The 144179-nt window shown below is 31.6% G+C and overlaps 9 protein-coding genes across 14 annotated transcripts; 4 read left to right on the top strand and 5 right to left on the bottom strand.

Annotated features, from left to right (window-relative positions):
• Window positions 1-17352: 17352 nt before the first annotated feature.
• Window positions 17353-18051, top strand: LOC125064540 (eukaryotic translation initiation factor 1A, X-chromosomal). The gene has a single exon (XM_047671638.1). The coding sequence runs from the start codon at window positions 17447-17449 to the stop codon at window positions 17891-17893; it is 447 nt and encodes a 148-aa protein (XP_047527594.1). The 5' UTR covers window positions 17353-17446; the 3' UTR covers window positions 17894-18051.
• Window positions 18052-21552: 3501 nt separating this feature from the next.
• Window positions 21553-28976, top strand: LOC125064584 (A-kinase anchor protein 1, mitochondrial). Of its 2 annotated transcripts, none has more exons than XM_047671703.1 (8): window positions 21553-21726; window positions 22582-23441; window positions 23541-23781; window positions 23866-24005; window positions 25248-25425; window positions 26191-26409; window positions 26830-26963; window positions 27334-28976. In XM_047671703.1, the coding sequence occupies exons 2-8, from the start codon at window positions 22608-22610 to the stop codon at window positions 27403-27405; spliced, it is 1818 nt and encodes a 605-aa protein (XP_047527659.1). In that variant the 5' UTR covers window positions 21553-21726; window positions 22582-22607; the 3' UTR covers window positions 27406-28976. The 2 variants fall into 2 exon arrangements, with proteins under 2 accessions (XP_047527659.1, XP_047527660.1); XM_047671704.1 differs by having other exon boundaries at window positions 25254-25425.
• A 2598-nt stretch (window positions 28977-31574) lies between these two features.
• LOC125064965 (NADPH--cytochrome P450 reductase) lies at window positions 31575-50088 on the bottom strand. 3 transcript variants are annotated; one of them, XR_007119599.1, is made up of 13 exons: window positions 49723-50088; window positions 40079-40265; window positions 39854-40000; window positions 36425-36549; window positions 36128-36322; window positions 35356-35483; window positions 35040-35281; window positions 34758-34955; window positions 34511-34674; window positions 32956-33130; window positions 32715-32872; window positions 32267-32503; window positions 31575-32230 (listed from the first exon to the last, which is right to left on the bottom strand). XR_007119599.1 is itself a non-coding variant. In XM_047672324.1 (12 exons), exons 1-12 carry the CDS (start codon window positions 49905-49907, stop codon window positions 32359-32361), a joined length of 2049 nt encoding a protein of 682 aa, XP_047528280.1. In that variant the 5' UTR covers window positions 49908-50088; the 3' UTR covers window positions 31575-32358. The 3 variants fall into 3 exon arrangements, 2 of the variants coding, with proteins under 2 accessions (XP_047528280.1, XP_047528281.1); XM_047672324.1 differs by having other exon boundaries at window positions 31575-32503; XM_047672325.1 differs by lacking the exons at window positions 39854-40000; window positions 40079-40265; window positions 49723-50088 and adding an exon at window positions 36758-36911 and having other exon boundaries at window positions 31575-32503.
• Window positions 50089-54214: 4126 nt separating this feature from the next.
• On the bottom strand, window positions 54215-57019 carry LOC125064892 (60S ribosomal protein L23a). The gene is made up of 5 exons (XM_047672198.1): window positions 56897-57019; window positions 56003-56427; window positions 55166-55293; window positions 54655-54831; window positions 54215-54340 (listed from the first exon to the last, which is right to left on the bottom strand). Exons 1-5 carry the CDS (start codon window positions 56925-56927, stop codon window positions 54256-54258), a joined length of 846 nt encoding a protein of 281 aa, XP_047528154.1. The 5' UTR covers window positions 56928-57019; the 3' UTR covers window positions 54215-54255.
• A 5464-nt stretch (window positions 57020-62483) lies between these two features.
• Window positions 62484-65179, bottom strand: LOC125064824 (serine/threonine-protein kinase PLK4). Its single transcript, XM_047672068.1, has 3 exons — window positions 64906-65179; window positions 64693-64785; window positions 62484-64610 (listed from the first exon to the last, which is right to left on the bottom strand). The coding sequence occupies exon 3, from the start codon at window positions 64511-64513 to the stop codon at window positions 62504-62506; it is 2010 nt and encodes a 669-aa protein (XP_047528024.1). The 5' UTR covers window positions 64514-64610; window positions 64693-64785; window positions 64906-65179; the 3' UTR covers window positions 62484-62503.
• A 1057-nt stretch (window positions 65180-66236) lies between these two features.
• On the top strand, window positions 66237-82613 carry LOC125064489 (protein phosphatase Slingshot). The gene is given in 9 exon segments (XM_047671560.1): window positions 66237-66553; window positions 68172-68233; window positions 75235-75406; window positions 75608-75771; window positions 76377-76442; window positions 76661-76855; window positions 78646-78915; window positions 78995-80915; window positions 80917-82613. Coding segments are annotated over 9 exon segments (2940 nt in total). The 5' UTR covers window positions 66237-66499; the 3' UTR covers window positions 80953-82613.
• On the bottom strand, window positions 81204-85312 carry LOC125064490 (uncharacterized WD repeat-containing protein alr3466-like). 2 transcript variants are annotated; one of them, XM_047671561.1, is made up of 6 exons: window positions 85068-85312; window positions 84755-84978; window positions 84489-84678; window positions 84221-84422; window positions 83311-83508; window positions 81204-81454 (listed from the first exon to the last, which is right to left on the bottom strand). In XM_047671561.1, the coding sequence occupies exons 1-6, from the start codon at window positions 85283-85285 to the stop codon at window positions 81281-81283; spliced, it is 1206 nt and encodes a 401-aa protein (XP_047527517.1). In that variant the 5' UTR covers window positions 85286-85312; the 3' UTR covers window positions 81204-81280. The 2 variants fall into 2 exon arrangements, with proteins under 2 accessions (XP_047527517.1, XP_047527518.1); XM_047671562.1 differs by lacking the exon at window positions 81204-81454 and adding an exon at window positions 81683-81743.
• A 7139-nt stretch (window positions 85313-92451) lies between these two features.
• Window positions 92452-95127, bottom strand: LOC125064868 (TAR DNA-binding protein 43-like). Its single transcript, XM_047672162.1, has one exon. It carries the CDS (start codon window positions 94967-94969, stop codon window positions 93734-93736), a length of 1236 nt encoding a protein of 411 aa, XP_047528118.1. The 5' UTR covers window positions 94970-95127; the 3' UTR covers window positions 92452-93733.
• A 991-nt stretch (window positions 95128-96118) lies between these two features.
• On the top strand, window positions 96119-117081 carry LOC125064523. Of its 2 annotated transcripts, none has more exons than XM_047671619.1 (24): window positions 96119-97445; window positions 98468-98610; window positions 98805-98965; window positions 100018-100287; window positions 100370-100496; window positions 100595-100878; window positions 101065-101199; window positions 101309-101415; window positions 101581-101776; window positions 103671-104160; window positions 104240-104350; window positions 105223-105384; window positions 105621-105682; window positions 106300-106451; window positions 109579-109739; window positions 110021-110094; window positions 110171-110268; window positions 110966-111128; window positions 112776-112893; window positions 113507-113677; window positions 114065-114218; window positions 114893-115282; window positions 115450-115592; window positions 115891-117081. In XM_047671619.1, the coding sequence occupies exons 1-24, from the start codon at window positions 96398-96400 to the stop codon at window positions 115930-115932; spliced, it is 4962 nt and encodes a 1653-aa protein (XP_047527575.1). In that variant the 5' UTR covers window positions 96119-96397; the 3' UTR covers window positions 115933-117081. The 2 variants fall into 2 exon arrangements, with proteins under 2 accessions (XP_047527575.1, XP_047527576.1); XM_047671620.1 differs by having other exon boundaries at window positions 101608-101776.
• The last annotated feature ends 27098 nt before the right edge of the window (window positions 117082-144179 follow it).

Raw genomic sequence — 144179 nt, forward strand, 5'->3', positions numbered from 1 at the left:
TTATACCGCTGTAACACCGAACATACCGAAAAATTATTTATTTCTTAGATTCATTGTTATTTCAATTGCTCTGCTAACTACTAAAATTTACTTTCATTTTTGTTTATGCTATTATGAAAAATGAAATATTTTCAGTTATTACTTATTGCATACATATTTATCAAGATGTAAATCTGTAAACAACATATGCACATTACATTTTGTTTATTTAGTTTCTGCTCGAATCTGCCTGTAAGAATAATTTCTATAATATTATTGGATGGTGGAATGCGTTTATATCTTTTTTTTAACTGTGGACAGAAAATGCCATGTATAAAACTTGTGCATATTTGATTTCCAATACTCTAAAATATTTCTAGTTATTACAAAACAAAATATTTGTGATAAAACACGTCATAACTATCTTTTTTTTTTTTTGAATAATAGATCACACGTTGTTCCTTTTATAGTGCTAATTTATAGAAGGCATAGTCGAAATTTTTTATTGACAGTGTGTATTGATTTAAATGCAGTGTATTAAAAAGCAGGGTCGGACCGTAAGTTTAGGGGGCCCTGAGCTAACACTACTTAGGGGCCCACCTAAGACATATCTGAACGTAGACTTAAATTTAATTATTTGAATTGGTTTGGCTGACTGCATACCATACTATCTGTTTAATTTAAAAAAGTTATGGATTCTTACGCATTATCGTCTATTTTTGATTTTGACTTGACTTAGCTGGGGACCCCTTGACTCCACGGGACCCTGGGCTAAAGCCCAAAAAGCCATGTGGTAGATCCGGTCCTGTTAAAAATAAATGTTTTCCAAATTGCATAAAGTCACCTTTCCTTAAAAATAATATCTTTCACCTAAGCATCTCTTATATAGAGAGATTGAATATTAATTCCTTAAATTTATCAGTTTTACTGTCAGTAAAGTCAGTAGTCAGGAAGAGATAAGAATAATTAATTAATTTGCCATATAATTAATCTACATAAAAGTTAAATTTATTTTTTATTATATTTTTAAAACTTATGAAATAAATAAGGTATATCTATTATCCTGCAATATCGGTGTAAGTGCATCCAACTTCGCCTGGCGTAGCCGCCGTCGCGACCTCAGCCGATCAATATGCACCGGCTAGACGTGTACTTCTTCCCCTGGATACAAGGAATACCGATAAAACCCTATAGCTCAATTATTTCGTTGCGGATACTGAAACAGAGACGGTGTGAAATGGCAATTTTTTTTTTTTTTTGTTATTATATCAAAATAATTGGGAAGGTTTTCTAGTTCCAGAATTTTAATTAATTAATAAATCATATGATGATGATCAAACTACATAAAAACTTACACAAGTCTGTCTGTAATTAACATATAACATACACCATAAATGTTAAAAATTGTAATTTAAATAGTTGTAAAGTACTTATTCATCGTTTGTTACATAACTAATAATCGATCAAATTAAAAATAATAAATATTTACGTAGAAACTTTTCCAATAGATAAATACATTTCATTTTAAAATATATAAAAAAGTATCCAGAAAGTAATAATAATATATGTATTACAGTACAATGAATCGATGTAACCTGCGATTCAGTTCAGAATATAGTTCGCAAGTGTTTCGACCCTATAAGCCTTGAAGACTGTAGTGGAATGCCCTTGCAAGGGTATTTCAATGTCGGACTTTAGGTGCCAGTCGTCGCCCTCGCACTACCCTGCCTCCTTCGCTCCTCCGCAACCCATTCCAACTCGGTTCTTTTAACCGAATGCAACTGAGTAAATATGTAATCACTAATCACGTGGAGGCGCAGTCTACTGCCAAATTTTAACAGCACATAACATTTAATTGTAACATAATCTCAAGCTCACAATAAAAAAGTTACTTTTATAACGTCATACAACATTATTTTTCTCTACTGTACTTGTCCTCTCTCGGTGTAATATAGTGTCTTATTATTATTGTTTTGTAATCGAATAATAATTACATGTGTTTCATTTCATTTGTGCAAATGTTTTAAAATGTTATACTTGTTGAATGTATGTAAATAATGTCAGTTAGTAAGCAAGCATCGGAGTCAATGATTTTAACGTATGTATGTTATGAACCCAAAAATAATAATAACCCAGATAGTTTAAAAATTGAATTACGTTCGTAGGACGCGTGTGTTTTGCTTGATGACTATAATCATATATAGTTTAGTCTAGTCCAATCGAAGAAGGACTGAAGATAAATAAACCTAAGATTTATGTTTTTCATGTGGTTTGCTAACACTACAGTATGCCACTTAACTTCTGGATAGTGGATATACCACTTTAATTTTTCAAAAATTTCAATAACAGCTTCTTCGACGTTAAAACGATTAGATTATGGATATCATAGACTATTCAATCTCCCAAAGAATGATATAGCGTCAATTCGATGTCAAATGTTGTTTATTTGTCTTTGGCCTCCAGTCAGTTTGGCAGTCTAGTCCAATCGAAGAAGGACTGAAAAGTGATTACAGCCATATAGTAACAAGGTCCTAAACACTCACACACTTATCTAAGTTCAAAATATCTTTAAAATAATCGTATAAGTAAATAGGTCTAGCGATTGCTGGATCTCATGTAAAAAATAACTAACCGTAATGTATAGGAATACATATTCATCACATAGTTAATAATATATCTTTATAGATTGACTATTGCGTTTCTTGCCGATCTTTTTTGGTACAACTGCATACTATAATAATAATAGATGAGTAATAACTTTATACGAAAGTTTTTTCCACAAGAGTTTTGGGACCAGTGACTCCTTTCCACTTGATAGTATTTGATCTTACAAACTTGGAACTTCACACGGATATTGATAATGTGTAATAATTTTATATTTTTAGTTCATATTAAAAAAATTATAAACATTTTGCAGGTTATTCCGGCTTTAGTTTATTTATTACAAAATTTTATTATTTTTTCAATATACATATTTTTATATATCATAATATGATATATTGAAAAGTAGTAATATATCTTACTTCGATACTTATTTTGAAAAATAAACTAAATTTAAACACTGATAGATTTAAAGTTTAAAAACATGTCTACAAACCTTTAAATTATACATATGTAGTCTTAGACTTCGAATTAAGTAATTTTAACAAGTTACATTTGCCATTGTACGTCTTCCTCTGCAAATGTACATAATGCATGTATTTGTAATATAATATGTGGTGTGCAATAAAAAATATTTTCTAATGTCGTTGTTATTTTAATTAAGCCATTTTATTTTTACTTTGCAGTTGGTACAGTTGAACCTTAGAGTAAAAGTATTTTTGCCTCGACTGGCGACGGGCGGATTGATTCATTTTTGGCCTAAAGTATCGAAATTGCGATTCAACAGGAAAATACTGCTACCATTCTTACAGCCATTCTAAGCGGTCGTGATTTGTACAGTAGACATTTTTAAATTTTCTTGAATGTACTAAATAACTTTTCACGCGTATTCTTTATGAATAAATGTAACTAAAAGTATACTTAATTAAAATATAACAGTAAATAATAGAAGTTCATCCTCGTTTATTTTATACGAGCTTACAAAGCTATAAAGTTTAAGAAGTATTTAGCTTATTATATTTTACGATTTCTTGCCATTATAATTTAGTCTAGTTTAGTACTTATTAAATCTTCCTTTTTCATGAATAAAATAATAAAGTAGTTTTAATGTATGTTATTTTATTGTGATTCGGTATCAAATTAATGAGTAACTCTTTTTGTTTACCTTCAAAAGCTCGAAAACAAAGTCGTTGTCTGTTATTTAAATAAGTTGCTCTGTAAGCGTTTAATATTCTACATTTATTACTTATATATTATATTGACGTTCATGAGGCAATTATAGTAAGTTTTAGTTGCATTGGCTCAAATCGCTTGGTCCTGGGGTATGAGGCGGGGGCATGGCGGCCACGCGTCGAGGCCGCTGTCGTTGACACGGCCCGAGGACGCGATCTCAAGGTCGATCTGCCGAAAACTGCACATAGCTTTATCAAAAAGTTTTAAAACGAAACGGTTAAAGACACGTTATCAACTGCATTTTAATTCGTTTCGTTTAGACAGCTTGAAAAACTTAGGAAGTATACTCATATAATACCAAAAGTAGTAAAGTAAGAAGTAAAAAAGAAGTAACAGCCTGTTAAAGTTCCCACTGCTGGGCAAAGGCCTTTTGAGAAGAAGTTGTTACTTCACTTTGCTGCTCCAACTCTGTTAGTGGATACACATGGCATACTCTCGTCCACCACGTGCAGTTTTCCGCACAATGTGGGCCGTTGTTCGTTAAGATTGAAGCCTTGTAACCTCTTGTTATCACGGTAATAAAAATAATAAGTAATATATTTATGTCAATCTTAGTGGTAGCGACCGCCGCACCATTCTTTCGGTGTTTTTGTTATTCATTATAATTCACATTTTAATAATATTACAAGTTCAAAGATTTTTATATTTTAAATTCGACAAACATATCTGTGTTATATAACCAATATATTTTAAAATATAAATTTGAAATATACTGCCCTCAAACTTACCTAAAGGTTGAAAGTTATATCAAGATAAAATATTAAAATTTATTATCGCAAAGCACACCCTAGGCCTTTTCTATGTGACATTTTAATCATAATTTCAAGTGTCAGGATTATAAAGTTCAAAAGACTAAATTCGTACTAAGAAAAAATCAATTTTAGTACTGTATGTTTTTATTTAGCAGCTAAAAAGAGTTCAGTAAACTATTATTATTTTCAGTAAGAATTAAATAAGTACACCGTAGTAAACGTTTATAACTGATGTTTATTGTAATATAAGATATTTTATTAAAATATTAATAAATTACATACTATCTTAAATAATAGTTACCTACTTTAAATATTCTTTAATACATTTAATATTTTATTTAATATTAATTATATGTTAAAATTATTTAAACAAATTGAAATATACGTCTTGTATGAACACATTTAGAAAGTAAATAGTTGTGATCGAAATATCGCAGAATAAAAACTTACTCATAAACTTACATCATGCACTTACTCATACCGTAGAGGGGTCGAAGAAATTAACGTCCTTTTTGACTTTTGTCAAAACCGACGCACAATAACCTTGACAATGTTAAAACCGGGTAACCTAACCTAACTAACCTTGTACGTCTGAAAACACATTTAATTATTAGGAAATGTCCTTTGTAATTACAAACTTTAACAGTAATAAAATCATTACATACTTATTGTCATACGTTATTTTTCAATAAAATATTTATTTTAGTGCTCAGCTTATTTGACAGAGTTATAATTTAAATTGCAAAAGGTTTATTTGTAAAGCTTGTAATAAGGAGTTTAATTAAAACAATAGTGGAGGCACGCGAAGGTCCTTACACTTAAGAGTTCAAGGCTTAACTGCCTATAAGTTATTTGTTATCGTTATCTCACAAGTCCACGACTAGAACATAATGCCCCACACATTGTTCATTGTATTCACGTTCTTATAATATAATTTAAGTAAATCTAAGAAATGGAAATTAATAATATTCAAATAAACTAGTGATTAATAACAGTAGTTGAACCAGTGGCTTAACATGCGCGAAATTTAACTACAGCACACAAACTTTCCCTATAGAACACAAACCGTCACCTCCATTTTTTCCCACTTTAAGGGTTAATTAAAAAAGTTGGCTGTGTCCTCCCCCGAATCAAACTATCTCATTACAAAATTTCGTCTTAAACGGTTCACTGTTTTAAGCGTGAAGAGGTATAGACAGAGTTGCTTTCGCATTAATAATATTAATAAAGATGTTCTTAAATAAACCGAATCAGAAGAAACTGTTCATTTTTATATAAAGACTTTTTAATATTGAAAAAGGAAGAATGTCTAGATTGAAATTTTGTGTTTTTAAGGTTAACACAATTACATGTATAGGGATCATAATTAATACAAATGTATGTATAATATCATTAGCATCGCATACATTTAAATGTACAAAGTAAGCTGTTAGATAAACTGAGCGATTTTACAAAAATGCTTTTAATTCGACGTCACTGACGACAATATTTATTTACTATTTTATGTTCATTGCATATTTACGTTTATAGGAAAACAAGAGCAACAGCAAAAAGTTTTTATAACACAATTAAAAATTTATTTTTAGAAAAATTCGTACCTATTATGGAATAATAAACCTTTATATTTATATGTGCATTTGTGAAATATTAATTATGGAAATAATTCTTATAGAAAATTTATTTCTTATAGATCCAACAGTTCAGACGTCACATTTTTTAAATGTTATTAAGTAAATTGCACCCGTGCGAAGCCGGCGCTTTTATATATAATAATTCTATATAGGTAAGTAAGATTTCACTAAAACGGCTGGACCGATCTTGATGCATTTTTGTGCGTTGAGTGGCTTGGATGGTTCAGATCGATCCCGATAGATGGCACTACCAGTTCCAGGTTTTTTTAACATAAAAATAAATAAATAATTCTTTCTTATTTCACCTAATGAAGCCGGGACCTAGTTGTTTTATATAAACGAATACCAAAGAAAAGATGTATTAGCTTTGCAGACTCGAAAATTTGGTGTTTGTAAGTTTGTCTTTTCTGGTCATGCTTATCCAATGCTTGGCACCAAATGTACTTCGATGGCAGTAGAAGTGTTTCCAACTTTGTATAAAACATCCCGAAAGAGTCGCAATCGAAGTCGCGGTAGCAGATAGATAACAGTCGGACTAACATATCTAACAAGCAGAACCCGTTTTATATTTAAATTTTTCATGACAGCTCCTATATGTGTAAAATAAATAATAGCAGTAATTAAGTTGAATATAGAAATGAACAAATGCTTTCTATAAAATTTCTTATGCTTCTGAATTAAATCATTTTACATCTTTAGTTAATATTTTAGTAAAATTAGATACTTTTATTGGGAAACATTTTTGTTCCTAATGTTCTACTAAATGCAGCACCAAAGCTTTGGTACCTCACACCTTGTGCTTGAATACCTGTGCTACTATAAATATATAAATATAACAAATTTATTGGTATAACTGTTGGATTAAGCAAAAATAAAATTTACAAAGTCATCGACTTGCCAAATTTTACATTTTATTAACGGTGCTATTTCAGGTCAATAGCAAATTGTAGAATGTCGAGTTTGCAGTAGTCTGATGTCCCCGGCTGGTGGGGGTGGAAGGAGGGTTACGGTGCATCGTACGAAAGGGCAACTGCAGATAACGCAGTCAGGAGCCAGACAGTCAACGTCCCGATGCACTCCCAGTCCCCCTCGCCCGCGCCTCTCGCCTCCGCCCGCTACGCCAGTCCATCGGGAACCCGTATCCGACCGCCACCGTCGTGAATGACGGTTTTTACATCACTCCCGGTCTTTATATTTTTTGATTTGTTGCACTAATGAAAACGATTACCGAGTCGCATTCTCGACAGTCGAGACAATGACACTCGAGATCTTATTTGATTGTTTGTTACTATTTTTCTCAATTATGACGTTCAATGAATCGTAATGATAGTATTAAATTACATTCTACTAACCCAGGTCTTCAGTATGTCATCTTCAACTTTAATATTAAATCTTCAAAGCGACAGTCACTTTCGTCTAGAAATACTCCCTATTCAGGTCATAATATGTACAACTTTTATCTAGAAATGCAACATTAATCCTAATGACCATTACTTCAGAGTAAAGTTTATCTTCTTTATCGTATTTAGTGGAAATACTAACTCACTTGGTAAACGCAAATTGTAAATCCACAGTAATGAACAGAAGATTAATAATATCGAGAGGTTCGTCTCAGAAAGATTTTACTTAGTTACACATAATTGATTGAGTAGTTGGTGCACTGATCACTGCGACCTATTTCTGTTCTAACTTTATCGGTTTCGATTCCGCTTATGCCTAAATTTGTTAAGCTTAAACGGGTGTTTGTTGTGTGCACTGAATCATTCATTTACTTTGACAGATTTTCTTCTTTTCTAAACGAAAAAATTGAACGTTTCATTAATTATGTGCCAACAGAAAGACAATATTTTAAAAATAGTGTTTTAGCCTCTGTTTAACAGAAATATTAATTGCAACGAATTCCTCGAAATAAACCTTATGTTTAGAAGTTTCTTCCGGCTTTGCCCTGTGTGTTAAAAAATACTTAATTTAACCTTAATGTTAAGTATGTTAATTATACGAACATATTTAAAACTTTAAGACAAGATATATTTTTTAAATCAAATTTACTTGATCATCTAACTTCAATTTAAATTTTAGTCTAATGATTGAAATTTGAACACAAGTCTTAGAACGCATAAAATAATCTAAAATTATATGTATGCTTAGCTCGCAGCACATAATACAAGAGACGATATGACGATTTTTTTATATCAAATCAAGAAGTTGAAACGTTCATTACATGGCTTGGCTACGTAGTCTTTGCAACTCTACCCTACCTCTACCAATAAACATTTGAGTTTGAATTTGACGAACCGACTGATTGTGTTACAGTTAGGAGAACTGAAACAAACTAATATACATAAAGCTGAATTCGGAGAATGTTTAAATATGTAAAACAAGCAAAATCATCACCAAACGTTGCATGGCACAATTATATAATGAAAACTTTGTTTGCTAGATTTTGCGAAAATTTACTGAGCAGAATTATAGGCATCTTTCACCATTATATGATAGCCTATATTGTCAGGACGTAGGGTAAACAATATAGTAAGACAAATATATAACTACACAGGTATTATATTTTAAAGGTGACTGGCATGATAAATGTAATAAAGATATAGTTTCGTGTGCAACAATTTTTTTTTTCCAATTTTAATTTCTAATTAATATTTTAACACGTTTAATAGCTTCACCTGCAAGAAAATGTTATAACTCATTGAATATTCACAAAGCTTAGTATAGTTTCGTATATCAATTATTGTACCTACCTACTGTAATGGAAATGGGTGGGATGCCCTAGTAAAAAGTCCTAAGTCGTAATTTGTCGATGGAATATAAAAGTTAATTACACATTAATAGTGCGTTGGTTGCGTGTTATCTTAACATATTTTTTTAATTAATAAATATTTCTTATGACGCTATATTTGCGTCGCCGCAGTTAACGTGACAAATTCCACAATTATTGCTGATTTTAAAACTTTAAAACTAAAAATTCTTTCTACAAACATAAAAAAAAAATTACAATAAATGTAATCCTTATAAACTTTTTTAATTGTTATAATACTGAATATTTAGAACCAACAAAAATTTAACTACAGCCGAGATTTAATCTCTTTATGAAGATTACCAAAAATTTCTGAAGGGATTTTTTACAGTTTGAAATGTATAACTCTACTGAAATAGTCTTATCACATTCGCTTTACTATAGAACCAATTTAGAACCTTAAATGAAATCCGAAGGGTCAGTAAGATATTACGGTATTACATACCTGCACTCTATTAAAGTTAATAAGCAATTTATAAATGATTCACCCAACCAATCTATTAGAATTTGTGATCTCTTCGTGCTTAATTTGTAATACGTGACATTAGAGGAGTATTTCACACACTATAGTGCCGTATCGCTGTGTATCTGATCTAATTCGGCGTTAAAAGATATCATTATTACATAGTATAAAACAAAGTCGCCTACCGCTGTCTGTCCCTATGTATGCTTAGATCTTTAAAATTACACAACGAGTTTTGATGCGGATTTTTTAATAGATAGATTGATTCAAGAGGAAGATTTATAAGTATAATAAATGCACAATATAGTAGAGAAACACTGATTATTTTAGAGGTTTCACTTACATGTTCATTTAAAAATTCATATCGTAATACATTATTAACTTTAACTTCAATAAAGTTCTTGTAACTGTGTCCAAATGTCTATTCTTAAACTACGCCCCAATAGCGGTCGGTAGACAGCAGACGTTTTTGCGGATTTTATTCGACATACAGTGCAACCTCGATATAACAAATCGGAAGGGAACAAGTCAATATTCGTTATATCAAGTAATTCGTTAAACAGAGGTTTGTTTTGGTGAGGTTAGTTTGGTCTAAAATTCGTTATAAAGAGGTAAAAATGCAGTTTTATTCATTTCACATTACGTACTTATCTTGTTACAATTTCTACTAATAAATGATAACACATTTTTGTCAAATTACTATATATATTTTCTATTTGAAAACAATTAGGTAGGTAACAAAAATTTTTTTGGTGACTAAGGTTTTGGGTTGACAAATTTGAGGTAAGTATTTATACGTTTTCTTAATAGTTGAAATTTTTTTATAAAGAGGTTGCTCGCAAAAAATGTTCGTAATGTAAAGGGATATTTTACATTGACTCTTATAGAGTGTTCAAGGAGATTACGAAGAATTTGTTAAATCGAGGAATTCGGTATATTGAGGTACTTAATATATTAAGGTTGCACTGTACTTATTAAGATTCAAATAAATAAATAAATTAGAAAAACAAATAAAACAAATTAAAATGTATAATTTCTTAATGTTAATTACTTAAAAGTAAGTTCCTTAATTTCCATAAAAATGGCGAATGGTCAATTAAACTTTACGGCAAAAATGTGTTTGAAATCAATGACGTAGTATGTAGGTATATAAATAAAAAATAAAACAAATTTTTAATTGTAATACTATATACTCTAGGTATGGTAACGTGTAAACTAAATAATTATTATGTACAGCGTGTATAGAGGAGCCCGGGAGAGGCTGCGCGTGTCAAGGCCGCGTCCCCGACCGTGACCGCCGTTAGCCCCCTCCCCGCGCCCCTGTCCCTCTGCCCCGCTAATCGCTGTTATCGCTAGGTTGTTTATGTATTCTAAAATTTAAATGACACTTATTTAAAGAAAATGTATGTATGTAATAAATAACTTGTAATATTTGAACTCTACAGAGATTTTACTCGTGAAAACAATTACAAAACTTAATTTTATGATTAATTAAATGATTTATACGCAGCTACTTTTTGTTTTAAGCTTGATCTACCTATAAAGATATAAATAAATAAATCTTCTGTATGTAACTAGATCCCTGAAGGGTGCTATTGATTTCGATGATATTTTGTGTATATTTGAGTGAATCCTGGCTGGTTCAGATTGACCCGGTAGGTAGCACGAGCATCTAGTCTATCTAAAATTGATATAAAACAAAGTCGTGTTATACTTCTGTCAACATCTCCGCTAACTTCTTCTAAACCACTCAACAGATTTTGCTGCGGAAAATGAGTGATAAACGAGGAAAGTTTGTATGTATAATATATTACTATTTTATACAACACGGTGAACTATAACGACGTTTTATACAAAAAGTTACTGTTACATTTTTCACACACTCACATGGGTTACGCTAGCTAAACCTTAGAAAATTGTACGTCATAAATAGGCCTTCTAAGTCCACAATTGCATGTATCTATCATATCAGGGATATTCATAATAACTATTTTTATCTATTACAGAGAAACTAAAGATTTTTTGCGAAGTCATTTGCTCCAAATCAATATTAATCCTTATGTAGTTAAATATTACAGTTACCTTGGAATTTTAATGAAAATTAATGTTCTCCTTTACAATATATCAATTGAATTAATAATTTTGATATTTCATTTTCACTTGCAACAAACAACACTCGTATTATTTATTAATAAATTACAACGGCTTTGCACTGCCGACGAGGGTCACTAGTATTTTATAAAAAAGGAACAAAACTAGAACTAGTAACTAGCTTCCATAAATACCGACACATCTCAAAACTTAATTAACTTTGACGAAATCAAAGTACGGTTTCGTTATTATTTATGAAATATGGACGCGACAAAACAACACAAATTAACAAAGGGACAACATGTTTCTATGAAATAGAATAACTTAGCGAAAACAAGGTTCAATTCTTGACAAACAATAGGATTATATACGTTTTGGTTTCAATGTACTAGGACTGTTAGGAGATATATTATTACGGGACCCAGTTCAATAACGTAAACGCCTACGTTACCGATACACGTGCCATGTTGTTCAGTCAACAGGGTGAAGGTCACACGTCTCATTTTCTACCAAAGTAATCACCCTGAAATACGAACCTAGGTCATCGAACTCAATGAAAATCTTCCAGGGTATCCGACCTTGACCTTTCTTCGCGCAAGCGCCGTTTCTCTTGGTACCCTGACCTTGTTACGAAATAATAGGCCTATATATTACCTATCTACTCCATTTATTGAATAAATAGTACCAAATTAACTTACGACAAATTCAAAGAGACATAATTATGTAATTTTCTTGTCGTCATTACAGAGCTGATTGTATTTAATTTAATTTACAAAGTCAGTAGAGGATGATTCAACCTGTCTCTATAAGATATAATGATATAGAGCGACCAAAATCGAAATCAATTGTTTGAACTACTCATATTCATCTTTGTCAAATTCGAAGACGAATTTCGATGTTTCTATACTTCTTTGGAAATCAGGGTAAAATATGCATATATTTTCTTCTACGCTTCGTATTAAAAGCTCGCTGATGATGAGATCCAGCATAAGTATCTAGGATTGGGCCAATACAAATCATTTCGTTTATTTTTTCAAAAGTAAAGTAGCGGCTGGGAGAAAGTTTGCATCCACCTTACCTCCGTGCCTGAGAAAGGAAGTAAATTCGTTGATCCTGCTTCTTCTGAGAGTAGGTAAAGGGTCGGATTGCAGTTTCTTGCAGTGGACGATGAGAGTGGAGAAATAGAGGTTGCACTTTTACTTGTTTACGCACTTGTGAACTTATATTAATATAAGTTCACAAGTGCGGAATCAAAGACATATCATAGCGGAAGGACAATATAGTAGCTTTTTCATACACGCGGTTATGGATTCAGAGAAGGACATAGGGTACCTAACACCTGATACACACGGGCAAAGCCGCGGACTAGTATAATATAAGCTCAAGTTCACCTGAGTGATGAGTAAACGCGGAATAGGCATCGAATTATAATGTTCCTGAACAGCTCCATCAATCAGAATCAAACAGAATTGAACGAGAATATTTCACAACACGAATAAAGCAAGTCCAAACAAAAGTAGTACAAATAGGATACCTTGCCCCAGTAAACATTTCATCATAATATAATGCATCATTTTTGTATATTGGATGGTTAGAAAAATGTATTAAAACCAGATTGCTGGAAGTGATTCTCGATGAGACTTATTCAGTCTCAAAAAACAACATGAAATCTGGCAAAATCCATTAAGAAAATGTTTGTACAGAGCTAAGACAGTCAGTAAAGACAGTGAATAGGAAATGTTGATATTAATTAAAGCCTAATTCGTATTCGGACGAGCACCTTTCAATTTTCAGAAGTTTGAATTTGTTTTCATTTAGATCGGACAAATACGCCGTGCTAATGGTTTGGTTTGGTGCGTTACATACACTAATTCTTATTTTAATGGGTCAGCTAAATAACTCTGTGAATAATTACTACGCGTGTCCTAATAATACCTGGTTAGTTAATATTTGTTGCCCCCCCAATTTATATTTAATGGGTAATGAAATTTCTTTGACGTGATATTTTACGTCTCGTATATGAATCCAGATGTTTATTAAAAAAGTAAAAGTGCACGTTGACTGGCTGGCTGACTAAACTACTTGTTATGCAATCAACAAACGCATATAGCTCAAATGATGCGAGAAATTCGGACAATTTTAAGCATTCTATAAACAATCGGGAAATACAATCACAAAGCGGATCAAAGACGAATAAGGAAAACATCTTTACATCGTATATACATAATAATTAACTTAACTAGGTAGGTAGGTAAGTGTTATGTTATGTTATTACAAACACTTACACACTTTTGTATATTGGTATTTGCATGATCGATTTTTAACTTTTAATTACTTTTTTAGATAGATGTTTAAAGAAATAAGTGCTACAATACACATAGTTTCTACAATTAGCGCTAAAATGTATAAAGTACAAAGCGTGCTACGCTTTTTTTCTATTCGATTATTTAACTATTTATTAATATCTCTTTCAACTTACAATTCCTTGAACCAGTGTCGCCAAAAAATTGCAAATTGCATTAGGAAAAATATGAACTTAAGTTTTCATTTATTTTTTCCTATTTAAATAGACATAAAATGGTTACAATATGTATAATAGATATATTGTGATTTATTAAAAATTTACATATACCTAATCATGTGGACTTTTTTGTTAACACTTAGAGGAACAACAATCTCCCAAACAATGTTATCGCTTGAAAGCTCCCGGATTTAGAATCTTTCTAATTGGTTTATCTTAGCAAGTGACATCTCAAAAAAATTGTATGTATACCCTGAAACAATAACCTACTATAATGATGTCCCTAATAGAATTAGGAGTTCTTTGCATGATTCTGAGAAAAATAATTAACAAAACTATTAGTATGATTTTCACGCCTAGATACCAATCTTCGAAATTATAAACAATAGTGATAGCAAATCATTTAATCTTCATAGATTCTATTTACATTTAGATTTATTTCGGTCAAGTGTTCTCAGATAGAGATCCGAGAACGTTAAACGTTATAATTAAAGTAGAGTCATAAAAGTAAAGTACAAGTCTCTTATGAGTCTGATGTTTATATATTATTACTCGTCAAAGACGTAAAACCTTCAAACGGAATACCTTATTGTCCTCATTAAATTGAGCATTTCTACAAAGGATATAATAACTTGTCTGCTCATTTGACGTCTCGCTAATTTGAGTAGGTAAAATAAGTATTCAGTAGCATAGAACGTAGGTGGACGAGCGCAGGCCGCTGCAGGGGAAGCGAGCATTAACCCTTCCTGCAGTTCATTCGCCGTCTGGCCTCACCCCTGTAGTCCACCCACGCTCGCCCCTTGCCGACCCAACTGCACGCTTATACTGCAACCTATCACAAAAGCTACATACAAATATTACCATTAGCCGAAAGTAAGCAAAATGTTTTCTCGAAAAGTTAAGATAATGTTCGAAACAACGCAAACTTGAAATGATTTTTATCAAAATTTAATCATCTTACCTTAAAAACATTGAAATAATTCTATTATTTTCATATTTATTTATTGTACAAAAATATTTTGGATGTGATCGTTTTATTTGTTCTTCTGTCCAGCGGTGTTGCTATGCCTTAATTAATCCTTATAGTAACGGAAAACCACCACTAGTAGAAGTCGGGCAAAAACATGTGGCGACAAATTTACATGAAATTCCAAAATATAAAATATACTATTGTCTTAGTAAAATACTTTTTTTATTAATTTGTTTTATCAATGTTTTCGTTTAGTTATATCAAAATTTCGGACAGTTATCAGTTATCACCATTTATCATCACACAATTCGCAGGGGCGGTTGCAGCCCCGATTTTTGTAAGGACTAGAGTCATATTTATTAAATTAGATTTCATTCCACACAAAATTTATAAGAAAATATAAGTAGATTTATACCTGCCTTATATCTACTGTGCTATACATATCTTGCTGAAAGATTTTCGGGTTATCATCTTATACTTTTATTAAAATATCTTGTGAACTAAAAGTACTAACATATATACAATTATATTATATATATGTTAGTAGTAGTGGGATATTTATTATATATAATCGTAGGTACATATCTTGCGTAACATCTGGCGTAGTTCTGAAACCTCTTTTGAAACTCTGTGTATCTTTGATTTTTTTTTTTTTTGCTAACTATAACAATTATAGTTGGCAAACTAGCTGTAAGCTCATCTGTTGGAAAGTGACTACCACCGCCCATGGACATATGCAACATGGACTTGCGGGTGCGTTGCCGGCCTTTAAGAAATGAGTACGCTCTTTTCTTGAAGGTTCCCAAGTCGTATCGGTCGGTAGTCGGTCTGCACTTAAATGATGGTCAAAGTCAAAATTGAATAAAGTATATTTTTGTATATATAATTAAGTAAAGAAAAATAAATTTCGATTATTTAAATTGTGTCGTTTAAGCCATTAATAAGGAAAAGCAAATTAATTTAAGATTTTTGACTATGTATATTTACCTAACCAAAAGTAGCAAAGTTAATATGGTCGGCAAATAAACATTATTATAAATATACCTTCTTATATTTGCCAAAACTACAAAGTATATCTTATTATGGGCACTTTACAAGTTAAGGATTGAAATCAATGATTTTTTGCCTCCCTGCTGCCTCAAGTACTGATCCCTTTTAAAATATTAGAGTTTTAATATAATAATAAATTTATAGTCTATATTTCTATACCAATATTATAAATGTTTGCCTTTTGCTCTTTCACGACCAAACTAATGAACCGAATTTCATGAAATTTTGTATAAAGCAAGCTTGAACTCCAAGGAAGTACTTCCTTAAAGTTTAAGCTTGCTTCATACTTTAAACTACTCCAGGCATCAAGCTACTATTTATGCCTGACAGTTCACGACCAACACCTAAAACGAGGGCTAAGCTGCAGGTGATAACTAGTGTTAAAAAATTATGATAGCATAATACTCCGATCCCTAACGCTTAAACTATGTAGAATATAGAGTGTAGAAATGTACGGAGAAGTATCTTTATATATCAAAAATTACCCTTTAAATGTATTAATTTATATGGCGTTAAAAGGGACGTGCTGATATTCGGTAGAATAAAATAAATTTAAAGAGAGAAAGTTAAATATCCACCTTCAAAAGAACGTCCTCAAAATCTGTTAAATAAATTTCAAAATGATAGTTAATAAACAAAATAAAATAAAATTGTAGTTACTTAAGATTACCTACATAAGTTTAATTAAAGTACTAAAAATAACAATAACAATTCGTCCATGGGACGACACGAGACGCTATACACACTCTCGCGTACGTGTTGCCATAACATTAGGTATAGGCAGGCGGTAACAGATGCGGCATGTATCATTCAAAGAAAAGTGACTCTTAAAGCTTAGTCACTACAAAAATATATTAAAGCTGGTCTATGTAAATATTTACAAGTGATTGAAATTATCTATTCAGTAGACATAATTGATATAAATAAATAGACATTCAAATTTAAATTAAAATACTACCCTATCTTATATGTATATACAATTCTACAATATGCCCAAATAATATATTGTAATAATACTGACACGACTGTACTGTTAAGAGAAGAACTTTTTTTTGTGTACAATAGAGTAAGTTTAAAAGATAACACATTCATTATGAAGTTGGCCTAAAAGTGTAAATTTATAAATACACTCTTTATTTAACTTAAAAAATTTAAAACATGTTAAGTATTTTTTTATCTGTTTCATGACGACCATGTTTTACAACAGAAGGCAATAATGAATCAACAAATGATTTCTGTATAATCTGTATTTAAGACTGACAGGCCTGACAGCTAGGTCAGTCAACATAGAACTTATGAGATTTTCGTAGTCTTAATTGTATATGTTTGTACTCAAGATTATATAAATTATGCCGAAAAATAAAGGAAAAGGTGGTAAAAACAGAAGGAGGGGAAAGAACGAAAATGAAACAGAAAAACGTGAGTTAGTCTTTAAAGAAGACGGACAGGAATACGCCCAAGTCACAAAGATGCTCGGTAATGGCCGCTTAGAGGCCATGTGCTTTGATGGCATAAAACGTCTATGCCACATCAGAGGAAAGTTAAGAAAAAAAGTCTGGATAAACCAGGGAGATATTATATTAATTGGTTTACGAGATTATCAAGACGCAAAAGCGGATGTCATCCTCAAATATACCCCTGACGAGGCAAGGAATCTGAAAACGTATGGAGAATTCCCTGAAACTGTACGCATCAATGAGACTGTAGTGTATTCTGTTGATGGTCTGGATGAAGATATTGAATTTGGTGATGAAGTAAGCTCAGAAGACGAAGCTGATACTGTTGATAATATATAAGTAATTTTTATATGTCTAACATACAGTAAGTCAATGTAAATTTATTTTCCGTTATGAATAAACTGAATTTGTGATTTTGATATTTGTTCTCAAAATTACATGTAGTCTTACACCTTAAGAAATGTCTAGATTATTTAGACACCCAGTATTGTCATAAATTTAACAGTAAAAAAACAACAATTAAAATAATACAATTATTTATTTAAATAAAATGTAAAAAAATATCTCTACATCATAGCAAAATAATAGATATCTTGCACAACATTCCTTGATCCATTAAGTCACCTTTGTCACATAAAATTGTAAGGAATGTATATAATAAATTAATAAATGTAGAAATTTGTTTTTATTTGATTACATTTATTGTTAACCATAACACAACACTTATTCGCTGAGGTTGTTGAACTTGTTAACTATAAGACATGGATATTTTCTATTTAACAGTACTGTAATGTACTAAAATTGACAGCGTAAAATAATTGGCTAAGTTTACCAAATTCCACTAGTTTAGCTTATTGGTAGAAGTGATTTTGTTTTTATTATAGTAATTAACAAACAGCCTTTACTATAACATATACCGAGCTAACTATCATTGCCCCCTGTATCTTTTTAACTTCCCAAATGTGCTGTGTTATTGATAATAAAATTATTTAGACTTTTGAGAGTTTAATAAGGGACCATGTATGGTACTCATAATTAAATTCAAAAATGATTCATGTATTATACACTTTGCTTTTTCTCAAATGTGTATTTATTTTGTCACAAAAACCTTTCAAAAACCATTTATGGATGCAATGGTGTAGCTGTTTAAAAAAAAACAAAGTAGTGCATGAGACAGTGTACTATCCTTTAATAATCACAAAGTTATTTTCTTAAGGACCTTATTCCTTCAGACAAATAATTTGATTTTTATATTTCTGACTGCTAAATTCATATATGTAATAATATTTTAAAAGTCTAAAACATTCAGTTTTGTTAATTCATTTGCTTTAGTTTGTTAAATTTTTAAATGTTAATTTTATTGTTATTTATTACTGTCTTATTCAATAAGTGTGTAATTGATTTGATTCATATTACATACATACATTAACAGCCTGTTAATTTCCCACTGCTGGGCTAAGGCCTCCTCTCCCTTGGAGGAGGTTTGGAGCATATTCCACCTAGCTGCTCTAATGCGGGTAGGTGGAATACACATGTGGTAGAATTTATTCAATTAGACATTAATATATGATTGGTAAACCTCAGATGTAACAAAAAAGAATTGATCTATTTATATTAAGATTATATTAGTCTTCTATTAAGTACTATAAAATATTGGTTTTAGTTTATTATTCATATATCATTTGTTTGTTTTAATTTATTGTGTCGGAATATGTGATAAAATATAAACTGTACCAAATGTTTAAAAAACATTGGCAGTCACATTTTTCATACAAATATGATTCAATTATTAGCCTTAATTAGTTTAATACATTTATGTACTTATAAAACAGTTACACATAATTGAGCCTCTTTAATCTTTGGCATCACAGGTGTTTGACACATTCTGGTATCTTAATGCCACATTGATCTTATTGATTTTATAGGGCCGCTCGAGGTCCTGGATGAAAGCCCGTAAAGGTCGGGTCATGAAATTTTTGTCCCATTATTTTAGTAGTAAGCCGAAGTTAGTATAGTTTACATTCCTGTACCTCCCACACAATAGAATATACTGCCGTTGGTCCTGCCAGGGTCGGATTAAGCAAGAAGGCCCTAACGGTTTCCTATCCTTTCCCCTATCTATTTTCTAGGGGAAATGTAAGTCTCGAGACCCTATTTCTATATTCTCGGGGACAGGTTATCCAATAGGTCGACAAACAACGTAATTTAAGGTTAGAATTACAATATTTATTTTTGCTAATATCTCAGGAACGGAGCATTTTAAGTTAGAGGTCAGACCGAGAAGACCAATTAGAGTTACGGGTCGGGCTTTCTTAAACAATTTTAAAAAAAGGGGAGTAAAACAATTTACCTTTTCTATGAACGGAAGATGAATTTACCGCTGATGGAACAGAACCGTTTAGTAAAGTGGCTAGGCGTTTAATTAGATGGCTGATTATATTTGCCTGCGACATATATATAATGATTTTTAATGGTCTCAATACATTTCAAAATAAAATAAAAATTACAATATTTATTCCTTCCTATACTTTTAATTATATTTACTCGCTAAGAAAAAAGTTTTATTGTTATGTACCTTCTCTGAAACTCTGAATTTTTCCGCTGCAAAAATAAAAAACATTGTAGAGCTACAACTTTGAGTTAATACTTTAATATTTTTGTTGATGAATTCAGAATATTACATACTTAGTTACTACTATGCTTTTACATTATTATTTAAATAAGTTTTTTTTCACAATACATTACAAACACCAGGTTTATTTTAAAGCTCCTAGACGTAAAGCATTATAAACTAGCAAGCAATCACCACCGACGACACAGCTTTGAGCTTACTAGGATTTGGTACAAGAACTCAGGATTCATGAATTTCAAATTGTGATCAAGAAGGAATAAACGTTGAAAATTTGAAACATCGGGGAGGAATAAAACCGACAAACATTAATAACCTTAACTTTTTAATGTAATATCTTAAACTTATATGATAATGGAAACTTTAATTAAAATACAATCCAAATATTTGTCCGTTTTACCTACACTAGCAAAAAGTGTAGTTTCGAGTTACCGAATACCAAATCGTTTTACCATTGAAAATAGTGAAATCAAAAGTGAGGTTTACAAAATAATATAGCTAATTGTAAATTGGTTTAAATAAAATAAAAGGTTTAAGTAAAAACAACCTCTCATTAGCATTCTAAAACTCTTATACGATTAATGTTAATTTTTATTTTGTGGAGATAAAAATTTTGGATGCCTAAATAAAGCCAGTAATTAAAACACAGATTATATTTACATTTTGATTCAATTTTTTCTTTAATTTTAATTTTGAAGTTAAAAGTAACAAATATATAAAAACATGGTTTTGCTCGTGTTATTTAAATAACAAATAAAATATATTAAATATGTTGCAACAAACTAGTTATATTGGTAATGTTGTAGCATAATTATTTGGTTGTATAAAATTTTATAAATTAATGTTTCAGATATTTTTAATATGTCTATGTTATTATTTAGGATAGTTTGAAGATAATTACCCTTTTCTTTGAAGAGAAGATATTTTGACTGTATCATCCAGTTCGCTGATTGATCGGCGCAGTTTACTAAAAATGCTCGTTTTTTAATTGAATTGTTTATCAATTTTTCAGTAATAAAATTATGTGGAGCATCCTATTTGTAAATTTGTTTTCACTTATGCCTTATTTATCAATTTCGCATAATAAAAAGCATCTTTATTATTTTACTTATTAATTAACTGTTTTATTCACAAATCCTACATTATATATTTATAAAGATTCAGGCAATAGAGTTAATCAAAATATAATTATATTATTCAAATTTCCTACAATTGTACTACCCATTCCATACAACTTCCATAATATTTTATGCTTTTTATCGAATGTGGATGGGTGGCCTTATTATTTGTCGGCTTAGTGTTACATGTTATGAAAAAACAATATGTATTAAACGAAATAGTTAATAATTTTGGAAGGTTGCCAGCTTGCCACCGCCATATTGAATTTTGTTGTGCTTCGGTAGAAAACATTGTGAGCACGTGGATTGTTGGTATTTTAGTTATTGAGCGAAATTTGTTAGTAGTATATATCAGTTAACTTGTATTTTGCTCATTTTGGTTTTCTTATTTAAGAAGTGTTTATATTCGCACTTGGATTAATAAAGTAAGTACTTAAACTTCCTTTTTGCCGGTAACAATTCCAGATTTGGATCACAGGGTCGGCTCCGGACTAGGTCATACAAATAAATTCTATTAAATTTCAATATCAAAATGAATAATTGGCGATATCTATATTTTTTTAATTTCATCTCTCGTAGACAGATTTTTGGCATACAAAAAATTGCGTAACCTTTCATTTTATAATTCGGTACTAAATGCTTACGTGTTGTCCGTGAAGGTTTCCACACTGCTCGTGACCCTCACGGGGCAACGTAACATGTTTTAAAAAAGGAACTACTGGCACATGGTTCTTAGCTACAAAGCATGGTTGAGAAAGTAATGTATACGTGTCTCGTTACTGTCACGCAGAGATTGATAGGACAACTTTTACATTTATAGACCATGCGTGCTTTTATTTCCGTATGGCATTGGCCGGCTTAAGAACTTGGTGCAGCGTGTTGTATATCTCTTAATAATCCTAAATGAAGTGTGTTAATCAATTTGCATTTATATTACATTTGTTTTGTGTACACAACAGTGACTACAAAACAATAACTCAAGGCTTACAAAACATAATGGATATAACTTCTTTAAGTTCTTTTATATGAATTTATATTTAAGTAAGTCATGTTGTCTTATCTATTATCACCTTTTGGTCACAATCTCGGGTTAGGAAGTTGTTATCAGTGTATAAAAAAAATGAGGACAACAACACAAACATTTAACAGATTTTTATGACATAGTTAAAGGCTTCGTTTTATTCTATTTCTAATTGTTAATATTTTTTAATTTAGGTCCAATAGAATCAATAATAATGAAATTAATTAAAAAAAAAATAAGCAATAAAATTTTGTTATAGTTTGCTGGTAAAAGTGGCTTATTACAATGGCACCTTGTCGTCAGCTACTTATGTGGTCAGTCCCATCAATAGCTGTTTTATTGGGAATTTTTTGGTTCAAGAAAAAGAGGGAGTACGCAAAATCTGACCCCGGTGGAAGAGAAAGGATAAAAAGCTTAAGAGATGAATTAGCAGAGGCTTTAAATGCTGAAGCTGAAATAATTAAATCTTCCCCAATATGCAAAATTGAACGTTCCCTCATAAAGTCTTCACCTATAGATATTATTCCAAATGGCAGTGGATCCCAAAGATCCTCTCCACTTGAACTGACTGATGAGGAAGTGGACCTAGAGATAGAAAAAATAATTAAAAAGAAATCTCTAGAAAAAGAGAAGAAGATGTCTTTAACTTCAGATAAAAAAATAGATGACCTTAGTCTCAGAAATGATTGCATTATTGTCAAAGATTCTCAATCTAATCTCTATGCCTCTTTTAAAACTGAAGTAAGAAACAACACTATTGATAATGTTAGTACTCAAAGCTCCAATGATGGGGATGCTAATTATTTAACAGAAGATGTGTCTATTTATTCTGAGAATAACACTTCACAGCCAGGTAGTGTTATATCAGTAGCTGTAGTATCTGATAATAATGGAACCGAGGAGAAAACTATAGCTGACAATGAAGACTTACATGTTAATGAAAGTAATGATAATGTAGTTGAAGAATCTAGTAATTGTAATGAACCTAGTGAAAGTGCTAATAGGTTCTCAGTACCACAAAACAGAAGAATTTCAGAAAGAGATTCGGCCAATCACAGTCCTGTCGATCCAATGCTGGCTAGTCCATCTATGTGTCACTTCTCAGACAGTCATAGCGAGGTAAGTGAGATTATATTTTAGAGTAATATAATTATCGTAGGTGAATAATATTGAAATATATCTAACAAGTATTATATTAAATATCTTTTTACTTTTTAGGGTTCAAGTGACAGTGGAAAAGGATGTTCTGAAGCAGCCAGTCCACCTCCTGCAAATATTAACATAGTCACTTCTGAGACTGGGTTGCGAATACACCAATTTATAATCCCACAAACTTTGGTTGGTCTGTTAATAGGAAAATATGGTTCATTTGTAACCAAAATTAAAGCAAAAACTGGTGCAACAGTTTATGTAAGAAGACATCCAGATTTAGTCAAACAAAAAATTTGCGCAGTTGAAGGTATTTTTTGAGTCTATTTAAAACAAAATATTTTTTATTAAGTGGTATCACTACTTAATTAATAATTTTTGGTTTGTCCTGTAGGTACTGAACCTGAAATTGAAGCAGCTTTAGAAATGATAAAAGAAAAATTCCCTGAAAAAAGATTCCCGAACTTTACTACCCAAGAAATTAGTGCTGAATTATATCAAAGACTGACTCCTTTAGTACCAGAATTTCTTCAAGTAAGTTGACCAAAGATTTTAATTGATGTTTACCACATTTATGGGAGATTTTTATATTCTTTTTTTTCAGTTTCAGTGTTTAAATTATCTGATTTTCATGTTAAGTGCTAAAATGCTCTCATGCTAATTTAAAAGTAGCATTTTTATTATTAGTGTTATTTAAATTAATAAACTACTTAATTCATAAATATCCAAATTCAGTATTCTATTTTACTAAGAAAATGTTTATGTTATTTGTATAATTATGATTAAATTAATGAATGTAAGTTTATCAGTCCATCAGTAAATATGAAACTGAATTATACATTAGAAATATTTCCTTTTTTAAATTGCACACAAATTAGTAAATGTTCTTTGTTTAGAAACTTATGTGCATGATTATGAACAGTATGATTCAAAAAAATGTGCACAAATCTGTAAAAATGATGTCATTGAAAAATATTTATCTATTATTAAATATTTGTATTTAAAGGACAAAAAAATACGAAATAAGTTAGTTTTTGAAATATTTATTTAACAATTTGTCATTCAAAAATTATTCTTAATTCGAAATAGCACAGTATCTGCTTGTTTTTGCTTTAGTAATAATAATAATATTTATTTATTTTTATACTCAAGAAAATCATTTCGAGAAACATATGACACACATTAAATTTCTCTTATGTAATCATAATGATTCAATGTTTTCAAACCTCTTATGACATTAAATTTGCTGGTTCTATCCTTGACGGGCGAACCTTGACACAATTTTTAGTGATAAAAGTCACATAACTCAAAAAAGTTGCAGTAAATGTCGCCCTATTTGCCTTGATTTCGGATGGGCTAAAATAAAATCTTGATCGTGATTTTCTTAGCACTTAATATATAACATGACGTTGGTACCTATCCAATTACTTAGTTTTAATACATATTTAACATTTTAAACAATATTCTCTGTCTGGAACTACTGCTTATTAACTATAATGCGTCAATTACTAAAATGTTGTATATTTTACATTAAAAAATAGCTTCTATAAAAATCTTTCACAAATTGTTGCCTGCTAAAACTATAACTTAAAGTTTGTTTCTCAAGTTCATATTTATCTAATAAAAATATCTAAGTATGACTTGTAATACAAGTATAATCGTACAATATCGTATGTCTCTAAATTATATACTATCTAGGAAAATAAAAAGATTTTACAAATGTAATTTTTTATTGATATATTAAAGTTAGCGAACATTGTATGCTAAAAATATTAGTTGCAGCTCGTGGAGTCTGTGAACAATGACACAATAATGACGTGCCTGGTGAGTGCGGGGCACTTCTTCCTACAACAGCCGCTGCACCCCACCTTCCCCTCCCTGCACGCGCTGCACCGCCTCATGGCCGCCACTTACCAGAATCCGGACGTGCCGGCGTTGCCGCGGCCAGTGAAAGGTGAACTACTTACACTAACCTTTACATAAACATATCTGCTAATTATTATTAATTTTAATTTTTGTTAATAATTTCATACATTTATGAAATTTGTTTTAAAAAAGAGTTTTGTTATGTTTCTTTAATGGTAGCTCATTTTACTGTGAAATATTTATTTTATATTGCGAAATTATGCTCGTATTGAATTGAATTTTATATTGAAGTTTTCAATAAAAAATAACACACACACACACACACACACATTTACAAAGAAACTATCGTTAACCCCAAATATCTATCGTTCCTAAAGAGATTCTCGCTTATATTTTTTTCATAAAAATGGTGTCACAGAAGCCTGTATAGGATTCATTTTTAACTAAATTTCAAATGTGTTTTTTATAAGATTTTAATATGGTTCAAAAGCAAAACACCGTTACTTTTATCGAGTTCGGCTTTTGCTCATTTATAGAGCAAATTAAATTTAAGCTAAGCTACGTTTTAAAATCTTCAATAAATCTGTTTTTTGTTAAAATCACTAAATCAATTGTCATGAAACAGTGATGATTCCATGATATATTCAATTCAGTCAATAATATTCAAGAATTCCAATAAGATCGACGTAATTATTATATATATATATATATATATATATACTTTTTTTTAATTCATTGCATTCGTGCAAAACCAGAGCCGTTCGCTGGTATTAAATATAATATAATATTAAGAATATACAGCATTGTAATAACTGGTAATAATAAGTAATAATAAATGTTTTATTTTTAATAGAGGGTTCTATCTGCGCTGCACCAACTGAAAACAACTGGTACCGCGCGCAAATCATATCTACATCGGAGGAGAATGACACATCTGTAGTGAAGTTGGTTGACTTTGGCGGCTACCTCACCGTTGACAACGACCAGCTCAAGCAGATTCGTTCAGACTTTATGACACTGCCCTTCCAGGCAACGGAGGCTCTACTAGCTTTTGTCAAACCTGCCAATGATGGTTAATTTCTCAATATTTTTGCTTTTCTCAATACTTTTTCTTAATGACATAATTGAACATTACTTTTTCATAATTGGACATTACTTATCGCTATTGCCTATTTTATCTATCTTTTTATTTTTGTAAATATTAAATGTCTAATAACCAAAAATCAGTCTGCATTCTGTTCTAAAAAAAATAATATAATTAAATTTAAATGAATTCTAAATATATATCGTTTTACTTTTCCATTGCTGCATTAACACATAATAAAAAATATGCCCCCAGAAAGAATTTTAAGATAACTTAACATAATTATTTCATAACTAAGATTAGATCGCTAAATTAAATTTCATTATATACTAAATTTCGAAAATATTTAATGCTTGTTTGTTGCGTCCTATTGTAAACATTTTCAAAAACTAATTATCCGATGTTTAGAGGCTGAATGGAGCGGCGAGGCGCTGCGCATTATGGCGGGGCTGACGGCGGGGCAGTTGCTGCACGCACAGGTCGCCGGCTACGACGAGGCGGGCCTGCCGCTTGTGCACCTCTACCTCACCATCAACCCGCAGGTATGCTTTACACATCTCTATTTGCAATAATTTTAAACGCTAACATACTAGATTCTGTGCATAAACTATTAGTAAAATTTAAAACAATTTGTGGTCAATATGTTTTGTCTTCTTTCATCTTTATAAAGTTTGAAAAATGTTCACTAGAAAATACTACTGAACAGATTACAATAATCTATTAAGATTAGATAAAAATAATAATTATGTAATATTATAAAAATATTTTCAATCTAGGATACCCAATTTATTCAAGAAAATAATATAATTTATCATCATACTATAAGAAAAAACTTGGTTATAAAATTACGTTTAAAAAAACAAAATTGTGATGACATTCAGATTATCTAACAGGTGTTATTTTTGTTTGCAGCAAGTAATATTTTTAAATAGAGAGTTGGTGGACCGCGGCCTGGCGGAGTGGGATATCCCACCGGACTCGTGAGCGCCGTTCTCAGCCATCATGCCGACGAATAATATGAGATTGCATTTCTTTTCTCAAAGCCACTATATGGAGCCAACTCATTGGTAGGCGAGGAAAAGTGATCTTGCATTATGAGTCGCGTACATCTTACGTTCCTCAGTTGGATTGGCACTCGTCGAGTAAATTAAACTATTCTCCGTGATCTATCGCATCTTGTTGTGAACATTATGAAATAGCAACTTATTTCATACGTTATATTTATATTTTAGTGTTGACTCGTTTCGATACAAGAATGATAACTATCGACTGCTGTATATCGTTACTAGTTCATATATCTGTGGACAGATTTATTTATGTCTAAACTCCCACAAATTACACTTAAAAGTATAATACGCTTATGAATGAACATTTTATAGTAACGACAAATACTGTCTCATAGGTAAATTAGTAGTTATTATTTGGCGCTTACGTAAGTTTATAATATTTTTGCGTTTTATAGAACATTTTGTTGTAATCTTATTAAGAGTTGGTCAGGATGCTCATTATAATACATAATAGCACTGCCATTTGCATTTTATTACAATTTGTATCATTGATTGATTCAATATTTATATAGTAATTTTTCATGTGCGCAGTGCCAATGAAAATCATAAAAAATTGACCTGATTTTATGTCATATTGTCTCGTCGATTTCGCCTTGGATGGTGGCCTTTTAAGATAAAGGATTCCTAAAAATTTTCAGTACTGAATTGTATATTTTAGAATATTAGTTGTCAATTAAAATATAAATGACTTTGTAAATTTTGAATATTCGATTGCGTGTGCGTAATAGTACGAAACAGTTGTTATTTGCATAAATTAGTTGACTGCGATTATTGTACACTTATTTGTGCAAAGTTAGTATTAAATATAAATTATTGTTAAATATAATTGTAAACTAAAAAGTACAATGTAGCATTGAATGTTTGTTTTGCGCCGCGTATATTTGGGGTAATTCAATGAGATTCATAAACTTCAATTTGTACAGATTAAGTGACCTTTGTTACATAAATGTATTCACAAACAACTTGACGTACAAGTTTACGTTACTTAATTTTATGATATTGCTGTTTGGGAGTAAATGGGTAAATTTTTATGTTGTAATGAGCATGTATTATATGAGCAATATTCCTGACTTAAATATAGTGGTAATGTACATAATAGAATGTTTAAGTAGTTACTAAAAGAAATTTGATATTTGTTTGAAAAATTAATTCAGTATTTTTTAAATGTCGGATAAATTAGGCGTTATAGTGATTTTATTTTGTATGCAATGGCATAGTGAACTTGGCAGGCAGTTAATTAGGTTAGATGATTTTTTTAAATAGTTTAGCATCAAGCTTCATGCGATGTTGCTATTACCAAGACTTTAATTTCAAGTTAAAATTGTTCACTACCATAGTTCACAAATTGAATTGCTGATATCAGAGTGTGAATTGATAATAATGTAGCTGGCTCTCCGTTTGCATTTTGTTGTCGTCCTTACTGTACTGTATATAAACTAATATATTTGCGGTTAAATCAATAAAATGTCGTTTTAAAAATAATATAATTTTATTTATCAATAAAACCTCCATTCATAGTTATCCTACTATTTATACAATAACTAGTTGTCCTTGCCGTCTTCATTTAGATTAAATATTTTTTTTTACAGATAGTTTGTAACCAATGATAACATTCGCAAGCCAATCTATTCCCCAGTACTGTGATGATACATTGAGAGTTTATTCAAATATGTATATCGTAATATTTTCCGAAACTACCATCACATAGTCATCACTGCTAGTGATTACACACAATTTATTAATACTGAATGACAATTAAATTAAACTTTTGATCGTTTAAATATATATTTTTTTACTTCAATGGCTACAAATTATCTAAAAGATACGTCGGTTATTTTAATATAATTTATTTCAATAGGATTAGGAATATAGTAACAATTTTCTGTATTTATTTTCTAAAAGTAATTTATTTTACATTCACCAAAAAGGCGACCTTACCGGGCAAGGCTAAGCTATATTACCGGACAAAGTTATTAATTTTTTGGAGATGCTGAAAACTGATAAATTAGATATGCACATATGTGATTTATTTCTAACTCTGTTCTGCGTGGTTTCATTCGTCTTAAACCTTACTGATTGGTCCCCGTGGGTTGTAGCGTGACTTTACGTTGTTAGGGTCAGATTTAGAGTCTCTATGGCAAAAAAGAAGTGAAGGCTTCTAATTGTTTTTTAAATAAATACAGAACAATTTTGAGTCGTGTCTTTAATTAATTTATTGCAAAACCAATCTAACTCATTTTTTCAAAGAATAGAAGGAGGATAACCTGAAGACGCCTGGAACGATATAGAAAATTATTATTTTTTCTAAGAGATGATACTTCCTAGGTGATCACATGATCATCAGATAAGAATCGGAGAAATCGAAGAATCTCTTCAAATTGAGTCAGAGTGTTTTCATTATGATTTGTAAAATAAATTAAATTTATAGGTTTGGGTAGGAAATAATATAATGTAAATGTAACCAATTAGTTATTGCTATTTAGTATCTTGGTGTTTCTTTTTTAATTTATTTAAACTTAATTGGATATTTTTCTTTTATGTCATCTTGTGCTGGGCATTGCTAGAAATTATTGAAAAGAAAGCTGCATGAGTGCGCGATAGCCTGCCGATATGTGTATATATTCTACAAAGCCTTATACTTTCTCAAAAATTAAAGACAGCCTTAGCCCATTAGTAGGACGTTTACAGGCGGTCCTAGCCTTTTATACAAATATGTTGACCAGGTCATAAGTAATATACAAAATTATTCTGTTAAATAATACAATATTCAAATATTATCAAATATATTCAAATGAGAACTTCCCATCTTGTATTTAAAAAAAAAATAAAATTATTAAACAATTGTTTTCTATTTTTAAATTTCTCATACGTATACCCTTGAGAAAAAATAATAAAAAAAAAACTGAAGGCAGATAGTGAAGTGACAAAAGCGAATGCAAATTCCTGGTAATACGAAATGACGTTCGTCTTTTTGTTAATATGTCAGATTACATGAGTACGTAATTGCATAATATTAACATCGTTCTTCTTTTTTTACTCGTTAAATTTTTTTATTTTTTAAAATTATTTAACTTTAAACTTGAGATAGCCTTAAAATAAATTAGTCTTAAAAAATATTAAATTTTAGATTCTCGGTAGCTTCGCTAATACATACAGTGCTAAAAGTAGTTGATCGCTTCTGACGGAAACCATAATGATGTTTACTAAAGAATAATTTTCTTTTGCGTCAGCAACTTTTATTCAGTATATATCAGAGTACGCAGGTGATAGCGATTGATTTCAGGGTATGCGCTTAGTATATTCCAAGTTAAATAGAGATGGTACAAGCATGTGAATACGTGCATATGAACTCAGCCTAATGGGTGGTTACGCTTACGCCTCGAATTAGCATTTATTGCCGATATATTACACGTCACTTTTTAATAATCTACACTTATATAAGAAAACTGAAGAGCTTGTTAGTTTTTGTTGATTGAACGCGGTGATCTCTGAAACTATCAAGCGGTTGTGAAAATTTCTTATTGCATTCTTTAATTGTTATTGAAGCAGTAACGTTATATTTTAAATACAAAACTTTAAATCTGCTTTATCTTAAGGGTGACAATTTTTATATAATACTATATGTCGATGACGTGATAGGCATTAAAAAGCATTAATTTCGGTGCTGTGGTTTGGCCGTGAAAGAGGCAGAGTTATTTTCGCATTTATATTAGTATAGATATGGCAGTTTGACAAATAAAACCCAAACACACCAAATGAAAACCTTTGACCGAACGGTATTTATAATTGCTTTTTTTTATATTCACAACTAGGTTTTCGCCTTGAGCGATTTACAAATTAATTAGGAACCTTGAAGTATTAATCTATTAACTTTACGTATTTCAAGTAAAATAGTTTAAACTAACTTTCATGTAGTTTTATAATTACGTTTGTTTCAAACCAATTCAATTTTTAATTACTCATTTAAATTTATAATTTATTCTTTTAGTTAATATGACCTGGTGACTTTTAATTTTATAGAATGGTATAGGGGTTAAAAAATTGAAGTGTTATGAAATATTTAATAAATCAAATAATGCACTTTATATTTATATAAAATTAAAATATGTTTATTTCTCTTATATATCCCAGTCCACTTATATAATAAAACATATAGTTACTAATTCAAAACTACACACAACGATAACAAACAAAGCTAAACGCAAAATAAGAAACAAGTTGCTCATAAATTTTACTAAGAGTCGAACAAAACGTAATGATAAGTTTATTCCTGTACAATCAATCTATATTTATAGTTTCTTTATCTCCCTTTTTGTACATACATATTATTCATGTTAAAACTTTAGTGCAAAACATATTACATAAAATATCATCAAAGGGTTGTCATATTTATATTTATAATTATAAAAATCCTTGATACTATTATTATGAATAAATTATCCAACAATCAAGACTACTTCAATTTATTAATATAGCAAAGCTACTTTATAGTCGAAATAACAATATTCAACCCCAACAATCGTCTAATATAAATAGCTATTACATTGTTTGACGTATGATTTCAATATAAAATAAATATGTATAAACATAGTTGACAACTCGACATTTTCTTTATGATACTCGATGTTAACCACTTTCTCGTGACTTTGTAGGACACGCTGACGTATAATACAATAAATTATTATTAGGTTATTATAAATGAACCCTATTTGCAGACGGTATAATACACAAGCTGCGATTTCGATAGTTCGAAATGCATAAATATTTCTCCGTCGACCCTCCCATAGCCTGGCTTCTAGAAAATACTTATTTCATTGTTCCTTCTCTCATATTATTTAACTATTATTTTGTCGATTTTATCAATTGATATTTAACTCCAAACATCCGACGAATATTTTTTCATAGATTCCAATTTCTTGATAAATTGTAGAGCTTCTGCTTCGGTCCGTCCTCCTTTTTCTATTATAGCCTTAATCACGATATTACGGACATCGACTGCCATATTTTTAGCATCACTAAAAAGAACCAACAAATAAAAAAATAAGATAGTGGACAGATAATTGATAATAAAATGATTGAATATAATATATAGTAAAACAGATAAATTCTTACAACAAGAAAACGCAGCGTACAGTGGCGCTGTATCAAATTGTGGAGATTCATGACCCTAACTAGATATGGAGCTGCTCACCACAGCCAATAATACAAAGATATTATCGTGCTCACCCGCATATATAGAAATGTCCATTTCTCTTTCCAAGAACGTCCCAAATCTGGTCTAAATTGTTTTCTAATAAGTGCGTCACATATACTTTCTGAGCTTGATCACGAGAGAAAGCAGTATGTAAGATGACGTCTCCGTTTTTCTCATACTCTTCTAATTCCTGTATTAAAATGTCATTGTATTAGAATATATTGATTAGTATGAAAAAATATATTAATCGATGACGTGTTAATGATTTCCAACCTCCTGATAGATATAATCTTGATCGCGGTGTCTACAGCCGAAGTACAGAATGGTGTCGCCGACGGGCTTGCCGCTGGCGCGAGCGTGCGCTCGCTCCTGCAAGAATCCGCGGAAAGGCGCCAGACCCGTGCCCGGACCCACCATCAAGATAGGCGTCTGGCACTGCAGCGGTAACCTGCCGAGTACATATGAAATTATTATCAAGATACATCGACCCCTACCCCGGTGTTTTACTGCCCATTATCCGTATTTCTTTATAGCAAAATAGTGTGTAGATGAAGCTGGTGGAAAACGAAGAGTACCTTCAAGTAGTAACATACCGAGTCATAATAAATAAGTTTGATTAATTAATTCGTAACATATAAAAATTCGAGTAACTTCGATACGATACTTGTTTTAACGGTTACGGAACTGTTAAAAAAAGGTATGAAAAAAAAATTACGCAAACAAACTATCAAGCAAAGGTCGTTTGAGTATATTATCACGATTGATTTCTTAATACACATCCTTGCATTAGTGTTATTACGTACAAGTCGCAAGGTTGTTTCTTTAGCCGACGCTACGGTCGTTACGAGAATCATCGAACAAGGTCGTCAAGTTAAACGATATATTAATTAATCTGAATAAGATTAACTATATAATTTTGAACAAACCCGCGAAAATAGCGTTTAATGTAATGTCCATCTTTGACAACAGTATATTTTTTCCAATACATTAAATGCTACCAAAGCATACATTGGATAACCTCATAATATCTAGACTTAATTCAACCAAATGCGGTCGTTATGCATGCGGTGACCTCTATGATTATATTTCAATAACGACAACGCAAATGGTTTTTACAATTTTACGCTCTTGACGGGTATTAACTATGAAAGATTGACCATAAAAATATTTATGGTGGTATAAATCTTTGAAATAAGAAGTCTCTAGTAAGTATTATAAAATTAAAAACATATTATGTTATGTGCGTACATAACGTTAGGTACGAACGTTATATGAATAAATTTATTTGAATTTTTAATTTACGTAACTTATGATTTTTTTATTACGTATAGAACTTAGAAATAATATTTTTTTTTTACAAAACCAGACGCTGACCTTGATTTACGGGCTTAGATTACTTATGACAATTATAAATATTGTTATTTTATATTCATATATACTAGTTCTCGCTCACGGCTTCGCTCGCGTTTTAGGGGTTGGTTGTCATTTGTTAGGCAAAAAAGTAACCTATGTCCTTTTTTGGAGTTCAAGTTTGCTTCATACCAAATTTCCTCAAATTCGATTCATTGGTTTGATAGTGAAAGAGCACCAGACTGACCGAAGGACACAGTTACTTTCACATTTATAATGTTAATAATATAGTATAGATATGTATGTATACAACTGTTTGAAGAAAAACATCAAAATCAAAATATTTATGTTAATTTTAAACAATGTTTGTGACCTTCAGTTGCTTAGTTTTTTATTTAAAATGATTAAAGTCGAATTAGAACACAATAACTTAATACAAGCATTATGTAATAAGTTCTATAAATTTAATTTTCTTTACCTGAATTGGGACTTTCTTATGTAAACTGGTACTCTTGGAAAGGGTTTTCCAGGCTCAGGTTTATTTTCTGCAAGCCAGGTAGTTGTAACTCCTTTGTTGACTCTACCAGTGGGAGTTTTGTACTTGACTACTACAGCTGTAACATGGACTGTCTCAGGATACATCTGCATAAGAAATTTAAGATTAAAATGTAACATTACTCAAAGAATAATTGCATTCTATAATTTACAATAGTGAAATAAAATACCTTTGGACTTGAAGAAATGGAATAATATCTTGGCTGCAGTCTAGGCAACAGTTCACAAAGATGATCGAGTGGTGGTTTGCACGATTTGACATCTTCCAATATGTGCACAATATTCCTGCATGCATCGACAACAAATGACTGGTACAAAGCTTTACCTTCTTGAGAATTTGTAGCCATTAGCAACAAACGTTTTTTATCCTTTAACATGAAAATAATAAATTTATTTATCTCGTGAAATATGAAATCAAGCAATTTATGTATAATTTGAAAAAATTCAATTACCTCTTCATCTGTACAATATTCAACAAGTTCTCTGAGGATATGGGTACGAGGCAAAGCGGTTATTTCAATATAGTGCGACAGTGCAGTGCGATAGGAGGTAGGGCAGGGGAATGGATTTTTCTTCGTGCTCTCGTGGTCTGTATTGATAAGTGAGAACACTTCATCCAGATTGGCACCAGTCAAGAGACCAAGTCGATCGACTAAATTGCTATCATTAATAGGATAAACAGCCACATGATCACCTGTAGACGAATCATAATGTGAGAGAAGAACAACAATAAAACATACAATATATGAAATGATCCAAATTATTTACCGGCTTCATATCGCATATTGGAATTGGATATATCTAATTCTATATGCAAACATGATCGATCACCACCTTTATGTAATTCTCTGTTAACCTTAACTTGCGCTAAGAAAGGGTTTTTAGCATCATAAGGTCTGAAAAAAAAGAAAAACTGAATTTTTAAGGTATGAAGAGATTTATTGATATATATGTGTATATTTTTTTATGTTATAAGTGGGACTGATAAAATTAGTGGTAATCACTGCCCATAGACATTGGCACTTTAAGAAATATTAATCTTTTCTTACATCACACCAATGCACCACCAAACTTGGGATCTAAGACGTTATGTCCCCTAATCCTGCAGTTACACTAGCTCACTCACCTTTTAATCGAAACACAACAAACTATTAAGTAACTAACTAACTAAGTATTGCCATTTATCAGTACAATATCTCATGATAGAGTTCTAACTCACCTTTGTGGGTGGTCCAAGACAAGCTTGCACAAAGCCCAACCACCAAGTGAATAAAAGATAAATTTTTATTTGCAAAAAATTATGTCATGGACTTGTAAATGCATATTTTTGTCGAAGGTATTAAAATGAATACATTATTGTAAAATGTAAATAATTGCCATAGTGGTTTCAAAAAAGATATAATTGTAGTTATACGCAGCCAGCTAAATGTCATTTACAAATTCACTGAAAAAGCCTACCTAATTGATGGAAATTCTCATCTGAAGAAAACTAAAATTTCAAAATTTTTAATATGTAAATATTTGTAATATAAAAACTTACGGGCGTTGATTCTGTAGGGAGAGTAACCTTGCTATCTCTCCAGTGAATATTTCATTTGGCTTTAATTCTTCTGTTACATGTGTAATCAAGCGGAATTGACGTGTTAACTCTTCTTCTCCAGTGCTTTCAATATTGAATTTCTCACATACCGAAGGCCAGAATTTCTCCTTCCAGGTAATAAAGTCATCTTCAATGCTAAAAAGTATACATTACATATAAACCAATAAAAACCCAATGACGTACAATTAGAATATCTTGATTTCTTAATTTAGTAAAATTATGTTTTATAATACACACTTTGCATCATCATCTCCAAGCCCAACCTCATAAACTCTCGATGCTCCGAGTTCTTCAAGGCGTTTGTCTACATATATAGCCACAGCATTGTAATGTTCATATGTCTTATTTCCAAGTCCAAATACCTAAAATGATAACAAAAATGAAGCACGCATTGCTACCAAAAAATATTATAAGTATTTAAATTAATAATGAATTATAATATATTTAAAAGTGTATAAGTAATATTATATTTACTTGTTCCGTTATATATTATATTACATATATAAAAGCAAGACCTGCAACAGAGTTTAGACGAATAACAGTTCAAAAACTAAGTGTAGACTTTCATACCATGTATCTTAACTTTAGCAGTGGTGTCAATATTTGTTTTCTATACATAAACTTAGTGACATAGCGAGGTAAAATCTTTAAAGGTGCAAGAGTAAACATCATCAACAGAATACTATATTAAAATTATTATCTTTTATGACATTCGTTAATATGAATTTTATAAAGTATTAAACGTATTATGTAATTATACATGATATCCAAATATCATTGCCAAGCGAAATGGTGTTAACTATATTATAACCTAGAATAAACAATAGTATCACCAGTTGATTCTTATTCAACAATTAACGATTTAAAGAGTACACAATCAAACAAAAACTTACGTAAGACACTGTTCACTACATGACGTATTGTAGGTGTCAACTGTCAATTTGACTACTTTGACATAACGAAGTTCAAGCGCCCGATAACACAAATTGGACTTGTACAAGTTGTACAGCCATGTTTGCTTTACTCAAATAGATGCCACAGACAATATACATATACAGTATTCGATGTGGTTTGTTTACAATTCCTTATCGAACTATAGGAATAGTTTCAGTTTTTGTGAAAGTATCTTTATCTTTATTATATCAAACCTTACTTGGTTTATTTGTGTTTATTATTCAATAAAGATGACTATTTAAATTTTAAACAGACTAATACCGACACATGCGAATGTCCACTGACGCGACACAATGCGGTTTCGGTTTGCCTTACTGGCTATGTACTATAAATTTACTTGAATTTACAATCGGATCATCGATAATCAATTAGAGACAACTATGTAGTCTAAAAATTACGAGTTAAATAACACTAATAAAATATGGTAGAATGCAAACTCTTTTTTAAATTTAGCTTTAACATTTTTCCATCTAGTTAAATTATTTTCACAAGAAAAACCACCTGCATAAACATCATATTATTATAGGTATTTTAATTATTGTATCTTGATAAGTATACACTCAATTATTATTATTATTATATAATATTATAAATTTATAATTTATAAAAATATAAATGTATTTGTACATGGTTTCCTGTATTTATATAGTCGTCTTTTATCGACATTTTTCTCGTTTAATAGGAATAAATAAATTGAAATAACTACTACCAGTAACTTTAGTATGAGAGCAGGAGCGGTCGTAGCCAAAGACTGGAGAGGGACCGGAGGTATATATACTTATTTAATTAAATTTTATGGCTCAAAAAATAATTATAATAGTATGCAAAATTATAAAACAATTAAAAGTCTACTACTCTTATTAAACACGTTCTGAATGAAACTAACGAGAAGCCTCACGGCCTCGAACATTTTCCTCGCTCTATAGTTTTCTTGGATCAAGGCTACCGCATGCGGCAATACCGAGCCGGTTTTTTCTTTTGAACGTCATGAGGCCGCACGTCCGGAAAGTTATTGCCATCACTTCCTTTATAATAATTCTACGACTTATACAAAAGAAGAAAAGGCAATCTAAACATTTTTGGTCTGGATGGTATTTGGCCAGTTTTTCCATAATCTGATCAACCTTAATATAGAACGCTTTTTTGAGATTGTAACCCAGTACCTCCTCAGTGCATACCATTGCTGCCCTCTTCACGAGTCTTTTCAACGCGTCTTCTCTATGTCTTGTCGGTTTAAAATACGATGGTTTTCGTATGAAGTGATATTGTAGTTACTGTACTATTCGTTATGGCGAGACTCTTTTTGTACCTCTATATATGTTAAGTACCAGCTTCTTAAGCGAGGTCTTGGGGCTATGGGTGTTCACAGATTGAAAGGTTTTATTATACTTTAAGCTAACTTTTAGTTATTAGTTGTAAATTTAAAAATTACAAAGTAATTTGACCTTGGCCAAACCGTTGCGTTAGTCCCCATTTTAAAATATAGGAATAAGCGTTTTTTCAACTATTATTTTATAATTTAAACTTTTTCAAAAAAATGTACTGCTGCGATATCATGTTTACAAAATTTCACTACAATTTAATCTTAAAAAACGGAAAGGGAAAATATATAAAAACTGGGATATATTTAGTATTATTCTAACTACGTATGTGGCATATGTCTGTGTGATGTAAAACTGAGGGACAAAGAAACTTTCATTCGAAAATAATTGATAATAAATTTAAATACGAAATTAATATCTTAATAAAAATTAGTGTAATAATGTTATATAACATATAGAGCTTAATATGACAAACAAAAGAACATCAAAATATCCTTAATATTTAGAACATAATTAAGGATATATACAGAGAAGTACAAGTGTGTAAAACAGGACAGACCTAGTCCAAAATTTAATATCCGCAGGCGTTAAACAAGGAGACTCAATCTTGTTCAAACTTTTCTAACAGGATATTATAAAGCACTTAAAATGCGACAAAAAGGAATAAAAATTAATAAGAAAAAATATAGTGACATTAAATAAAAGCCCATCGTCATAAATCAAATACGCAGGTATGACAGAAAATTCAACGCAACCTGGAGGAAATATTTGAGTTTTAAAGAAAATTAACTAAATTTACAAACTTCCAATAAAACTTAAGAAAATGATAATTTAATTAAATTTAATTTTCTTAGTTATTTTTTTGAGTTACGTTCATGACTACCAATACACTATGGAGTGGAGCGATTTAGTCATAGCCAGTAGAATACCAAGCGAATTATGACAGAAAACAAAAGTAATAGACGCAGAGCATGCACAACGCTAAAAGTAGAAAAGCGCTGGCCATATGGGCCCTCAAAACTGCCACTGTAGACAACTGACACTGGTACAAAATTTATATGCATTACAATATTACATCACGGGATTCATTGTTCCACGACAATAAGTAACTTCCTTAATATTTTTATTACGAGAATTTTTTTTATTATGCATTATTTTCTATCATTGGGGCTTGCTTTAATATGAATTCAATTTTCCAAACGTTTGTAGGGTCATCGTAATTAGACATAGCTCTACTAGGTAGTCTGTAGGTTTTCTATATAATTCAAATATTTTTTTTGATTATACCTTTTTTATTTTGAATTATACTGAAAAATATTTTTACTATGTTCCTGTAAATGTTCAAAGTATTGGCTAAGTTATTTATTATTATATTTGTTTTTCAACTTACAGCATAATTTAATCCTGACAGATCCGGATCATTTTTTAACCATTCGATAAAGTCCATTGCATTATCAGTTGGATCCCCTTCACCGTATGTTGCTAAGCAAAAAACGGCGAGAGAATTTGGTATGTCTCTGAGTTTAGTTAGTTCTTCCTAAAAAAAAGATTTAATGAAAATTTACTTTACTTAGTTTCCCACAAAATAATAATAATAGTTACTTTAAAAACAAACCATATCACATTCTTCAGGATCTGCAACCATGCCTTTCATTTTGTAACGTATACCTTCTTTAGCCAAGCGACCCGCAAACTCCTCTCCTGTACCAGTCTGGGAGCCATAAAACACGACTAAACTTCTTCCTGATGACTGTAATTTCTTTATAAAAGAATTTTCTGTCACTTGTATGGAACCCGCGGGCCTAGAACAAAGTAGCAATTTATAAAAATTAAAGGAAATTATTATTATTAATTATTTTTCAAATCGATCAACATTATAAATAAGAAATCATCTCATGCTACATTTAATAATTAGTAAATTGATTTGTTTTTAATCATATGTTACCTAACAACACACCTCCTTCTGTCTTCTATAATTTTCTCTCTCTGTCAAGACTATCTCTAAAGTGACGATGTTAAAATAATAATTAATATCTAACCTACAGCATCTTTCAAAGACAGGAGGAGTGAAGACATATAAATATCTTTGACATTGAATTGACGTGATGTAATCAGTCGAGAACTTCACTACCCAATGTTATCCATTAAGGATTCGTGAAAAAATGGCGTTTTAAATATCCGCAAAATTGTTATAGTAGTTTTGAAAGTACATTTAAAGTAGGTATAAATAATTAAATCGAATAATTTTATATTATATTTTAAATATTGATATGTCACTGTATTCATAATACAATCGTAATGATAATCCCATAGAATATGTAAATCTAAGGTTCAATTCGAATAGGATAACCCAACCTTTGTCACCACATCGATGCAAACGCAACTCAAGAAATCTTATAATTTCGTAAAAGTACAAATTTCCTAGGAGATGTCTAACTAATGGACTAATCTGTTTCAATTGTGGTCGGCGTAAATTTTATAACATTCCAAGAAAATGGGTTCGATAGACTTTTTCTTTCTATCGCCAATCTTTGTCAATTTTTTCCAACTAAGCTTGCTAGGTTTGTACTCCGCCAATATACAGAACGTGAATGAGAACAATGTCCAAGTACGGTTTCATTAAATCGTTTACATAAATTCCCTAGCTCTGATTTATAAAATTAATTTAAAAATCTTTATATGTTATCGTATTTAAAAAAACTAATTATTTCCTCGTCGTTTTATCAAATAAGATAACATGAAAAGATTGCTGAATAGCCTTGACAAATTAATAGTCATTCAAATTATAATTACGATTGCGTGAATCGAGTGTTATCCATTAATAATACTCGTCGTAAAGAAATTTTACGAAAAAATAGTTTGAATCTTTGTTAATTTTGTACTGAATGATTTATACTTTTTGGAGTTAAATATTCGTAATTTGGTACTCAACGGGATAACTTCCATGTGTCTTAAAAGGCAAAGTTTACTTACAATGATATATTGTTATTTTTTATAGATCAGCCGCGTCTATCTATATCTATCTACATTTATGTAAGCGTTAATCGCCAAAACCTTAGTATGAAGATATTCACCAATAGACAGACTGATTCAGGAGAATGGTTAAACGATATTTTTTTATGAATATATTGTGCAATGCCATTTGTCGATTCACTCAGAAATGTCGTGCCTTTAAGTTGAGTTGAGTTTGAACTTTCCAGGGCATGTAAATGGCTCCAGAAAAGTCTGCGAGACTGAATGCCTACTTAGTTACCCGTGCCGAATGAAAAACAGCTGATTTGAATTTAAAGTAAAAATCCGATATTTATATGCAACCATAAAAAGGAATAATAAAATAGACGTGTGCAATACAAAAAATCCATTGACATGCGAAATGAATTTATAAACTTTCCTAAAATGTTTTACTACGCCAACGATACGATAGCTTAAAAAAAAGGTGATGGTCAAAACGTATTATTTTTAAAGATGGGTGCTAACGTTGGGAAGAAATAAAAACTTGGATTTACCTACATTCAGGGCAACACCTCATATATTCTAATTTTGAAACAATATGATTATGTATTTGTTTTAGTTTTTGTGCTATTTTTTTTTTTTTCATTTTATTTTGTAACAAAATAAAACGAAAAAATATCATATCATAACATTTATTGACTTAAATGAAAAGCAATTGACACCATCCGTATAACATGACTCTTAGGTACCTACTTTTAACTTATTAATCTATTCATTAACGAAAGCTCGATTTTAAATTAGAATGAGCGAGTAGTCAACTTGCTCATACCAATCGTGCTTACAATAGATCTCGGTGTGCATGAGATTATTATATATATTAAGAAGATATAAAAATTAGATTATTAAAAAATAAATAAGAAGTCTTCTCATACCTACTAAAAATTGACATTCTTCTTAAAGTTTGGGTTTTATTAGCAAGTAATAACTAAAGTTAATGTTTCTGAATTAAAAATAATATTATTTAGAAGCTACATTATTATTGTTTTAAGTCATCGGTCGGTCGGTCATCTTAATCATCAATCCAGCAACAATAAAAAAGATAATTTTTTATAATTCTGATTTCAAATTCTTAAAAGAGTTTTATAACTTCGTTGTCGAGATTATATCATCGCTAATTTTGTGTCTACTGCAAAACTACACTACTGCTTAAGTAACTCAATTGAAGCAAAGTATAATATTTGTTTTTTACAATATTTCGGTAAAATAATGATTTATTTACTTTCTAATCGCACCTAACGATACCGGGTCCAATCTAAGCCATCCAGGGACCTACTCAAACACAAATAAAAAGTTAATCGAAATCAGTCCAACCGTTTAGAAGGGATGAAGTTACACACATAAAGAAGATTTGATTTTTTATAGATATATGTTTTCTAAATATGTAGGTAGACGGACAAAAGCGATAAGTCGTCGTCCCCATTGATAGACATTCTTAAATATTAACAAAGCGCAAAACTTGGGTACTAAGATATCTAATGTGTGGGTGGTACTTAACCAGCTCTATCGGCAATTTACTTATATTTATGTATGGTTACTTATGGTGTTTATATTTTTTTCTTCTTGTTACTGCTTGTATAATTAAATTATCTACGTTATTTAACTTTAATAAAACATATCATTATAACTATTAATGAATAATGAACGTGTGTTTTATTGCGCATTCTCGAAAGGATATAGATTTTTCTATAATTTATAGAAATAAATTACAATGAAGAGTTAATTTTTTAATTAATCATATTAGAATTTGTACCTTCCATACACCATTTAACATCTATTAAAGGTATAGATAACACTTGCATTTTTGTATTATATTTACAATTAGCATATTTTGAACATTCGATAATTAAAATACATATTGTACTAATTCACCACCTTTTATTGTACGTTAATATAAATATGTCAGAAAATATCAAGTATTTACTAACAACTTAGGTACAATTCTACTAACAAATTTATAGCAATCAGATCGAAACGTAATTGTTGCCGTCTAGCCATTTTCGTATTTACTAACACAAGTTTATTTGTTATTCAGTTGCGGTTCAGTAAAAGTTGGATCAGATTACAATCGGGAAGATATCGTAGCCCTTATAATGGGTAGTATTAAGGTACTGCAAGAATATAAGCAACCATTCCTTCCAGTAAATAAACTTCAATTTTAGTTTGCTTTGACCGTTAATGGTTAGCTTGTACGACTGCTGATTGTATGGCATTATTATGTTTGAATATAATTTCGGGCTTGTGCGTGAATGGTATAATCTGGAGGTACTATTATCGTGTGATTTTATGATTGCAGTTGGTAAATCATATTCCGGCAATAACGTGTCGAATGTTGGTTTCCAAGTGATAATTCAAAATAATCCACTTGAGATTATTTTCTCTAATTCTATTATCGCATACTCACAAAAACTAGATCCATGTGAGCACAAAGAAGAATGTTTGAAAATAGGACCTCCATATACAAGCCAGCCACGGCAGCTACGTGCCCAAAATCATATTCAATACATGACTTTCATAAAGTGATCTGTATCATAAAATCAATTTCATAGAGATTAAAGATTTTTTTCTGTTTTATTTCAATTTAAAGTGCTCCGCCTCTAAAAAAAACAATATAAATAATAACAGAATATAAATTAATCTTGTAATTCAATTTTCACCCACTTTTCCCACACCCACGGTTTCTGCATACATTGAAAATTTATACACGTGTTAAAATATTAGGTATTTATATTTTTTCCTATTACGGAAATGACGCACGGAGTGTAGACATACTTACAGTATTATCTGCAGCCATCGTTTTTTTTTTTATTTACAAAGAGAATTCAAGCAAATGGACTAATGGTATGATAATAAATGGTACACTCCATCCATAGACATGGGCATTTTAAGAATAAACCATCCCTTATACCGTGAATATAATCACTGCCTGACTTGCTCCTAAAACTGAGGAACAATTTTATTTACAATTTGGTACTTTATCGCACTCGAGTTGAAAAGTAACTATTGTCGTTCAGCCGTTTTCCTATTCTAATAACACAACATGACAACATTCCCAATCCATTCATACCCTTAGTACAGGGTACTCAATTTTATTTATTATTAAGACGCATTTAGACTATAAAGTCTGTGGGAGATAATAAATACATTTATAAAAAAAAAAACAAGTTTAAGTTCGGTATACTTAATATTGGGATCGTATTATAATATATATTTGTTATAAATTATTAGAAGTAGCCCTCAGTTACAATTCATCTATGGTTTTTTTAGATAGGAGGTGTCGAAGATGGATCGGATTAAAATCGGGAACGTACGTACCGCTATAAATTAGTAGAATTGGTCACTTGATTAGTGTGTACCTACACGACGCCCAGAAATTCGTGAATCAGATGTTCACCAGTTGCTGGGCGGTGGCGGATGGTGATAATGATGATTTAATTTTATAAGGACGTTATCATTCGTAAAATCGATATTATCAAAACACCTAAACTTACCATAAAATTATATGTTTATGCATGCAGTTTGTTCCGTTTTTTTATGCTGGTCTGAACAAAGTTTAAATCGAAGTGAGATTTATAATAAACTTAGATAAATTGCGATGTTAGTTTCGGTTTGAAACAATATTGGACGATTATTTTTAAAAATGTCTTATATATATATTTATTAGATACATATATCTAATAAAAGTCCGTTTGTAATATTAAAATTGTTGGAAGAAGTTAAACAACGCCTAATAGCTTAAATACTTTTTTGTCATCTCTTAACTTTTCCTAGTGTCTGTCAATATGTTATGTCACTTGTACTTGTTTTCAATAAACCATTTTTAATGCTTATATTCTAAATCTTATTATTTCTACAAAAATAATAAATGCATATGTATGTATACACGATACATATATCAAAATAACATTTTTTACAATTTTTGTCTGTCTGTCTGTCTGATTGTTCCGGCTAATCTTTGGAACGGCTGAACCGATTTCGACGGGACTTTCACTGGCAGATAGCGGATGTAATAAGGAGTAACTTAGGCTACTTTTATTTAAGAATTATATTTAGAATAAAAATAAAATCACGCTACAATATCCAAATAACTAAAATTCAAACAACGCGGGCACAGCTAGTTATTTACTATAAGTGAAAAAATTATATTTAACAATATAGTTAATGTTGTATAAAAAAATACATTTGTGGTTAATATTTCATTATCAATTATAATTGTTAATTGATGAACCCAAAAACGTCTAACTTTGATTAATAAGTAAATACTTGGGGCAAATAGTTAATCGTTAAAAATAGCACAATATGTAGTCGTAGTGTAGTGACACAAATGAAATATTTACAAATGATTATTACTGATAACGGGTTGAGTGCTAAATTGTTTCGACAAAGTCATTTGGCGACTTGGTAGTTATATTCAATGATTGCCTACATAGAGTTCTTCATTTTAATTGAAACTCATTTAGATGGCTAAATGCGAATAGAGGAACTTTTCCTCAGACACCCACAGTCAGTAAACCAGCACTAAATGCTCAAAAGTCATTGAAAAGGCTATTAAGTATTATTGCCTTCAATATAAATTGCATAACGAAAAGAGCACTAAAGTTGCTACGTTAATATGTAATATCAACATTTTGCTTGCATTACGGTTTATCTTTCGTGTGTGATAAGAATATGTTGAAATACAGCACAATTAAAATGTAATTATAAAGTATTATACATTTGAAAATCGTATAGATTTAAAAATCTTCTCATTAATTTTCGAAGTACTTATTATACACCAGGCCATTGTTTTGGTATTTCAACGTAATTGTTTTAATTAATAAAACCTTTGTAATTTATGGTATGTAAACTTTTATTTTATTTTTTATTTTAATAATAGTTGTTTTGGTAAATCGCAAAAAACATGTATTTGTATGGATTTCACGTTTCACGTTTAATTATGGCTACGATAAAATGGTTTTTACTGGACTTTTATTCAAAAGCTAGCAGAAAATGAATTTGACACACCTACCAAAAAGTAATAAAAATTATACGTACAACGAGGAGATTTGAGGAACTGTAAAGGTAGGCTGCCTTTTTCTTTATAACGTACATTAAAGCTAATGACGCACTCAAACATATTTTTTTATATAAGTAAATTCTTAAACAATTATCTAATCAAGTTCAGTGTCGTAGCTATGGTGCATAAGAGTCCCGGTGCAGCGATGTATTAACAGATGTGCAATAATTTATAATGACTATATATTAAATATCGCACAATATATATAGATATATTCAATGTATAATAAAAAATATTTTAGTTTTTATTGTCATTTTGTAAAATCCGTTTTTTTAATTACTTAAATTTTTACTTCATTGATATTAATTTAAAATTGTGTATTGCTCGGATGTCAATATATTCATCAGTTTCATAAATAATTGCTAAAATATTATAGGGTACTTTTCGTTTAGAAATGACGAAATATGACGTCATTATACACAATACAGTTGAATATCGATAAAATCAACTTATAAGATATACCATTTATAAATAATCTCTTACACGTTCTTCATATAGAAATAAATAATAATAATCTATAGATACCTAGAACTTAAGCCGCGTGTAATGCCACTCGTTGTCAGCAAAATTAAAACACAAAATGGAAATCAGCACACATACAAATAATAATATTGTTTACATGAAACGTGGTTTAAATATAAATTACGTGATCATTTTAATAAAGTTTTTTATATATTTTTATAATTTCTGTTCAGGTCATATTGAAAGAAACAATTATATTTTATCTTCATGATCGCTTTTACAGTCTATTTACCTAAATCTAAACGACCTACTGTAAAGAAACATGCACAAGTTCGTGCTCAAACATAAGTGAACTCACAATTCCTTTACTCTAGAAAGTAATAATCCAATAAAACGTCATCGGAGAGCATAGTAGATTAGGAGATATCTAGGGCACATCAACTGCCTAAACTTCTCCTCCATTTTTTGACAGAAAAGCTGTATATATAGTTTTTGTCAACCCTGGACTTGGAAAAACACCCTAAAAGCTATTTTCTAGACTGTAACATTTATAGTAATATTATAAATGAAAAAGTACGTTTGCTAGGGAAAATAAACCTTAACTACAGGAAAGGACAACGATTGCTACTTTTTATTTATCATCCCTCAATGGGCCGACATAGGTGCAAATTCTTCTAAGTATTTGAAGTATGAAATCGGTATGTTTAGAAAAGTTACAGTTTATATATGTCAATATAATAATTATAGGAGATGAAAAATAGTAGTACTCCTCTAATGTCCTGCAATGAACACTATTATTTAAGCTTTTTGGTACAAATAACCAAGAGTCATTTCAAGTATTTTTATAATTCGGTCCAATGGGTAAAATGGGGTGATAGAGTGACACAATAAATTAAGTATATATTATTATATTTTGTAGTTAGGAATATATAAATAATATAGTTTTAGTATATTCTTTATTGTATTTGGTATCTATGTACTAAAAGATATATACATAACTATAAGATTTTTGTTTTAAAAAGGGATGTAACATATTATAAGTTAATTTTCTTTATGTTCTTATAATTAAGTAATTAAGATGTCTATTATAAAAAATAATACATAAAGATAAAACGTTATTTTAATGGCACAATGGCTACGTCACCTAAATAATAATGATAATAATATCTTGTTTTTGTTTATAAGTCTTTTCAATACTGGCAATATGAGAAGGGTTAGGCAATAATCCACCTCGCTGGCCAAGTGTGGTTTCTAAGCGATAGAAATTTGCCAATGCAAACTTTGTAGATTTTCGAGAGCGTGCAGGTTTCCTCGGGGTGTTTTCTTTCACAGTTATAGTCAGAGACACATTATTAATACGGATATAGATTTAAAAAATCAGTGGTGCGAACACATAAGTACTCGTAATTTTATACGTAATATGACCGCCACGTACATAAGGACTAACGGCTTAATTTGGCTTCAGTTGTTTATTCTTAGCGATCTGGTTATCTTTCATTTGAGCCTACAGTACAATACATTTGGAAAATACAATTTCATGTTTGGCATTTTATTGTCGCCATAACGTTGTACAAGTGACTCGCGAGATTTCAAAACAAAATTTCGAACCAAAGAATGATAAAATGTTTGTAGTTTTTGTTTTTTCTTTTTAATAGCTTATATATAGTTATCAGGCTTGTAGTTAAAAAAAGACTCCATTACTCGTTAAGCCAGTGTGTTTAGTCAATACACTTACTTTACTTTTATAAAAACTACTATTTCAGAGTTAGCATTAGTGGGTTTACTTTTCATCCGGTATTATCGTTTTCACAAGGGTAAACATACATACTACCAATTATAGCCAAAAAAAAACATACAAACTTATATAAATTACTTTTTGCACTAAAAATTACTAATATTTGAATATTTACTATGTACTTTCATAAATCGTAATCCAACATATTTAAAACTAAAACTATTCTTAATATAGAATGTGACAATAATTTAGTTATTATGTTTATTATGTCGAGATTTCCAGAACATAAAATAAATTGGTAATTTTCTAAAGTTTTTTATATTTATTTTTATTTAATTCCATTATAACAATATAAAAATTTAATGCGCAATATACTGATTTCAAATAGCGGGATGGCTAAGTCAACGACAAAAAGAAACAAATCGGCGGTATACATTCGCCTAATGTATTAGCCTAGCACGCTGGCGGAACGTGTACTGGAGGTTTAATCCGCTGCTTTATGTATCTGTGGTCCATACTTCTGACGTGACGTATTAAAGTGAAGTCAAACAAACATTTAAGTGTAAGTTCGTACTACGTATTTACATAATTATAATATTTTATTCAGCCATTACATTTAATAATCATTAACTTAAAACCCTTTTATTAATAAGCGAATTATCAAACTGACAATATGATATTAACATTGAAATTTAATAGTATTTGTAGAGAATTCACGTAATTTGCATATGCTAATTATATAGTAAAATAGAGGGCTATAGATAGTATCAACTCAGTAAAATATATTCCAATGCAAACTAGTTTTGAAATGAGATTGTCATTTTAACAATCAGAATAGTATGTGTTCATATTTGGTAACAAATTTAGACTATCAATGTAGTTTAATATTGTGCAATGATCTTTTTTGGTTTATTTTTTTAACTAATGAGCTTAAAGTTTTCAAGTGTATTACTTGTACTTATAATTAGGTTGTTAAGTTCAAGATCATAATACTTACTGTATAGCATAATTACTGAGTAGTAAGTCATCCTTTTTACTTTCTTTTCTGGAACTATAAAGCCACCACACAGCTGCACCAAATAAGATGACAAGCATGATTATGTCAAAAGTACTAAACAGTGAACCACCGACAGCGGCTGCTGCCGCTGCTTCTTTTATAATATCCTGAGTGTTATCTGACATGATGCAAATATTGTCTTAACAACTTTAAGCTACTTTTGCTTTTTAGTTTCAAGGCCACAAGTAAACGTTCAGTACTTAACGCGAAAACCTCCTTTAATTTATCACTCTCATTCACACGAGTTCCTTGTGTCACTACTTAAATTATACTGGTGTGATGGACGATGGTGACTATATTCACAGTCATCAGTCGGATCCGTGACCGAACAGCGTCGAACGGAGTGAGCGAGAGAAGCGAGTCTGCTTAATAACGACGACGTAACCGATTGCCAGACGAACATAAACGAACGCAATTTTGCGTACGTGAGCTCGAATCGACTCTACATACGCATCGAGTAACGAGTTTACCTTACCACACGTGTCAGTAATTTAATGTACTCAAAGAAACAATAATTTTAAAAAACAATACGATGACGATAAAATTTTACTTGTAACTAAATATAATAAAGAATAAACAGGCATTTTTAATAAAGAATATTGAAAATTTTTCTTCAAACAAAACTGATCTCTAACACAAAAATTTTATTAGTTGTTCACAAAAACATCATGATGGAATAAAAGTTAAAAACTGTTTCACTACTTGTCTTATATTACATAATTTGAGATAATTTTTACAATGATTATTATGACACGAATAATTATTATTCTTTTTTCTTATTGTTCTGTTTTCCAAGACCATTTTGCGGATCTATGCAGTGGACGTAAACATAAGTTATGGTGTTCCTATATGTTTACGTTTTTTTTTTTACTATATAATAGCTGTCATTGCTTGCATGTAAGTAGTAAATGAAAATACATATTTTTCACTTGATTAATGTATGCAGTTTTATCTCAAAATGCATTAATTGGATTCAAATTATTTAAAAAAAAAATTATATTATATATTATAGTGTTTAAACACTAGATTTTTTCTAATTCTTTAAATTTTATCAGGACTTTTTGTATACTCTATAGGATAGGCAAAATAATTTAACGTTTACAGCAATTAAGTATCATTATATCATTTCTTCGTACCTGTTATCATCATTTTCGTTTTTCATATTTAAACTAACGTTATATTACCTGAACCTTGACTAGCTTTGTTTACGAAATGACCTATACTTAATATTTTTTTCTACGATTCTGATTACCTATTATTATTAAGGTAATGGAATTGTTATCGTATCGTATTATTAAAAACACTCGAAATAACTTCCTTTAGTTGATTACTAACGTTGTCAACAGTTATAGATATTTAATTCTATACAATACTTCTGTTAAGACTTATATACAGGAGTGTAGCTACCGCCGTATCCATTATACGGGGTCTATTGATACTGTATAATTTTTAAATTGGGTCCATTTAAAACACAAGGACCGTTTTCAAAATATTCGAAATCTAACCCACCTTTTTCGGTCTACTATTATATAAATAAATATTATATATATAAATGAGGCAGGCATAAAAAATCCAAGACCATGGTTATGTTATTCTAATGTTTTAAAAAAACCGTATTGCCACTTATGTTGGTTATTAGTAGATCGTCAAAGCATGGGTTAGCGGTGTTTCCATAAGAAGCAATTTTATGCAAACTATACTTGACTATGAAAAAATTCTTTTGTGAAAAATCTTTGCCCTTCCTAAAGGCAATTCCTCCAAACAAATTTTTATACGGGGCCCCGCCAAGGCACCCTACGTTTCTGCTTGTATATATTTTTTATAAATAGGTAATAACAAAAGTATAAATACGCATTTTATTTTTAGTTAAAACAATTTCAATATGCTAATTATCGAACTTAGTACATTATTATTATTAGTAGGGACACAAACAAATAGATAAGGAAGAAGTGTGATAACATGTTGTTGAGTTGGGATGACTTGGCATATTTGCCAAAAAGCAAAGTAATTACAGATTGCAAAAAAATCAAAATAATACTGCTATAAAAACAACGCTTGACGATCTTAATTTTAATATGTATGACTGACGTGACGTAATAGAGGTCAGCCACTCAAGGTGAGGGCCGGTAGGGGAGCTGCGATTATTTTATTGTGTCGAGTCAACGTGGCCATGGTGATATTTTTATGGCAGTTCATATTAAGAGACCACTCACCAATTTATATATTTGGTATATCTAGTTCCAAGGTATAACCATATATTATAGCATTTAACAACGTATTATTAAATACTACTTAAATTAATTGTCATAGTGGATAAACTTGTAGCAGAATTTTATCTGACAATTTCAGGATTATTTTATGATTAAAATACAGTGGTTATAGCTGGGGTTTTATGCAGAGTCGCCGTTTAAAATTATCATGATTCATCTTACATCCACCCAGCATTACAACGTTTGAAAATTTCATCGAAGATATGGAGGATCTGAGTTAGAGGACGCGTGATTATTATAAATGTAAACCAAACATACGAAACGATTATTTCTGATTGAATGAAGCTGAGTAGAAATTCACGAATCATTAATTTTTATTATATTTAGTACGAAATCTACCTTCAATTCATAAAACATACATGTAGGTATTAATTATAATCAGGATATTATAGAGATATTTCATTCTTGAATAAAACGAAATATATGTTTCTTACCTTTAACATGTACTTAATCATTTCTGATACGTTAAATCTAAATTTTATATATAACTAACAGTACGTTGCACCATAACATCATACTAAAGCTACAGCTTTAAGTATGTCTGTTGAGCCTGTAATTACAAAGGCTTACCAATAGGACTCGATTAATCATGTCGAGGCTCCAAGGCAGTGTACACCTCCGGGATCCTTTAGCTTATTCTACCACAGAGCAATTTTATGCAAAATAACGATGATTTTTTACTATATTCCACTTCACTACTTCCGTTGCAATTCACATCTCCGCCTAAACTTTAGCAATGCATGTTATCCTTTATACATATATTATAATCAGGTTGGACGTTCATTCTAAAAGAGAAGATGGCCTAGAGGATTTAACATGTGAGTCTTTAAGCAAGGATGTTATAAATAAATAAATAAATATTGGACAACATCACATACATTAGCTAAAACACTTGTATTATGGAAAATCAGAAGTAACGACGGTGCCACATACACACAGACTCAAGACAACATAGAAAACTAATGAACTTTTTTACATCGACTTGGCCCGGAATCGAACCCGGGACCTCAGAGTGGCGTACTCATGAAAACCGATGTACATACTACTCGACCACGGAGTTCGTATGGAGCTCGAAATCCGCAATTATCCCGAAATATTTTCTGTATAAACCGTAACTTAACCCGATAAAAAATATGTTTATTGAAAATTTTTTTCGCATAGTATTTTACTTATAAAGAGTAACTGAAATTGGTTTTTAAGGCTATTTCTTTTTTTTCTGTAAATATACTTAATACCAAATTACACATCCATAACGCTTGTGTTTATATAATTCATCTTGTATCTCATCATCATCTCTGATGTGAAGTAAAACATAGTAAGAAATCTAAAAAAAAAAAAATTAATGACTTTAAAAGTTAACATAGTCACAAAACATCTAGTGGTCCCGCACTAGGCAAGCCTGTCTTGCGGGTACCAACTACCGGTTACAATTTCAAATGTTTAAACGAGAGCTAGGACGATATACGATCCCATAAAGAATTACAAAATAATATTTCGTTATATAACATGAACATCAGCATTTGTTGGATGAAAATCTGTGACATGTTGATTCAGCAACACGCATTGGAGCAGCTTCGTGAAATTAGCTTTAAGTCTTTTGCCAAAAAGTAAAAGCTTTAGCCCAGAAGTGGGTCCACATTTACTTTACGTTTTTAGAAGGGTTGAGCCGGATTATATTACCCTATATATATATATAAATTATAACGCTGCTGCGGGCACAATGACATCAGCGGAACGCGCTTACCTCCAATATTATGAAATTTATCTGCAGTACTGGATCGTCAAATTAAATCGGTCTATGTTATTTTAAAATTTGTTTTGATTCATACTTTTAATCAAGGAGTACAACTTTCAATATTTGAAGATGCAAGCTTAGTAAAATAATGCATTACTGGATTTACTTTTGTTGCCTCGCTATTTTCACGCGCTCAATCTGCCTTTTCTTTTAAATGTATTGGTTTAATTTTTTAGTTAAACTAAGCCAGTAAAAGTATAGACTTTTGTAGTAAAAACATACCATTATCCAGGTATAGGTATGTTTTAGTGATTATTTATAAGAATTAAAGAAAATAGTCCCGCGAAAGTAGTAAGTAAATATGCATAACTTATCTATATTTAAGGGGAAAACCATTACTGAGAGACTGAATAATAAAAACACAAACTTATTTTTGTTTTATATTCTTAGAAAATATTGTACATATGCTTATATGATTCCAATCTTGTTGGCGACATCTAACGCATCATAGTCTCTTGCGAGTCGTACATACGCCTTCTTCTTGCCATCAGGTCTACAAAAAGATAAGGATTTTAGAACATACTTCCTGAGATTATATTATAATATACCATAAAGTTAGTCATCAGAGTTGTGTTTATTTTATTTCATCATTATTCAAAGAGATTCCCACATAACATATCATCATTTTATTTAAAAAATATATATCAAAATGCAAAATATTTTATTTTAGTCTGGTCTTTTACAGTTACTTAACATTAAATTCGAATATTGCATGATTTTAGAATATTTTGCATTTCGATTTGCAATCACATAAATATACAATTATAGAAAATAATTTGTAACACATTTGTTACTGTTTTGTCATACCTTATAAGCGTGTTCACTTTAGCAACATTGATGTCATACAATTTCTTAACTGCAGCCTTAATATGGTGCTTGTTAGAACTAGTGTGAACAATGAATACTAATGTATTGTTGTCCTCAATCTTTTTCATGGCAGCCTCAGAAGTTAACGGATACTTAATGATGTTGTATGCATCCATACTGAAATACAATGTTAACCATAATATCAAAATTCATATTTAACTTAAAATTATTGGTTTTTAGTAGGTTTGTTACATCTTTTGATTTTACCTATTTAGCTTTTTTAAATTTAAAAATAAAAGTTCTGGGTTAGTAATATTAGTAATTCAAGAAATAAAAAATTTTTTATATATGACATTAAAACACAAACAAATCACAATAAAGAAATCTTGTAAAATAAAATCATTAGTTTAACATAGGTGATGTATTAATAATAAAAAGTGCATATGCTTTGCCTTACTGTTGCATTCTATTTTTATCTTAATGGTAATTTATACACAAAGTTGTTACTTACCGATTTCTTTTAGGCAAAGATTTCCTGGGATATTTAGGGTTTCTTGGAGGCTCAAAGGTCTTGGGTCTGCGGAAGTGCACAGATGTGCGTATCTTCCGTACACGTTTTCCATGTTCACCTTTTACAACCTGTAATTTTAAATATTATACATACATGTACTCATTGCTATTATGAGACCAGTTTAATGTTTTTATGTGCTCTCTACAGCTGAAAGGATCTTCTAAAAACTTATTTAAGGTAAATGTAAGTTGATGTAATATTTTTTGTAGAATTTAGAAATAGTTTGTAACAACTATAGTAAGCAATTTTATTTGTTTGAATTTAAAGTTATTTATAAATTAAATTATTCCACTCTGAACTGTTGTTTTATAAGTAAAGTTACATAGTTATTTTCAGGTTTTCAATTTAACCTATCTTTAAGTAAATAATAATCCAAGTTGTAAGCAATGGTCATTTTAAATGTTATAAACACTTATTATCTAATATAGAAACATAATTACTATATTTTGAAAAATATATTTATTATTATTTTGTTTTTGCATCATGTTATAAGGATATTTTTTGGTGGTTATAAATAATAAAAAATAATAGCCTAAAGATAAAGTCAGACTATTGCCTTTTAAGATTACTATTTTAACAATTTCTAAATAATCTAATATTCGTAACTGAATACGAAAAAACGATAATTCGAAATTTATCCATATCTATATCATAACCTGAAATGGTAATCCACATCCATGACACATTTAATGTTAAGTATGATTTAAATATTGAAGCACTCAACAATTACACTTTTAATGGATTTCGTTTACATTTCTTACAAAAAAAAGTACTGACCTTCCTCTGAGTTTTAAGTGCCTTTGCAACTGGTTTAACAACCTTTTTCTGTCCCTTAATACCAGTCTTCTTCGGCTTAGGTGCAATCTTTAACTTAGCTGCTGCTGGTTTTGGTTTGGAGGCAGCTGCTGCTTTTTTGACTGAGGGCTTCGCACTTGACTTAGCTTTCAATGCAGCAGCTTTAGCAGATCCAGGTTTGGCCGATGGTGCAGCTGCTGGTTTTTTTTCAGCAGGTTTGGCTGCTGGTGCTGAAGCGGCTTTGGCTGCTGCTGGGGCAGACTTAGCTGCAGCAGCTTTAGGAGCTGGCGCTGGAGTTTTAGCAGTTGCAGGTTTTGCTGCAGTACTGGTGGATGCAGCTTTAGGTGCTGCTGCCGGAGTCTTGGCAGTAGCAGGTTTTTTCTCCGCGGGTTTAGCCGCAGAGGACCCTAGAATAAATAATAATTTAATAAAATTTTAATGCTCTGCTTAGCGGCTGCATATATTGTAGTTGAATTTTACAAACCGAACCTATATTAGTGCTGCAATATTGTAAGTCACATGAACAGTTTATTATTATACAAAAAAACCTAACCTCCACATGTCATACTTACAATTAATAATATTAAGGATAATTTCATCTTTAAAAATGCTATAACACTACTAATATTTAAAATTACTTTAGTAATTCAATCACCTCTGTAAAAATATTATATTTAAGAAAGTTAATCGTGTGTACGTACAATAATGATATTGACTTGTACCGCGTGGCTAACAACTTCGTGAAATATTTTTGTAAAATTACAACTGAAATATCCTTTAGTTTATATAAATTTAGACTCAAACACAATAAAACTAAAACAAATATACAAAATGTATTTAAAACATAGATATTTTAATTAAAATACTAAAACATACCGGATTTCTCGGGCTGCTTCTTAGGAGGCATCGTGACAAAAAAGATGGAGACCTATTGAAATTGCCAGTCGCAATATTTGTAGTAGTAACATTTTATTTATTATCTACTTAATCTAGTGCTACACATGGTAAATTAACATTAACAAAGTGTAATAGTTATTTGATTGCTTAAAAATATTTTGGCTAATCTATTTGCAATACTATATTTATATTTTTTTCACAATCAATCAATCCTTAATTATGTTTGCAGTATAAGAAATTCCAGAAGTAACTTTACTTTTTTACGTAAAACAAAATGAAGTAATCGCTTTTAATTAGAAAGGATGCAGATAAAATTATAATACAAACGCATACAGCTAAACGATTATTTGGAATAACATAAAGAAATAATTATTATATTATTTACAACTTAAAAAAGCCGAAATACTACAGTTGATATTACATATTTTTTCAATTAATGCTTATTAACTTTTTAATGATAATAGATTTTTTTCTATAAATTTCATTGGAAAGAATCAATCTTTAATTGATTTACGAGAGTGAGTATTTGTTTATATTTATGATTTATATATATAATAAATATATATATATATATATTTATTATATATATAAATCATAAATCATATTTCATATTTATATTAAAGATGAAGAATAAAAAATTAAAAATAGTAATAATGTTGATTTTATAAAAGTTGTTATAGTTTAATAATTAAGTAATATATTTTTTATAATAATTTCATTAAAAAGCGGTGATTATTTTTTTTTTGATCGTAAAGTGTAAAAACAAGTACAACTAAGCTGACACTCCACATGAGAGTAGATAGTATCCATTTTACTGATATGTGTATTACCTGCTTTTTAATTTTGATGATAGAAAATTAAAAAATATTCTAATATACAAGTCAGAAGTGTGACGGGGTTGGCAAAAAGTTAATTAAATTCAAAAAGGTATCGGATATTTTTCCCATTCTTTTAAACATAAAGGGTTGGGTTTAGAATAATCCTCCACGATTTTGGGGAAACAAATTGTTGTATATGTTAGAGAATTGGTCCCTGATTACAACAATACCACTCGCGTCCTGCGAAACGGCACCATTTTCGAGAAAATTAAGAAAAACTGTCATAACCTATACACGCGGAAATATATCAAATAGATCGTAATATTACTATAAGAGCAGGATAAGTAACTATTTTGTATAAGTTGGACAAGGATGCAATATACATAAGATGCTTGTCATATGTCAAAACGCTAAATGAATGTGTCAAATATCACGAATGTGTTTTGACATTATTCATATTTAAATATGTCGTTCGTTGTTTCTTTTTGACTCGCGTAATTCGAATGAGTGCTCATTTTGTTTGTTGTGATTTATTTCGATGATTTTGCTAGAAAGCTTATATTTACACATTTGATTATATAAAATTGACACAAAACCGACTCTGTTAACTCTGACTCAATATGGTCTTCGTATAGAATGAAAATTAGACTACTAAGCTTATGTTTATTTATTTATTTACTATAGTTTAACTCACTTTATTAAATTAGTATATTGATGCATAAAATTCGACTTACTAATTTTTAGCATATAGCATTCTTAGTTCATTGTTATTTTTTTTCCTCTCTTAATGGTAATGAAATCCTACATACCGTAGCCATGCGCTAGGAGGTATAAGCAGCTAAGGTCGTAAGGAACTTGCGGCTGAGGCGGCAAGTATTGAGGATGATTGCTTTTTTTGAAGTAAATGATCAGTGTGATGATGAATCCTGGAAGGCTCCGTTGTAGGCTTTTTAATATGACCCCAGATGATGAGATGGCTATGGGAACAATATATGTCTGCACGCCACTGACGCTTCAGTTCTATTGCAATGTCTTGATATTTAAAGAGTTTTTTCCAAATTGTTGACTGTGATGTGAGTGTTAGGGATCGTCTGCGGAAAATTCTCCTAAAACAATTCACCGAATCACATTTGTGCATGTCAACTCATTAACTGAGCAAATTTTACGGAGTCTTCAATCCGCAAGGATAACCGAACTTTCTGTTCGGTTATCCGAACAATTCAAATAAATACATTATATATCCAATATAATCTTTGAATCTTCCAATGTCTCGGAGTCTGTATCTTATCAGTAACATTTTCTGTTATGCGGATATTCTTTTTTGGAGTTGGCAAGGTTAGATGGCGATGTCTTTAATATTGTTTCCATTGCAGAAAGCCGCTGTGTAGTCAGCACAGTAAATAGGGGCATGAGTTGTCAGAAAATCTTGTTCGACTGAATTATGTTGAGGCAGTATTTTGGTGTTAATAACATTAACAATTTGGACTAGTTTTCTTGAAGTACTTTTTATTGTATGTAGGGACTGCTGATCAGTTTGATGTTTTAAATTTTTCTACTGTAATATTGTATCGTTTCTTATTTTTTTCTACATCGTGATTTCGTCCAGTTCAACTGCTGTAGAGGTGTCTACTATTGGATCATGTGTGTTAGTGATATATTTATGTGGATGGTTGTTATTTCCACCATGTGAATGACTATCGATTCGTTCTATATTTTTTAGTGATTGTTCGGGTGCTGGTATTTTCTGGTAAAGTCAAGTGGGGTAAACTATTTTCAAAAGAGTAACGGCGCAAACATTGATATTTCTTCACAGAATTTTTAAGTTAGTGTTCACTAAACATGTTGTTATTTGCTCAAAGCTGATCTGATATTCTCTTTTCACTTACTTCTGATAACTCTAGGTGTTCTGCGATTACTGCTTGATGAAGGGGTTGACGATAAGGGGTACATGTCAGTCACCTCCTCGTGGTGTACCCTGGGCAACGGGGCCACGGCTAAGACTGGCGGGACGGATGCCGCGGGGCTGCTCCTGGTACGTCCCTGATCGGCGTCAGGGCGGACCATGTGAGTGGCCTCGTTGGCTAGGAGGGAGTGGGAGGGCTCGCTACTCGAGCCTCCCAGGTGTTTTACACCGGCGGTCAGCGGCGGAGCCTACCATCTTATCCGCCGCAGGGCGTCAGCTTCGTTGACGCCCAGCCTCCAGTGGCGGACTCGGGGGAGTTCGCCACATTTCCGCGTGGAGGATGAGGGGGAAGGCGCGCACTATGAATATCCAGCTGCCTTACAGCGGCTGCCGCTGGTGGGGTCGCGGTGGCATGCCGTTGGCGATCCCGTGGCCTCACCACTCGGCGGCATGGTGGAAACCCGAGGATGGTTTTAGTGGCCTACCCACAGGGCATTAGCACTAGCGTGCCCTGGCACGGGGCATAAGTTCCCGGTTGAGTCCCACATACCCGTCCCTGTCCCCCGACCGGGCGGCATGCGTAAATGCATTTCCTCCTCGTTAAACAAAAAAAAAAAAACAAAAAAAAAAAAACAAAAAAAAGGGGGGACGGTAAGCTCTTCTATTTTCGTCCAATTCTGTAATTACGTAGTAGTTTCTAATAATGTTGTACTCAGAGGCTCGTCTTCTTCTTTGCCTTTTACCTTTGCATGCTTAATTGAGTTTGCATACTTTGCGTTGTATCTTGGTTGTTAATTTGTTGCAGGTTCTCTGTGACTTTTATTTGTTCTAATATTTCTTGGGTAAATAATTTATTTCTGACTGTAGATCAGCGTTGGTCACCTAGTCTATGTCTAGATGCCTGCATTTGTAAAATTGGTAATTTGAGTGATAGTTCGTGGTGTAGATGAGCAAGGTATATCTTGCTTGTGTTTAATTTTGTGCCAATGAGGTAGGGGACGCCAAATGTATCTATTCATATCGTCTGACTATCTTTTTTATCGCGTACGTTGTGCGCAATAAAAAATATAAATATCAATGTGTCGGGTGCGGGCTCAATGAAAGTGGAGATGAACTTGGTGTTTCATAAAAATTGAATGGTTCACCATTAAATTTTTATGACGGTGACGCTGAAATTATTTCGTTAAGTATATCGGAGTCCTTTCAATGTTATGCTTGGATCTTACGCTGAGCGGTACAGTGCAAAATAAGAGTATTTGTTTCGTCGCCAAAGGGGTCTAAGGGTAGAAGCTACTTCTACGTTGTGGGTCCACCTGTTCAACTCACAGCGACCGGCTGTACCACTTTTACTGGTTAATGCCCTGCGGTTCAGCTCATCACCACCAATTTTTCGTTTGCTAAAGGATCCAACATCGGCTCCAGGTTAATATTATTTTATTGAATTTAATTTTAAAGTCGACTCCCGGTAATCCGGCCCCTGGCTAATCAGGCACACCTGTCATCCGACATGTCTACTATTATTGAATATTTTTTTGATAATCTTCGCTTATGTAGATAATGCATGATTGAGCTGGTTACAACCCGTGCGCCACAACTATTGTTCTCGACGCGTTTTTTGTTTTGATTCTGATTGCTTAGTTTGAATTTGACTACATGCGATAGCTATCAACCATTTCTTTATATTTTAGAGTATAACATATAGAATCTTATCATTGGATATGTAAGTTGTCGGCCTACAATTAGTTCAGGATCCATAGACCCTTTTTGCACTTGATTACTAACAAGCTAATTAGCTAATGTTTCGTGAGTAGCTTCATTATGATGAGACGCCCAACAATTTCCTGTACGAAAACTCTCGATTGTGGTAGCAAACAGAGGTAGCAGCTTAATTAATATTTATATCATTTAATTTTTTTATGGCAATAGCCATATTGTTACAGTTTTGTGTAAAAAAATCCGAACTATTGGGGGTCTTACTCTTAGTAGGGTACTCTATAATCCGACAATTTCGATAGTCCGTCACTGCCCTGCAAAACGTTGGTTAGATTACCGGGGGTCCACTGTATTACTAAAGTATTTACATCGTAAACTGACAGCCAATAGTTAAAAATATGTATAGCTCTTCCTGACTCCCAATCGCTGAGTGCATTATATAAATGTATAATCCAGTGAGATATATGTATAGTCTACGATACACAAAAACTTTCATGAAACTATCAGCGCTAGACCGCTTAAAGAGAATAGTTTTCTCGCGAGCAAAGCGTCGTAAGCTCGTTCATCAAACTATAAATTTGTCGTTCAATGTTGTGTAACATTATGTCGTCCTTATAAATTTGCCAGATTGTAGGATCTCTATTTTATTTTTTCTATAGTGTATTTATTTTTCGACATTTTGCACCTCTTAAGATTTTTCAAATACTTTGCTGACCGTAATATACATATATTTAATTCAAATTTGTATTCCTTATATTCGTATTTTCATGGACCTTGGACCTTTTTTTTTAAATACTACATAGGTATATTTTTTGGTATGAATGGAACAAAAAAAATAATGTTATAGTTTATATTATTTTATGGGTAAGCAAAGAAATAATAGTACAAAATTGTTGTTTCAAATAAACTAAATTTATTAAGTTATTACAACAACATTATATCTACATAATTAAAATAGTAATAATACTATTAAATAAATGTCAAAATCAAATTATAAATTATCAATCAAATTTGTAATATGTTTTACCAATATTAAAAGCACATTTTTTTTAGGGTCAAGTCTATTACATTTTTGTGTCACATTATTATAATAATCTATTCTACATTAATAGCCTTAATCTACTTTAATATACTATTCTTTTCAAATAGATTCTATAATTTTATATCTTCACTTTGTGCACGACTAGAACAAGTTGTTGCTCGGTGGAATGATCCTAAATTAAACAATGGGGTACTATAATTTCGATCTGTATTAGATGAAACTTGGCCAGAAGCAGTTACATTATTTGTCATTGGAACAGGCCTTTTGCCTATTATTAAAGGAAAACATTCATCAGAAATGCAAGAAAGGGCATTTTGTATTCTTTTTAAACGGTTTGAACATTCTTCAAAATGATCAATTAAATATTTTAAATCTGGGGCTACAGTTAAATGGTGATGAGTTTTTAAATTTTTGTCAATAATTTTTAGTCCATCTGTCGAAGTGTATGTCACTTTCTCACCCCCATAAAAAAACATTTCAATGTCTATGTTGTTTTCCATTAGTTGGCACTTTGCAAGTGATGTATACAAAGTTATTTTAGGTGTCTTAGCTTTAACGAGATCTACAAACCTTGCTGCATACAGATACTTTTTCCAATGTTTTTGTGGTAAATTATGATAAGAGAATACCTCATCAGGATTAGAGCTATGTTCCATATTCAAATTTCTCTCTTTTTCTTTGTCTATGGTATAAATAATAATTTTCATGCCATCTTTAGATATTTTGCAAATTTCTACAATTTTTTCTTCTCTTTCTTTACCTTTCCTTTTAATGAATTCTACCACAACCTCAGAAGATTCAATTTTAAGAATTGCATTGCGGGTTCTGTGGGATATTGTGGGCAGTCTATCGGCACAAAGAGGTGGAACACTTAGTACATTTGAACTTAGCATGCATGGTTTTGTCAAATTTTCTTTGTTATCTTCACCCAAGCTGTGTGATTCAATTTGTTTATGTTTTAAATCTAATTTTTTCATGTTTTCTGAAAGACTAGTAACTTTATATGTGTCATCAATTTTAGGAGTTACAATTAGTTCATTTATTTTATTCTGATTACTATTTAACAACTGCAAGGGTTCACTTGAAGCTGATACAAAGTTATTTTGTCGTCTAGATTCAAAAAAGTTATATGAATTTTGATCTAGGCAATTATTGGCATTTATATTTCCTTTGTTAAAATTGTGTTTATCACTAAATAAGTCAATACCGCTTAAGTTACTTCTATCATTGTTTCTTGGCTTTTGACTATGTTGAGTACTGTGGAGGGTGGTTAAAAATCCTGAATCTCGTGAAAAATCCTGTTTCGGATTAGTTGTTATATCAAAGTATGTATTCAAAAATGGGTGTTCCATTATACCTTTTAAAGTTATTCTTCTCGATGGATCCTTGCATAAAAGTTTCTGTAGCAAATCTTGTGCTTGAATTGACAACTCAATTGGTATTTTGTAATCAGCATTGATGACTTTATTAAGAGTAGTTTTGACATGTTGTGTATGAAATGGTGGGCTACCGACTAATAATGTATACAACATACAACCTAATCCCCAAACATCTGCAGGCAAGCCATGAGTCTCTCTTGAAGCTACTTCAGGTGATATATAGTTAGGGGTTCCACACATGGTTACATGTTTCTCGTCAGGTCCATTTAATTGAGTTGCTAGCCCAAAGTCAGCAATTTTTACACTAAGATCTTTTGTGAGTAATAAATTATTCAGTGAAAGATCTCTATGTATAATGTTATGAGTATGGAGATACAATACTCCACTCACAACTTGTCTAAATATGTCAGATGCTGCCTTCTCGCTAAGACCACGAGTACCTAACTTAAAATGTTTAGCTAACTCACCATTGTGTGCTAATTCTAAAACTAAATAAACATAATGTGCATCTTCAAAAAATGTAAACAATTCTAATATAGCAGGATGTTTTAAGCGGGAGTGAATGGTGACCTCTTGTCGAACTCTCCCTATCATACCTGCACTTGCCATTAAAGCTTTGTCTATCATTTTGATAGCAACAAACAAGCCTGTTTTTTTGCATCTTGCTCGGTATACATGAGCAAATCCTCCTTTTCCAAGATGCTCGAGTAATTCATATTCCTCAATTCTTTCCCCAAACATTTTTAAATTTATAATATTTGTTTATAATAAATGAAATATTTTTTAAATATTCTCTGCATACAAACTTTTATTATTTTGTCCATTATTTTTTAGAATACTGTAAACAAAATTATGGATTACATTTATATTAAATGGATTCAACAGAAAATAAATTATGACAGAATTGCATTTTACAATACCTTGGTTAAAATCCACTTAGCATCCTCGATACTCTTTTGTATTATTTCTTTCACTCTTTCTGGGTCTGTTTCTGATTTGTGTTGTTTATAGCTCTAAAAGGCATAAGTAATTTTACTAAACAATAATAAAATTTGTAGCCAAATAGGCATTTTTTTATTTTATAAATCAGCAAATGAAAAAAACCTAAAGTAACAATATACAATCTTAATTACCTGTTTGACAGCAAATTTATAATGTTTACAAGCATCCAGTGGTAGTTTTTCACACTGGCGTAATAGGTGCTTGTATAACTGTAGAGACGTCATAACAATCTTAGTATCAACGGACAACTGTTTAATTAGGATATGAAACATTGCATTTATTAAGTATTTAATATAACTGCGTTGCTTTTTCTTATTCTTATCAATGTTACATTATGTAATGGCAGAACATTTGTTTGTAAAATGTTGACTATTAATCGACTATCGCGATGAGTGATGTCAGTGGTTAACAGATAATTAATAATTATCAACTGTATTCGATATTATACAGCCATCACATTTACGCTTATGTATAGTGTTTGCACCTGAATACATATTCACGCATGTTTGTCCCTTATTTTCCATTCAGATGATATTGTCATTTGTGTTGTTTGTATGAAAAAGTTTTCGAGTCTCATACGTGAGACTCGAAAACTATAAGTTTGTATAACTTAAGCAATTCCCACTATAAGTATGATTTTTTCTGACTTTACAAAGACTGGTAGGATGACTCAATGTATAATTTATTTTTTTAATAGATTCCCAAACTCCACGGTATTTTATAATTTTATCAAATACAGATTTATGACTGATTTATTAAACTTTAAATTAATGACTGTTAATCAATGAATGTTAAAGTGTTATGTGCGATATTGAAATAGAGACTCGTTTACTTAGCCTAGGACGAATGTCTATGAATGTATACGTTCTTTCTGCGGCACGAAATTGTAAACACTGAAAACTTTCACGTTGGGGCTGCTTCTAAGAATATCATGATGAAAAATCTAATAATCTTTTAATGGCCCGATCCGGAGCTTAAACTCATTACCTCGGGATCTACGACTTTTTGAACTAGTTGCTAGATCAACAAGATAAATAAAAATATATTTAAGCTATATCAGCAAACAATACAATATAACATCAATCAATCAATATATAGAAACATGATTAACAAATTCAATGTGGTAGTATTCCAATAATATTATTAAAAAAATAAAAAACTACAACATACGAAAACTTATTGACGAAAATGTAGCTCAACTTAATAAATATAAATGTCACTTGCATAATTGTTATAAAAAATCGTGATTCCTCTGCTACTCTCTTCTCAAACCTTCTTCTGAAAAAGAAAAGTACTCAAATGATTGTTTATTGTTTATAAATATTTTAATGCGTAAAATGTTGTGTTTCGGATGTATTCTTATTGGGTTTATAAATGTATTAAATAGAGTTTATAGTCTGTATTGATCCTTTGGGTTTTATTTGTTTATCTGTATTTTATTAAAAAAAATGTGTCTATCCCATTGCATTGCATTGCAAATGCAAGTGAGTATTTTCGTTGTTCCGTGTTCGTAGATAAAGAATAAAAAAATCCAAATAACAATTTAAAAGTTTAAACAATACTTTTGGTGTCATGAGTATAATTAAAGTTTACGGTGACTTATGGACGTTTATCCAAAATTTAGTGATTCATCTGTAGATTAGTATTATGATAAGTCTATATTAATTCACTTTATGTTTGTGATTGTGTATTACTCCGATAATGATTGGTTAGGACTAATGTGGTATGGCACTTGTAACTATTCGACGTACTCCGAGTGTGCAAACACCAAAGAAAACGGTGAGTAACAACAACGGATGTAAAAGTTAGGTCAATAATTTGGCACACGAACTAGCAACAGGAGACGAGATTGAGATAATAACACTAGAAATTTATGATATAAAATACAAAATTTAAATGTTAACTTAAATATTGTAATTCATTTTCGTAGAATTTTTTAAAAATATTATAATTATTAAAGTAGGAAAAGCAATCTTGTGTTATTCTAGATTTTAGTACAATATTTGATCTCGATTTCAACAATTAAAAAAGAAGATCTAAACATTATTTAAAAAAAACTTATTTTTATTCAAAACATTCTCTACAAAACTATCATTTATGAGTTCATAGTTATTGTAATGCTATTTTATTTCAATAAAAAAAGTTTACTATAGTTCTTAAATTCTGAAAATTGTAGCTTAAATGATAATAAGTATAGATTACTTAACACAACAAACATGAAAGTTTAAACAATAAGCAAATTAAAGTGTATTTTGGCATTGAATACCTATAAAGCCTTATAAAATAATTGTTTCTTATATATATAATAAATATATAAAGTTTATATATATAAAGTTTAATTTATGATTAAAGTTTCAACATATCTTATTATTCTATATCAATTATTTTAACTTCTCACTTTAAATTTTAAAAATTCAGTGTTAAAATAAATTAAATATTTCTTGTATTTCTCTTATTTTTAAAATGACTTAAAATGATGATGAAAATTATTCCTCTAAGTTGTTTCATAATTTGTTAATTATCTGGGTAGATTGAGGTACACATCCAAGACATTAAATTAAAGTTGTTGAAACCAATATTAAAATTAGAGAAATATATGTAAGTGTAAACTCCATGTTCAGCTCGTCTTCCATACAATGATATAGCATTACACCCACTTCCAATAAAGACACATGAAATAATAAAAAAATATTTTATATTTGCCAAAATCAGTAAAAACTGCACAGTGTGTACATTCTTTTGTCACTTTATTATCCTAGCCCATAATAAAATGTTGGCATCATACATACCACTTTCTTTGAAATCTGTTCTTTAGTTTACAAATTGTGAATGCTTGCACGCATAAAGAGGCTCTGGAACAGCAAAATTATTAAATAATTACTTTTTTATCACCAAGATGCCTCAATATTGCACCATTATGTATAAGTAAAAAAATACAACAAAATTACTGGTGCAACAAAAGACGTCTGACGAAAATAACAGAATATACACAATAGCGTTCAAATAAGATTTGTTTTTTTTTTAATTACTAACACTAGTCTGAAAAAATATTTTTCTTTTTCTAATGCAGATTTTTCTTCTCTCCATTTTAACAACAACTCTCTATAACGTCCAAATACACAGTCCCTTGAGTGTTGTTATATAGAGTTTACATTGTATATAAAACCATGTATTAAAAGGATGTAACAAATGTAAAAAAAACTAGACACTTTGATGCACTATAAGTAAAATAGGTTACTTTATTATAAGGGATTTATTTTTACTTTATTGCTTTGATTTTTATTTGTCCTTGAAATAAAAAAAGCTTTATTGTTTAATTTGCTCATAAACATAACAATCAATCATAAGTATAAACAAATAATCAACAAAATAAGCGTTCAATTATTCTTGACAACAGGATGAAGAAGAGAAGTCAACTGATGTTAGTGAAGAGGATGTCGGAAATCGTGCCAGCAAGAGGTAGGTAAAAATATTACTTATTTAAATATGTATAATTTTATTAAAAAAATAATATATTTTTTAATCAGCGCTATTATCATTCTATCTTGCCTTTGAAGACGAGTTTTATGAAGATCCCGGTCAAAATGATATAGGATACATATAATTATACAACCACACTACACATGCAACCACTGCTATGCAAATCATGTTTCATGTGAGACATTAGTGTGTTGTAAAAAAAATATAACATTTCCTTAAACTTTTTCATAATAATGTTCTTATTTGGTTATTTAAAACAAAATGTAAAACAATACTAAAAAGAAAACAAATCAATCTAAAAAACAATTCCTGTTATACTTAGCATGGGTTTCTAGATCTATAAGCACAACCGACAATTTTAGAGATTCAAATATAAATAATTTTGTACAATTAATATAAGATATATACATCCAGCTTAGAAAAAATTGTCTATTTATAAAATTTCTTTATTTGGCATTAACATATGTATAAAAGTTTTTACATTTTTAAAGGTTGTAGAAATAAAAAATCCTATAAAGTTTAATGCTCCATTATATTTCCATTATTCCATTATAAATGAAACTACCAATTTCTCAAAACACTAACCATACTACTTTTTTTAATCTGCTTAAATAACTATTTTTTATACTATATGTTCAGACATATTTCAAATTCTTATTAAATACCTGCTTAGTAATTACTTTACTATCTTTTTATTATTAATAAGTAAGTGTTATTTTAAAGATAAAGAAATAATCACACAATTCGGTGTGTCTCTTAAATTAGATCAAACAGCTAAACTCAAGACTAAAAATAGACTACAATAGTAGATGGCTATGCCCAAAATGTAACGAATTTCAAGTCACCTATAAAACTGGCAGTAAATATTTGCTTATCATCAATCTTCAAAAATCTCTTCGGGGTACTAAAAAGGAGAAAGGTCAACGTAAATACCTTATTAAACTTGTCATCTGTCATAGTTATATATATACTTCTTTTTTCTACTTATTATCAAAACAAATATTTTTTTTATTCGATCGTTAGAATGTTATTGGCATTTTCCGTCTAGAAATTAATTTCTAGAACAGACCGAAGTCAGGAAATTGGCAGTTTTTACACTAGCGTAACTCAGAATACACTTAAAGCCGCTGTTCCTATGCCTGATGTCAGTCAACTTTGGCCGTCCCATTGGATTTTGACAGTCCACTTGTATCTGCGGCCTCCATTGTGCACTATAATATTCATCGCAGGTGACTAGTGTCTTGTGAAAATGGCCGTCGATGCCGAAATCGGCCAGAAAGACATCTTCATTTGATAATCTTTCTAAATTAATATAAACTTTGGTGGCTCTTGATAGTCATCCTACAAAAGTTCTGGGAAAAGGATAAACGTAGGAACCGTAATAATACAATTTAAAAGCTCTTAGAAGTACCGTCATTTTATTTAGAATTTCGTTTGAAAGAAAATTTAAAAGATATGTATTATGGTAAAATGTGATAATAAGAAGGTAATGTTATAGTAAGAGCCGAGATGGCCCAGTGGTTAGAACGCGTGCATCTTAACCGATGATTTCGGGTTCAAACCCAGGCAGGCACCACTGAATTTTCATGTGCTTAATTTGTGTTTATAATTCATCTCGTGCTCGGCGAAAACGAAACCTGCATGTGTCTAATTTCAACGAAATACTGCCACATGTGTATTCCGCCAACCGGCATTGGAGCAGCGTGGTGGAATATGCTCCAAATCTTCTCCTCAAAGGGAGAGGAGGCCTTTAGCCCAGCAGTGGGAAAATCTGCTAATGCTAAAAAAAATGTTATAGTTACTTTGGCCGAAAAACTTGTTAAATGGCTTATTCATATTATTTATTTCCTTCCGTCATACTTTAAGATTTAAAACTTCAAGCTCATGCAAATTGGAGCACACTTGCCTACCTTTTTTTTTGGCATTGAAATCTGGACAAAGTTAATGGTAAAAAGTAGTAGACGTAAAAATGTGACCAAAAACAACTAAAAGAAAAGGTGAGAAGTTAAGTCATAAGAAGATGTAAGTGCTTCCTAAAGACGGCCAATCTATGCGGTGGAAGTGGAAATGGTTAAGTTTTAATGTACAAAACATTATTATTTATGTGACTTCACAATTATTGTGTGATTATTGCTTTTATGGCATTGGTTCTATTAATTAGCAATTTAAATTATACAGATTTATCAAAAATATATGACAAGGTTTTGTCTTGTTTATTTTGAGATATCATGTGTTTGTGTTTATGTATAAATGTCCGGGTGAATATTACTTTCGCCTCGAAGACAAATTCTGTCTCTTCTCCAAAATAATTCTGCCTGACAAGAATTACAGAAGAAGTTTTGAACATTTGGACTGAAGATTGTGCAGGTCCGTCTGGGTGCAGTTTAAAATTAAAGCCCAGGTTTTATGTGTTCATTAATTTATTATCTTAAAAATTTATTTCATTACCTTAAAAATCGCGATATCTTTCAATGTATTTTTATAATACATTGACAGATATCGCGATTTTACATTCCTTAAACTGAACATCTGTATTTAAGAAGTTTAGATATTTTAAAACAAAATAAATATTATGTTACTATACATTAACTTGTCAATATTCTGGCCTAAAATGACTGGCTTCGTCGATAGACCACTTCAATTACGTAAGCATTTGCTCTATTTAATGAAAGTTAACTTTAATGCTTAAAATAGATTTCTTTGAAACAATAAAGTCTTAGATTTTTTAAAATTATATTTGTTTTGTTATTTTAATGCTAAAAATATGAAGCAACTATTAGTCTAAACGCAATAATAGAGTTCGCGTGTAGAGCAAAGGCAAAGCGTGTTCTTGAACGCCTCGTGTTCCTGTTCTGTGTCGAGTTTCTATATTTACGCGGTAGTTCGCGCTCGGTTCAGAGGGAAGCTGTGACGTTACTCGACGGGTTGGCTCTGTGGGCTACGGCTAACTGCTTGTGCCTAGTGCGTGCTGTATTGTAACTCGGGACGCGCCGGATGATGCACCGAGGTGCGCTCAGCGGTCCGTGTGCCGTTTCACAAACCGCATCCGTTTGGAAAATTGCGATCACAGACCCATAGTTTTTGTGCAGTGCCATATTCAGTGACTTGACATTGTGCTGTTTAGTTTTCATTGTCTCTGACATGGTTGCGTATAGGTAATATAAAAATTATCATTTTGCTGGTAAAAATTAAAGTACTTTGTTAACACATATACTTACGTGTTTAAATTTAGTTCAATTTATTTATCACGCAGCATTAATCTTTGTCAATATAAATAGCATATAAATAATATTTTAATTTTAAAAATAATCATACTAATTTATTAGAACATAAGGAATACACATACAAACAATTATATCGTTAATGACTAATATTTGTGTCACACTTTGTTTGAGTAATTGATTGAAAGAAATATTATAGAGAATTTTCAAAGTTTATTTTTCTTACTGGCTACTGAACATTTGCTAATCGTAAATAGTTTATGTTAATGCAAATTAAAATTTTATTTTAGTAGTAGGGAATAAGTTTGTCTGTAGTTATATAGTTATCTTTGAATCTAACAAAATTTAATATAAGGTACAATGTTTTCACATGTAAACAAACTGTGATTAACTGTTAATGTGTGACTAATATACGAGATTCCTACTCAACGATAATGCTCTTCCGAGAAAGACGTCCCTTATGTTTTGTTTCTTATCTTAACTACCTTAATTACGTTAAATAGACAAATGTTTTAGAAAATTTAAAAATTATTAGATATTTTGAAATAATTATGTTTTTTTTAAAGTTATACTTTAAGAAAAACAATCCTTGTATACTTACATTGCACGTTACCGTAAAATAATAACACACGTGACTATTGAGTGAGAATTGTTTAAATTGTCGCGATTGTCAGAAATTTCAATCAAGTCTGCGAAGCGAATATAGCAATTGATTTTACCTTTTAGATAATGTAGCTTGTTACATATTTTAAGAATTCACAATGACTACAAATAAGAATGTTTATTTACTTGGTTTATGTCGGAATTGATTTCGTATGCCATAAAAATAAACTAGTGATCATATTAAAAGATTAGATGATGTTGGATTTTCTTAACTTTTGATTTACTTATAATTTTGATATTTTATTGCAAAATTTAAAGAGAAAGTAACGCGAACTCGCATTTTTAATTGTTTTCTATTGAGAGATAAGTTGCTAAAGTAATATATTCAGATACATTTTGGATTTGTACGTACCATATTAAAATGATTAAAGAGTTTCGAAAATTTAGAAGATAGGCGGATAAATGAAATAAAAACACCATCACATTAAAATTATCAAAATTGTTAAGCAATAGCTATTTAGTATAAATAATAAATGGGTCAAGTACTTTAACAGGTATCTACAAGTTTTTAGATTTCAAAAGCGTTTTAAATGGTTTGAAATTTATCAAGAGCTTTCTAATTTCGATCAATATATCGAATATCTTGATTTCAGGACTAGAAATCTAGCCGAGATTAGGTACTCTACGAGCAATAAATTATTGTCTTTCTACTGCTTAGCAATAAATTAAATAAAATAACCTTTGAATTGTTACTTCGAGTAATTGGATATTTATGAAACAAGCTTGAAATTATATATAAGGAGTTTTACAGACAATGTTATTATATAAAAAAATATATATGAATTTTAGACTTTTGGTATTTCATAAAAAAAATATCATTTATTGTTCATGCTAAACTTCTGATTAACATTAATTCACTTACAACTACATTTATTCAAGTCGTTAGTTGTATTGTTTTGACGCGCTTCGACGTCACGCCACATGGCTGAGACGCGCGCTGCCCTAAATTGGGTAAAGCGTTATGAAGAAACGGGCTGCAGATGCGGCGATTTAATATACGCGCAACTATAAGCGGGCAACGCAGCTTTGGCAACGCGCCGCCGCTCTATTTTTAACGAACCTTGAGATCAACCGCCCTTGCTTCGGTAATGGAAGTGACAACGTAAATTGCTGCTACTCGATAAGCACATACAATTTTGATTGTTTTACAGCATTACAAAATAAGTTAGAGTACTTGTCAAAAATGCAAAAAGGATTCTATTGTATCAGAACAGACGTCGTAGCTAAAATTACTTTCTGTTGCATTATTTAACCTTCAAATAGTCATGGTAACTGTTAAAAGGTACATTATAAGTACGTTCCTTTTAGTACTTGAATTCGTTTAATCTTCAAACTTCACTTTAGTAAATAAGACGTATTAATGTTTTACATTGTTTGCAAAAAAGTATAATATCAAAAATTACATTTCGTTATCATTGTTTATTTAGGTAATTCTTAGAATGTGAGTAGTTATAATCGATATGTCGTAATGAGACAAACCCAACGACTCAAGGGCCAGCCAGCGCGTCTCCTCGCAGCCGGTACCGAGCGAACTTCGTCATGTGCCTGCGCTGCACACCGGTGAAAGGAAGGTAAACGCCGCGCCAAGACGGATTGCCGCAACTTTACTAAAAATGGCGTCATTCATACATTTCGCGGCAGCATTATTTTAAAAAAAAATACAGTCCAATAACTTATACCTCGCGCCACTCAATCGAAGGACAACTTGTTACAACTAGTAACAATAAGTTGACTTAATTGTAATGAGACAATTGATGAGACCTGAATGGTCTCTGTGTCATACGAATAGGTTTTATTGAATTTTCTATTTATACTTTTGTTAATCGAGGTATCTTTTAATTATAACGGATTTTGCAATACTGGTTTCGAACTAGACTTAAGTTCAATATTAAATTCTTAAACCAAACCATATTTAACGATAGAAGTATTTAACGAAATTTGAAATTTTGTCACTTGAGAATATAATTTGCGATTGTGTCGTGTGTCTATTTGTTGTGCTTTTTAGTCGACTTCAAAGAAAGGAAAGAGGTGAACAATTTTGGGTGTTGTGTTTTGTTCGATCACTTATCTTAATAGGTATTTAAAAAAGTAATCTCGTATAAGTACATATATTGAAAAAAATCATCCATTACTAATAGCAGAACAAGTAGAAATTAAAAATTATAACACTTATTAAAATGTATACACCAATAAAATAAATTTAATAAATATATTTATAATATTTTTACAATGCTAATATTTAGAGTCGGTGTGAGCCATAGAATTGCAAGGCAATACTTTTTATGAACATCGACTTTTATTTTTACTAAGTATGTTTTAGAGTCTAATCTACTATTTTTTTGAAAATAACTTATTTATTTTGATGATTATAAAATTATTATTTTATTTAATAATGACTTGTCATAACAATACAAATTCATTGTTTTATTTAAAAGTGAGAAATTATGTTTAGCCGTCGATAACTTGTCGTTATCGACGGCTAAACGTAATTTCACGAACATGCGATTTAATACATCCTCAGGTTTTCATTGGCGCTATTGTTAACATTTTTATCTAGGTATTCTCATTTGCGATAATAGCATGACAGGCATGATACTGTAATATAACATTTTGTTTCGTTACACATTGAGCAATTCTTATTTTCAATTCCATTTAAAACCTAAAATAAACAGCCCTATCCCGATGTGTCAGTCGCCATTGTGCTATTGTTGACACTTGTCCAGAGTCAGTCGAATGTACATCCTTTAGATGCGGCTATGATATTGTAGGTACGTGTGCAAATATATATGTATAATAGGATAGTAACTGTAATGCGTCTCATGCGGATTTGTAGCAAAATATATATATGTAATTAATAATCACCTAGTGTTCACTTATTTTATCGTCAATAAAACCCATTTTCAAATAATAAATTGAAAAAAGGTGATGTTTAGAAATATGACTAGCTCTACTTAAAATTTGAGTCCACTTATTCCTTATAATTAGCACATTCGTACTAAAATCACTTTCACGACATTACACATGCACACAATACTTCTTCGAAAGGCCCTAGTCCTTTGTAGCCTTCTTGTTAATTAGGAATATCTTTTGTTGTAGTCTCAATGAATGCTACTTCGCAAATAAAGGTGCCGCGTTGGTGTTGGGTGGCGCGGAGCACGGGTGCGCCGACCAGCGGCGGTCACCTGCGCGAGCTCATCCCCAGCCGGACATTCATCACCACCTACAGTCCATGTTTTATTTGGTGCGCCCGGAGGAGACGCTCAAAATGGTAATTAAAATTGTGAGAGTATGATAAAATAAACAGGAATCTAATGTAGAGTATAATTACTACAGATTTTAATTAGTTATTGGGCTAATATCATTTGGTATCAGCTGATTTAATTCAAACTGCTACCCACCTAACGCAAAAATATTTACAATAGTGTTTTGTTTTATCTTTGTAATGAATTTAACATATTCATTCAACTAGGCGGTGAAACTAGAGAGCGGACACCCGGGTCGTACGCGATACTTGGTAGTAGTATGTCGCGGTGACGAAGCCGCTTTACTGGGGATAGACTGCAATGAGCGAACAACGGTTGGGCTTGTTCTGCGAGTCCTTGCAGACACTTCCATTAAACTGGACGGAGATGGGTAAGCAAATTGTTTGTAATTCTCCGTTCCGATTATGAGTTTTTCCTAATGGTTATCTCTCTCTCCTAGGAATCTCTTAAAAATATTTAAGTTAATGCTCTTTTGCAAACTACTCAATATAATGAGCCTAAAATCAGGGCATATAAGTAGTATTTTAAGGTATAACATAAACTACCATATTATCGTAAATCGAAGAGAATCGTAAAAGTGATTGCAATGCCCTTGAATAAAATGTTAATTCAGCGTTGACGTAGAAGTCATCGACGTATAAGGAGACGATTTAACGTGTTTCGTAACTTTTTAGGAAAATGTTTTTAATACTTACCCCTATTGCGAGTAATAAGAATGTATAATTAATATATAAGTTCAATAATTAAACAAAAAGCTAGATCTCCTGTTAGCTACATTTATTAAAAACAAATTCAATGAGTTCCAAGTAATTTATTACATCGGTTACTGAACTTTATTATTTTTAAATAAAAATCAGACCATTCTACTTCTACGTTACACTAAATAATGTTATAAGAATTCCTCTTGTTAACTAATGACATTTCGCCGTCAGGAACAATGAAGTCAATAACTAATTAAAGATACATTGTCCACAGAGGGTTTAGCGTATGCGTTTGCAATCAACAACATATATTCAAACCCGTATCTGTGCAAGCCATGTGGTATGTATTTCCTATTATCATTTAATTACATTAGATGTATGTATATTGAGCTTGTTTTATATGTTCACTGGTAATCTATATAGTTTAAATTGTATCGGAATTAATAAAGCTTACGGTGAAGTATTACACTGATAAGGCACCACGCTCATAGATTAACAGGTTTGCCTAGTTTTTGCTCAATGAATGACGATAAAGCTCGTGGGTACTGCGATTTGCAGGTCGGCGCTGCAGACGCTGCACCGCGCCAGCGCGCACGCCCGCGAGCTCAACCACTTCGCGGGCGGCGCGTCGCACGCGTGGTGCGCGCACTACGAGCGCCGCGTCGACTCGGACCGCTCCTGCCTCAACGAGTGGCACGCCATGGACTGCATCGAGTCCCGCCGCCCGCCCTCGCCGGATTCGCTCAGGCTCAAGTAATTTACCAGATTTGGTGCGGCAAGGATCGCGTCACCTTCTCTCATTACCTGATTCGAGATCCACTTCACGAAATATAAATAGAAACTAATAGTTAATCTTTCTGAAATATTAATAAAGAATAGGGAGTTAAGAGTTAAGACTTCTTTTAACTACGGTTCACGGTTACGGGTTCGAAATGATTCTGAGATTAACCGGTGGTATTACACTCCTTTGCCTTGGACGACGAGTAGCTATCTTTCTCCAGAAATATCGGAATATCATCATATTAGAGAGAACTTTCCCGTTTGCGCACATACGCGCACATGTGCACTATTTTGTCTCCTGTGTAGTTAGCTAGTTTCCCTTGCCAACCCGCCTTAGCCATAATTCAGTAAATAGGCTATACATGAAAGAAAATATTAATCAGCTAATCACTACATCCATCCAAAAATATAAAGGTTATTGAAAACGAAACATAATTAAAAATTAGAATAAAAAAGTTTATTGTAATATTCAGCGCATAAAGTTGTACCTAGACCTCATTTCTTGACCTCGAATGGAATCGGATGTTGGCAAATACGCTAATTAAACGCATTAGCTGCGTGCAATAGGTGAAGTGAAATAATTATTGTTATTTATGATCTCGCAAATAAATTTTTGTACTATTTTCTACATAATTTAAGAACAATCCTATAATCCTTTTAAAGTATAATTAAAAAGTCAGAAATACTACGTTTTCTTTATCGGTAACTATGTTGAATATTTTTTCTCGTGGGACGACTAGAATGTCGCTCTCCCTAATGCTTGGATAGCATCTCGTAAAGGCGAGTAACATAAGCAAGTGTGGTAGTAGGGAATCTTTCCTCATGTAACTCGCACTTATTTGAAGCTTTCTGGTCGCCCCGTATATAACCTAGTTTGTCCTCTCATACGACCAGAGCAAGGCTTACGCACATTCGCAGAAATTGCAGGAGACTAAGGGTTTTTTTTATTTGAAAATCATCTGGCCCTCGTTGCCACCTTTTTAGCGTTTCAGACGGATTGTTGGCCTATTCCGTAAAAGAAACAGCTGTACTCCTTAGCGCCGAACTGAAATCTTAAATGCTATCCACTTACTCTCAAATGCGGCCAGCACTTGAGAGCAAGTGGAAAGCCATGGCAGGCAGCCTAGATATCGCAAAGGCCTTTGATAGGATTTGAAGCTTTTCCTGGAGGTATTATGCTGGGTAACCAGTTTCTTAATGGGCGAAGTATAAAGGTTGCTATCGACGGGAAATGCTCTTAAATAGGGTAAGGTAAATTTTCTTCGCGCCGATGATTAAGAGAGCAGAGGAACATTTATATCTGAAATAGAAACCACCTAAGAGCAGGTTTCAGAATGAGCTAGACGTAATTCAACGTGATTGGATTTGACTCATTATTAAACTGATGAACCCATGTCGCCTCCCCGTCCAGTCACTCTCCTATCTTCAGTTTCAAAAACTACATAGATGCGTAACTTCACTGTTGCTTTTGATGGTGCATTCACGGCAATCCACATTGCACTGCCTTTTGACACATTAAGATCATTCGAATATGATATCCTAGAAACGATGTTATCTGATACTTTAACTAATATTTATAATCCTCAGTTTAGGACCTCCCTTTTTGGACCAATATTTTTTAGTCGCCACATTTATTAACTACTTTTAATCTAACAACATAATTATAATTGTCCCCTTCGACTTAAATTCAACCAATAGTAAACAAAACTTTCTTTTTTCGCAAATGTTACGTATTTAATTAAATATTTTTATAATTTTAACAGGCCACGTGAGAGAGACGAAACTGAACGCGTGATCAGGTGTACGCTTAAAGAAATTATGATGAGCGTAGACCTTGATGAAGTGACGAGCAAAGCCATCCGCGGCCGCCTCGAAGACGAGCTTGACATGGATTTAGCCGAATTTAAGTCATTCATTGATCAAGAAATGCTTACTATTTTAGGCCAGATGGATGCTCCTACGGAAATATTTGATCATGTCTATCTTGGATCCGAATGGAACGCGAGTAATCTAGAAGAATTGCAAAGAAATGGGTAAAAATTATACATCATATAAACTTTACTATTTGTTCACACAAAGAAAATTACTGAACATATATTTTTTTGTTTCCAGGGTCAGGCATATACTCAACGTGACAAGAGAAATAGATAATTTTTTTCCAGGTATGTTTGATTATCTGAATATTAGAGTTTATGACGACGAAAAGACTGATCTATTAAAACATTGGGATAACACTTTTAAGTACATAAATAAAGCAAGAAATGAGGGCTCGAAGGTTCTCGTTCATTGTAAAATGGGAATCAGTAGGTCTGCTTCCGTCGTTATCGCTTACGCTATGAAAGCTTTCAATTGGAACTTTGACAAAGCTCTTAAGCACGTTAAAGCGAAAAGAAGCTGTATTAAACCGAATACGAACTTTCTTAACCAACTCGAAACTTACCAAGGTATACTCGACGCCATGAAAAATAAAGAAAAGTTACAGAGGTCAAAGTCGGAGACTAATCTAAAAGCTCCGAAATCGGCTTCAAAAATGGAAAATAAAATAATGGATCCCACGCCATTGGTACTAGCACTGACGGGCTCGTACACGGGCCGGCCGCGCTCCTGGTCTCCTGACACCAAGCTGGCGTCTGAGCTGCTGCCGCCCACCTCCGTCTCGCTGGAAAACTTGGCCTCGGAGACGCGCCACATGCTCATGCCGTGCGCCAGCGGCAGCTACAGTGTCTCTCCCAATCAGATCATACGGTTGAAGGAAGAAGGAGCTCCTTCCGTCAAACACATTGTAAACGAGATTGAGAGCGCTGCGTCCATTGAGCGAAGAGAGTTCCCCAAGAGGCATCAGAGATTAAATTTTGGGAACTCATGCGACATCTCTTTTATTCGAACGTCGGAAGTTTCTGTTGGTATAGCGACGGATATTTGCAATAAGCTTCAGGATTCGACGCAGCGATATTTAGTTCAAAAATACCCTCAAACTGAGTTAGAAGTGGAAAAAATTCACACTTGGGATCCTGGGGAGACGACGTGGTCGCGAAGCGAGTACAATAGGAACGCTATCGATAGTGATAATATAATTAAGAGTGATAGTGGTATAATGGACGTGAAAATTAAACCAAGTGATGTGTACAATTCGTTAGAGCGTAATATAGACTCAGAGGAAAGAAAAGGCGGCGATGACGAGCCGCCGCCACCGAGCAGACAGAGTTCGTGGAGTTCGTTCGATAGCGCAGTGGTGCCCGACTTGTCGCGACACTCGTCGTGGGGCTCGTACGACACGAGAGCGGCGCGCCCGCCGGCCGGGCCGCGCGACGACCCCGCGCCCGCCGCGCCCGACCTCGGCGTCATCCGCGAGCAGGCCGAGCGCACCCGCCCGCCGCCCGACATCGCAGCGAACGAGCGTAAGTTTAACGAAACCTGTGCCATGCTCGAGCTGTGCAACGCCGCCGCGCGAATGGAGAGTGCGCGAGACCGCGGCGCCTCGACGTGGGGAGGTCGCCTGTCTGCCTCAGCGCCTGCAGACACGTGGCTGCGGGTGGGCCCGCGCCGTCGACGTCTTGCTGCCGCGTCTCACGGTGACCTCCCGCGCGCCGCACCCCCCACTGCACCGCCTCCCGTCGGCCTTGTGAGCAATCTCAAGAAGGAATTCGAGGCGCGTTCTGAACTGGAGCAACCACGCCGATCTACATCACGCGTACGCCCTTCCACATCACCCCCTGCGCAGGCCGTTCAGCCCGCCGAGGATCTGTCGGTGAAAGTGCTAGTTGATCTTTACGACCAACCGGGTCGAACCCGATCCGAATCAGGGGGCGAAGCAGGAGGGCGGGTCAAAGCTTCGCACGAATGCGTTTCGAAAAAATGTAAATTGACTTCGGAAGGCGATGGGCGAGCTCGGACGCGCAATTCATTCTGTGCGGTCGGAGCGGCGGCGCTGGCGAGCGGTGAGCGTCCGCCAATCGCTCCTACCGTTGTTGCTCTCGCGCCTCTCGACTATTCGAATGTGGTGGTTTCAACTGTGATGTCGAAAGCTCAAAATAAAAAACAATTACAACATGGGAAAACCCATCCTTTGACGAGGCTCAACTTGAACCGGTCGAATAATAGATGTTCGAATCCTGTGTATAATACTATGTAGTAGTTATTACGTTTTATTTATTATGAATTCTTGCCAAACTGGATATTTTATCTTTCTAGAGTTTTATATACTATTTACAAAATGAGATCACAGTGTATTTGTCTATCACGTAAAATTGTATTAAACGGCTGTTTGTGAGTAGAGAATGTTAAAAAAGAAAATAAATTCGATACAACGGATATACAACTTTTAAAAATATTTTTATTTTGTTTTTGTTGCCTGTATGCCATTAAACAGAATTAACGCAATTCACATTTCAAGAACATTTAACCAAAATCTACCGTTTGCAATCTTTTTCCAGTTACAAAAACAATTCGTGGCGTATTTTGTATTTCACTTATTTTTTTATAAGTGTCTGGAACTTTACTTGGTTTTCTTCTCACTGTTCCAAAGTCAAAACCATACACGCTTCCTGGATTATTGCGTATTGAACACTCTGTCTGTATAAAAAATATATATATATTTGTATAATCCTTGTAACAAATTCTATTTTTAATCCAATTTATCCATCATTAAGCTTCTAAGCATAATATGTTGAAATGGTTTCATTAAACATTAAACTATAAACCAAATCAGAACATACGAAATGTTATTCAATGAAGGAACACACGAAATGTTTCAATTGGAGAAGTATGGCTTAATTTTGATTTTCATAACCATAGTCTTTGCTTGTCATCAACTTATCGCCTTATTTTTTATAAAGATGCGTCCAAATATGTCCTTCATAAGCTGCCATTTTAAATAATTAAAAAAACGAATTAACCAAATTGTTAATGTAATGTAATTCCAATTAAAGAAGGAGTAAGATGAAAAAAACTTCATTTATATGTTTTCAAAAAAGCTATTATATTTTGCACTATCATTAATATACTTAGATATCATACAACAATATACACTACACTACATATATCCACTTTAATGTATGTAGTATTAAAGTGCCGATAGCAACTTGGTACATTTACTATCTTTTCACGATTTCGTAATGAATATAATATATTATTCAAGATCGCGTTCATTCAAAGTCAAAGTTATTTATTTCGCTTTACTCTTGTGGTTGAAACAGATAAAGAGAACGGCGCATGCGCCATATCTGAACGCACCATGAAGTTTTTTTCAATATAATTACAAATATTATTGATATTAAATGGTTACTGATGATAATATCAGTCATTTCGCAAATGTTAAATTAATTGTTCGTCATATTCATTATTTCTAGAACCAGTAGTTTATGCAGACGAAAACATGATTCAATATTTGTCAAAACTTGTTAGTGAAATGAAAATTTGTCATGTACTTATTTATTACCAAATTACAGCACCCCTATAATGTAATATATCAAGAAGATCAATCCGGCAAAACATCAATGAGATTCCATTGCTTATTATTCATCAAAAATATTTTGAAGAAGCTTATATGCGTCGGATAAAATTCTGTTACATTTATAAAATCCTCTATAGCCTGTCCAACCAGTTATACACTTTTTGTCAGATGGAACTAGTGATGCGGCAAGATAACATTTTGATTATCGATTCGATTATTGACTCGTAATTGATATGTAGTATGGATATGGAATGGATTTTTGCAATTAAATGAAAAACTCCTGTCTGATTAAAAAAATATATTTGTTTGTTAATGGTTTCTATGATATATCAATGAAAAAATATATAATTTGTCACTATGTTAATAATGTTTTTATGGCAAATAATATCTTAAAAATGATTATCCACTTGTTTGTTTTATCAATTTTGTATAGTATACACATAAATATAACTAAATAATAAACCACACCGTTTATTGTGCATGAAATTTTATGAAAGTTTTAAAATACTGAAATAAAATTATTATTTATTGTGACAAATCATAATAAATAATATTAATTTAAGATTTCGTTTTACTTAAATACATATTGCAATAAAACCTTTCAATATTTATTTATTTGTTCAGTTTTAAGTTAATTTTTTTTTCTCAAATATGTATGGTGTTTAAGATTGTTTAATTTATTAATATTTAAGTAGACGTAAAAGATTTCCCCATAAGGATTCACCTAAATATAAAATGATTATTATTTATTCATTTACGTTAAGTCTATGTAAGAAGTCATAGAAAAGATAATTTATTAAGATTAGATAGTTTACAATTTTTTTACCAAACACAGTTACGTTCTAAGGCAACTATCAAAAAGTAAATAACTGGTTGAACGGCGTATACTTGCAATGACTGCTCCATTGGAATAATACATCTTCTATTAGTAGAAGAGTTATGCGTTATAATTTAATTATAATAAGTGCCTACTTACGACTTTCATATTGATGTCTACGACTCGCAATATATTAGGTTCAGAGCCGCCACAAACAATTAAATTAGTTTGTGGTACTATTTTGCCACAATATAATTTCGACTGGTAAATGTCGGGTACAATCGTTTCTATAAGCTTGCAAGATCCATAGTCCCAAATTTGAATACTATCTTTATCTTGCCAAGAACATGTCAAAATCTAAAAGAAACATTATTGTTAATAAATATTAAATCATTAAAAATCGGTAGAATTGACTATTTCTAAGTCTCATTTTCTTTGATTACGCCAGAATGATATGCAAGAGTAGGGTCTATACCGAATAAACCTGACATAAAAATTACACATACAGAAAATCATAATTAATTAACACTTTTTAACTTAATAGTGACAAACACAATTGAGTACAATGTAATAGATCTCTTGAAAAATGATTTGCCGCCATGATACACAACACACGACACGTACACTACACGATTTTCTTACGTTCGGATTTATACGAGTGATAATTCTAAAGTAGACGCAAATTCTTATATTCTTTTTATAAATAAATCGTATTATTTTATCAAGAGACTCGTTAACATTTGGCAGTGTTTATACATCTTGGAAAAGCACGTAAAGCCAATGATCATCCTGATAAATATATCTGGCACTGATCTGGTTTGATTCTCGTTTCACCAGATTATGAATCTGAGGCCAAAGAACTCTGCAATTGTATTTGCGCATACACTTGTATCTTTATTAAGAATGGCCGTCTAGTCCGAAGTCGATCAGGTGGATCAATATGCTAGACAGATGTTTTCTTTCTTATCCCACTGAGCACTAAAAGTGCTCAATGGTGTCAATAGATGAAGCAGTGTAATTTTTAATAAAAGTTGTCGAACACATACAATACTGTAATAATAATATTTACCTGCTTTCCAGGTTTATCAAAGTCTAGTCCTTCGCCACACATATGTATACCAGAAAAAAATCGTGTTGCATAGGGTTGCCTGTCATCCCAACAAAGAATAGTATCATCCCAACCACCAGAGATTAATTCGTGATGCGATTTAGGGTTAAAGACACAAGCGAAAATTCTTGAGGTGTGGCCGTCCACAATGTTTTTTCGCTGACTAAAATTTATCATAATTTTAATGAATATATCTATTTATATGTAACTTATTATTATTACAGGCTACCTTGAATAAAAAGATCTTTCTTGTGTTTGTGCTTCTTCATCATACATATTAAGTTTAGCATCATCTCCGAATGTAACAAATTTGGTGTAACGTGGGTGGTAACACAAGCCTAAAGTTTGCCGTTTTTCTCTTATCGTATATAAACATTGTTCGTATTTATATTTCCAACATTTTATGCACCCATTGACATCTACGACAAATTTAGTAATTTACTTTTATGGAATTCTAAATTACCTTTTACATTTACATTATCCAATTTTGCTTACAACATGACAAAAGCATGTTAGTAACAGGATGTGCCTTGCTAATTGGCCTGTGCTTGATAGCCGTTACCGGACCAGGATAAACACGACACTCGTCATCTATTAGTGTATGCGTACAATCTCCAGTATTACAATCAAATAATCTTATTGTTCCATCAATAAACCCTGCTGCGACTTCTTTGACATCTTCAGTGTATTTACAGCACATAATATCTTTGTTAGTATTACTAAAACAACATATTGATATTATTTATTGCAACAATATATTAAGGTCCATAAAATAAATTTGTAGATTCTTTAATTGACATCACCGTACATTATTGAAAGTACATTAACTTCGCCTTGATAAATTTGGTTTTGTTCGCTATGGAATGAGCGATGTTCAACGTTAGGGGTGCTAGTGTGAACTGTTACAATTTCTTTTTGAGGATTTATGTTTTTTATGTAGGTATTGCAAACTGCAAAACTTTTTCGAGCTGTTTTCAAACTGGATGGGGCCATTGGTCCAGCGGCTGTTTTTCTTTGTGGATCCATATTTTAAATTTCATTATACCCATTTATTCTCAAAAATGTAAAGAGTATTTTTATTAATAACAAGCATTATGGATTGATGTCACGACATGTCATGACAAAACATAGACAAATATAATCAAAAGGAATAGAATTACTACATTTTATATGAACAGTTTCGTAAAAAAGATATTTTTGTCTTTATTCTCTATTTTTGTTATTCATAAAACCGCTTTTATCGCTTTTTAAGTTTGACTTATTGAATTAAAAAATATCGTTGTCAAATTATTTGTTAATAGTTCTTATGTAGATAAATGCATAGGTATATAAAAATAATGTGGTATATTGAAGACATTTGTTTATCTTAATTTCATTTGTAATAAGTATATTATACATCGTACATCTGCGGTACTTAGAGAAGCATCATCTGATAAGCGACCGGTACGGTATCCGGTCGCTCCTCCGATAACCTTCTAATTTACCTGACACATAAATGGGCGGCAGCAGTTGATTTCAAAGGGGAGGTGGTTGGCAGATCGGAGCATCAAGATCGTTGTCAACGGTGCATGCTCTGACATAATATTAGTCATCTCTGGTGTTCCACACGGCTGTATACTTATCACTTATTATTTTTCTTCTGCATATCAGCAACATTAACGACTATGCAGAAAGCAGTACCGTAGAAAACGTCGATTAAATCCGGAAAGTCTCGGACTAGGGCTTGCTAAACCTAGTCCAATTCAACCACAACAAGACACAAGCTTGTGAGTTAACCTATAAAAAATCAGCATTTGTCGTATCTTCACCATTTAAGAACATTCTCATTGCCGCCACAGCTATTATCGGAATACTTGTTTTGTTTTCGACACTTGTCCAGTTCCGCGGTAAATTTGACGGTAAAAAACAAATTGGCGCCAAAAAAGCTTGTTGCTGCCACAGCTTTTATCGGTATACTTGTTTTGTTTTCGACACTTGTTTAGTTCCGCGGTAAATTTGACGGTAAAAAACAAATTGGCGTCAAAAAAGCTTGTTATGCTTAGCAAGGACAAAACGGGACTTCACGTCGGTCCATTGCCTAAAATTGTACAAGCTGCAAAATCAGACATACATGGAATACCGCTCTCGGCAGGGCTCAGTGCGGCTCAAATTATTGACGATTAAGCCCTTTCCAACCTGTTCGATACTTTGGCTTTGCGTAGATATATTGGATCTCTCTGCATCTTTTACTGCATTTTTCACGGGAAATGTTGTGAGAAATGGTTTGAGTCAATTCCAGCTACTGAATTTCACTTCCGGCCTACCACCGGATGATTTCACCTAGATGTCCGAAAATCCACAACAACGCAATTTTTAAAGCATTTTCTGCCTGGCACAATCGCAGTTGCCATCGCAAGTCGCAGCGGTTTTTTTCGAACCGATACGACTTGGGAAACTTCAATAAAAAATCGGACATATTTCTTAAAGGCAACGTACCTGCGAGCCCCCCGGTATTGCAGATGTCAGGGCGGTAGAAGTCACTTTCCATCAGGTTCCTCTTGTTCGTTTGCCACCTATATAAAAAGAACTATAGATAATAACTAGAATATATATATATATATATATATATATATATATATATATATATAAATATATATATATATCTTGATAATAAATCCATCATTTTTCACAAGTATCATAATTAAAATTTATGCAAACTAAAATTTAAAAATACTAGTATAACACGATAAACATCGTAAAATAAATAAGTGAATTCTAGAACTTAATTAGAATTTATACCAAGTTGGTGGTCGGTGGAGTTGAGCCTTTATTTTTTCCTATCATTGTTAGTCTTTGATGTCTTGGCTATCTGCATACCCTACAATTTTCCTTATTGTCCATGACTCAGACTGGTCTGTAGTCTGGGCGTAATCAGACACTATATGGATGGATCAAAATCCAATATATTATTTGATACAATAGGTATAAAGATATGTAGTTTATTCGTTGCATCTACATTAATATAAAAAGGTAAAATTTGTTTGCTTCTGTATAGATAGTTGTGAAGTTGTATTATGTACTGGTGAGAAATCCTTGCTAACTAGTTGACCGATAGGAAGCTAATTATGTTGACTTAAATTCAATGGCATTATCACTCAATAACAAAACTGCTTTGCATCAAATATTTTGTTTTCTAACGCACAACAACATACACATGTGTACATACAATTTGAAATTTTAAATATATGATTGACCTATATATTGATTGAAACGAACGTCAGATGTGTCTCTTCCAACAAGAACTACAATTTATCCTCGTTTCCTTCATTGACATTAAAAGATACTGCACTGATTTGTTCAAATATTCAATAATAGTAAATGTAGAAAAATCCTGAAACTCTTTAATCATCAGTAATCTTGACTAGAGAGCAATTTGTGAAACGATATCATTGCCTACTTAGCTAATGCGTATGTATACATACGTGAAAAAATTTATCTATGAAATAAATGCTTTAGCTAAAAGTTGTGGAATACGGCATATAAAGGCCTTAATGACAAAGAATATTTTATCGGTAGGCCTACCCACCTCGCTTAAACACGTAAAATACAATTTTAAAACTGCTGCTGACATTACATTTCCTCGATAATAAATTAATTAAATGAAAAGTTTCTTAGTATTTAGTTATCTTTTAAATATCTAAATAAAATTATAGTTTTATTTAGATATTATAATAAAAATATACTTTAGAAAAATTTATGAAACCCGACAGCGTTTGTTTACACAAGTTTAAGTATTTGAGGTTTCTTTAGCTGTGTAAATAGGTACTATGTAACATAGTTATATTATATAGAGGTAAATTTCGTACACCTTTTAAGTAGTTAATTTGTTTGTGGCTTCAAAACAATTAATACAAACAAATTTAAATTTTTATAATAATCGACACTGTAGCGTTTGCAATCGAGCCTTTTTTAAATATGTATCTGGTTTCTTTATGATATTAAAATATATCTTCGAGCATTGGATATAATTCCAGGATTAATTATGTAATATTTTAAAATACAAATAAGTATCAATTAAGAAAAATTTTTTTTTTTTTTTATGGCATAGGTGGCAAACGAGCCGGAGGCTCACCTGATGGAAAGTGACTACCACCGCCCATGGACACCGGGGGGCAAATAAAATTTAAAAATAAATAAATAATATAATATTTAAATTTCAAATAGATATGTTTTGCCTAGTATTCGGCTGCAGAATCCTATTTACCGACACTCGATAATCGACAGTTTCATTAATCGGGACCTAGTAATCAATATATTTTGTTAATTGTCATCCAGTAATCAACTTATTCCCAACACACCTAGTTGTTAAATTTTAAACTCGTAACTTTATTACACTTGTAGTCTGAATTATTTAAAATACTTATTTTATTATTGACTCGTAAACCGTACCGAAGTAGCTACCTAGTAAATGTTATTAATTCATAAATTAGTTTAACTTTTTCTTTAATATTATGACAACTTTTAATACAATTTAAAATCAGTCTTGCTAGTTAAACTTCTAAGGCGGTCAAATGCAAGACGCTGGTACTGGAGAGTTCCCACCCAGATGTGGGAGTAGTACTCAATGTGGCAGCAAGTGGTGTGTTCTCAAAATTTGGAGATAAAATGAACGGTGGTTCAATTGGACTTGGAATTTTGTCTGCTCCAGGCCGTGACGTTGTTAAATTAGGATTCGATTAATGAAACAAGTTTGTTTAGGTTCTGGTTGACGTGTTCCTGAGTATATTAGGCCAGTGTATAAGATATCTACGGTACGGTCTTCTGCATAGAAATGGATGTTGCTGATTTGCAACATGGCATTGATTGGCACTTTCAAACCCGATCAAATGCCTTTGCTGTGTTCAAGCTGGTGGCTAACGTCACTCTCTTGAAGTCAACTGCTTCCGCTCATCTATGCGTCAGGTAAATGAGAAGATAACCAGCTGAGCGATACGGCAACCTTACCAACGGTCGCTTATCAGCTGCTGTGCAGTGCAGCTCTACATATCGCAGGAGCTGGTTATTAATAATGGACTCAATAATCTTGGAGAACAAGAGGCTATAGGCCTATAATTCGACGGAGGTGTGGTTGATAGATCACACATGTACGACGGGCCTGAAGTTTTGCCTCTAAATTCGTCCTTATCGGCAATATGCTGTTATTATATATCCAGAAATCTAGAAATGAATTTTTTTACATAATACTATTCTTATTATGTAGATTTAATTTCAACGGAGATACACCGGACACTAGCTGCTTGGAAACATATATATGTTACAGCCACAGTGATCAAATAGCTATTATACATAATGACCGGTCATTATATATAATAGCAAAATTGACTAGATAGTGTGATAAATTAATCACTTTATCCGGATATTATTCATAACAGCGGGTTAAAGTTAGCCAAAGTAATAAATACGGTCTAATTTACTTTATAACAATGTTAATTAACGTATAATTATTATCTATGACAATGTTATTTTAATTCTCAAAATAAACATTATAATTATTACTTTTCAAATAACAGTATAATATTGTTACACATATAGTTAGGTATGTTTAATCAATACCTACTTGTTTTATTACATTATAGAAGTCTTCGAATATATTATATAAAATTGCTAGTTAATGTGATTAGTTCAGTGTCAATTATCACTTTATCTACATTGAGTAGACATTATAAATAAAGGCTAGATAATGTTTATAATATCCGAATTTATTACTTTGGCTGTAACATACATATCGTTTTTACAAACAAGTCTAGTTTCCTGGTTTGTTTAATACCTAATTTATTAAATATTTATATATTTTCATATATATATATATATATAAGGTGACTATTTTTTTTATTTCAGAAACTACCTACATTAATGTACCTGTAAGTACAGGTTGGCTGCTCAGAGAAGTAGTATGTAGGATACTACACACATCATCGGACATAGTTGTGCATATCATTATCTTCTTTCGTTTCAATTGTCTCAGGAGTGGTGGTTCTTAGGAATTGGCTTATTTTTGAAGTGATATTAAGCAATACAGCATTAATCCTTATCCAATTACCAAGTACCTTAAAAATATTGTGCATTTAATACAGACCAATATGGCCCTGTAAAGCATGTAATTTAAATGAATATTTTCGAAAATATTACAGATTTAAAACGCAGGGACATAGCGGTTTGTATTGTCTAATGACTGAAAAACTGTGAACGTTGTAAGACATTTTGTAGAATATTTATTATAAGTATTGCATCCGGGCGAAGCCGGGTCGCTAGTATGTAAAAAAACGTCGAGTGACTAGAAAATTAAAAAGTACCAACTAATTATAATGGCGGAAATTATATTATTTTTAATAACAGATTACATTGGCTAAAACCTTAATTTTTTGAACGAATAGGTTGGGAAGCTGATATTTATATATAGAGATAATTTCTAGCGAAATCATGCCATACCATGCCATTGTGTTTTAAGTACTTTATTAAATCAACGCAGACACAAAAACAAATTCAATAGAATCAATGAAACTGGTGGAGACAAAGTTCAAAGTAAAAGCTAAAAAAGGAAGCAGTGATGCTTATATTAACACATACATATAGAATATAAATGAATTAAATATATGATCAAATTTAAGTATATAAATGTTACTACAGTTTGTAATAGATAGAAGACTTACTAAACTAATGAAATCGAAAGTACAATAATTATACATATTAAAAAAAAAACTTAATAAAAAGTAAACAAATATTTCATTTACAATAAATACAACATACAAAAAGCCATTTTTTTTTTTCTTTCGTATCAAATAAACATATTAAATACGTATATTACACTCCAAAACAGACATTGGCTATTGACATCAATAGGTCATTTAATTTAAGGTATATTACATTTAAAAAAAAACTTATTTATATTGAACATATTTAACGTTATCTACCCATTTATGAAGATAATAATTATCAAAAAGGCGATTTTTTTTATAAAAATTTGGTATTTTGGTATTTGCTTTTATAATTAGAGAAGTTTTTTTGCTTACGTTGGGATTAACTTTATTGCATGAAACAAAAAAAAACTGAATTTCTCGTATTTTATTCAATTCAGATAAATATTATTTATAATTGATTTGATGTAATCAATAATAAGCCGTATGCTTTCGATAAATTATATATTACGTAGTTACTACAAAATAAAACAAAAAATAATATTTGCTATCGACTTTTAGCACCGTGTTTGTTTGATCCTATTGAAGTCAGTGGGATTTTAATAATAATGGTATAATGTAAATCATGACTAAGCACACACTTGAAAATGGGTGATCCACGTTTAAAAAACATGTATGTGATAGCACTGTAGCATCAGATTATTTAATGGCAATTATTTGCATAAAGTACATATTGCACTTTATGAATTGAACTTAACATGTAAAATTATTGTTTTATATGTTGATATTGGTCAGTGCCAATATATACATTCGATTTGTCATACCATTTCATATTTTTATTCTATTCTATATGTAATCAAATTGACATTTTAGCTTATAAAATTATATTTTTCCAGGTTATATTCATCAAACATTAAAATCTATTCATATAACAGGCACTAATAAGAACCATATTTGGTCAATTTTAAATAAGTTAATAAAACAAAATCTCTTTAAATAAAAAAAAAAACAAATCAAAGAATTATAAATTTAAAAAAACAAAGCATAATTATACAATTTGAAGTATAAATATATTGTTATGGTGAATAGGTACCCATAAATAATGTTGGTTTAGTATTTAATATAATTATCACTTATCAATACAATATTATATGTAAAGATAATATTTTTTTTTACTTAAAACAAGTTAAATGAAAAAAAAACTCAAGACAAATAAACAAAGTTTTTAAAAACTATATAAATAAATCCACTGACTAAGTCACAGATAATTTTTAAATTTCAAGTGCAGGAATAGTTTAAGTGGTAAGTCTAATTTAATTGTTAATGTCTCAATCAACCCAGACAAAATGTTATAATATAGTTAAACAGTGTAATTTCATATTATTTTATGTAATAGTAATTGTAACACTACATTTTCATCTATAACATTTTATTACTGTAAACAATAAACAATCAAAGTTTAAATAAACCATTTATATATTTATTATACACTTTATATGATTTTTTAAAGACCAATCATTTATATTTTTTATTTTAAGGTTCTTTTTTTTTTACTTGTGTTTTATATTTTCACCAAGTTGTAAATATATATTTGTAATGTTATAATCTATTTCTTTTATATAATTTATGGAAATTATTTACAGTCTTAAAATTTGTACCAACATCATTACAATCTTCTCTACAATTATTTTCACTTTATCATATTGCCAGTGGATTCAGTATATCTACAGCTAGGTACCCATTCTTTGAACAATTCCACATTGCTAAGTCACAAAAATATCTAGCCATTTATTTAGTCAAAAATAGACATTTACCCTCAATTTGCACATATCCTGAGGAAACACACATAATAAATTTATAATAATCAACATTATTTGATAAACAATGATAACAATCAATAGAGCTCTATCATTTACTATACAAGTATGAACCTTCAACAGTCTGTTGTAAAAACATATATCTATTAATGTACAAAGCACAGTACACTTAATCTATGATAGGTACAACTTATTTTTGGGATATATAAAATGTTGGGTAAGAAAATATGACAACACCAATGTATGTATAATATGTAGAATAAAACAAGCTCATATACTTTTGTATAAATTGTTAAATATTTTGAATATGCGACTCAAAATAACATACAATATATAGCAACAAATTTTTTAAAAGATAATTTTAATTTTAGTTTTAACAAAACTGTCCCAAATACCAAACTTCAGTTAATCATATCCAAAAGCCATGAAAGTGCCAAATAAAAAATCAAATTATTCGAATTACAGGACAGGAATGAACCAGAACCCAGCAACTAAAAATATATTAAACAACAATAATAAGAAAAAATTAAGACTTATAATCACTCTATCTATTTCATTGCTATACAACATGAAGATATTTTAATATTTTCTTTTCTTTAAATTCAAAATGAAGTTGCACTCAAATTCAATATTTTTAAAACATTCTATTGTTGCAAATTTTTTAGTTAGTGGGTTAAACAAAGTTAAATGTAAAATTTCTTGAAATTAAAAAGCACACAAACGATTACCTAATAATTGCAAAATAAAGACACTACCTACAGTTTTCAATGTTTCCAACGATTTACCTATGCAGTTTTAACAGTTATAGTATCAAGAAAACAACAAAACACAAGCAATTCCATAATAAATTAATAACATCATTAGCAAACCACTCTTCACCAACAGAACAACCCATTTGCTTTGTAGATAATGACAAATAATAATTATCTAATTCTTGCTACAATCACAGAGATTATTGTGAGCTTATCAAATCAGACACTGGATCAAACGGAGTGGCCTTGGGATTGATGTCTTTGTCCCCACTGACTAGAAGGCCCCTGTGCAGAATTACCTTGTTGCATCCATGACAGAAAGTTAGGGGGAGCAGGTGGAGCTGAAGATGCTGGTCCTGCAAAGGCACCTTGATCTGAACCTCCAGATGGTATATTGTTAATCAAACCCCAACCAGCTGCTTGATTTAATGCAGCTGCTACTAGTGCCTGATTTACTGGTAAACCACCCATGCCAAGGGGCATACTACCTCCTTGTCCTTGACCTCCACCTCCAGCAACGGCAGTCTGACCATGTTGTCCAGATAGGCCTAAAGCTTGCATGTTAACCATGTCCATATTACGGCTACTCCAAGAGTTGTTATTAGATGCATTATGTGGATGTCCTTCTTCATAATTTCTGCTCGGTAAGTTTCTTTGATTTGATCCACTTTTATTTTGTTTAGGTGATGCATTTGACACATTAACAGACACTCCTTTTATAATGTGGTCTTGACCACAAAGACTTTGTGCGACTTCAGGATCCAAAAAAGTAATGAAACTGAATGCTCTAAAGGGCTTTGGAATAAAAACATCGGTAACTTCACCAAACTGTGAGAAATATTCTCTCAAATCATTAGCTGTTAAGTCTTCAGTGCAACGGCCAACAAAAACCTTGCAAGGCATTGATGTTACTGAACCCTCTTTAGAATTGGGTATCCGTACATCACACCAGCGCCCATCAATCATATGTCTCTGTGCTAATACTCTCATTTGCGATGTGTAAGATGAAAACCGTATGAACGCAAAACCTTTTGACATGCCAGTTTTAGGATCGCGCTTTAATTGTGCCATTAAAACTTCTCCAAATTTTTCAAAGTACTCACGTACAGTTTGCTCAGTAGCTTTCCATGGCAAGCCCAAAACTATTAAATCAGAGCAAAGATTGTCATTTCGTTTACTTTTGATTGAAGAAGTTTCTGAACTTTCACCCGATTTTCGTTTATTTTCCTTCGGAAAGCTACAGATGTACAAGTAATTACCCCAACCTTCTGGAGGAGGGTACAATCTGCCATCTCTTAACCTGATACCTCTAAATGTTTTAGTCTCAGGATGCCGATATTTAAGACCACAACATCCAGGAAATTGCGCAGACACTGTTGTTAACATCAACGTTCCATCTTCTTCGATTGGAAGTTCTATGGGTTCTTCATTTTCGTCTTCGGCCACGGGCAAGTACTCGAAGGACATTATTTCTTAATCATGAACTATATTAAATAATATTAGATAAAAACAAACACAGCTAATTCACTTAAATTTTAAATCTGTACAACTTATATTTCATATAAATATAAAATACGTCAGCTACGGGTTAGGAACCCATTGCAATTTGATGGTTGACAACATAGTTTAATCAGTAAATTTTGATCCTTCATCACATCTTATCCTCTATAATATCATACGAATTAAAGTATCAAATGGAAATAGTCGCGCTATATCATGAAACTAGACAACTTTCTAAAAGTGACATTTATTTTCGAATGTTACCGTACGACTCATTGTAAGAATTATATAATAATGCAAATAAAATTGCATTCTTAGGTTATTTGAGAAGTGAGAACAACTGCAATATGAAATTATTTAATATTGTTTCGATATTAATAACTTTTAAATACAGAAATACATTGTACATTATTATAATAAACATTATGAATGTCGATTATCCATAAGGAAATAGTATAATAACATTTATTTCTAAGTAGATATTGAGCATACATATATTTTTTTATGCTAATATATTTTAATAAATAAAGAGATGTTATTTTTAGATTACCTCTAGCAAAAATAATTAAGCCAATTATCTATAACTTATACCAGAAGATGCAGCGCGTTTGGGATAAAATTTTGTGTTTAATACGTGTGGACAACGTCGCCTTGCCTTTCTTATAAATCTATTTTGATCAGTTTTATAGAACATACAGCGATGCTGACCATATTATGATAAATACAATAAGTGCAAGCTAATGGTTAGCTATAATAAATATCTTGCTTATCTATTCGTATTTTTGTCTTATTTAGATTATAGTCTACAGACTAAAGAAAGTATTTAAAATAAAAGTATTAAAAATTAATAACTTTTTAAATTAAAATAAAGCTTTTTTTTAATTTAAAAATTATTAATTTCGATGTTATGCAACTGTTGAGCTGCAGACAAAATTTTATTAGTCTAATTTTACCTTTATATTGCACAGGTTGTAATTTATATTTGAAAAAATAATAAATACCTAGAAAAGGGAATCCGATATAGAAGCGAAAGGGTATAATGTATTTAGGGGTAAATTATATTAACAGTTGACAACTTCGTAATCCAGCAAATATTTTGGTTCTGTGGACAATGGACATAATACAAACGTATATTATTTGATGCATTGTTTTCATTATAATTATATTTATTTTTTGATAATAAGTTTAAACGTGGTGAGCATTTTCTTTACAAAACTGTTGTTGAATTTAAAAAAAATTGAATTGCACAACTCTGATTATTAAGGCACTTAACATAACCTTTATGCCTGTAGTGAACTGTTAAATTTATGATAAGTATATAAAGTTAAATGAATTACAGTTTTTATTAAGAAAATGTTATAATACTAAACGATTCTTTCTTAATGTGTCATTGCTATGGATGATGACTGTAAAGATTATAAAAAAGTGAAACGTCAACAAAAACTTTATAAACCAGGTAGTGGACCTCTAAGACGATCTAGGTATGGTTTGGATGCTAAAATGGATTCCTATGATTTAGATAATAGTCCGAAAGGACGAGATGCTCATTACGGATCTCAGCACTCAGTAAATGGTGAAGATGTCAATGTCACATGTAGGGAAGCAGCAAACACTCGTCATAGAAAACCTGAACAACAGCTTTACGTACCAAGGACGGGAGATTCGTACTCAGATATTGACAAGCAATCTAAAGCATCTATAAAATGTGATAATACTAGTCAATATAATAAGAGACGATCATCAGGAAAACAAGATAATCATACTTCTATTGGTGATACAGGGCCTTATTCTAAAGATTCTTCTCAAAGAGATTGTCAGTATAGAGATAATGATGTTAATTATAATAGGCATTACAGGCAAGGCTCAGAAGCTAGATCGGTATCACCAAGTCAAAGTTTATACGACCAAAAATCATTAGACAGAAATAGAGACAGTAGAAGTATGGAGACATGGGCAGGACGCCATAAATCTAGGTCTGGTGGCAAACCTCCATCTGGAAGAAGAAATTCAGCTGGTTTTCCCTCTGACTCTCGACCTAAGCACATCAACTTAGACAATATACCACCTCGTTTTAGGAAAAAATATTTAGAACAATCAGGACATCAAAGTTTTGATAGTGTAGATCAATTGAATAAAGATCGTTACAGCAATAATGATATGACACAGTCATCTTACAATTCTGGCCCATTTTATAGCTCTAGTAATACAAACTGGTCTCAGACCTTACCTTCCCGAGGAAGAGGCCGTTTAAGAGAAAATGAAAACTTTGATAGGGAGAAATTTATTAATTCATATTTAAAAAATTATGAAGTACAGAACTCCAGAAGATCTACACCAAGTAATTCATACATGAATTTGTATGAACCAAATGCACTGGAAAAAAGTGGTTATGACAAATCAGATTCACTAAGCAGTGATTATGAAAATAAAAAAAATGATAGAGGTTAGTTACAAATTTTAAGCCAACATAGTCTGTATAATCAAAAAATACATATGTGATCAGTGTATTACACTTGGGTATTTATATTTTTTTCACTTGTCAGTATGTAATTCATATTCAGATTATACATGGAAATAACAATCTTCTCACCGGTCACTTGTTATTTTTATGTATTAATATTTAATGTTTATTTAAAACTAGTTGTTGCCCATGCCTTCACTCGCATTTTAGGGTTGGCATTTTTATGCCTTAGCAGCCTTAGTAGCCTTTATCGTTCCGTGGGGTTCAACCTTGTTTCATACCATATTCAATAAAGTTTGGTTTAGTTGTTTGGCCGTGAAAAAGCAACAGGCAGAGTTACTTTTGTATTAATAATTTTAGTAGGTACTTAAAAAAGAGTTAAAGTGGGGTTGCTTTGTTATGATAATAAAAGAAGTAGAACTATATAAACATTCACAGTAAGTAATATACTAATTACCAACTGTGAATGTTTATATAAGTGATTAATTTCCAAAGGTATAAGAAAAGTGTTTAAGAATTTTTTAAAAGACAAGTAACTATTGATTTGTAACCCAAAACAATTCTTAAACATTGTATACCTAAGTTTAGTCAAAATTTTATGAGGCCTTCTTTTGAAATTGATTTAATAAAATAGGATATAAAGAAAAATATATGTTTATATATATAAATATTCTATTCTGTTACCTGTATCAATCACTATGATATGTAAAAGATTTCTGAGATAGTTGATTAATTTATCAGAGTTCAAAGTTTATGTATTTCATCTTCATATATATATGGATATATATGAAGCTAAATAAAATGTATGGATATTTTTTCATGCATATGTCAGTTGAGATGGCCCAGTAGATAGAAAATGTGAATTTTAATCTAATAAATCTTGACAAGCACAACTGAATTTTTATGTACATATTTTGAGTTGTGGTTCATCTCGTAAGAGCTTTGTCAAGTTGTCAGACAACTTAATGTGTGTGATAGCATTAATGCTGAGATAATTTTTTTAGGTTCAAAAAATGGTATAAGTAGAAATGAGACAAGATTTAATCATACAGAACAAGATAGTAGAGAGGTAGATAGTAGTGAAAACCATAATGATAGTGAATCTATTTCCCAAATATCTACAAATCTATCAGAAATGACTAATTTGGTAAGTTTAATTATATTGTGATACATTCTGAAAGTCTGCTTAATGTTTGTCTTATGTTCATCTTATTTTTATTTAAATATTTTGGTGAAATGGTGATTTCTTTAAGTATTATGGAAAGCATATTTATCACTTTGTTATAATGATACTTTTGAAATAAAAATGTATGTTAAAACTATTGAGGTATATGATTATAGGATTGGACAGAAGAAGTGGAAAAGAATATTAAACTTGACGACTTGTGTGACCCTTCTGCTTCATTTTCCCAAAGTACAAAACCTTCCAATATTCAAGAAAACAAAACTATTGAGCAACGTGACTCAAGAAGAAACGGAAGATCTCGTCGTAGAGACAAAAGGTAATACTGAGTTTAATCAACAATTATTAATTACTCTTAAGTCTCAACCTGACATGATGAAGAAAGAAATTAGTTCCATTAATGTTTTTATCTCAAAGTCATAAATTTTAATTCAATATTTACATTTACATATTGGTTGAAAAAAGTAAGATTGACCTGAGAAGAACCAGCAAAGGAAACTTAGGAGGACTTTTCCATTTTTTTATTCCAATGTAATTTTTCATATTACTATTTGAAATATCCTGTAGGCATAGTAGGTTTTCTATAATCTAAGAAGTCTTTAGTTGTATATTATCCTTTAACACACAAATAATCCTTAACGAATTCGAAATCGAAAAAGTATTATTAACTATCACTACCTTAATAGTATGTATGTCAAAATTTTAGAAGTATTTTATATTTTTACGAAGATGCGTCAATATTTCATAGTCTTAAAATTACTTTCTTAAAGAAACTTTGGGGCTTAGGTTATATGTCCCATTATATTTATTTTAGTATTTTTTGAAAAAGCAATAACATTACTATTATCAAATGCCTTTTAATGTATCTGCCATATGGTTTATATAATTTAGCATATTGCTTATGTGTGTATATATAGTCTGATAGTCTAATTTTACAACACACCACATTTAGTTAATTATTTATTTATTAATCCTTACTGCAAAAAACAATGTCAGTAAAGTAAGTGAATAAATCCAAGGGATAATCAGACACTGTTCATTATATTTTAAGTTTAGTTTAACCTGTAATATCTTTCACTCACATTATAAATCTGTAACTCTGTAAGTACGTAGTTGATGGAAACAGTTAGTATAGTATAAAACTACTATAAGTATAAGAAAAATAAGGTGTGAGTGCCAAAGTACTCACGAGAATATATGTGTAAGCAAGTGTTACGCTGACGTCATCTGACGCTCGAAGTCTCGCTTAGTCCCATAGTTACCGAGCGCTGAAATGTTTCTATGTCAATAAATATTAATAGACCGATATTTGCTTTACATAAGGGATTTGGCAAAAGTGTAGTATGAATATGATTTTTGTAATTTTTTCAGGAGCTCTAGTCGAGGGAATCGCAATCCTGAAAAGAAAGAAAGAAATAGAAAGGACAGCAATGTTAGCATACAGTATGAGCCAGAGAGAAATAGGAAGGACAGTAATGTTAGTATACACCATGAGGCGATATCATATGGGCTAAAACAACGAGAAAGAGAAAGACGTGACAGTCACCGAAGTAATCGTTCATCTACCATTGGGAACAGTAGAGATGACTTAGATCGATGGAGGTCGCTGCGATCTTACAGCAGGGAACAGAGCTCCGAAAGGTAATAATACATAATAATATGTCATAAATTTCCATTGTTGAGAATAAGTTGCTAAACTTCAAATTGTTTTTTTATTTTCTAGAATGATAGTGTCACAATGCAACAGCAGAGACACATCAACTCATAGAGCTGCAAGTCCTAAAGAAATTGATGGGTTTAGGGTTCCATCCTCAGCCAGTAAATCTGGTACCTGGGTTTTAGCAAATCAGGTATGCTGCATATGTATGGCTGTATTAGTTTCTATAAAAAATCACATGTACATTTTTTATAAGAAAATCCGTAACTTTGATTTTGTCGCCGATTTCAGAAAAAAAATAACTCGTCATGGAATGGCGGGCGTGGGGCCAGTACGGAAAGAAAACACTCACCAACGCCAAGTGCGGTGAGCGAGGCGGGCGAGGGCGCAGGCGGCGGGGCGGGAGGCGGCGCGGGCGGCGGGCGGCGTTCGCGCAAGCGCACGGGCCGGCGCCGGCGCAACGCGGAGAACGTGCAGCCGCCCGCGCCGCACCCGCCCGGCGCGCAACCCGCGCCCACCAACGTCAACTGGCGAGAGGAGATCATCGAGTCCAAAAAGCACCACCCAGGCGATAGGTAAAATATATGTTTTATACCAATTGATAATGGTTCATAGTAAGGGACTGATACTTTGAGCTGCAGAGCGTCAGATGACATCAGCGTAAGACTTGTTTATACATCCTTTTTAAGTAGATCCTTTTTTATTTTGAGTATATATACTATTGAGAAGTACTCATATGTTACGACATTTTTTTGTTTTAGACAATCTGAAAGTACTAACCAGAGAAACAGATTAAATAGTGTTCTTTCGGAAAAATCTACGTCAGAATCGACTTCTCATCCCGGCTTGATCATCTTACCACAAAGTTCTATTACTCATATGCAAAAAGATCAAGGGTAAGGTGTTTTTATAATATTATATTTATATTTCGTTACTTATTATTAATATTTCCATAATATATTGTATTAAAAAAAAAAACAAACTATAGTTTTTTAATTTTTTCAGACGTGGTTCTTCAGAAACTCAAAAAACTTTATTCGACCATCATAACCCATCTAAACCAATAATAGTACAAACAAGTCCGACGAAACACGACGTTCGACTAGAACGTGGTAAGGGTAACAATATATTTACGAATTTTTTTTTTTACAAATTACAAAAACTTGTCTCCTTTTAAACATGTGGCAGAACTTACGATCGTAAGACTACTCTAATATATATTACCAACAAATAATTTCCACTAATTAAAATGTAATTACTAATGGTCGTGCGTCTAGAAGGCTCATCCTCGCTGTTGGGCACAGGTGCGCGCGAGGCGGGCGCGCGCGGCTACGAGGCGGGCGACGCGCTGCGCGGCGCGCGCCACGTGGCGCTGCTGCAGAAGGTGGACCGCGCCGACGCCGTGCTCAAGATGCACACGCTGCGGGGCCCGCTCGCGCTGTGCCGCGACTGGCCCGACGTGGCCGAGACCAGGTCACATCTTAGTTTATGAGAACACTTGAGAAAATTATGTTACTATAATTTTAAGCGCCACAATTTGTGTGAATTCATAATATTGTCACGTCGCATTCTTTTTGGATATTAAGACGCGTCATCGGTGCCAAGTTTTGAAAAAAAACATTTAAAACTTATGATATATTTTTTTAATGTAACGTTGATTTTCAGTGTTTTTTCGAATCAAACAATTTATAGAAAATATAAAGCGTCTTCTTGTACGTGATATAGATTATTATTAATTACCACCAATTGTTTTACTTTATTACTTTATCTTACGACAACAGTACGCAATAAATAACGTCAATATATAGGTACTCATAATACAAATGTCGTAGTACATTTATTTATTGAAGTTTTTATTGCTGGTACTAAAGAAAAATAAATTTAAACTTATTTTTAGTTTAGGACATCGGATTTCCTTTTTTAAATAATCAGCGTATCAGGTGACAGCTACTCTTCCAGCTGCTTCCGTTAATTTCTGTTCTTTGCGTGTCTTATTCGTGATGGTCCTTTCAATATTCCTAATATTGTCTGTTCATCTTTTTATCTGTCTATGTACATTATTTTCTTTTCCTACCTCTTGATTGACACTGTTATAATTTGAGTCCACATCATTCTATAGCTTCATTTAATATCCTGTTCATTTCTATTTCAACTGCCTTATTTTCCTTGTATGTGTTCTGCCTTTTTTCTATCTATCTATTTATCTTATTTCTTCCCATCTTTTTGGGCTTTTATGTGTGACGCCTTTCATATTTATTTTCATTCCTCTTTGGCAAGTGCTTAGCCTTGAAAGATGTTTCTTTGGTTAGCTCCTAAGCTTGGTATCCATATGTACGCAATATATTTTCTGTGCAAACCCTACCATTTTCTCTATTTCTTTTTCAATCTGATTGTAATATTCTCCTACTTTAGATCCCTGATTCGCTTGTTGAGAAACGTTTTCGAGACAGAGGTTCTCTCTATCTTACACCTATTATATATTTCCAGATAGTGGGAATTCACCGGTTATTTGTAGTGCTATCCTGTTTGCATATAGTACATTAAGTGCTAATTTGTGCGATTCTATTTGCATATATACTTAAATTATTTGTATCTATTGGTATATCTTGTTGAATTAGAACTTTCCAAAACGATTCACATTTTATCGAGTCAAATGCTTTATTGTAATCTACAAAAGGTACATAGAAAGCTTTACCATTATCTTGTCATTTTTATACTAGTTGTCTTATGACATGCCTACGGTTGTTATACCACTTAAATCCGTAGGATAGTCAATGATTACTGTTATCCTATTTAGTATCAATTTCGAAAATACCTTGTAAATATTTGACATAAGGCTTATAGGCCTGTAGTAATGATGTTCCTATCGCCTTTTTATGTAATAATCTTCTATATATTAATTCTTAATTGATGCTTTGATAATTTTATTCGTTATTAAGTCTCTGTTCCGGGTGCTTTGTCATACTGACTGTTAACAGCGTTTTCTATTTCTGATTGCAGGAAAACTGGTATATTTTCTATTTCGTTTTCTTCAAGATTTATATTTAGGCTCGAGCTATTTTATATAAACTTCTGTACACACTGTTTTATATAATTTAGTTACAGTTTGGATACTTTTTCATGTTGTTATCTGTTTCCTACTTTATTATTAACATTGGTTATCCTTTTTTTGTCTTTGCCCGTTCGCTAAAAAAAGCTGTTTTAATTCCACCCGTCCTTTCTTCTCTTAGTTCCGTGTTCTTTTCAAAATTACAAAAGATAATCTTTCTTCTATATATGTTTTAGTTTCAATGTCCGTCGATAGTGGTGTCTATAAAATATATTATTATATTTGTAAAGTATTATTATTATAAGTTTTCTTCCGCAGGAAGTTTCTACAAGGTGCTCTGGAAAGGTTGTTGACATCCGATTTAAAATATTGTCAAGCTGATAATATTGAACACCAGTTTTGGAAAATTCTATACTATAACTTTATAGAAAATTTAAGGAAAAGTATTTCTACAATAACTCCCGAAGAGAAGCCCGAAGTAGTGAAATTGATAAATACTATTATCGAGGAGGGAAACGTTTTCTTCGAGAATCTAGTACAAACTTTGGAGAAGACTTATAAATTCAATACCGAAGATTACATAAACGACAATCACGTTTTGCCGCCTAAAGGTCTCGGCTACGTCGGCTTAGCTTTAATTTCAGTTCAAAAGCTATATGTATTTCTTGGTGACTTAGCTAGATATAAAGAGCAAGTGAATGAAACGAATAATTACGCGAAAAGTAAATTTTGGTACACCAAAGCACAGCTAATAAATCCGAAAAATGGTAGACCATACAATCAGTTAGCTATTTTAGCAATATATGCCGTAAGTTGATAATATTTACAATGGTGTAGCTTATTGAATAGTAATGTGTACAATTAGTTATTTTATGTTTATATTTCAGAGGAGAAAACTTGATGCAGTGTATTATTATATGCGAAGTTTAATGTCCTCGAATCCATTTCAATCAGCTCGTGAAAGTCTATTGTCGTTGTTCGAAGAAAATAGAAAAAAGGTATGTATACTTTTGTGGTATATATCAATTATATATATTATTAATGTTATAAAAAAAAGAAAACGGAAAGCTTCGTGGTATAAAATAAAACATTTGTTTTATTTTATACCTGAAATTCATATTTAACTCGAATAATTAATTATCAAATTTTATTTATTTTTTCTCTATTCTAATAAAGTAATTGTTAAAATTTGACGATAATTTAAAAAAAATATGTACACATACTTATATTTAACATCACCGATTTTGGAAATAGGTTAATACTATCATAATACATATGAATAATATAGTTTATAACAATGCTTATGTTTTAAACTTATATTTTTTTAGGATATAGAATTAAATCGTGTTTATTAAGATAGTATATTTACCATTTAATTTTCAATAAAAATGATCCTGTCTCTTCAAAATTATATTATATCAGCCTTAACGTCATTATCGTTATTAAATTTCTTACCCTAGAGAGAGACAATTGTTTTGCTCGGCGTCCGTCCGTGGGGTGCCACTGTTATTTTTTGATTTGGTCTACTGATTACAAAGAACTCTTGAATACTTCCATATGAGATTTCCGTGATCTAACTGAGTGAAGCAGATTTCTATAATCTTACCAACAAAACTTTGCAACGGAAATACTAGAGGCCCACATATATCCCAATCCTTTTTCAGAATAGATGTCTTATTTATGAAAAAACCCACCATAAGCTGGTGTTTTAGATGTGTTACAGATACCTATATAATAATAATTGGACTATTGATTTTAAATGTAATCGATAAAGTTATCGACAATATCAGTCGATTTTTGGGATCAGATGCCTTCTGGGGCAATAGAGGATTTGGAATAGGACGTAATAGAATGGGTTTGTCGGCGACAGTACGAGGCGGCGGAGCGCAAGCGGCAGGCGGCCGTGGAGTCGTCGAAGGGCGAGAGCGCATGCGCGGGGCTGCGGCGCGAGGTGTGGGTGCGCGCGGGCGGCCAGCGCACCACCACGCTGCGCCCCGCCGACGACGCGCTCGCCTCCATGACGCCGGTCGAGGTGCGCGGACTCTCATACGGGAACCTTGCTACTCTTGTACAGATATGCGTTTCGATGGATAACTTGACTTTTATTTAACAATATTATTGATAACATAATATATAAGTAATTTGAACGCAAAATCTCAATTAGGTATTTACATATGCCTCTTATTTCGGTTCCAACCTCCTGCAACTTATTCACCACCAGACATAAAATTTGTTTGATGTTTAAGTTAATACTTATTTTTGTTACAGTTAAATAAAAATTTCATCACAAGTTATTTACATGTTCACGGGAAACTGATAACAAAAATTGAGTAAGTATTATTTCACATATTAATATATACGTTTGTTTCTACTAATATATTATTTATTTTATAAAAATATAATTAAGGTAAGTATTTATAGTAATTACTCATTGATAGCATACTCATAGTTAAGTAAGGTAACCGTAAACCGTACTTTTTTTTAGATTCGATAAATTATTAGTTTGTTCACTTAGTGTCTATTGTACTGTGCTTGGTTTGCGTCTGCTATTTGTCCGGGATATTATGTTTTTTCGTTGCGGTGAAACATTGACTTTCAATACTTTAAATACCCGAAAAAACAAAGAATAATCAATAGAAAGAGGTAGCGGTGAAAGAGGTTCAACGAAATATTCTTCAACTTCAAAATTTCAGCGGGATACGAATGTTCGGTCGAATGTGCCGAATATTCGTCTCGATTCTAATTTAAATAGGATTTTTACAAAAATAACCATTTCAAATTTATTAATATAAGCATCATGCGTCTGTGAAAATTGTTTTCTAACGGATTTAGTAAACAAATTTTATATTAATAAAAACTATACTCTGTATATAGAAAATGTATATGTTTTTAGTTATTTTATGTATACGTGACTACACGTAAGTAACTGAAGCATTCCCTGCGCCAGCATGGAGTCGTTCCACGCGAGCGCGGCGCAGATGCTGCGGCAGTTCCGCGCGCTGCTGCACCGCCAGCCGCTGCCCACGCCCGCCGCGCGCCTGCTGCAGCTCACTGCGCTTAACATGTTCGCCGTCGAGACCACCGCCGCCTCACTTAAAGGTCTCTATTTCTCTTTCAGTCATCCCCTCTAACTCTCTTCCTATCTCCCCCTTTCTCTTCCTTCGTCTCTTCCCCTCTATCTTTCTCCATCCTTCTCTCACTCTCTCTCTCTCGCTGCTCTTACTTCCTATTAAACAAAATGCACCCGCGATACTATACAAAATGCAATGTTTTTATGTTTGATCTGAATTGATGAAAAAATCTGCTATTTATAAAATAACCTATGTTGTAAATATGAATAATCTAAATTATAAATACATATTATTTACATAATTCCGATAGATATCCGTTCGACATTATTGTGTTCGAGTTATTTATATTCCTGCTAACCACCAGCGGTTCCGTGAAGATACGTCGAACGTCAGTACGTAATGTAATTTGCAAGAGACACGAAAAACGATTTAACGATTCACAAGGTTCGATTTCCGCTCGTAATTTGTATGTCATACATTTATTTATAGCGGTTTGAGTGTATTGTCCTTGTGACGGTCATGTGCGTGCATCGGATAGCATGTTATGCCGTTATTATTACTCGGGGAAGCTGGAATCCGATCCGGTTATATCATTAACTTTTATAATTAGTATAAACTGATTATTTATTTTAAACATCAAACATCACAGTTCGGAGACTATTTTTTACAAATATAATTAATACGTATTAAAACTTTTTTGTTGTAATATTAAAAGTTATACATTTAATAGATATATAATGTTGTGTTTTTAAATTTTATCAATAAAAAACAAATATTTAATAGCTGTACAAGTCAACTTTAAGTGTTCTACTCAAATAAAACAAGTTTTTTAAAATATTAATTTGATTATGTCCATTAAATCTATTATTTATGTAATTCAACAATTTTGTCTGAATCTGAATAAGTTTTATATCGATCAATTTTTATATTCTATCTCTACTCGGTAAAGATGTGTATCTACGTGATGAGAGGCTAGCTCTGTATATTTAACTCAAACTATAAATGATGTCCTACTCATAGTCTTTACAAGGCAACCCAAAACATTAATACATCACAAATGACTTTGATGGGAACCACGATGAAAAAATATGACAATAAGATGAAAACAACGCATGTATGTATATCTTACGATAAATTTAAATTTACTATTCTGTATAATTGGAATTTTAGTCGTACTACTTTTAACTATTTACTCATATTTTACGAAAATAAAAAGTACTATTAAATTGTTAGAAGTACTTCTCAAAGCAATCTTTATGTTTTATCCCGTCTGTGGTGTTAATAACTAACATATATCATTTTATAATAATGCAAATGTACGGTGTAGAATAGTAATAGCCTCACTGAACATAATAACGAAAAAGTAAAAAAAGTTGTAACATATATTATCTTAACATAAATAATTCTATCTGTAGAGATTGATCAATACCAAACTCAAACAAAATCATGTAAAAAAAAATCCTTTTTCGCAACTTGTGCTGAAATGTGCTTCCAAAACATTATATATTTCCCCAAACGTATCTCTAAAACTCTGCAAAATAGCAAACGATTCTCGGAAAAAAATATTTTAATTACTTTGGCGGTTAAGATTTATACATATTATTAAAAGTTTCTTATAAAGTGTTTAAAAGCTATTTAATATGTTAAGTTTTAATAGCTGGAATTCTAGTTTTTGTGACCTTCTCAGACAAGCGAACCGAAACGAATACAATCGTTGCGAGAAATTATTCAATCGATAAAAAATGCTATTTTCTAGACTCACGTAATTAGCTATGGTAGACTATCAGGACTATAATAGGTAATAGGTTGATAAAAACAAAATAAAACGGATTTGGTTGACGCCGTTTCATTTGAATGATGTGTTTATTGCAGGTTTGTTTAAAAAATGCTTTATAAATATACGTTAGCGGTCGTATTTCCTGCAGTTTTGTGTGCAACAAAAGCTTATAATTACAAGGTGGAGGTTGTTGCACTGTAGGGTCAGCGCCGTCGCCTGCGTCGGTACACGTTGGTGAGACTGTAGACATGACGACCAAGGGTTAACAAACCGATTCCACTGACTCCGTTCTTTTATTTTTACATCGACGATTATTCATTAGAAAAGGATTTTGGTAATTGTACTCAATCTGTTTAAAGATAAAGTTGATTTATTAATTATTGAATGTTTTCTTTAAATAAACACCTTGTTTTGCATACGGTCATTATCTATACACATTAAAACATTTTGCAGCAAAACATAAAATGACTATTAAAGTTTACAGTTGTTATTAGTTCTCAGGTAATGGTTATATAAAGATGATAAAATAACTTTTTATTTTATTTAAACAATCAATAGAAGGTATAAAATCAGCAACTACAGCGAATACCATTTAAAGTCTTTAAATTATTATGGTAATAACGACATCACTAATGTAACTGCTATTACTACTAGATTTTAATTTAGACTTAAGCGGTCTTAGTGTTATGCGTCTGGTTTTGCAAGTTTAAAGATAGTAAGCGACTCACGTTTGCAGGTGTAATCCGTGCGAAGTATTTTTAGCCGACTATTTCTATTTATAACCGGCCGGCTTGCTAGCTCTGACATGTTGTCCGTCATCGTCAACGCCGTCTCTATTCTTATCCATTAAATATGTCAATATTTCTCCGAGAAAACTGCAACCTTATTTTTTATGTAACAGTGCTTTTACGTGCTTTTATATAACCATTGAATATAAAAATATTTAATGGTTATATAATAATTATAATTCAATTTAATTGTTTTAACATGTCTTTTTACAGTGCAATAAAGAACTTTTAATTAAAGGTTTGCTCGTTAATTTAAACAGGCTTTGTAACTCTTAAACTGGCCTAGTCTTTTTTCGCTGACAAGTAATAAACTTATTTATCGTTTAAAAAAACATATCTAGTTATATATTAAAATTGGAATTGAAATGCAATCGCAATTCTCATTTCGTTGAAATCTTTATTCCCCGTAATAAAAATATTCATGCGAATTAAAATACGTTCAGTGGCGTTTTAATTCAAGCTGCATGTATCGTATATAAACTAAATGTTTTGATGACGTACTGTAGCAACAGACACGATACATAAAAAATACTATATTTGTGTAAAAGTGGTTTTGTCCTTGGATTTATTTAACACAATTTAAAATCTAGGAAAAGAAAATGGCGGCGAAAGAACAGCGTGGCTTGAATGCGCTTTGGGGGTGTCGCTACTTATGTTCGGCGCGCTGCTGGAGCGCTGCTGCGCGTTGTTACCGGAACCAGCGCACACGCAGCAACATGCGGATGCACTATTATTATTACCTGCTATAAAGGTACATACAAATGTAGTGATCATATTATTTAAGATTAAATCTTTATGTCAGATTTGGAGATTCATGCATTATTGTATCAAGAAAGGATTTATTGATAAATATTTCGCGTAATTGTCTATAATTCTATACATTAACAATGCATTAAGAGACGTTCGTTTTAAGATATTTTGCTCTTGATTTTGCATTATAAATTCCAAAACATGTTGTTAGAAATCATAATTGATAATAATTAGCTCTTTTTAAGTAAAGTTATTAGTTAAAAATAATATTTTTCTTTTCAGGTGTGGTCAGATTGGATGTTATGTCACAGTAGCATATGGAATCCGCCACCATCTTTGGATAGTTTCGAAATAGAGTAAGTACAACGAGATAGTAAAACTAGGGAGGAGTGGTTCAATATTTTGGAATAATTATTGTTTTTTTGTATTCAGAAACGACAGTGATCCTTGGGATTGGCTCGCGAAGCTAATGAATATACTCGAAGATCTCGACGACAAATCGATTGAATTCGAAAGCGAAATGAAAGAAGGTAACATATACGGATTTTATCCGAGCTTTTCTGAGCAGTACTATCAATATATACATTTATAAACGCAATACTTTGTAGTGCTGTGTTTCGGTTTTAAAGATAAATATTGATCTGATGGTCTCTATGGGAAATATTGGTACGCTTGGTAGCTTATTGCCGTTGATTAAAACGATCGCCATTACTGTGAATATACTTTACGTCATAAAAAGGTTACCGCAGGAATGATTGATGTCTTAAAAAAGGTAGAATTAAGTTTAGCGATTCCAGTTTACAAATACCCCATGCAGCACTTTTTGTAGAATATGAATAAACCTTTTATGGCTGAAGCGTTTTGCCGAAAAAACTCATGTGAATTAATTAGTGGATATATATTTTTTTTAACACCGGGTCAAAATTTAGACGTTTTACCTTCGGTAGATCAAACGAAGCACGGTGTCGATTTTAGTGGCCCTTAAATAAATTATTAATCGTAAAGGTTGGCGGAGTTGTAAATCTACCTAGACATAGACGCTTTAAGAAATACTAACCATTCCCTCACTGTCAATGCCACCAACCCTGGGAACTAAGATATTAAGTCTGCTGTGACTGTAGTTACACGGGCTCACTCACCGTTCGAACCGGAACAGTTTGATGAGTGAGTGGATCCTACCCAGCCGGCGCGCGCCGCGAATGTAATACGAGGGCGTGGTGTGCGCAGGGCTGGTGTGCGTGCGGCTGCCGGAGGACGCGTCGCTGGCGGGCTTCACGCCGCTCATGTACATGGAGCCGGCGGCCGCGTGGCTGCGGCCCGCGCCCGCCGCCGCGCCGCACAGCGCCGAGCACGCGCTGCGCACCAGGAAGCTGCTGTTCTTCGGCACCGAGTGAGTGCCTCGCTACCCGCGCCGGCGGCGAGCCGTGCTGGTGGTTACGGTCGTGGTTGTTGCGCATATGGAAAACGGGGAAAACGGGGTGAATCTGAGGGTATTTTTTTGCTGGAATGATCAGGGAAAAGTCAGGCTATTTGAATAAAAGCTCTGGAATTATTCCAAAGATTTGCAAATTTTTCAATTGTTTTTTTTTTTTAAATATTATTCTTTTGTTAATAAGAAATAGCTTTATCATTGACAATGAAAAAAAAATCTTTCACTTTACCGTGTTTTTTTTAATTTATTTTCTTTTCATATTTTAAAAAAAAAGTCATATTTTTCAAATTTGGGTCGAATTGAGAATTTTTGCTTCTGGTATATAATTTTTCCCGAAAAAAAAGAGCTCTTAGAGAACCCTAATCTCCCTGGAATATCTGTAAATACTGTGTGAATAATCTGGAAAAGTCAGGGAACTTCAAGTCAATAATGCGTAACAACCATGAAAGTATTTATTTTGTTTTAAATTTACTTTGTTACTACACTAATCTCTTTTATATGAAATATTATTAACATAGTGGCTTGAGTAGTTATAGTTTTAAGGACGTCTTCTATTTTTGAGAAAAATCTTATCACGATGGTTGTCATTCTGGGCCCTTTCCAAGCGAAAGTTATCAAATCACTTTCTGTTAGATATGTGATCTAAGCTTTCTATAGTAGACTGTACAATGTATCTTTTGAGGATAAATCACACTAAAAAATTTTATGTTTAGAAAAATAGGAAACAATGAACTGTAACTTAAGATTGCCATACAGTATCAGTTCGTATTAAAATAAATATCATATTGTTTTAAACATTTTCTGTCAAGACACGGACCAAATTACGGCTTTAAAAATTACAAGATATTTGAATTAACATATGAGTCGTGCAGGACACACTGTATGCGTTATTGTCATATAATATATCTCATCAATGAATAAAAGCATTGGGTAAACCCCTATAAAATAAAAACTTATAAAAATGATGACGCACCTTCGGAATTATCAGAACGCCACTCTTTAAGAATCCAAAGAATTTTTCGAAATGCAAATTCCGCTAACCCGTGAATTTAGATTATTTAAGTTCGTATATTAATGCAATGTTCGCATGTTTTAGCAGAAGGTTTTTTTTGAGTCAATCAACAATCGGGTGGATGAATTCATACGTAAACGTTTAGGGCTGGTAAATGAGACAAATCATTTAACGTGTTTCTAAAAGTAGACAAACAGCGAATAATACGATTGAGTTAGCGGTTCCGATCCGATCCATTTGGTTACAAATTGAAGTAAGTACATGCGGAGCCGAAACGTGAATACTTACAGTGAGACTAGTTCACAACTTCAAAGTCATTTAACGAATTGCGTTTCGAGTACCTCTCGTTTCGGAAATGAGGTGATTCGAAAGAAAACTGAAGTAACCAACATAACCTACAGCCCTAGACAATTAGAAAGCCGAATTTGACGTGAACTGAGCTGTTGTATAACCGCTCCTGGCAAACATACATACACATAAAAACTTCTTCCAAATACGATTCCGTTATTCCTCGTTGAGTAGGTGCGATGCGTCCTAAACAACTGACATCGTAAAAAATGGAAACAATACTACTAGTGATCTGCCATGTACAGGTACCTCGTGGGCGTGGAGCCGCCCGTGCTGAAGCTGGAGTACCCGGCGGGCGCGCAGCCGCGGTACGTGAGCGCGGTGCAGCACGCGAAGGTCAACTACGCGCCCTTGCAGCAGCTGGTAAGCACTATTCACTATAGCCATTCTATACGCAATTGCTTTTTTAATATATTGTAGTTCAATTCACTTACGAATGAATTCAAATGTGTGAAAGTATGTGACGTCATAATATTAACTTGTTTATGTTGATGATAACGAGGGTAAGTTTATATCGATATAGGCGTTAATGTCAGGACTGCCAATTTCATTTGATAACTTCATTTTGCGATACCTAGCTTTATTAGGTAGTTAAGTTTTACAATGTGATATTATATATTATGCTCGGAAAATGTCTGTCTCGACGTCTAATCAACACTAAAGTAAATAAAATAATTTGTAATAAATGTAGCTTTATAATTATTATAAACAAAAAAGTTTTTTACGTTGCATATTTTCTTAATATATTTTAATTCCAATTAACTCATAAGATATCCAGTTAAAGTGAATTTCTAAACATACAAACTAATGATCTTTTCAAAGTTTTCGCAAATTTCGGATGGTTAAAATATAACCAAGTTATCGATACGAAACTGCCTGTATGATTGAGACTGATTGTTTGAATTGTTTTTAGGTAAAATTTAAAAATCACTCGCTTTCAATTTTGGACATATTTAAAAAAATATGTTTATTTTAGACGGAAGATTCAGGAGACGATGACAGTGCCAATGGTATAACCAGTGGCCCGGCCAGTCTCAGCGAGGAACTGCCGGAAGGTGCAGACGAAACTACACGAAAATTACTCAGGAGGAAAGAGCAACTCGAATCTCGAAAAGCCACGCTCGAACAACGCCGACAACGAATGCAGGTTTGTGACACACTACAGAAACATTTTTAAACAAGTTCGTGCTGGTATTATATTTTGAACACTTAAACATGTATTACTTGTTCGGTTCGTGTAATCTTACGAAAAGAATATGCAAAAAACTTCGGTGATTTTTTTCTTGGCGAAGAAATTGTTCGAAAGTAATATTTTTTTGCGTGAATCTCTTAAAGCCTTCTAATTTTTTTAGACTGGAACTGGAAATTTTCTTGAACCGGTATTTTTTTTCATAATTATCTGATCGAGATCGTATGATAATTTTGGCGTAAGCAAAATCAATAAATATGGTAATAGCAATCAAGTATGTTAAAAGAAGGATGGTCAGAAGGTTCATACATGACCCGACGTCTACAGCTTGTATTCGTTTTACAGGAAATGCTCAGCAGCAGCTGGGTGAGCGTTGAAGTGGAGGTGCGTCCGCGCTGGCTGGTGCCCGACACCAACTGCTTTATCGACCACCTGCCGCTGCTGCAGGCCGTGGCGGCCGCGCCCGGGCAGCCCTACCAGCTCGCCGTGCCGCTCGTCGGTCTGTCTCTCCTCAATTTAATATTTGTATTTGTAAACTGTAATCGCTTTGTTCGACAAGAGCGACAGTCGTATAATGTCTTTTTTTATGAGGTATATTTTCATATGAATCTTTCTCATTGATATGAGTAAAATATGAATATAATATATTATGCATATCGACGATTAGTATACACATAACTTCGTATCAAAAATTTCCTAAAAGTAATATCTTCCTCAATAAGTGAGTATATATAGATCAACCAGTCAAAATCTTTCCGTTAGTAAGTAAAATGCGAAAAAGTATTCGCATATAAATATAAAGTGGCTGTCACACTATGCATATATAATAAGTGTGAATGCCGCTATTTGATGAATTTACTTCAATTTAAATTTATTCTAAGAACATGAAAAAAACCATGTCACCAGATAACGCTAAAACATGAGTCATGCATATTGACATTCCACTTAACGGCAACGACATCGCAAATAGTACTGCTGTATCTATTATTGTTATTATTATTTTTCATTAGTCATAATCACTCGAATTGAAATTGACAAAGGATCTTCGGCTTCAGGGCCCTATTATATGTGGATAAAATGGTTCGTTGTTCCAAACGAGTATGCCAACGATACTTTGCAAAAATACGGCCAAAGCTACGTTCTCGTAAAAAATGTATATATTCACCCCCACAGTGGTGTCGGAGCTGGAGGGGTTGCGGCGCTGCGCCCGTGTGGGCGGCGCCGCGCGAGACGCGCTGGCGTGGCTGACGGCGGGCGGCGGCGGCGTGCGCCTGGCCACGGCGCGCGGCTCGCTGCTGGCGGCGCGCGGCGTGGCCTTCGCCGCCGAGCACGACCAGGCGCGTGGCACCAACGACGACCGCGTGCTCGCCACCGCGCTCAACCTGCACGCCAACCTCACCGCCGCCCCCGCGCTCGCCGCCGCTGCTGCCGTCTCCGCCGACCCGCCCGCTAACGCCGTCGCCAATGCCGTCGCCAACTCCGCCACCAACTCCGCCACCAACTCCGCCACCAACTCCGCCACCAACTCCGCCATCAACTCTGCCACCAACTCTGCCGCCAACGGTTAGTATTATTTATGCGAATGCATCCCAGTATATCGATCTATAGCACATAGATTAGACATTCTCGTTGCGATATGAGCAATTATTATTGATTTCCTCGACCAAGTTCCGATGCGTTCCCTTTTGACTTTTTGAATGCATCATCTGCCAACGATTTGTTCGCCACAGAGGGCGTGGCGGGGCACGTGCGCGAGGTGGTGCTGCTGACGGACGACCGCAACCTGCGCGTGAAGGCGTTGGCGGCCGAGCTTCCGGCGCGCGACTTGCCCTCCTTCGTCCACTGGGCGGGCCTGCATCCCGATCGACTTGTTGTAAGTTTTATTTCCCTATTAAGCTGATACATTTTGAAGAAATTTATTTCATCCGTAATTTAAAGGTTTCCCACTTCCAGTTCTCTGATAGTACATATTAAAAAAAAGTTGAACGAAGTTACAGCTAAAAGCCGTATAATACTAGTATACATATGTTGTTCAATATTTTATCGCTCAAAACCCGGTGAGCCGGTTTCGATTGAACTTGAACACGGTAATGATATAAACGAGGTAATATTGCTATAACCGATTGTTGCAGTGAGTACAATCACCTGCAATGTTTTTTTTACTTTTACAGAACACAAATACTGAAACTGCTACCCCGAGTCCAGACGTTTGACTTTGTAGTTGCCATCCGAATACAACGCCTGTGTTTAGTTGAGATCCCTCATGATTTATTGTGTTTGACGCGAATTTGTTACGTCACGTAAGTTAGATTTAGAAACGAAATGAATTTTTCGTCGCCAACAATCGTGTTCTGCAATCTAAAAGGCGACGCTTTAAATGTATCACTTTAGTATAGGAATTGAATAGTATAAGTAAAAAATACACCAATAGAGAGATATAATAATAATAAATTTTGTTAAGAGCTTTAGGATTCCACCTCCGTGTTCCTGGGCCACATTTTCATTGTTAATTATATTTTTGTCTCTTATTTTTTTATTTTAAGCTATTGATTAATTCTAGTACATCAATAAATTGGTGTTGCTGAGCTATTTTTATTTACTTTTTGTAATATATTAAGTGTATTTTTAATATTTTTAACGTAGTGATTTCAATAAATAAATTGTAATTCTTTAAAATCAAATGAAATTGTTTTTCGTCGTTCCCGTCTTTAGTTACTGCTATTATACCTTGTTAACATTAGTAAGAGTTTTAGCTAAACTAATTCCTCCGCTTACTTGTTGCTCGCTGTTTTAATAATATAAGGCACGTTAATCTATCATAGCCTGTCATGTTACGATGAACTTAATAATTCATTTTATATAATTTTATTCCGATCTTATATGCGTATTGTGCCATTTAAAAATATGTTTCGCTCAGCAATTTTTATTTTTTCTATAAATCCATATTTATTTTTAAAAACATTAAAACGACTGCAGAGTAGATGAATTTTAGTAATAAGAAATAAACACTGAACAAAGATAGTCCATCATGACTTTATATCGCACTATAAATATACATATACAAACATATACTTTTGTTAAATGTTTAAAATATACACACTTTTACTATCTGTAATGAAATCATTTTATTGTAACGTATTCCAATGAGAAATTTATTATTATATAGTATATTCTTCTATTCGTTTGTTTTGCATGACGCAGAACATGTTTTGATGGTACACTCAACATAGGGTTTTATTTTACTAGATAATATGTAAAGTGTTTATAATGAAATGCAGAATATAATGATTGACTACTATATAGATAAAGAGTATTATTGTAACGAATTCTTTTTCATTTTTGAATAAAATTTGATGCTGTTACTTTTTGTCTTAATCATGATGTTAATAAACATTGATACTTATAAATTTGTATTATTTTTACCCAACATATGCACGTTGTTCAATATTTGTTTTACATGTGATTCTGATATTCCTGAGTTTGATTATTAAACTCACTTTAAATAAATCAAAGATTTATTTAACCGAATGCTACATGCACAGTGCGTAACATTACATTGGCGAAGTGAGTTTTTATTATTTCTTGACTTTTTTACATTCATTTGCATTTTAAAATCATATCATAAATATTGACAGTGTAAGATTCCGACACATCGCTATTTGTTCAAGACATTTTCATTCAAATTTGCATTTTTAAATGCAATTATTATGAATAAAATTTAGGACATAGGTGACTGTACTAAACTACTATTGCATAAGTTTCCCACATGACGGCAGTGAAGGTTTCACGGGTAATATGCTACTCAATTATGAAACGAATTTCAAAGGACTCTAAAGCAGTGTTATTAAATAAGCATCTCTATACTGAAAATGAATAGTAAATCTATTTATGGCCGTACAAGTGAGAAATTCCAATGTTAAGACTTGAGCAATGGGAATTGGCAATGTTCCGAGGCGAGGCAGGCGCGCACCGGTGCGGAGGTTGTAAAAGCACCGTTATTCTTATTTACCGTGCGCATCTCGCTTTGGGCGCTCTGTGTTAGCTTATTTACTTATTTTATATATACGTGTACTGCGACATTGCGTCGTTCCCTTGATTTATTTTGTGAATATATTATAACTTCAATACATTTTGGGATTAAAGAATTTTTATTAGGAGTATAATATATTTATTTAAATATTATATTATTTTTTATTTTGTATACAATTAGACATTTTTTTCATAATAAGCTTTATAGTAAAACCATAGATTATAAAATGCATATAAACATTATGAACAAAGTGTGCTTGGTATTAAGTTATCAAATCGAATAGTTTTATTAGATATGTAAATCAATCTCATATATTAAAGGCAGGTATAATGTAAACAATCATACTGTGGTCACATCGAACTGTAACCCTAACTGTGTTCAAACCGATCTATAGTTTACCGTAATTTTGTTGCTTATTTTATAAGGTTGATATTTGTATTGTATCCTAACTAATATTAACAATGCCAAGTAAGTTTATGTATTTGTTTGTTACACTTTCAAGGCTTAACTACTCAACCGATCATGAAATTATGCATACAAATTATCAGGAGTACCTACCTATCTACCTAGTAACCCTGACACGAAATACAAGCGGAAGCGTTTGGAAATTAGTTCCTTATCTTTTTAATCTTTGGTTAGGTTAGGTTTTGCATTTATGCTGATAGGTGTAACTTTCTACGAGTTCCATCGTTACCAATTTCAGAAGAGATACTTTTTCCTTAAAATATATTGTTAAGGAAAAAGTATTATCACTTTCATTTTATCGGGAACCCCTACGATTTAATTGGCGAACCCTAGGAATTATTGGTCCTTGAACCATACGAGCATATTCGAGCAGCCCTGTTGGAAAGGGAAATATTATTAATAACAAAAATGGAAATATTGGTAATATTCTAGGCGATGGTGACCATTTATCCTAAGATGGCCCCATTTGTCAGTATGTCTACCTATTTTAAATAACAATAAATAACATTTAAAATAACACAAACATTAAAAAAATTTATAAACGTGGTTTATTTTATAGACGCAGAAATCTTGTCTTTCTGCCTTCGTATCGATGCGCATAAAATATTATAAAATGAAACTTATTGTCTGTATTTATAAAGAAAAACAAACAAAATAAGTCATTGGAATAGCGACTCGATAAATTAAATTATACTATACTATATTTAAGTAGGCTCTTGCGAGTAGTTTTGAATAATCATTTTGCAGGGTCAAATTAAATTAAAAGCTACCGATACGTTCGGAATGTAAATTCTACCGAGATAAACCGACAAGAAACTCAGAAGTTACTCTTTTCCGACAGTCAGTTACAGTTATTATTTAATATGTACAATAATTGAATTTTTATTTATCTCTCATAGAAATCAATAAATACCTACAAATTCCACACGTTTATCATCTATATAAGCCTTTATCGAGTCATATGCCTTACCAATTAAAGTTTTCGTAACATGTGATTTAAATTTATTTATTAATTTCCAAAACTAAAGTTATTTGAGGAATTTTATTATAAAAGCGAACACCTTACCAAGGAATAATAAATTGACTTTGCGGAAACGGAAATTTGGTGTTACAGGTTTTTAATGCTTCATACAATGTTTATCAAAGTTTCTATAAAAAAAAAACACAATCATCGCGGATATATATAATAATGTTGTAAATTTACTGTGGATACTGTCATAACATAAGTAGATATACCAACTTTTAAATATATCCGGAAGGGAGTCTCGAGCTATGAAATATACGAAAGAGCTCTAATTGCAATATAGGAAAATGTCCAAAATATACTAATCAAACAGTATGAATCTTAAATAGCTGTCTGTTTTAGGAAGTTTAATGTAAACCAACTTCGTAACAGTCATTGCATACATCATTTTTTGTTCAATTCGTTTTGTTCTGTCATTAAAAAAAATTATGAAGTATAACCAGCAAACAACACAATATCACAATTACCCTAATGTAAAAAGGTAAGTGATTAATATATATCAAAAATATAAAAGGAACTATAATTGATCACTGTGAAATTCTTAGCATCCCAGAAGACTAATTCCATTAACGAAATATGTCGACAATATTTAGATTAGATAAATCGCAGAGTACGCCTAAGTAGTGCGGCGTCCGTGTCTGCGACCCTCAAAAAAATCATTATTTTCACAGTGAAAAAGAGCGTATATCGATCGTTTTAGTTAGTACTCCTGATGCTCCATATTACGTTTATAATTAGTACAATTTAATTGTACTTTTATAGACAATAGAAGCCCAGTCACTTAATGTTATATTTGCATTTATATATCTTGTTTTTTTATATATATATATAAGTTTAGATTAGATTAGACTTAGGGTCTTATGACAACAAATCCAGTTTATTTATTTTAGACATAACAATAAATGGTTAAGTTAATTAACATTTTTTTTGTGAATTAAATGTTATATATTGTACTGAAAATCTTTGAGCAAGCAGTGCGATTCTGTAACAATTCACTTCGCATCTGCCTCGTGCAATATTGACAGCCAATTTACTTTGATATGCCTTTTGTAGACGCGTATTCTATAAATTTTATCATTATTATTGATTATGTCCCAGGTCACATTCAGACATTTATCGCTCTTGTCTGCGATGAGTTTCGTTTTTTTTCCAGAGGATGTTTTCAGGATAAATTACTTATAATTGACATATCATGTATTCCACAGTGACAAAATAATATATATAGAAGTCTGGTTTGTTATTCGGGTTGGTTCAAAGAATATGCTTATTAAATGTCTTAAAGTGGGTAACCAACCTAACGCTTAACATTGTTTTAATTTAATCTAGATAACATAAAATGAATCTTCATTAAAGTCACCGCAAACAATAACTCATTAACTACCATTAAATACGAAATAACCTAAAGATGTTATATCTTATGGTTATTTCATATCCATTTCAAACATTTCACACTCGCCTAAAGAATTTCGCCAAGTCTAAATTTATTATTTTACTTAGCTTTGCTAAAAATAGCTATTTATTGGTGTTTTTATTTTATAAACAAATAAGTGTAGCTATTGTTTGAAGGCCTAGAGGCTAAGAAGTTGATAAAGAATGTTAATTCGTAGGAATCTCCTTAAAGTCCTTCTTATCTTAATTTCTAAAAACCAACCATAAGAAAAACATTGTTAATCCGGCCCTGAGTGAGACTGAAAATAGTAAATAAATAATAAATTAATTAAATATATTTATTATTTTTGAATAAATTTACGTAATGTAATGTAATGAACTAAGATAAAATAAATAATTTTAAAATGGATGGAGAAGATAGGCCCAATACTGAAGTCACGACAAAAAGTTGAATTTATAAACTCCTTAACATTAACTGGGAAGAAATGGATGCATATGGTCAGACCTGGAGGCCTTGAGGCAACAAAGGAGTCGAGGGCCCACTATGCTGTCGGTCAGGGTTTTACCGATGACCTTTTTTTCTTCTTTTTATATCAAATAACATGCCACTTGTAATTTACTATACCACCTATACATATAATACATTATTATTTCCCCGGATTTATGTTTTTTAGAATCTCTTTTGTGGCCTAAATAAGCCCAGGGACAGTGTCCTAGGATGCCCTATATCCGGTCCTGGATGGAAAAAATAGGAAATAGTCAACGATGGATTTCGGATAGATGGCGACAGGGAAAAGTCGGTTAAGGCTTTAAACACAAGGGTATAATATGGGAAAGGGTATGGAATTTAAGATAAGGAGTTTGGAAGTACGTATAAAAATGAAACCTTGCCAAGAATGGCATTTTAGCCTTTCCTGTCACTTCTGTCATCCTTTAAACAGAAGAAATCTAGGACCCGTAATCTATTGATTGAGACATAAATAATTGAAGGTAAAGAATAACTTATGTCTCGCGAACAAGGGGTAAAGGGTTAATATTTGCATATTGAGTCAATACTAATAACTCTTAAATTAAATTATAAAGTTAATAGCTTATGTGTGCCTTTTCAATTTTCTTTATTTTTTTTAAATAGGAAAACGGTGCCTTCCCTTGCAATAATAAAGCTCTATCCAATGACATTATTGTTATATTTCAGATATAATGATTGCAATTGCTTAAGTTTTCTGCATGAGCCTATAGATCATCAAAACTCAAGTCAACTTTAATCGTAGTTTGGTCTCTTAGATGTCTATAAAATATAATAATTGAACTTTGAAGTAACAATTAGAGACATTGTTTTGACAGGCGGGATATATTAACTTAGGTAGGTAGGTACAGCAGTTGAACTCGCTTGATATTTATATTTTATTATGTTTTTTCCATGCAATTTTGTTTATGGCGTAAACATGTTGATGTTTATATATCTCACAGAACATAATTATACCACCACATCAATTGGAATTTTATAAATATTTTTCTTTGTCATTACTAATAAAAAATATTGCGCAGTCGTCAATATGCGCATAAGTAAAAGATGAGTATTATTTTTATCCGGATATAAATGCTTTTAATTAAATGTACCCATGTATTTTAAATTATGTTGCGCATTTAAACTAAAAGCTTAAAGATAAAATGATCATTTATACTAACATTTTTACGAGATTCCCAACGACTTCCGCTGGAATTTCAAGGTCACACAGCAGAATACTTTAAGATCATGAAGGAATGAACTCGTTTATATTTAGTAATAATTGGTATCATTTTTTATTATTATACCTTTTTGAAATATATTTATATTATTTTTTTCTGACTCATTTTTCCATGATGCAGATTGACGGTACATATAAATATTTTATATCGTAAAATGTATGTACGTTTTTTAACAGTTTTAAATAAGTAATTTTTTAATAGCCCATTATCCTGACAAGGTTTCTTAGAAAACATAAGGATTTGGTATCCCGAAAATTTCTAAACGATCGCATTGACGAATGATTGCGAAATCATTTTCGCTTAAGTTTTATTATATGTGAGTATACGTAATTTTTTCTGTTATTACAGAATATCCTTCCATTTGTACTAAATAATTTCAAATTTTGGAAATAGATATCATTTTTTTAGTTTAGTTTTATTTTTAAATTCAAGTTTATTATTGTTTTTAATAATTCTACGAATTCAATTGTCTAGCTGAATAGATTTTTTAGCGTTATCCTCATTAGTAGTTTTTCAGAATTACCAATTGTAAATAACAGTACGAAATAGAATTTGCACAAAATTTTCATTTAACTTCAACTAACAAATATACCGGTAATTTTGGCGCTTTTTTTGTAAAAATATATTTACAGCTTTTTCTAAAAAAATGTCCCAAGACGCCAATAAATATTAATTCTAATACATAATACACCACTTACGTAAAATTACTTATTATAAATTTTATTGGAGTTTGTAGGATTAATTACTGTATTCTTATCACCCCCTTGAATTAAGATAATGGAATGTACAGTACAAATATTTTGTCCAGTCATAATTAAGAAGAGGTTCTGTGATTATTTTGTTCAAATTTAAATAGAATATTTTGTTTTGTTGTCTGAATTTAATGAGGTACTTGTAGTTACTTCCAAGGAATAATTTACCATAATTCATGACTCTTGACAAATAAATTACCAATAGACATAAACTTTATTTGTTGATATTTCTATCGGCAGAGGACTTAGAATTCGATACCTTATCTAAAATACAGATGCATCCGTATCCACTATTATTTTTTTTCCCACTGCTGATGTCATTGATCTGACTAATAAAGGTATTTTATTTTGAATACCTATAATTTCCATTACACGTATTAATTAAGTGAATGTCGCAATATAATTATGACTACTCTTAAACTTTGCTTATTCACTCATGCTTAACAATTTTTCCGCAGCGTCAGACTGTTTTTTTTTATATTAAATAAAACCCATTATAAAAAAATAGCCAGAACTGTATGTTATATTTTTATTGTAAATTTATTTACGTAAAATTTGAATAAATATACCTTTAAAATACCTTTAGATTGTCTATAGTGATTTATATTATATTATATATTGCATATTATAATTACGGATGATTACTATGAAAGATTTTGAGATTATATTTTTTTTATATCGTTTTTTATGGTTAATAAATATCTTGTGAAAAGCAAATTTTTTTTTGGTTAAGGTTACTTTATAGTTATTTTTACCGTGTAAGTTTTAATCAAAATATCAAGAGTTACTATAAAACTCGTATTTATATTTTAAATGCATCAATGCATTTATTTATTTAAATAATATAATTTAAATATAAGGGTTCTCACAGAAACATAAACTTATTGGAAATTCTGATCTGATAGTTGGTGAGATGCTTCAGGAATAATGACAAAATAACGGACTCAACCTTGACGAGCCATTTGGCTCATAAATGACTGTCCTATTTCCGAACGAAGGGTTGTAAGTATAGAGAATTTGCGGTTGCAGTTACTAATTTAGTGATACTAAATTAAATTATTCGTAATCAGAAGATAAAATGAATCATTATAATGGAAACGGGACTTCCTTATATGCAAATTTGTTTAGTTTAAGATTTCCTTAGTATCCTAATGCGGCTTTTAACAATATAAAGGTCAGATAAACCTTTTCGAGCCAAATGTTTCACTAAAAGCAAATTACTTTTTTGCATTGTTTAAGGACCAATATCAAGCTTTTACAATAAAAGCTATTGTGTTTTAAAATAAATACACAAATATTTTTCTTTAAAGATGTCCTTATGATAAAGTCATACTATACTTTGAATAAAAATAAAATTACACTTTCTTTGACAGAAATATTATACTGAAGTGCTATTTGCAATCGTGCAGTGTTCACAGCCTCAAAATATTCTCTTTTACTTTTTTAAGACTATAAAATAATTAACCAATTAATGTGGGAAAATCAAAGAAAGCTGGCATTTTGTACGATTTACCTATAGTATTTTATTGCAAACATCACGCATTGCTTTTACAACCATCAGAGAAAATATTTAAAAAATAAATAAAACCCGCTACATTTTAATCGCCGATTCCTCTGAGGACTGACGTGTTTCTATCTGAATAGGTGGTAGATTATTTGATACTCAAGTTACCAATTAAGTGACTTCTATATTGAATAAAAATATGATTTTGACTTTTTAACTTTCGACTTTGACCTCATTCCTTCGTACTTAAGTCAAAGAGTTTAACAAATTTCCACGAATGGAATAAAGACTTCTGGATGTGGGCTAAAATATTTAATTTAAATTGAATGAACGATAGTTTTTAGGTCCTTTTTTATTTTAATATTTATAAGGAGATCATCATTTTATTTTACAAAAAAGGGGGTTAAAAAGAGGGACTGTTCGAGAAGTTTGATAAAATAGGATTACTGTTCCATTACAATAAATATGTCGCAATAAGCTAGCTTGGTTAGTTAATTGACTAATAGATTAAACAAAAGGCAATCAGCATTTATTACATGAAATAATTTGCAGAATGTTTGATTTATGATTTTTACCTTATTTTTATTTTCAAGTGACTCACAATGCAAAATAATTTAATTTATGAACATAAATTGTATTGAGCGAAGGGCTTTTTAAAGCAGTCGACAACGATATATACACAACGATATATAATATTGTTGTGTATATTCAAAATAACATTCAACATTTTGATAGAGTGTGATAATCATTTTCTAGACACGAGAACTAAGAATAGGCTTATATGTCTAAGTTTCCGAGTACTTAAAGTCAATAAATCCTGACCATAGAAATACCTTACTCCAGTAAGGTATTTCTTTCTATAATACGTAGCCAGAGATATTTTTGAACAAATAATAAGGTTAAATTCTTTGTTAAAATTAAAATAATAAATAAATAAGCCATACTACTGAACACAAGATTATATAGATGACACAATATTTAGTTGTTGTTGTTTGTATTGAGTTTTAATGTTCTGTAAATAAGGAAAATGAAATTTTAAGTTGTTTCCGTAAATGAGCTCAAAGAATAATGAATAGACAGATTGAATAATTGTTCGTGAATCGTGCGTTGAACCACCGACATGCACTCGCGCATCGTTTAAACACAAACTATAGCTTAAAGAGGAACACGCAAGTTTCCTAGTAATTAATAGGTGCATTAGTATTCATTACTTCGAAGTAATATAAATTTTTCATTAAGGATGACTCACTCAATAGTGTGAAAGGGCTCTACAGGACGTATCCACATATGTATCTATAATTCGGAATAGTTTAATGCGAGTTTTACTTAATTAATATTTAACTTAGATATAAAAAATATGCAGCCGCAGACTTGAGATACGGTATGTGGTGTCTTTATTCTGTACCTAAACAGCTCTTAAGGATTACGACAAAAAGTTGAAAAAAAATAATTACAATTATTTTTTATGTGAATATATTAAACATATTACCTATAATATAGTGAAAATAGAATTATATTTCATTGTGTACTTATAAGCAGAAAGAGCATAATTTAACGGACAAAGGACTGATTCATATTATTATAATAAAGATTAATAGATTAAAGATATATTAAGATAAATATGTACATAACGAATATGTTTATTTTATGTATATGATAATAAATTAACAAATTATGCTTATTGTAATTATTAAATTATAATATACATCATTGAATGTTACATTCATGATATAAAAATATACATCGAACTTGAACGTAAACTGCTTTTTCTTGAGAACTATTATTAAATGGTTCCGAACTCTAAATTTCATAGAAGTTGAAAAATGTGCAGCTTTTTGATAACAATAAACATGCAAACATACGCACAGGCAAATAAATAAATACTAAAATGCAATTTTTATGGGAGTAAATAATATGATTTCCACAAGTAATCAGTTCGTCTATCCAGAATTAATCTCACCGGAACATCCTTTTTAATTACTTCTTGAAAATCACCTTTGGTATAATTGTCTTAATTGCTCAGATTTAAATAAAAAATTAGTAACGGATACAACCTAATAAATTACAGTTATTTAAACCAATTAATATTCAATATTTAATAAACATAGCTAATGCTACCGTTATTTTTTCCCTTTTTAACATAATATTATAATTATCAAAGTAACGTATCTTTAAAGGATAATAATAATTATTATTTTAGATTTTTTAAAGACGTACTAATTTAATATCTCAGCTAAAGTATTTTGGATATGCATTAGCTTTTAAATTAAACTATCCAAAAACCGCCTAGAATCTGTACAATATTCATGATATGTTCTTCATTTTGATGACAAAATAAATCAACAAAGCTTATATCATTAAATTACATGTATACCAAAGCATACTAATAGTCGAAAGACGAATAATAATCAAGGTATCGAGATTTCATATTTTAAATCAAAATATCAATGTTTCCGAAGACCGCAATCTCGCTTATTAAGATTGCATAGCACGAGAAGTGAATGTTAAATGCTCTCAATTAAAATTTTTATCTAATGGGTTAACGGCAACTTTAGAATATCAATCGAAACATCTATTTTCACGTCTCAAATTGGAAAAAAGAATGTTTACGTTACTACAAATGTACGTTCCAATTGTTAATTATCCTATATATATTTTCCTAAAAAACGCAAAAAAATATTGGAATGGTTAGATTATTTCACTTTTATTTACAACGATATTGCAATATGTTGTAATACTATTAATTAATTAAAAAGTACAAAGTAATAAATAGTGCGACGTTTATCAAACTTGTGATTTCTTTTTTCTTTTTATCTAAAAGCAGCACTAATTTCTATAGGACAAAATTATCTGCAGCTCATCTCAATGGAAGGTACAAAAGTTCGACCATTGTTTTAATAATTCATGAAATTCAAAGTTTATCACTCCCCAATGTAAAATTAATTGTGTTAATATGATTCATACGCCTCCTTCGTGGGACATTAACTTTGTGTCCGCTTTTATAGTTATACACATGGAATATGGAAGTAAACAAAGAAGAAGCGTAAATTATTTATAACTATAAATATAAATATAAGTATAACGACTTATAAGAAAGTTTTTAGTACTTTTTTTCAAATTTTTCATAATATCGAAAGCATATAAAAGTATAAAATTTATATTAAAGCATAGCTTATTTTTTAAGAAACTGTAACAGGCGATCAAAGCATCAATTACTGATATAACAAAGACTCCAAACAAATTTTACGTCAATTATACAAGATTAAATTAATAATAGAGATGAATTGCTTTACCAAAAAAAAATAGTAATTTCAAGAATCCAACGAGCTCTGTGCTATGAATTCTCGAAAACGTCATTGTGTTGACATCATCGTCAGTTTAATATTTAACAGACATCCGGTTTCTGAACCCGCAACGCAAATGTACAATTGGCAGGGTTCCTCAAGTTAATTCTACACAACCGTCTACAACTATTAGGATGTAATGTGATGTTTTAAACTAATGCTTTAAGATTAAAATATTCGTACAGATGAATGTACTGTTATGGCTTATGTTAAATTTGTCAAAGCATCTAATAAACATAACTATTACATTACCGAATAATATTTATATTAACTACCTATATTAGCGATATTATTTTTTTAGTTAAATTTCTATATTTTCGATATTTGTATAAAACTTATTTTATACATAAGACCTATTTTCAAAACAAATCAGTTGTTGTTGTTTATATAATATTTTATTAATTCGGAATAAATTCGTATGAATACAATTTGTATTGTAAAAATTTAATGATTTCTATAAAATGAATAATATTGGTCGATGATCAAAGTTTTTACAAGGTAATCAATGAATCGTGCGTTGTTTCGGGGCGGGTTAGCTCATCCGCAAAACATTTGGGTGGTTTTTGTGATCAACGCCGTGTGAGGAAGGCCTCTAAGAACACGACTTTAATAAATAATAGAATGAGATAAACCTCGCCCAGTGCCTTTTCTTTAGATATAAACGTTACATACTGTAAGGCTTTGATGAAGGTTTTGAAAAATTGCGTAACCACTCGATAATGATTTATTTTGTTTTAATTGATTATTTCCTTTTTAATTTATGTGATTTGATGGAATAATTTCATGAACTTTGACTTCATACGCTTAACTGTGCTTTTTCAACCATTATCGGGACATCCAAATAATATTTATATACTAATTAATTATTTAATAAACTGATAAAATATAATTGATTACGGTACACAAAGTCATATGCAACACTTTTATCACACACATATATAATACAAGGAATCAAATATGTTTACAATATAAATGTTAATAGGGTTATTTATGATCTTTGTTTTAGTTATGTGGTCGTTTGTCGCACGACGTCCATTCAAGATTTTTTTGTCACAGTGAATATTCATTCATAAGAGTGAATGACGGTCACGCGCATGCGCCTTACGCGCTTTACATTAGACATCAACGCTTCCACACCGTCACTAATTACGAGGAAAACGAGACTTCTGATTATTAATTACGTGTATAAATAGTTATATAATTCTACGAAGGTATTTAAACCATTAAAACTTTTAGTACTACTTACTGATGTATATTTTATTCTACATAATTGCCATATGCTGGTACGTATAATAATGTTCTTTGCTTCTACAAACTTACAACAAGCGCTCACGATAATAAGTAATGAATTAACAAAGTTGTGAGGGAAATATATTGTGAGTCAAGCAAAAGACAAGAAACTTCAGCGAGATAGGAACTAGACTCATTTTTCCGAATGAAGGATGTCTACTCATTAATATACTTCGTTATAAAATAAGTTGACGACCCTTAACTGCCATTCGACGAGATTGGTTTTCGTGGTCGGTGTATTTTAATAGTTCTTTATAGCTGAACCTTGAGAAGTTGCGAGAAACTTTGATGTTAACGTGTCACTATTATTGGGCGTCAATTGTTACATAAAATTAATCATCTGAATTAATATATGAACATACCACGAATATTGTTTCAATCTGTTGGGGAGGGGGGGGGGGAGCTTAATGATAACAATAAATGCTCATAAGTTATTATTTTTATCCCTTATTATCGGAATGAGTCAGCAGATTTTATTAACATTAATAAAATATTTTTTAAAGTATAAAGATTTTAGTTTAACTTGTTCGTAATATATTACAGTTAATTAAAAAAATCAACACTTTATATTGCCAGTTTGTCATTTTAAAGTATATTTATTTTGTTTACTGTATAAACTAAATAAAATGATTATTATTTATACAAGTTAAATCTCAAGTTCTTTTTTGCAATGGAGATACAATCAGATGTAAGATAATAAGATAGGATACCGCCCTAGGTGATGACAAAATAGCTAATGCACTAGACGTGAGAACACGCTAATGACAAAGAACTACGGAGTAACGTCAGGTTTACATAATGCCTCATTAAAACTTTAATTTTAATGGGTTTAAAACAAAGTTTTTTCTTTAAATATTTAACAGTTATGTGTTTCTTATATCATATGTCGATGTAATAAATCGTAAAAGTATTTTTTTTTCTCTTTTACCATTTATTAACATTTTAATTTAGTCCTTAGTAATTTTATTACAAATTATTTATCAACTATAAATAATATAGTTTTGATATTTTTTGCAGATATAAAGGACTACTTCTTCGTCATATCAGATATATTGTAACATTAAAATTATTTCCTAAAAATCTATTATAAGTAATATAATTGTACTACTGCACTGGCTACCTGCTAGTAGTTGGCTTTACGAAGCACATTTGATAACGTAGTATTTGTAGCTCGAAATATGAAATTCTAAACGGGACGGTCAAGCGTCATCATGTAGCTCTAACCGAGATACCCTTGAACCTAAGTGGCAGCCTGCGGCGGCGCGTTGCCAATGACCCCGCACACGGCTGCACTGCGCCCGCGCCGCAAACCTAGCCTCATTGCTAATTGTTATGTAACAGTGAATAATGCAGCATCCAAATATTCGATACACGATTCTGGGAGCCAAATTTACGCTCATCTGTATTACTAGACATTTCTTTATAAGCAACACTTATTTCGAGATAACTGTATTTGGAGAGACTTACCGTTGAGCCGGAAAGTTTGCTTTAAAATACTGTAAACTCCGTTTTTTAAATTGTAACAATTTTTAAGAGAATTTTTATGTTTTAATATAAGATTTTTTTAAGCTTTAGCCTAAGGCTTCTGTTAGTGTACGTGGCGAATAAAAATGTATGACTGCTTTGACCAAAAAATCTATGTGCAGATAATATTAGGGTGCAGAAACAGGTTCTGCAAACGCGAATATAAGCTTCCTGCCAAGTCAGAGAGGAAGGTAAAGTCACTGAACTTACAAGTCGCGTGATTCTTCGTAGTCTTATGATTGCAAAACAATATAGATGTATAGCATTCAAATATGCTTTTATTTCTTTGTAATAGGAAATAAAAAAAGGTTTGTATCAAAGGCAAAACATCAACTATTACACGGCACTTATTGTTCATTTTTTTATTTCACAATCATAGATATAACTTTTTGGTACATATCAGTTGTTGTATTAAAAAAAGGATATTACTTCAATTCTTTCCGCAAAGTAGGGTGAAACAGACAGACAAATCAAATAGGGGGATGTTGAAAGATACTAACTATAGCTATTTCAGATAGATGAAGTATTAATTAATAACTTATACACAATCTGTTTGACTAATATTTTCGGAATTCAATAAGTAATTAATTTGACACGTATTGGTGTACAGGAAGATTACTCTCCATTTCACGTTTTATAAACTTGTATATTAATTATGAATACAATATTTTTAATTTATATTTATATTTGTTAATGTTGTCAATTTATTTTTGGATTTATGTTTTCTCTATCAGAATGGTGTTCGCGCTTACACGACAAAGCGCGATTGCCGCGGGCGCATGTGCTAGAATTTTGATTGATATTTTTTGTCTGCCTCTCGGACACAATAAAATGATAGCAGCAACAAGAGAAGTGCGAAATAGACATCGTAACTGAAAGTACATATCAAGGTTAGTCGTTGGCAAGCCGCCGAAACTCGGCTAACGCTAACAGTACACCCACAAGAGAGGCAAAAACCGGGCACCCGTCCGACACCAAATACGCTGTCACTTTTGTGCTCCACCATTCGAATTAATTACTTCAAACTTGTGAATGGACAACTAAACCGACGACACGTTTAATACCCTCGCCATGATAAGGATTTAATTAGATATGTGTGTTAGATCGCGTCAAATGCGCCATTCACTCCTTCACTATGACACATAAAAGTGTTGAGTTTCTATTCTTTATAAATAATAGCGGAGAGAGTATGCCGTTACTGAAACCGGGTAGGTCTGCGATTATCAGCTTTTCAAAGATAATAATATTCAGGAAACTGCTTTTTAAAAATATCGCGCTTATAATAATTTAATGCTCCGAAAAAAGATGATTTCAAATCGAGCACTTTCTCGCCCTCGATCTTGATCGCCTCTCAGAAGGCGCCGTATTCTCATAGTCGAAAAACTAATGTATCTATGTCGAATGCTTGTAGGCGGCCTTGAGCCGCAGCCATTAATTTGTGTGCAAAGCCGTCCGCTTGGTCCCGTTATAGCGAGCGCTTAAATTTGTGTCCGCGCAGAAACATGAGAAAAGTGGAATTACAAGTGGAATCTTGCGCAATCAGTATTTTAATTTGTTGTCATTTTTGGAATGATAATTAAATAATTGAATCACTTATAATTCTCTAATATGTATATTTTTACAAAAATAATTATTTGAAATCTTTATTTAAAATATTGTTTAATATTTTTGGATTTCAAATGTTGTTAGTAAAATAATGTGTTTACCTATGTCTTTACATTAATTAGCTTGAAGTATGATTACATAATTCTAAAAAAGGTTTGTATATATTTTATTATTTATTGCTTATGAAATTTGTTGCTATTATTTATCTTGTGGATACTGTTTTTTTAAATAAATTCCTGCAATTCTGGGAGTATTGACCGCTAGCCACTACTCGTCGGTGTAGGCTAGAAACGTTTCGAGAGAGTTTATTCCATCGATCAGCAAATTCCACATTGGGAAGATTGTTGATAGACATGAATAAAATATGTAGCGTAACACGAGAACTGTCTTAATTTATAGATCCTTATAATTACATTAAAATATGCGAATTATTTATATTTATAATTATTTATTATAATACGAATTTAACATGATGTGACCAATAATTTATAAAAGACTAGAGTAATGTTACTCAAATAAAAACATTATAGAGAAAATAACTATTGATATTTATTTCATTAAATATATTATTATTATAAGCGCTCACAAAAAATATAAATTTACATAATTTTATTTTCTCCACATTCGACGAGAATATGTTAAATAGCTGTTGATAGGTATTGTTACTTGTAGGTACATACACGTGTAATATTGTATTTACATTAACAGAGAGGTATCCATATTCTATATTTTGCTAAAATCTTTGCCTTGTAAATTATTATTCTGCTATAAGGATTATCAGAAAACGATAGATTGTCACACGTACAAAGTATATCAAACGATTTTAAGTGGACTACCTAGTTAAGTAAGACGCCATTCTCCGACGCCTTGCCGTTCGTGTGATCAGAATTTGTATACGTTGCCTGGGAATAGCTCGTTCAGATAGTGTTCTTGTTTGGCCAGGTAAAACCTTTGCGTTTTTACACAGAACGCTTTGCAAATACAAATAAAGCTGTGAATTTTAAAGCTGCTTGAAATTTACATACATAGAAATAAAATTACATCACAAATATTTATTTTTGGTATGGCGAGTAGCAACAGCGGTCAATGATGAATGTCATTGTGGTACAGTTTCGATTACTTTTTATTATTATATACATTTGAAGTTTCCGATTATAGAGCCAATATAATATAAACAAGGTAGCTTGGAAGACAGTTGAGAGTACGGTGTGATGGACGATGACGTAGTGGTGATGTGATCCGACGTGTCCGGGTCTGGCACGCCGCCATCGCCACCACAGCGCCCGCCACAGCCGCGGCCGTAGCGCAGACGTGAGACCATTGTTGCCGCTAATAGATAATTAGTTAGGTGCCGTTATTTATCCAACGATCGCCACAGACGGCCCACATCGACCGATTGCCATTTAATGCACTACACCACGAAACGATTTAAAATAATATTTTATTGGAACGCTCACTTTAAATGCTAATACAAAACACGAGCTTAAATTACAGATATATATTCTTAAAACGTATGCCGTTTAGACAATTGCAGATTGTCCACTTTTATATTGAACTTATCTTTAAAATTATAAAATATTTATAAGTTTAATCATTTATTTCAGACGTCTTAAAATAAAAAAGTATAGTAATATGATAGCCTGAGATTTTTTTAGACCTATAAACGTAAGCTTTTATAATAAACATTTTACACTATTTGTGCTAAAATAATATAAATATTACGTATTTTATTAAATTATATGATAATAACAAGAAAAATGAATGAATATCTATTGACAATATCATAAATCGATTTTATAGTGTTGTTAATTACAAAAGGTCACGAGATTATATCAGCCTCCTCTTGCAATGGTTTTTATATATTGTAAATAGTAAATTAATTAATTATCTATGATCAATATGAAATGTCAAACATGTAATAATAAACCAGGATATTTATTTCATTTAAAACAGATTTGAAAATATTTATGTTAAATATTTTCGTTCAAAGTGCTCTATTTAATCTGTAAATGTATTCCCAAGTTCATGCTTATAATTGAAATTACGAAGAAGCTCGAAAGCCTAGTTCTCACGATTAGGTTATTTGCCGCTAACTATTGGTATGTGAGTCAAGTGGACGCCTCATTATTTATTGAACACGATATACTTACGGTGTTACCTGACAGTGTAAAGTCAAGCTAATATAGTCTTCAATTCAGTTTAAACATTACGTCATGAGTTCCTGAGGTTCCGTAAATATAAAATAATATTTTAAAGTACCTATAATTTACTATTATAGGAAATTAATTTGACCATCCAAATAAATAATTCTACGTTTGAATATTATTTTCAACCATGTGTAATGGAAATGGCGATTACAAGGGTACGTTTAAAAATACTAAACAAAATCTAGGACTTTTCGATAATAAGGATAAACAATTATTTTTCACATCTAATTTTAATAGATATTTTAAAGTTAAAACACAAAATGACAGTACAATAATAATATTTAAGAAGTAACTCGTTTAGTTTCGAGGAAATCTTCTATGTAACTTGGAATTTGGTTTTCATATTAAGTCAAATTATTCAATAGTCAAGAATTAAGTATATTAGTTAGTCATTGATTTTCAAAAGCGTAGCAATAATAATTGTAGGATAATATAACAAAATCATTGAATAATTTTAAAATCATTGCAATAGGACTTTTTAAATTTAAAATAGGGAGGCGGGCGAGCAATTGCGCTCTAGTATGGTACGTGATGACAACCCATTGCTCTGTAAGAAATATTCACAATGCGCCACAAACAGTGTGAACTGATGTTGTCACACACTCACCTGGCTCACTTGTCCTGCGACCTGAAATACAGCAATACAAAGGATTAGTTAAGTTTAGCGCAAGCAGAGATTAGCGGCTGTTATTTTACCAGGCGAGCTTACAGAAGGAAATTGAGTAGGAAATTCGGTCACATTATCAGCTAGATGTTTTTTTCTGTATCTATGAGTTGCGGTAATTGTAAACGAATAAAAAAATCTCACAAATACACCTTGTGAGTTATATTACATAACTACATATTCAATTATTTTAATGAACGACACAGGAACTTAAAAGTCATGACAAGTCTCTCGTTGACATGATGTGTTGTCTGAGGAAATTATTTTTAGCGACAAAAATCTAACATTAGGTTATTTTTAGAATATTCCCACTTCTTGTACATATATACCATCAAGTAGTACTTTACATTTTATTTAGCCAAATTGTACAATGACTTTACTATGATGTATATTGCAAAGCAACTAGTTTTGTATCTAGATAGTGTAAAGCAGTATTCGATATGTTTAAAAATAGAGAAACTCAGGATGTTTTCTGTAACCATTTATTAGCGTCATGTTGCAGCTGCAGCAACAGTATTTTTTTAATGCCACATTTTGTAGTTAGAGTCTAAGGCTGATTCCAAGTTATACAGTTCAAATCCCTAGTTGATCTTTAAAAATATATTGGGTTTTGTTAAGAAATTCTTAGTAGCAAATTGGACTTCAGAAGTTATCGATTTTTAAATGTTCGTACCTCAGATTGTAAAGACATCACGTTGGATCTGCGAGTGATTTCAACCGGTGTCAGATGGCAGTCGGATTAGAGCTTGCATCTGTGTTTGCGCATACATTAGTGCACTATAATATTATATATCTTAAATATATTTTGCAGTTGCCTAGTCTCCGTTGAAAATTGCAGAGTAATGGAAGACTACTTCTTTACTAGAGTTTAAAAACGAATTAAAAAACATTATAACTGTATATTTGTTTAGCAATGTTTGATTTATTATTTTTATTATATCGTCTAAAGAAATCCATTGGCAGCATCATTTAACTACAATACAAAAAGTCCGAATTCTGTGTAATACATAATATCAATATATAACGTATTTTTATCAAAAACTGATATTACGGTAATATTTAACAAATAAAAACTTTTAGTAAGTTATAAACGTTTTGCTGTGAATACTTCTAAGCGGCCTATCAAACGCCGTGGAGACCATTTGACAGTTCATAGATAATACACACGTAAACTATCACGGTATGTTTGCTTTGAAATTTATTGTAGTCTCGATATATGCCTCAATTATAGACACGTGCGTTCACACACACATAGTGTAATTAATGTAGACTCATGCTTCAAATGTGTGGTGGTGTCGTTGTGTAAATGGACCTTAAGATGTTCTCAACCGGATGCTCTTAACGCTATTTGCGTAAAGTAGTATTATAATTCCTTAACATATTATTACACACTTAAAGCGAGTTTATGCACATCTATGCACTTCGTATATTACGGAAACTAACTAAGAAACTTCTTGGAAATACTCATTCAATATAAACCATCTAGGTGTAAAAATAAGCGATAAATATTAATGTGGGTACCTACTTATCCACATGCTTTATTATTTTTTTAGTTAATTTTGCGGTACACTAGATAAGATTATTACATTTATTACAAACCATAATTTTTTTTGCAGTGTACGTCATGGTAAACCTTGGTAATATCATTAAAATGACTTGTTTTTGTTTTTGTTTTGATAAAAATATTAATTTAAGAGACAATTTCTAAGTATTAATGATTACTAATAATGTTTCGTTAGTCATCCCGAAGGTTAGCCGAGGCCACAAAACTAAATCCGCACTTTGGGTCACGAACTCAATGAAGATGAGTCATGGTATAAGGAAGATCTAGGAGCTATGGCGTCAGCATCGCCTGCTCAACCAGCGACGCTTCTCACGTTTCACCGCTTAACGTCTAAGCATCGGAAAAGATAAGATATTAATTAACGACTTTAAATATTTGCGATTATTAATAAATGGTTTTAAAATGGCCGACGTATAAGATGTAATGAAATTTAAAAATGTACAGTACATTTTTTTATTTCATTTAATTTATATTATTGCAATTTCACTCTTAGTAATTTATGAACAGTATTAGTGGATGTGATATTGCTAACTATTGACTTGAATACTGAATAAAAATAAAAACTTTCACTGGTGTCATTATTTTACGAATGCTTTTGTATCAAACACGGTTTAAGTAGAGCATTTATTTTTGTATGTATTAGAACTACAGTTGCATTTTTACAGTGTGACATCATAATGAGGATAACTTGTTACAGGCGTCGGGGGAATTGAATTATTCTTGTTATAGCTAAATAATATAATACTCAGAATCGTAAGGGTTTTTAAAATAGCTTCTGCATGCAATTAGGATACACTACTAAAATATTTTTTCTCCGTATTCGATAGACAGCTAAATTATGAACATTTATTTTAACTAGAGTGCATCGATTTTGTTGTTTTTTTTGTGGTAATGACTCGACACATGTTAGTACTTTATTTGGTTGATACTTGTTTTTCCACAAGCACGTAGTAGTTTCAGTAGAATTTTTTAGACATAGGTAAATATACCGGTTCTTCGGTAAGAAAGACTAAGATGTGTATGTAACGTTTCTCCGTTATTATGAAGTCCGTTTACCGTGGACTCGATAATTTACACTTGCTTGCGGTGCTCACTCGTGCTCAAATTTAAATGTTCACATTGTTTTAAAGAATATCACCATCACTTCACAGTTCACACCAGCTTTAACTGAAGTCATTCAACCTGAATTTTGCGATCTTATTTTTTTTATTATATCAATGAATAACAAACATTTAATTAGTAATTTTTGCCTTTGTTTTATGACGGTTTTATATCATTTGCAAATATAATTTTATATAAAACGTAACTCCTAAATGAAGTCTTAGTCAAGTTAAAGATAATAATTGAAACACTTCTAACCTTATAAACATACGCGACCTAGACATTGATTTCGAAAATATATCATCATCCAACGTTATTATGTTCATTATAAACTCATTAGCATAGCGAGCAACGGCACTCTCGCCGGGCGCCAAATTACCAACATTATCAATTTATACTTGCCCGTGCACAAACAAAAAAGTCAAATGTAGATGACCGGTTCCCGTTAACAAATTCGAATTGTGCAATCTAGGAGAAAAATTGTTAAGCGTGTACTGAGCAGTGAGCACCGCCATTCTGTGGTAGGGCCTAATGCCGCTCAGATCCGCGCGTAGCACTTCTTCACCTTTCATCGTAATCACGATTGTAGAGCTTTTTTGTCTTCGTTATGACTCTTCGGTATTTAAATGATTCCTCGAACATATTTTTTGTTATATTCTTTTATATTAATATGAATCGTTTGATCACAAACGGATGTTGCGATTTCCAAATTACTATTTTAAATTAAGAGTGATGTTATGGCTTTAGCTTAAAGCCCTGCGGCACTACTATCACTTAAAGTGGAACTTTAATGGGGTTTATAGGGTAATGTATATTTTTATGGTGGTTGTTTTTTTACATGGTTAGATTGTCGAAGAAAATATTGGTTAACAGTTGCTTTGGTAATATATTAATCACTACTAAATGGATAAATTTAATATTTTAGGAAGGTATCGTTTGTAGATGAACGTATTGTTTTTATGTTGGGAAAGGAGGCCACAGAAAATTTTAAGCGCGAAATAATGTTTCGTAACAAATTTGTTCGAACAATTGATGTTAATTAATTATTCGAACAAAACATACAAATAAAAAGATATGTATAATATAATTAAATAAATATAATAACAATTGTGATATTAATTTATTCTTGTTAATTTTTCGGATAATCGCTTAATTAAAAAAGAGTCGTGCATATCTAATATTCGAATACCAATATTTGTGTTTATTTACACGGTGCCAGGAGGTAAAGGTTACTTCCTTAAAGTTCGTGCGAGTAGTTTGCGTAATAGCGCTTCTCGTCACGTATCACTGTTTTAAAATTTATACGGTGATCGCCACTTATATTATAAATAATAGACAAATGATCGGCCTTCACAAGGACGCTGATATAAAAGGTCGTTAATAACAATTTCATACGAACACAACTTGAAAGCGTTAAGAATATTCATGACCCATCAGATAAAGTGGTCGAAGATTAGATAATTACATTGTACGGCGTCCATATAACGATAACGCCAATATTTAATTATAAAATTATTCAAAGTAGAAAAAACTTGATTATTTTATTGTTTTATTTACCTTGCATATAATAAATTTGTCTGGCACTTAGTTTGTATATTAAACATTTATATAAAATAAATTTGTGTAAATATAGAATCTTGCCTTTATTTTAATTTTTTAATTTTCCTTTGTTATAAGACTTACTAGTTACTGGTTGGCTTTGTATAAGCTCCTTTAGGGAAATACCTCTGTCAATAGTTCTTTTACAATGAAGGTTCAACGCTTTGTACTGCTATATTTCAGCCTAAGGGGCGCGTGAGTCAGTGTAATCGTAGGCGGAGGGACATAACATTTTACAAGCGTAGATCTAGAGTTGAATTTTGGATATTTTTTAAGTTTGAACATACAAAATAGAAAAAACAAACTAATATTCTAGGATGATAGAATTTTAAAGATGAAAAATTGTAAGTTAAAATTATAATTAAGTTTTTTATTAATGAAAAAGTTCGAAAATTCTATGCTTGAAATACTACTTTAAATGATTTAAACATTTGTTTAATTTCAAAATAAACGAGTAAAAACATTAATATTACTATTTCCAAGATGACTTGGATCAATGAACAGATTAATTTTATTCGAAATATGTCGCATATAATCAAACAAGATTTTTTTAACTTCCTTGATTAATTGAGTTTTATACTCATACTAAAAATATATCTGGTTTATTAATTTTTCGCATTCGACGAATTATTTCCACTTATTAAAGGCGTTAGGAAAGATACTAAAAAAATAATAATTTCAGGAAACATTCTTTAACATTATACTTGCTTATTATTTGAATTTAAAAAAGAATGTCATATTAAAATAAGTTTCAGAAATAGTCAGTGCAGATTTTTTTTTGAAATGATTAAATTTTCAATAACTAAAAACTAAATGAAATAACTTTGGTGACGTTGCTCTTAATCGAGAAATAATATAATAATCTGTAATGAAATATAAGGCTTTGTTTAATTTATTTATCATTGCTGATTTATTAAAACATTTCGAACAAATAGGAATGAATATGTCGTTGAAGATTCATTGTTTTATTCGCTTTAATATAGTTTCTTTGAAAACAGATAAAGAAGCAACTGGTGGTATTATGAGTAAACCTCAACCTTTTTTCATTACTCATACTAAGATTTTGTTCTATTTTCAAATATTTATTATATTTAAGATACCAGACGAAAAATACTTTTATACGAAAAAATAATAATATTTTTCTAATTAATTTTTGTTGAAATAAATAATATGTTAGCTGAGAATAAGAATCGTGTAGGTATAGTATTTGATCAATAACAAATTAAAGAATATTTATGTTTCTCATTTATTAAAATTACTTCGAACCCAGACTTTTGCTTACACCATTTTTTCTGCTGTTTACTTTTACAAAATCAGTATACTTATTTAGTTTTTAAGCAAATATAAAAAACAATATTTATTGTTAGTAATTTTTGCTTAAAAACTAACAATATTTTCTTTTCCAATACATATACATACAATTCAAATGTACTTAATATCTAAAAGCATGCTGCAAAATTATTAACGGTGTAACAATGCGACTACTTTTTGTAGGCGTTAAGGTTCGATCGTTAAAACGTCCTTCATTGCTTAAATGTGAAAGTAAATTTGTTTATATGTTTCTTTTCACTTTCTCGTTTCATACACTATTCGTCATGAAGTTTAGGTATGCACATCGCTTATTATATAGAGAAAGGCATATGCTACTTTTTATCCCGGCCGATGAAAGTAGTTCTCCCGGAATATCTAAATGACAAGACGTGCACGAGGTCTTCGCTCTAGGCGGAAACCACTATCGAAGTCAATCTAATATAATAATGAAGTGGTTTTTCAAACTTTGATTTATAGAATATTCGATTAGCGACACGGCCCGACTTTGCAAGAACGCAAATATATACAACTAAAATGATTGATTTGATGTCAATAGATTTAAATGTCCGTTTGTCAGTTGTCAGCGCTGATCTCAGAAATTATTTGACCTATGTTAGTGTATAATATTTTGTAAGTATATTTTTAAAAGTCAAAAATTTACAATCAGTTTTTTTTTTTTTTTTAAAGTTTACAACAAAAACATGGATTAAAGAGATCCTATTAATAATAGCCTTTCTAAAATATTATCAAATTATATTTTCTTTTTTTTACATTTCAACATACAATTTCCAATTCAACATATAGCTATATAGCTTTTTTATTTTGATGGATCAAGTAATTTTAAAGAGAGAAGGAAAGAGAAAACTATTTAGTACTTAGTAATACAATGCCCGGTGTACGTACAACGGCTTTTTAACATTTTTTTCTTATAAATACTCCGATACTTTAATGATACCATGTTAAAAATCTTCACGCACGTGCTAACAACGATAGATTGAACGCAATCAAATGAACGCTTCGGGAATGCATAGAATAAACATTTATTTGTATATATGAGTTAAGTCTCTTAAAAATATAGTTATGTATAAATATTCTGTATCATAATATTTATAGAATTTCACTAAAAATCACGTATAATAACTAGTAGTAAGTAATAGTTGCAGTTTATTGCCTTTGATTATGATACAAATTATAAAATATATTATAAATCAATGTTTTATTCACAAAAATCTTCTCTGAATCTTATGTGACCATGAACGTCCGTTTATACAAGAAATGAAAAACGGGTGACACGTTAAATCAATTGATGGGGAAATTTCGAAGTTACGTAGAAAAACACTTATTTGGAAACTTTTAAACTGTGATATTTTTTAACGCATCGTTTGATTTTAGGATCTGTTTGTAGAGTTCGGTGACATTTCTCTAGTTAAAAAAAGAATTGTATTAGAAAAATCCTTTTCCAAAATTTAAGAAGACACTTTAAAATAACCATGTTTAGAAATGTTTGAATAACGATACCCTTTGAAGCCTGTCTTTTGAAGTCCGATTTCAAAAATTATATTTAATACAATTTTTTTCTATTTTCTAAACGGGATATATTTTAAATGTGACGTTAGATTTCGATAGAAATTCGTTGTGTGACTTTCGATCCAGTTTTAAAAGTTGAAAGAAATAATTTATTACAAAAAAAACAGTCAGGTCGAAACTTATGAAATTATAAAAAAAAGGTTACTTTTTATTTTTTGAATGTCTTCACAACATCTCGTTTAATTGACACGCAAATCTAATCAGATCTAAGTTTCGATGAACCCTACAGAACGTCATTTCATGGATCTCAATCGGTTTCGATTCGATCGATTTGTTCATCTGATATTGTGTGATAAAAATGTATTTACACATAAACACATTAATTTGGCTGGACGTCTGGCTACAGCTAGAGGAGTTGAGGGAGTGTGGGGAAGGACCTCAAAATGTGATGATCCGATGAAAGCTCCATTTTCAAAAATCGATCTGACAACAATAACTTCTCAATATTTATTTTTATATTCGATTTTTAAAAACTGGGAAGTTATAAAAGTTTGTGTTATTTGCGAGGCTTGTAGATGGACGCTTTTAAGAGAAATAATAAAAGCTTAAAAATATATATATTCACGCAAAATATGTATACAGTACCTAAAGTCTAAACGCCTCTAGATTTGCCTTTGACATAATTAATGTTTTAGTGAGAATAACTACTAACTTTATTTATCAGAACCCTATAAAATTTAGTAAGTTTTATATCATGGTAAAATGGCCTATACGGGCACAATTTTAATAGGTAGAATATAATAAATGACGCAGTAAGAGTAATGACAAAACGAGTGTATAACATTAACAAGATTGATTTGACACGCAATTGCGAGAGCGTGTATGACAGGTTATTTTGAGTATTTCCATTTTCAATAAAGCAAGAGTAGTTTAATCTCTGGACATTGATTTATCATAATGTAACGGACCTCTAAAGACAAACAATATTTATAAAGATAAACACGTATGCCAGCTCATTACGTATTGAAACTGTAAATATAATTGCGTGTAATCAACTGATACGAGTTTTAGTTATCTATAACGAAAGTTAATAACGCCGTATGTATCAAAGGCTATAATCTAATCTCTATCTCAATGCGCGTGTACAGACAGAAACAAATACAAAGTTGATAAATGACCTCGTTATTATAACGGTCGGGAGTGCTGCAAGATTTTCATTTCGAGGTCACCGCGTATATCTTCGTGAAGCATGTTACATGCTTTTTAGATGTTTTGGAAGATTTTTTTGCTTCACACATTTTAAATTAAAATTCTTTATTCATTTCATTTGAATGCGCTGACCAATACTTTATTAAAGATTAACATTTATTTGAATACTACGTAATTTCATTTATAACTATTTGTAAAAAAGTCGGCATTCTGTATTATACTATGACTAAGTCAAGGAGACTCGGATTATCTTTTTTGACCTTAGGCCTTCATCGTACGCCTTTTTAGAATCGCATACAGAACGTATCATTAAGCCGACATAATACGTTTTTATGTCTACGTCCGTTTAAATTATCTGACATAAAGGGTTCGCGTGTTTTGCGTGCGATGTGACTCAGTCCCTGACGTTCCCACAAAGGTATTCGCAGGAAAGACTTGTTAAGCCATTGTGATAATGTCACCGTGAGATCAGAAAGTATTTAAAATATACGTATGTGTTGTGCAGACGACACTGTATGGATTAGTTATAAATATAATAAATATCGTGCGGCTTCGATATTCACGCAAGAATAAATTGTACTCAGTCACTAGACCAATTTAAG

The sequence above is a fragment of the Vanessa atalanta genome, chromosome 6, assembly GCF_905147765.1.
Source record: "Vanessa atalanta chromosome 6, ilVanAtal1.2, whole genome shotgun sequence".
NCBI lineage: Eukaryota > Metazoa > Arthropoda > Insecta > Lepidoptera > Nymphalidae > Vanessa > Vanessa atalanta.

Coding starts and splice junctions, on each gene's coding strand:
- LOC125064540 (XM_047671638.1), top strand. CDS start 17,447: ATGCCGAAAAATAAAGGAAAAGGTGGTAAAAACAGAAGGAGGGGAAAG.
- LOC125064584 (XM_047671703.1), top strand. CDS start 22,608: ATGGCACCTTGTCGTCAGCTACTTATGTGGTCAGTCCCATCAATAGCT. Junction 24,006..25,247: donor TAGTACCAGAATTTCTTCAA/GTAAGTTGACCA, acceptor TAAAAATATTAG/TTGCAGCTCGTGGAGTCTGT. Junction 26,410..26,829: donor TGTCAAACCTGCCAATGATG/GTTAATTTCTCA, acceptor TCCGATGTTTAG/AGGCTGAATGGAGCGGCGAG.
- LOC125064965 (XM_047672324.1), bottom strand. CDS start 49,907: ATGTCAGATAACACTCAGGATATTATAAAAGAAGCAGCGGCAGCAGCC. Junction 36,323..36,424: donor CTTGGAGATGATGATGCAAA/GTGTGTATTATA, acceptor TATACTTTTTAG/CATTGAAGATGACTTTATTA. Junction 32,504..32,714: donor GGACATTTCTATATATGCGG/GTGAGCACGATA, acceptor GGTTCTTTTTAG/TGATGCTAAAAATATGGCAG.
- LOC125064892 (XM_047672198.1), bottom strand. CDS start 56,927: ATGCCTCCTAAGAAGCAGCCCGAGAAATCCG. Junction 56,428..56,896: donor GAAGCAGCCCGAGAAATCCG/GTATGTTTTAGT, acceptor TATTTATTCTAG/GGTCCTCTGCGGCTAAACCC. Junction 55,294..56,002: donor CACTTAAAACTCAGAGGAAG/GTCAGTACTTTT, acceptor TTAAAATTACAG/GTTGTAAAAGGTGAACATGG.
- LOC125064824 (XM_047672068.1), bottom strand. CDS start 64,513: ATGTTTGGGGAAAGAATTGAGGAATATGAATTACTCGAGCATCTTGGA.
- LOC125064490 (XM_047671561.1), bottom strand. CDS start 85,285: ATGGATCCACAAAGAAAAACAGCCGCTGGACCAATGGCCCCATCCAGT. Junction 84,979..85,067: donor GTTAATGTACTTTCAATAAT/GTACGGTGATGT, acceptor ATGTTGTTTTAG/TAATACTAACAAAGATATTA. Junction 83,509..84,220: donor TTGATAAACCTGGAAAGCAG/GTAAATATTATT, acceptor TGTTTCTTTTAG/ATTTTGACATGTTCTTGGCA.
- LOC125064868 (XM_047672162.1), bottom strand. CDS start 94,969: ATGTCCTTCGAGTACTTGCCCGTGGCCGAAGACGAAAATGAAGAACCC.
- LOC125064523 (XM_047671619.1), top strand. CDS start 96,398: ATGGATGATGACTGTAAAGATTATAAAAAAGTGAAACGTCAACAAAAA. Junction 100,497..100,594: donor CCTGGGTTTTAGCAAATCAG/GTATGCTGCATA, acceptor CGCCGATTTCAG/AAAAAAAATAACTCGTCATG. Junction 100,879..101,064: donor AAGCACCACCCAGGCGATAG/GTAAAATATATG, acceptor TTTTTGTTTTAG/ACAATCTGAAAGTACTAACC.